Source organism: Schistocerca cancellata, chromosome 1, assembly GCF_023864275.1.
Source record: "Schistocerca cancellata isolate TAMUIC-IGC-003103 chromosome 1, iqSchCanc2.1, whole genome shotgun sequence".
Lineage (NCBI taxonomy): Eukaryota > Metazoa > Arthropoda > Insecta > Orthoptera > Acrididae > Schistocerca > Schistocerca cancellata.
In genome coordinates, this window is record NC_064626.1 from 996,807,957 (window position 1) to 996,938,085 (window position 130,129).

The window sequence follows — 130,129 nt, forward strand, 5'->3', positions numbered from 1 at the left end:
TACAGATATCTGACAGTTGGTCACTTACAGCATATTCCCTTATTTGTTTTATTCAGATGTCTGTCAGATGTCAATAAAAGTATATCCTTACAGAATTTGTTTCTTATTGATTACCTTGTCCATTTAACACAACTGAAATAACCCATTGGAGAAATGAAGGGGTACCATTAAAGCTCATCACTTGATAAGTATTTGTTAATGAAATGGTCATACTAGCAATGTTACGTAGTGATATACACATTACAAATGGTGCTGCATTGCTTCTCAGTCAATACACAATGCATGGTCCCAGCCCTCACCATCACAAAAATCCAGCTGTTTAATAATGTGCTGCGTATATCCTTCTCAGTACCTGTGGCTGCCCGAGTTGTGAACTAGGGTTGACAACTGTCAGTGCTATCTTATGATGTCTGTGCTGTACATAGTTCTCAATGTGTAGTTCTACACTGAACACCCAAGATTATTTCATCAAACGGATTCTTTCTGGCTAATCAAAAACTCACGGCCTTCTTCTAATGTAGAAAATACACACACCCACATGCACGTTCATGCAACCACAACTCTCTCACAAATGAGCACTGTGTCTGGCCATGAGCAAGGCCTTTTGGCCAAAAGTGCTCACATGTATAGCAGTCTTTTTGTTGTGTTTGTGTGCGGTGAGTTGAAATATAGCCCTTTCAAAATTAAAATATTGGACCTTATGCAGCTAACAGTTTATAATATTTGAAAGTCTGATGGAGATATGTGAAAACTCATAGAATAATTTCCATCTTCATGTGTCTTCAGCTGGTATGTTCACACAAGACATGGGAACTCTAAACTGTTTTTTTTTTTTAAATTACAATTTAACTGTTAGGAAACAAAGCTAAAAGATTCTTTGCATGAGAGGGGTACCTTTCATTAATGAGGTAGGCAAAGTGTTTTCCTGTGAGTATTGATTCTGCATAAAATTCCATTTAGAATCTGTAGAGTTTTTATTGCCATCTAGTGTCAACTTCTGCATCTGGCCAGTGGATAACCTTACAGCACACTGTTATGAAATAAACTTTTTTGCATGCTACAGTCATCATACACACACATTTGTAAAGCAGCTGAGTGCTTAACATGGTGAAGTAAAGTTTTCTCAAAATACGTTATGTATCCTAGTGCATCCCTATGTCACTCCCAATCACAAGCTCGAGCCATAGGTGTCACATCCCTGTGGAAGATCCATGTGTAAGACCTGCCCATTTCACTAGCCCAGCACTTTCTATTCCAGTCCACAGGCTTATCCTACCCTATTGAAGAGACCAGGCCTGCTTTGAAAGCAGTTGTGTTATATACCAGCTCTGCTGCAGTAATTGTTCAGATTTTTATATTGGTATGACTATCAACCAGGTGTCAGTGAGGATGAATGGCCACCACAAAACTGTGGCCAAGAACAAAGTGGACCACATTGTAGCACAACATGCAGCTTGCATAACATACTTGATTTCAATAGCTGATTCACAACCCAGGCCATCTTGATCATCCCCTTCATCACCAGCATTTCTACACTGCACAAATGGGAGTCATCCTTACAACAAATTCTCCACTCCTGAAATCATATCCTCGTCAAATTAAGCTAACCTACCGACCCTGCATCTTCTACCCAACTGCTTCCAGCCCCCTCTGTCCCGTCACTTCACAATTTGCCTCCTCTCACCCCCATTGTATCCACCGGTCTTTTTTTCTTCTCTGCTCCCCATCTTCTCCCTCCCACACAGCTTCCTGATGCGGCACCTGCCTGCCCTATCCTGCTCCCTCTAGTTCCTGCATGCCCTGCCAGAAGGGCAGATTCCTTTTTCCTCACCCATATCCCACTGTCCCTCCCCCTTCCCTGCCCTGCTCTGGATTATTGCTTCTGTTCAACACGTTTCTGTTGCAGTACCGGTGGAGGTAGCAGTTGTGTGTATGAGGTGTTCTACCTTGTGTGAACGTGTGTGCGTTTCTCCTTTCTGAAAAGATAACTGGCGAAAAGCTTATATGTATATTTACGAAGAGTATCAATCTATCCTTTTCATAGTATTATTGACTTTCCATTGTTAGATTTTTATTTGAAACATTAATGGAAGATCACAATTGTGAACTGGCCAGGAGTTGAATGCAGGTACCTGATTATCTAGAGCAGTGTGCTCACCAGTAAGGATATTTCAGTCTTCCATTAATATTTGAAAAACACCTCACACCCAGCTGCAGAGTGAATGATTTTGCCTGAGACAGGTTAAATGGAACAAAAAATGTGAGGACACGAGGGATATGAAAGTGTGAGGTGAGAGGAAACAAAACATCATCTGAAAAGTGATCTTCTGAGGGAGTATATAGAAGAAAGAAACACATGCACACATTTTTTCAGTAATTTGGTTTAGTTATATGTAGGTGAATGCAGAAAGAGCAATCTACCTAGTTACTTTACATGGAGAATCTGTCAACACTGAAACTTCAGCTTGCTTTTCTCATGGTATCAAATTTATATTAAAATGAATCCTCTGACAACACAAACAAAACTTAGTGCACATTATAAAATTACACAAATGTGGACATGTGTTATTACATTGTTGTGAGAAAGAGCCCTTGTGGATGCAAATGATTAATAGTGAGTAACATAATGGCTTTCTGAGTTTGTTCTATATAAAAACTGTAATGGTGGAAAACATTATTTGGATCAGTGTTATGTGGGTGGTAGCTGCTAAGAGAGCAAATATTGACACTCAGCAGAACTAACCTAATTTAGATCAAATAGGTTGGCAGGGGGGGGGGGGGGGAGGGAGGAAGGTTTATTTATTTGATTCTGAGAGAATGTGATGAACAATCGTACATTAATGGATCATCCTTGTAAACAACACGAAAAGAAAACATTTTCAACTTAAACATCCCTGATTTGCTACAGTCAATGATCCTGGTAAGAGACGAAAAATGCCGATTTTTAGAGGTACATGACAACTCTGTGGAAAGTTACAGGTTTGCAAATTCAGAAACAATGAATTTTAAACATATATGTCTCAAGTTCAAGGACTGTATTGTGATTCTAGTACAGGTGCAGCAATGGAAATGTTTTCATAGGAAAATAAATTAATAGAGCTTCACATTATTAGATAACATGACCTCACTTCCAACAACTACTCCTTTTCCCTCCCTACTCCATGCTGTTGTTGGACAGCAGTCGAGGTGTCCTGGGGTACAGTGTTACCTTTGTTAATACTCGTATCAGTGTGTTGTCGCCTGGTGACATCCATAGAATGTTGTAAGTCTGCATATCTGCTGCTTCCAATTTTGTCTGCATGGTGCATATTTCCACATGAAATTATTATTTCTTAAATACTTAAAACTGTTCATATGGTTGCAGTGTTGTATTTATTCATCCAGGGATGAGGACAGCATAGGAAATTTACACTTGTATTATAGATTTTATTTAACATCGTGCCACCCAATATTCCCTCACATTCAATCATCAGCACTTTTGTTAGTGAAATTAATGTCACATTCACACTATGGAATATACAATGACAGGAAGCACAGTGGCATTGGCTAATATCATATTACAGCAAACAATAAAAAACAGTGCTTGTTTCAAAAAGATTTCAAGTCAGTGTCATGCAACTGGAATGCATATAAAGGTTGTGCAAGAGTGCAGAAGAATTTAAGTATTTTCAGATGTGAGCATTAAATAAGTATCCTTGCTTTTATACATGGAAGACAGGTATTACAAAACTGAACACTTGCTGAGGATTGACCGAAGCGTCCGATCCCACCAGTCGGCTTTGACCCGTGACGTAAGGATGTTGTGGTGTGTGACATCATGCCGGCGCAGAGTTTGGTTTGTGAGTGTGGCGTGCTTGTAGATGTCATCGTGTTGTGGTTTGTTGTGCCCTCTGGTGGTGTGTTTAGGGCTTTCGTTTGTGTGGTGTAATGGGTTCAGTTTGGTCTTGCTCATTGTACTGAATTGTTCGAGTGTTGGCTGTGTTTCTAGCAGAATTCGTTTCAGTGAGCAAACGATTTAGTGGTTTTGTGTGAAAGTTAATGTAGTGCTGTTCGCTGTAGGTCGTGTGTTAATTTGAGTAAATTAATTGGTTGATGTTTTTGTTCAGGTATGGATATGAAGATTAACAGCACTCATCTGCATGCTATGATGGGAAATACTTCGTTGGAGCTGATTAAGTTTTTACAGCTTTTTGGGTTACTAGCCGAGATCGTGAAGTGCTCCATTTGTTGGCAAGAAATGAGATTGGCTAAAGTTCCGGCATCTCGGACCAGGGATGGTTATATGTGGCTGCCGAAACGATGGCATTTTGCGTTCCATACGGCGCGGTTCCTTGTTCGAGAAGTCTAGGTTCGGCATGCGCGAGATTGTACTGATGAGGTATTATTTTTGTTATAGATCCTCACATAGTTTTTGCGCGCATGAGACTGGTGTGAGTGAGAGGAATGTGCTTGACTGGTTTTCATTTAGTTGTGAAGTATGTTCTGAGTTTATTAAGTACAGTGATAAGTTGGGGGGGGGGGGGGGGGCTGGGGTTGTTGTGGAGGTGGAAGAGTCACAGTTTGGGAAAAGGAAGTATGGGAGGGGTAATTCTGTGGTCGGAGTCTGGGTGTGGGGGATGTTGTTCTGGGGGGTTGGTGTTCCGAATGTGTTTTCAGGGTTGTGGAAGGGAGGTCTAAGGCGGAATTAGTGGGGTTAATTGAGGGGAATATAGAACTGGGGTCCATAGTAGTTTCAGATGCATTTTCTTCATATAGGGGGTTGGGTGAGAGGGGATTCAATCATTTAATTGTTAACCATAGCTTAGAGTTCAAAAATTATGATACGGGGGCTTGTACAAATACTATAGAGGAGACTTGGGGGCTGTTAAGTCAGTTCTTGGGAGGGGGAAGAGGCGCTCTTCCAACCTTCAGTCTCATTTAGATGAGTACTGTTGGCGGAAGAGCGTCCCTGAGGGCTATTGTTTTTCCCTCTGCAACTCAAGGGGGGGGGGGGGGGGTTTATTTCGTGTTAGAGTGTTTGTGAGGGAGGGGGGAAGAGTTGGGTTGGTTGGGGGAGGGGGGGATGAGGTGTGGATGGGTTGGGTCTTTCTTTTGGCTGAGTTTTTTTTTTTCATTGGTTTGTTTGTGTGTGTGTGTGTGTGTGTGTGTGTGTGTGTGTGTGTGTGGGCGCGTGCGCGCGATTCTGTGTGTGATTGTGGTGGGTGACCTAGGTTGTGGCGCCGGAACTTTGTTGTGGTAAGTTGTTATTTTTTTGTTTTTAGTGTATGTGTTGGGGTCAAGGGAAATGTTCCATTATAGTGTGCGGTTGTGGCTGTTGGTGTTCCGGTATCGGGAGATGTTTTTGAGCTATACAGGTCAAGGGAAGTGTTCGATCCCAGTTTGTGGGATTGGGAGCTGCAGTTGAGCTATATAGGTCAAGGGAAGTGTGCGATCCGAATTTATGGGATCGATAAGTGCTGTTTAGCTATACAGGTAAGGTAAGTGGTAGATTCAAACTTGTGGTATCGGGAGCTGCTATTGATCTATACAGGTCAAGGGAAGTGTTCGATCCCAATTTATGGGACCGGTAGCTGCTGTTCAGCTATATAGCTCAAGGGAAGTGTCCGATTCCTGATGATATTGTGTTTAGTGAAATTTGGGAAGTTTTGTGTTGTCGGTTTTTTTCGTCTTTGTCTCTGCTTTTGTATGGGGGTGGGTGTCTAAATTTGTTTATATTTAGTTTGTGCCCACCCAAAAAGCCCCCATTTCCCACGAATGCCCCATTAGTGTCATTAGGCTTTTTGTGGAACATGTGTGTGTTTTTCGATGTATTTTCTTCTTTATAATGTTTACGTAACGACTTTCTGTGCACCATATTCGATTCGTGGTTTATGGTCGTGTCCGCCATATTTGTGACGTCATGGGTCAAAGCAGAGGGGTGGGATCGGATGCTTACGTATTTCCCTCGCTGATTTGGTTTCACCTGTGACAGCAACTTCTACAGAAAATGTAGGTGAAAATGACAGCACCTGAACTTACACCAGATTCTCTAAACACAAGTACTTGGTATTTAGGTGAATAGCTTCGGAAGAAATAGACCTCAGTGTGGTGAAAAGTAAAACCAAACTGAAAACTGTAACCTCAATGCTTGTGGCATATTTATGTAGCACAATCAGAAAGAGAATAATGAGAATAACTTAGAGAATGTAGAGCAACATAGTAGCTGAGAGGTAACTTTCAGAATTTAGACAGTATGTGACAAAATACAAATTTTGACTGAAGTTGTGCAGGGGAGCCAAATCACTGTATTGCTGCCAGTGCAACCCAAACTTTCTGTGTGTATGATTCACACAGTTTCGCTGCAAAGTTTTAAGGGTGTAAAAAGAATTTAGCAATGCAGTCAAGAACATTGGTTTTGGCAATAAAAACGCCATGTAGTACTTGTTTCATGCCGTTCCATTCTGCTAAAATGTTTTCATCCACATCACAATTATTAAGTTCAGATTAGATTCAGTTTTCGTTCCATAGACCCAAAAATGAGATGATTCTCATGAGTGTAGAACAAGTCAGAAAGTGTGAAATAAAAAACAAAACATTTGAATACTCACTACCCTGATTATTTATAAGGAAGTTGTCAAACTGTGTGAATACAATACAGTTAACTGGAAATGCTAATATTAACAGAATTAATACACTGTCAGAATGAAACATAGATACGCACTTTCAATAAAATTATCATACACAAGATACCTATCTTGATTGTTGTGACCAACTGCTGTCAAAACTGAAATCTAACAGACATTAAAGTACAATAAGATGGGTTTGAATGACACTGACGAAATTATATAAACACATTTAACAACAGACAGCTATAAATATCTCATACACAAAAGAAGGTCTCAAAGCAATCTCGTGTCTGCAATAAGCAAGTAGTCACAAGAGTTCACAAGTAAAAATTCACCCATTCCACATGCAAATACTAATGAAGTATGTCACATATATAAATGTCTGACTGTTTGCTTTACGCACATATACATTGTCTCACTCTTATATTCTTTATGTTTGATGAGGTAATCAGAAACAAATCAAGACATCGATTTTGACTTGTTTATGCACAACACTGACTATAGACAATCGAGATAATAGACTGCATCCTTGGCATTACTCCCAACAGAATTTCTTACACTAAGTGAGTTGATGGAAATTGACACTCACTGCAGTTAACAAATATCAGGTTTTCTGGTATACTGCAGACAAAAGCCCATGAAGTAAAAAAGAGTATGGATACCAATTTTATTTTTGTTTTTTATTGATGATTTTTCAAATAACATATTCAATGTACATATTTCTATTTCCTTAATAGTACGCTCTTTTCACAATGGTACCGGAGAAACAGAATTTCGTACAAATTACTGATTTTCTCCCTTGTTTTTATGATTGGCATATCTGTGACACTAACAATTTTGATGTTGGAACATTCTGCATACCGTGGGCGGGGCTAAACACATTGATAGGTGTGGAGGAGGGGGGAGGGGGTGATTGGGTGGGACTTGTGCAATGTCCGGGGCTGTCGCTAACGTTACGTGATTTATTTACGTTTTCACAATACTAACACATATTAGCATGCAAAACGGTTTACCAACAAATAAGAGGTAGCAGCTCGAAATGAAGAACATAAGTTCTTAGCTTCAGCATCAAAACTTATAGGACAGAAGAACTGTACAGGCGAGTGATGTTGCTATGGATTCCACTGGATTCAAAATTATTGATTTAGACCTTCTTTGCAGGCTATATTAGCTGTAAAAATATGGAATGCATTAATGTTGTTGAAGGAAGACGAGTGGGAGTGCCTTGTGTTTTTAAATTAATTTGTAATTTGTGTGGCTCTAAATTTTAATTTTCCTCCTCCAAAAAAAACTGACGCTGGTCTCTATGAAAGTAATTTTAGGTTAGCATATACTCTGAGATGCCTTGGACAGGGCAGGGAAGGAGGTAATTTATTGTGTGGTTTTCTAAACATGCCTCCACCTTCATCAAGGTTTGAAGAAATAAATAAAGAAATGTCTGATACTGTATGCGATACTGCCAAAGTTTCTATGAAGAAAGCAGTGGAGGAATTGGTGGAAATAAACCAAACGAAATAGGCCCTGGGGCAGATATGCATGACAGTGAATGCCCTACAAATGTTACTTACCTGTGTATATCTGTATATGGGACCTGGATGAAAACAGGTCACACATCTCTGTATGGAGTTTCATCTGTTATTGGTATTGACTCAGGTAAAGTTTTAGAAGTAAAAATTATGTCTAAATACTGCCACCAGTGTGTAACATGGAAAATGTCCGACAAAGAAGACAGTGAGAAACTGTGGAAAGAAAAGCATGCAGTAACATGCTCTAAAAATTATAGTGGCTCATGTGGGGGCATGGAGGCTGCTGCAGTTGTGACAATGTTCTCCAGATCTGTGGACCAGTATGGTGTTAGATACATTAAATTCCTTCGTGATGGAAACTCCTCTTTGTTCAAAGCTGTAACAGATAAAAATACATACAATACAACAACATAGAAGTTGGAATGTGTTGGCCACATCCAAAAGAGTCTTGGTGGTAGGCTTCGTTGCTAGCTGAAAGAGAAGAAAGGTGAAGTACCACTAGGAGGAAAAGGCAGGCTTACTCTGAAAGAAATTGATTCTCTTCAATTATTTTATGGGAGAGCTATCAGGAAAAAACACACACAATTTAGAGGCAATGAGGTGTGCTGTGTGGGCAATTTTTTTTTCCAACAGACCCCAATGCACAATCTGTGTCTGGAAGACGATTAGTGTAGGTTCAACAACAGAAATGAAATGTATTCACATAAACACTCATTACCAGAACCTGTGATGAATGCACTTAAGCCAACAATCTGGTTTCTTACAAACCCTGATTTATTGAAAAGTGTCTTCACAGAAAGACACAAAATGCAAATGAAAGCCTCAGTAATTTAATTTAGATTAGATGCTCAAAAAGGACATTCTGTGGATTTGAAGTACTGAAAATATGTGTCTATGATGCAGTTTTGTGCTACAATAACGGAAATAATCGCAGAATTGAAGTGCTGAAGAGAGTGGGTATAGCTCCTGGTGTGTTTACAACAAAAGCTTTTTACATCATCGACAAGAGCAGGGTCAATAAAGCTAACAGATCAGTGTCTTACCTGCCAATACAGCGATGCAGTTCCAAAGAGGGGAGAAGAGAGATGTGAAGAATGAAGAGTATCAGTATGGATAATTTTAAAATTGAAGTAAGCTTACTGAATGTAGAAGTAGGAGAAGAAAATCTTTGAACCTCATTTTTACATTTTTTATGTTATTAGAAGGCTTTTATGTATATGTATATGTACATGCTGTGAAATTTTCAGGAACTGTTCACAGCGTGTTGCTGACTCCCTGAAACTTAAAAATACGAGATCCTGCAATTACATTTCGATTTTTATATGGCTGTTTGTAGAAAAATAAGTCAATTTTGGATGTCCAAAATTAAATACTCTGTTAATGATACGGTTTGTAACATGAATTAATGACTGTAGTTCAGTGGTCTTATAACCTTTTCAGGACATTACAATAAAATTTTCACATTAATTACATGATTGAAACTGAGTTACAGATTTTTATAAAAAAGACAATAAGAAAAATTAAAATTCAAATTTCTCTTTTGCTTTACACATGCAAAAATTTAGATTTGTACATTAATAAATGTTTACATTTTCAGTTACATCCCCACTTAAAACTATACAAACAAACACCCCAGTACATGGGAATGAAAATTTACAACAAACTCAAGGGTAGAGATGTACTGAGCATGTAGATAGGTTCGCTGAAGAGAAAGTATATGATATCCTTGTGGAAAAAAGTTACTATTCAACTGAGGAATTTATGAACGATGACATCACCATTTGAATAGTGTGACTGTTTAATATTACAACATTGTGTATAATATTGTATACACATATAAAGATAATGAACTATTACATCATCAGAAAAACGATTTAATAATATTACTATGGCTGTCATTTGTATAGTGTGACTGTTTAATATTATAGCATTGTGTATAATTTTGTATTCATATATTACAATAATGTACTGTTACATCACACAAAAAACAATTTAATAATATTACTATGTCCAATATCAACCTGTACTGGTAAAAAGTGGTGTTAGGGAATTATGTGTATCGTAAGGCTAAAATTGACGTGTCTCCTGTACAGCATGATCGGATGATATGTAAATGTATGTTACAAGTCAAATAAGACACAAATACCAAAAAAAAAAAAAGCTACAGTAAAAATTTGAGCCGATTGCTATGGTTAATTATTTAGCTAATTGTGACCCATTGTGCAAAAATGACAAAAAAATGTATTTGGTAACTTTGAACCTCTGGGCATCGGTAACAGATAGTAATATCAAGGAAAATTTCAAAGTTTCTCAGAAATATCGTAAGACAATATCGTACAACTTGTGACAATCTGTCGCGAATAGAAATTTTAGAAGTGGTCGTCCCCAGAATTGGTACTTTTTGGACCAAAAAAATCGTGCTTTTTTTGTTATTTTCTGATGACTCGCTCGTGAACAAACGGTGCTTTTGGAAGATGGTTAAGGTCCACACTAGATCACACCTACTGCAAAAGAAACAATCGATTTGTTCAATTTTTCTGGGCTGGAGAAAGTGTGTAATGTTCAATCAGTAGGTTTGATTTGTCGTCACAGTTGAAAACTGATGAACCACAAGTAGATGTAGGAGTAGGCAGGTCACATCAAACTTTCAAAAAGTGTTTGAGAAGTTAGAAGACAGAAAATGTTATGAGAAGAAGAAAGTTTTATTGTTAGGTTGCTCACAGGGCAGCACTAATGGTCACAGGTTTGTTTTATCCGTGGGAGAGTGTCACAAAGATACTGAAGGAACTGAACTGGAAGACTCTTGAATATAGATGTAAACTATCCTGAGAATGTCTATTAACAAAGTTTCAAGAACTGACTTTAAATGATTACTCCAGGAATGTACTACAACCCCCTACGTACTGCTCACTTAGGGATCATGAGGATAAGATCACAATAATTGCTGCACACACAGTGGCATTCAATAAGTCATTATTCCTGCACTCCATATGTGAATGGAACAGGAAGAAACCCTAATAATTGGTACAATGGGATGTACCCTCTGAAGGTGGTATGCAAAGTATAGATGTTGATGTAGGGGGTGTTGGATAACGGTTGCAGGATGAACTAGGGTCAGGTTACCAGGTCACAAGTTTCTTTAAACCTAGTGCAACTCTGGGTGAGGTGATGGAGGATGTAGATCCACTTTGCAAAAACTTCATAAAGGAAGACATCACGGAAATTTTGGGTGGAAGAAGCAACAACATAGACAAGGACCCTAATTATTCAATTGAGGGTGACAGCTAAAAATAACTTCAGCAATGAGACATACTGATGTTGGCCTCATATCTGTCTAGAGGTGCTATGACTGGCCTCATTTAAACTCATCTGGTATGAGAGTTAATTTAAAGGTGAAGCGGCTGCTTGGATAAGGTATGGAGTCTCATATCAGTGTGGTTCCTGTTGGCTCTACCAATAACTAGAACTATACTAGGCATGGTCTTCACCTCAACAGGAGAGGGAAGGGGAAACTGTCAGGGCTAATAGCAAAACACTTAATGGGGGCCACAATCACAAGTTGTAAAGTTACAAGTCACAGAACAGCAATTTTTAGTGTTGGGAGGGCAGAAACAAAAGATGTTGAGAGATAGGCCGAAAATGGCATTCACATTGATAAAACAGGCAGCCAGAAAGCAAATTTTAATATACACCATTAATGCAGATAGCCTCTGATTGAAATTGGAGACATTAAAAAAACTAACGGGAGAATTAGGTTCATCCAGTTGTGATTCAGCCAGTGCACAAAATCAATTATCCTTATTACATCAGAATATGTGATGGCTAAGGGAAAAGCTTAATGAGTTGCTTATTTGTGTTGAAGAATTAGAGTTGAGCAAACCAGTTGATACAATGTCTCTCTGAAAATTATGTGACCACCGGTATAGATACGTTAAATGCTACAGGATTCAGGTTAGCTCTTTGCCACATTTGCCAAAAACTGTTTTGATTTCAAGAATACTGATAATAAATTTTGTTGAGGGCAGTACTTAGAAGCTTGTGCAGAAGAAGTAGTATTTCACAATAAGTCCTTTATAATAGCAAGTAATTTACAGAGGATCTTTATGAAACTTCAATCTCTTCATAAAAAATCGTCTGTTGTCCCATCTCACAGTAAAAATCAAGGAAATAGTAGTTGTTGGTGATTTTCATGTGGATTTATTGAAAAGCTCTGTCAGTGAACAATTATTGCAATCAGTAACATTTGTGGTAAGGTCTTATGGGACCAAACTACTGAGGTGATCAGCCCCTAAGCCTACACACTACTTAATCTAACTTAAACGAACCTACATTATGGGCAACACACACACCCAAGCCTGAGGAGCACTCGAAACTCCAACATGGGGAGCCGCACAGACTGTGACAAGGCGCTTCACACTGCACGGCCACCCCGTGCTGCCAATCAGTAACACTGTCATTCAATTTTATTCCCATAGTGAATTTTGCAACTAGGATATGTAAATGCTCTGAGACTGCTATTCATAAGATCTTTGTAGACAAGCCTAGGAAAAAAGTCCTGTCACAAAACCATTTACAAACTGATCATGACATGGAGCATTTAGTGTTACGTGTTGAAATTTGTCAGGATAAAAGATCTATTTAATATGAGTACAGGAGAGTAATAAATCCATCAAAAATTGAGAAATATAGGAGATTGCTCAAAGACATGAAGTGGGTAGATGTTTAGAGTACTTCTGAATGAAAATACAAAGCATTCATTAATAGTGTTACTTTCTCTTTTGAAAATTGCTTTCCCCTAATTGTAACACAAATCAAACAGAAATCTAGTACATACAGTCTCCTTTTTCCCCACATGATATCTTTATTCCTTGTGTAATCCATGGCTTACACAAGGTATAAAGATATCATGTGGGAAAAAAGGAGACTGTATGTAGTATCTATGGACAGCTCTGATGTTAGCATTGTAATGGATTACAAAGAACACTGCAAAAAATTGAAGCAAGTAACCAGAAATTTGAGTGGTTTTCTTATGAGAAAATGATAATTACATCAGGCAACAAAATAAAAACTGTATGGGATATAGTGAAGACACTCATGGGGCCATAAAGGAAGAGGAACATATAGCTCTGAAAATAAATGAGACATTGGTAACAAGTGCATGTAGTGTTGCAAACCACAAAGTAGTACTTTTTTCTGTTACTGACAGCTTAGGGTTATCAGGTTCAGTAAACAGTACAATGGGGTATCTGAGACCAGTCTTTATAAATCACTTCAGTAAAATGGAAATGGCACTCATGTCTCCCAAAAAAAAAAAGCATTCATCATAAAATTCTTAAAATGTAAGTATTCCAGTGGTTATGATAACATATGAACGTTGTTAATCAAAGATTACTCATTTGGGCTGAGTTCTTTCTTAAGTTATTAGTGTTATCACTCTCTTATCAGCAGAAATTTTCCGGACTGGCTAAAATATGCTGAAGTTAAGCCTGTTTACAAGAACAGGGTTAAGGAGATACCATCAAACTATCAACAAACTTCACTTTTGCTGGCTTTTTCAAAAATATTTGAAAACATTGTGTTCAAACATCCCCTAGAGCATTTGACTGCAAATATTTCACTGTTTGTGTATCTTAAGGGTTCCAATATAGAGACGGCTATTTACACATAGAATGAGAGTGTATTTAATTCATTAGATAACAAATTAGAGGCTACTGGCATTTTCTGTGACCTGTCAAAAGTCTTTGAATGTGTGAACCCCAAGCATTCTCTTAAGTAAATTACAATATTATGGTACCATTGGCAGTGTTGCAAAATGGTTTGAGTCTTATCTAACTAACAGGAAACAAAGAGTGTCACTGCGAAGTAACTGTGAAGCAAGCAGTCAGTCTTCATCTGACTGGGAATTAATTATATGTGGCGTTTCTCAAGGTTCCATTCTCGGTCCGTTTCTTTTTTCTTGTGTACACTAATGATCTCTAGTCTGTTACATTGCCAAACGATAAGTTTGTTTTGTTTGTAGATGATACAAATATTGCAATAAGTAGCTAGTCAAGTATAGATTCGGAAATGGCAGCTAATCACATTTTCACTGACATTAATAAATGGTTTAAAGCTAATTCGCTGACATTAAACTTTGAAAAGACCCGTTATATGCAGTTCAGAACCGGTATAAGATTTCCTTCCAGAATGTTTTTAACATGTTGACATGCAAATCAAAGAGGTGGGCAGAGTTAAATTTCTGGGATTGCAACTCAACAATAAATTCAGTTGGAAAGGGTATACCGCAAAACTGTTGAAGCAGCGAAACAAGTCTGTATTTGCAGTGGGAATGATGTTAGATGTAGGAGATATAAATATGAAAAAGTTGCATACTTTGCTTACTCTTGTTCTATTATCCCATTTGGGATCATATTCTGGGGTAACATGTTAAAATGAGCAAAAGTTCTTAGCGTCCAAAATAAGACTCATTTGTTTAAATTCAAGAATGCCATGCAGAAACCTGTTCAAGGAACTTTGTTTTCTAATCCCTGCTTCTCAGTATATTTATTTCTTAATGAAATTTAGTAATATACCTCTATTTCCAACCAATAGCTCAATACATAGTATCAATACTACTAATAAGAACAATCTACATAAAGAGCTAAAATCACTTACCTTGGTCCATGATGGGGTCCAAGACATTGTCAATAAATTTCTAGCAACCATTAAAACTTGATTTAAGATAAAGCCCTGTTTAAACAGAGTCTGAAAGAATTTTTGATTGGCAAATGCTTGTAGTCTGTAGATGAATATCTTAACAGGGACTGTTACCGAGCTTAGAGAAACATGTCTGCTAGATTTCGGTTTTGACATCACTTGGCCACAACAGTCAAGATTAGGTATTTTGTGTGTGATATATTTATTAAAAGTGCATAGCTATGTTTTATTTTGATATTAATTCTACATATATTAGCAGTTCCACTACATTGTAACCTATCACCTATTTTGGGAATCTCCGGACAAATGATCAGGGTAGTGATCATTAATTCAACTGTTTTACCTTTTATGTTATACTTTCTGACTTATTCCACACCCACGAGAATCATGTCATTTTTGAGCATATGGAATGAAAACTGAGTCTAATCTAATCTAAACTTTGACGCTGTACTGTAGGATAGCAGTTCTTCCGATATTTGTAGAAATGGCCGCTAGGCCGATTGATATGCAAAACAGTTGAGCTCTTTTCTCTGAGGTCAATATAACCTGAAATATGGCCCCCTGAAAAATTGCATTGAGGAGTGCGGCTTTTGGAACATATTGGTACCATGCCCTGACGTGTATGAATCTGAATCTCAATGTAGACAAGTGTAATGTGCTGCGGATACACAGAAAGATAGATCCTTTATCATTTAGCTACAAAATAGCAGGTCAGCAACTGGAAGCAGTTAATACCATAAATTATCTGGGAGTACGCATTAGGAGTGATTTAAAATGGAATGATCATATAATGTTGATTGTCGGTAAAGCAGATGCCAGACTGAGATTCATTGGAAGAATCCTAAGGAAATGCAATCCGAAAACAAAGGAAGTAGGTTACAGTACGCTTGTTCGCCCACTGCTTGAATACTGCTCAGCAGTGTGGGATCCGTACCAGATAGGGTTGATACAAGACATAGAGAAGATCCAACGGAGAGCAGCGCGCTTCGTTACAGGATCATTTAGTAATCGCGAAAGCGTTACGGAGATGATAGATAAACTCCAGTGGAAGACTCTGCAGGAGAGACGCTCAGTAGCTCGGTACGGGCTTTTGTCAAAGTTTCGAGAACATACCTTCACCGAAGAGTCAAGCAGTATATTGCTCCCTCCTACGTATATCTCGCGAAGAGACCATGAGGATAAAATCAGAGAGATTAGAGCCCACACAGAGGCATACCGACAATCCTTCTTTCCACGAACAATACGAGACTGGAATAGAAGGGAGAACCGATAGAGGTACTGAAGGTACCCTCCGCCACACACCATCAGGTGGCTTGCGGAGTATGGATGTAGATGTAGATGTAGAACTGTTTGCGTTTTTGAAGATCTGTTTCATGTTTAATAAGGAATTATACTTATTCTACGGTTCGTCCAAATGAGTATTTTGTATGTATATCCAATATTCCCTGGATTTTGTTATGTTTAAATAATGCCAGACCTTCTCTAAAATAACAATAAAACTGGGCCAGTATGTCAAGAGATACGGCCCCATCACACATCTTTCACTCGGCACAGTCCTGGCTCTCAGCAACCATTACTACAATACATGGATCTCCAGGTCACTGTCTTGTACGGGCCTTTTGCATTTATGTTCAGCGTTTAGGAAGAAATTATGTTTATTCTGTATTTCGTCCCAGTAAGTGTATTTTGTGTATATCCAATATTCCCCGAACTGCGTTACGCTCTAATGGTGTCATACGTTCTTTGACGATCGGTAAACAGAACAGCATGAGTTCCGCAAATAAAAGCAAACAATCCGAAGTCTGTGTGAAGTGTAAGAAGTTCGACGTATTTAGTGATGGGAAGTGCATCTCTTGTTATTTAATTATGAAGGTGGTAGTAAAAAATGAGAAACTCAGTGTTTGCTTAGCATCAACTTCATCATACAGCCATGAAATTGCGCTTCAAGAAATAACAAACAGCAAACTATGCTCATGCAGAAAGAAAGTCGTTACAGGTATTATGTGCTTTAAGTGTAAAATTGTTTATCATTATAACTGTGCAAAGGTGGACTCAAAACAAGAGATATGGAAATGTGATAATTGCGTAAAAGTGGGCACTATAGACAGCAAGGAAGAAATAATTTCCGTGTTGTTAGAAGAACTGCAAAGACTGAAAGCTGAAAATGTCACATTGTCTGCCAGAAGTCAACAGAACAAAAGTGAATCCCAAGACGAGAGCACAAATTGTCACCAGCCCAAGAAGATACCAAAACATCTCGTTTCTCAGCAGTTATATCATCTGAATACAAGCAACCGTTTTAGTGCCTTAAGTGATAAAATTGATGAAACAGAGAAATCTACTCAGGTGGTAGGACGAGACAATGTTCCTAAAAATTCGACAAAAAGACCAATTGAGAGTCAGCCAACGAATAAGATTTTATTACTATCGGACAGTCATGGGCGAAACTGTGCATCATTGCTAAATGAATTTTTGAAACCCAAGTACTACACATCATCTGTTGTTAAACCAAATGCATGCCTCAGTGGTGTAGTTGAAGGGGCATCAGATCTTACTAGTGATTTCAATTTGGACGATGCAGTTATTATCCTTGCAGGAATAAATGACATTCGTAAGAAAAACAACTTTATTCCAGACTTAGAAAAGTTGACTGCAGCACTTGATCATACAAAGCTATTGTTATGTACCGTTCCCTACTGTTATGACAAGCCAGAAGTCAACGAAACAGTGTACAGATTTAATGAATATATAATGAATTTGTCATCTAATTTTGTTAATGTGAAAGTAATTGATGTCAATTTATTCTTGCAAAGACCTGATTACACTAATCATGGACTACACCTGAACAAAACAGGAAAGCTCAGACTGTGCAGGAACATTGCTTCATCAGTATCAAACCCATGGAAACGGTGTGATGTAGTAAAAACACTTACAACCAGCTCTGCAAGAAAGGTCAGATTTTGTACCGGTACTGTAGAAACCAATTCATACCAAGATAGACAGGGAACCAATGTGAATACAAGAAACAGATGTATAGCTGTGTCTCACCCTGTCACTGCCAATGACATATTAATACCATATGATGAAGTTCCACCCAAAGAACCTCAAGGACTGGAAAATAATTCCGATGCAGTATCTCCAAGGATAAAAGGTAATCCCCGATTTTCTATGAGAGAAAGAAGAATTCCAAAAAGAAACAGTGATTTTTTATGGCCAGCACCCACCCGACCTCACCAACGACATCTAGTGAACAAATCTCCAGCTGCGACATAGGTCTTAATGTATCCAACACAGTTTTGAGTGCAACGGGGACTAACGGTGTTAATGGACAAGCAGACCAGCAGAAGGACAGTAGAGGTAGCTATAAGAATCTTATTATTCTTCATCAAAATATCAGAAGTCTCAAAAGTAAATTAGAGTTTTTATCTGTAAATTTAGGGGACATGGACACTGTTGACCGTCCTCATGTTTTATGCCTTACTGAGCATCATGTAACAGTTGGAATTGATGGGCTGCAGCTTGATGGGTATGATCTAGCTACTCATTACTGCAGAACAAGTAAGGAGAAAGGTGGTGCTGTAATTTATATAGACAGTAAAATCATTTATAAATCTTTAGATCTAAGTAAGTATTGTGTAGATCAACATTTTGAAGTTTGCGGGACTGAAATTTCTGCAAAGGACATGTTACTTACTGTGCTTGCAATTTACAGAGCTCCAGCAGGGAAGTTTTGCATCTTTATGAATAAGTTAGAATCTCTTTTGACCAAATTGTTCTCTAAAACTAGAAATTTAATAATTGTAGGTGACTTTAATGTCAACTTCTTAACTGATAACAACCTCAAAACTGACCTGGACCACTTAATGAATTCTTACAACTTGGCTGCGATGGTTACCTGGCCCACTAGAGTTACAGAAAATTGCAAGAGCCTTCTAGATAATATTTTCATTGACAAGAATAGAGTCAACAGTGCTAGTGTGAGCAAAGTAATTTATGGCCTGTCTGACCATGATGGACAACTTCTGAAAGTAAATAACATCAGTTTGTGCAATAAAATCTCCCACACCTATAGGTCCTATAGATGTATAAACACTGAAACTGTGTCTGCCTTTAACGACTATTTGTCACAGATAGATTGGGAGCCAGTGTACAGCACATCAGATGTTAATGATAAATTTAACCTTTTTTTAAATGAATTTATATCTGTATTTGAAATGGCTTTCCCAAAAAAAACTATCAGAAAGAACAATGAGGTTTCTTCCAGTAAACCATGGATTACTGGAGGTATAAAAATTTCTTGCAGGAATAAGAGGGAGTTACATGCCTCACTAAGAGTATCAAATGATCCCCTTGAAAGGTCTCATTTTAAGTTATATTGTAAAATTTTAAAAAGGGTGATAAACAAATCCAAGAGCCTGTATATTAAGTCTGAAATTGATAAATCTGAGAACAAAATAAAAGCAGTTTGGAATGTTATAAAGAGAGAGTGTGGCAAGAGTAACAAGAATGTTATTACCACAGAGATAAGCTATAAGGATGAGGTTATTCATAATCCTGTAACAGTTTCCAACATATTCAACAATCACTTCATAACTGCAGCAGAACAAGTAGGTTGTAACGGTTCCTTAAATGCTGCTACGCATTTATTACACAGAGCTAACCCTAACACGTATGACCCAATTTGTATTGCCCCAGTTACTATTACTGAAGTTAAAAATACCATCAAGGCCTTAAAAAATAAAAATTCCACTGGTATTGACAACATTTCACCAAAAATACTGAAGCATTGTAGTGACCACATATGTCAAGTCCTGTGTCACATTTTTAATGAGTCTATCCAGCAAGGTGTTGTCCCAGAGAGATTAAAGCTTGCCGTTGTGAAACCACTTTTCAAGAAGGGTGACAAAACTAATTTATCTAACTACCGTCCAATATCACTACTAAGTAGTTTCTCAAAAGTATTAGAGAAACTAATGTATACAAGAATTGTAGAACATCTTAACAGCCACAACATACTCAACAGAAACCAGTTTGGTTTCCAAAAAGGTAGATCAACTGAGCAGGCTATTTTTTCTCTCACAAATGAAATTTTAGAGTCAATAAATAATAAAATGTCACCTATTGGAATTTTTTGTGACTTGTCTAAGGCCTTTGACTGTGTGGACCACAACATTCTCTTACATAAGGCTAATTTTTATGGCTTGCGAGGTAGCATTGGTAGATGGATAGAATCATATCTGCAAAACAGAAAACAGAAGGTGATAATTAATGGTGCCAATGATAGTCCCATTTCTTCTGATTGGGGCACATTAAAGTGTGGTGTGCCTCAGGGGTCCATCCTAGGACCTTTGCTTTTCCTTATCTTCATCAATGATCTCCCACTTTGCACAGACACCGAGTGTAAATTTACTCTTTTTGCCGATGACACCACTATTCTGCTTGAAAGTCGAACTAACAGTGACCTAGAAAATAAATGTAATGCTGTACTCGTTGACATCCTACACTGGTTTAAGTGCAACGGACTAACTCTAAACATTCAGAAAACTCAGTATATGCAATTTCACACATCTCAACAAGAAAATGAAGTATGCCACTTAAACTGTGGTAACCAAAATATACTACACTGTGAATCATCTAAGTTCTTGGGCATTCTAATTGATGGCAAGCTGAACTGGTCTGAGCATATCTTAGACCTACATAGAAGGCTCAGTGTGGCAACTTATGCTCTGCGTGTAATCACCCCCATTGGTGATGAGGACGCTACTAAAGCTGCCTACTTTGGTTATTTTCATTCTATCATGTCGTATGGCATAATATTTTGGGGCAACAAGCCTTTAGCCAAAAAAATATTTACTGCACAGAAGAGAGCTGTTAGAATCATGAGTGGTGTTCATCCAAGATATTCTTGCAGAAGTCTGTTTCATAAGTTACAAATATTAACACTTACCTCTCAATTCATATTTTCTTTGATGATTTTTGTTTCTAACAACCTATCTCTTTTTAAAACTAATAGTGAATGTCATGATCATAATACTAGGTCTAAAAATGATCTACACAGGGATCTGAAACATTTAAGTCTTGTTCAGAAAGGTGTTCATTATTCAGCCACAAAAATTTTCAACTCCCTTCCATCAGGTATTAAAGATCACATTAATGTCTTGCCTACTTTTAAATGTAAATTGAGAGAATACCTAATGGTAAATTCCTTCTATTCTCTTGATGAGTATCTACAGATAAAGCAATGATTTTTTATACTGATAAAAATTTGTTTGCTCTAGATCACATTAACTGTTTAATTTGGAAAATGTACTATATTTCCTTTTTAGGTATTGTTTTATATTACTTGAGCTATACCTTTGATTTGATTTTAACCTACAAACTTATTCATAATCTTATGGTACATTTTTGTCATTTTATATATGTGTATTATTTGTTTAATTTGGAAAATGTACTATATTTCCTTTTTAGGTATTGTTTTATATTACTTGAGCTATACCTTTGATTTGATTTTAACCTACAAACTTATTCATAATCTTATGGTACATTTTTGTCATTTTATATATGTGTATTATATCTGTTGTATGTAATCATGACTCATTCCACATCCTTGTGATTTATCACAATACGGATTAATGGAATACGAAATAAATAAATAAATAAAAAATAAAAAAATAACAATACAATTTGTTTGTTATATTTAGAGATGAGGTCCGAACACACATCATGCCCCAGACTCAGTCCTGTCTCCCAGCAGCCCTGACTAACACAGCTATCTACGGGTCAAATAAAAAAAAAATACAAGTTTTTTTCCCCATACTATGTTGTGGACCATTTACAACGGATAAGCAAACAAAAACACTAAAACAGTAACATAGCCTACAATGTAGTAGCATGGCAGTATTCGTTATTACAATGATTCCACAAAGCAAGAATGTTAAATATTTATCGAATTCCTGGTTCTTTTAATATTGTGATATTTTGTGCTTATTTAATTTTATCTGCAAAAAGGGAAAATTACCAGAACCCACTGTAATACCAAAGATATAGAGATTCTACCTCTTTGGTAAGAAGCGTAAATTGTGTGTTGTTTTTAGTGTCAGTTCGGCATGCAAAGAAATTCAGCTGGACGAGACGCTGAAGTATTGTCACTGGTTAATGGAAGCGGCAATATAAATGAGGAGCAATGGCAAAAGTGTCGGGGAATGTGGTGTGTAATATATAATTGTGTATTGAAAGGATTTGTTTATTTCTTTCCTTACCATATTCTTGAAGATGATGATTTCTCATTTATTTTGTTTTAGGGAGCTGATGAACTGCTAAAGGGAGCTGGAATATTATCGCGTCCAGCGGAAGAATTTGAGAACGATGTAAGATATTTCGAAAATATTTGTCGTCTGCAGTATGTGAGACAACACGACGCGGGTTTATAATGCTTCATATTTTTGTTGGAGAGTTTGTCCAAAAAAAAAAGTTACTTTTTGTCATTAAACTACATTAAGATGCTGCAGATCACTGTGTTGTGTGAAGTACACCCGTATGATAAAGCTGTCGACCGCACCTGCAGCCATCACACACTAAATGTGTTGAAACGTGCTGCTAAAATAAGAACCATGTATTTGCGTACACGGTTCGTTGACGGTCATTTGTGAAGTTTGCCCAGAATTTTGAAGGCTAGGTTCAGTGGTACTTATCAGATGAATGTTTGTAATACTGAATAGATATAAGGCCTTTGTTTGCATAATTAATTGACCTGACCCCTGTGCTAGATGTCAGGTTGTTCTCTGTAACAATTCTCACTTCAACTGTAGAAACATCAAAACTTTGCAGCAACGTGGACTACATTGCTCAGTGTTTCGTAACAGCAACTCATAGAAGCATGACCAGGGTGTAGCAACGTCCCTGAATTCGAAAGTACATGCCATGGTTCCTTCAGAAGAAGATTTGAACTGTACAATTTTTGTTATGTGTGTTCGTTAGGTACCTGGTGTGAGTCATTCGGTTACCTCAAGGGGTGATAAAGTTGTAAAGTTGTTGTTTCTTTATAATGTTTTGTATTTTAGGTTGTGGTGATGTACTGATCTGTAACATAGACAGGTGTTACTTTGGTTGAGAATTGTTCAGGTGGCATGGAAGGGATCAGGAAACTACACACTCTGGCATTATGCAGATTGTTTCAGTTTTTTTCCGAGAGAAGTTGAACTCCATAAATAACTATCAGAGAAAACAATAACTGACTCAGCAAACACAGAATTACCAATAATTCTAGTTGTACCATTAATCACATGGGAGAATATGAAGATAGTGCATTTCTCAGATTAGTGCATATGCTTACTAGCATGTTATTGAACAAATACACTCCATGTCAGAAATAAGTTTTTAAAATCAAAAACGAGTTTTTTAATCAGTCAATAGCTAGAGCTTTTTAATTGAGGAAGTGAATCATTGTAACAACTGCATTGAGATCTTAGACCCACAGTAGGCTTTAGTTTTACTACTGTTACTTTGAGCTTCAATAATTGGTGTAACACAATTTTGTAGTGCTGTGTTGAATGATATAAGGCAGTTACAAAATCATCTGACAAGTAAAGACCAATGGCAAATACTTTTTTGTTCACTGGGAAAGCTTAAGTGTGTTCAAAAGTATACATTGTCCAGGTTGTCACACTACACAGTGATTCAATGGTGTTCTTTACAAAATGAATATGCATTACCATCTGTCTTTCATCTTCACACTACTACAGGAAGTGTACTGTGATACTGTTTGTAGTTTATTGAAATAGCTCTTCAAATCAGCACTCTAAACACGGTTAATTTTGACCCCCTGATTTAACTGACTACATGTTAAGGATGGATTTAAGCAAAAAGATTACTGTAATGACAGTCATCAACCTGACAGCTTCATGTGAAACTGTTGACCATCAAAAGCTGCTGATTATAGGCCCATGATGTGATGTGCGGGAACTGTCTGATATACTTGGTTGGAACCATTCTCATCAGCAGGAGATCCCGTATGGTCAGTCTCTATCGGAGAGCAGAGGAGTAGATGGGTAGAGGAATCAGAAGAATGGCTTAGCACAAAAGGAAGCATCCTGACGCAGATACTGTAAAACATGTATGTAAAGGAAAAGTTGGCATCAAATTGCACCAGGCAATTCATTTACCCCAACAATACAGTAATAGCAACCTAATGTTAGAGTGCCTCAGAAGTAGAAGAGAAACTGACACAATTATTGAAAACACACACACACACACACACACACACACACACACACACACACACACACAGTATTAAGATAGCAAGTGAAAGTGTGTGCTCTTTAAGTCATTGGACTCATATTTAGCATGACAACGGCTCAAATCTCTGTCCATCCATCCACATTTAGATTTTCTGTGGTTTCCATAAATCACTTAATCCTGGTTTGGCTTCTTCAAAAGAGCTCGACCAGCTTCTGTCTCCAATCTAAGCTTATGCTCTCTTTAATGACCTTGATGTTGACACTAAACCTTAATACCCATCTTGTCTATTAAGATGCTAACTGTCTGAAATCAAACCTCAGCAAGACGCAGTCAGCATTTTCCACTCCAATAACGGCATGGTGAGAAGCTAATGAGGTGAAAGACTCTAGCACTGCTCACAGCTTAAATATCTAGGTTAGAACTTGGATCTCACAATGATATGTAAACAGAGCTACATAAACACCAAAACCAAGATATAACAGGAACAGTACCTGTGTGTAGCACATCTCCAAATGCAAAGAAGGCAGACACTGCAGTAAGTGAGTCAGTGTGAATTGCGGTGGGATAAGAAGCCAGAACTAGTACAGAATTTCTGTTTGCACATTGACATTTCACCCCCCTTCACACCCAACAGGACATGGTGTCAGTGGTGAGAGGATAAAATTGGAAGCCAACCCTGAATGCACAGATCACAGCCCATTGATAAGACACCTCCAATCTGGCAGAACTGGAGATATGCCCCAAGAGCAGAGCCTGCCTCTGGCAGTGAGATCTCTTACCCTGTCTGGTGAAGGATAAAAGTGGGAATGCTGTGTTGCAAGGCCAACATGCAGAAGGGAGACTTGTCCCAGATAAATCAGATATTCTACATGAATGTGGCAAGATACAATGTATGGCCCACTGCCTTATAGATGAATCTTGCACACAGAAGTGCTTTTTGAAGTTAACAGCAAGGCCATTTCAGTCAGATTTTTTGGAAGCAACTGGATTAAGTGCATACAAGAAAGAAAGTAAAATAAGAAAAACAAAGAAATTGCAGCTGAATTCAGGCAGAAAATGAATAGGCTTTTTAGTGTTGGTAAAAAATTTACAAATTAATGTCTGTGGTCACAGTCGGTAGACTAAAACACAGATCATTTGAAGAAAATATCACCTATTTCTGTGTTTCAACATGTGAATCCAGAAAACTGGCCATATTAAGTAGAAGGTCATGGATAGTGTTGTTAGTCTCCCCTTCCATGTTAGTTGCTATAGAAAGGTAACTCTGGCAGAGGCAAATTAGCATTTGTAACTACTGAGTTGGGACATTAAGTACTTACAACCCTTTTCGATGACATGATGTAGGTATTGGTGGCCTGCTTTCATTTCATATCATCTAACCACATTCAGAGTATGTGTGTTCTTTCTGGGAAGAAAATATGAATATAGAAACTTTTTCAATTCTGCTAACCAGGAGTGCTATTATTTTTGGTTGACGAGAAAATGTCCAACACCAGGTAAGTTGTACAATGTTCTCTGGAAGAAAAAAAAAAAAAAAACCTAATAAGTAAAATTTTATTACAAATCAGTATTAGGACATTATGACGTTCCTACTAAAACCAGGAAAATTACTAATCCTCAAACTAAAGACTAGAGATCAGTGTTGCAAAAACTGTTGTTAGTATTTCTTATGTTTTTATTTTTATTTCTTAAAATAAGTTTTTATTCACCTCACCTCTCTGACAGCTCATTAAAAAATATTGGTCCAAGCAGTCATTTTTGTGCCACCATGAAGCAATTTAAGTAATCCAGTTGTTACATAATACACTTTAAAACTGGTACATCAGACTCTTGCATCATAATTTCCTCTACACATTTTGGAATACAACCTGATTGTTACATTCATTCATTTTGCTTTAGTTATTTATCTATCTAAACTTCAACTGTATTCTGGATTGATGTTTGCAGTAGAACTGGCTGGAGACGATAGTTCTGTGCATCAATTCTGCTGCCTTTTGTTTATATATAGTTATGATGGATGCTCTTTTTAAATCACTGGGAATAGTTTTCTACTTAAAAGCTCTGTGCTAATAGCCTGAAGATGTTAGGCTATCAGATACTCACAACAGTTGCTTTTTTGCCGTCAAAAACTTCAAAAACAGAGGTAATAAAATAGTGCAAAGTACCTAGAGTTGCTAAAATTTATGCTGTTGCTGCTGTCATTATTACTGCTGCTGGTGCTGGAGAAAAATTTGCTGTTGTCACAAGCACCACAGCTTTCACTGGTTGGTGTTGACATAAGAAGAGCAGCACATTTCATTACAAGTTCACTTAGTAAGCACAAAAACATCATGGGGATGATCTCTCAACTCCAGTGGCTGGTGCTGAAAGAGATCCATTAAGCATTATGTGTAGTTTACTGTTAAAATTCCAAGAGCATATATTCCTAGAAGAGTCGCTGAATATATTGCTTCCTCATATGTATATCTTATAAAAAGACAATGAAGATAAAATTAGAGAGATTCAAGCCCACACACAGTTTTACCTGCAGTCTTCCTTACTGTGAACCTTTCATAACTAGAACGTGAAAGGGGAGAAAGTGACAGTGTTACTCAAAGTTCCCACGAACATAAACACAAGGGAACTTGCGAAGTGTAGGTGTAGAAACTGGCCAACGAATCTTTTTTTTAGTTTAATGTTTTTGGAAATTAATGTGCCCCTTAACCCCAATGTAATTTCAATTTCAGAATTTAGTTTGTATTAATGGTTTTTGTAAATGCTTAGGGCAGCCTGTGCATTATATATATCTTGCAAAATGGCACTCCCACTAAACACTTTTAAAAAACTGTAGTACACAAAGATAGTGAAGAAATGAATGAGTACTGTAAGAGTAAAGATTCATACCTAAAAATATTTTATTTGTTATTTCCTGCAATACCTTTCATAAGGATCACAAGTAGTCAGGCAGCATGACTGTATCCATTTGCCTTGATAATGCTTTTCCATTTGAGAAATAGCCTGGTGGAACTGTTCTCCATGTGCCTAGTTTATCCTAACAGGAGCCCAATTGATTATTCACAAAATTTAGTTTGACATTTTACACCCCCCTAAGGCAGTATGATCTCAGTAGTTATTGTACAATATCATGGTAGCTCGCTGCCCCATGGTTTCCTGAAAAGTTCTTGCAGACACTTGTGAAAGACAGCCATTTCATTCTTGCAACATTACTCAATGTTCATCAGACTTTAATTCTCTATATTGTGATCCTGGTAACATTCCTTCTTTATTTATGATTCACTGATCCTTGGAAACTTCTCTCATATGTGAATGAATCTATGTGAAATTTAGTCCAAAGCTTTCACATAGGTTTCAATGAGACCCAGTTTAATGTGGATACACATTTTTGGGATCAACAAGATATGCGTGCACCACATTCTTCTGCCCAGAGAATAGGTAAGTCTGAACAGGGCATATTTCTCTCTAATGGAGTTTTTTTAGTGACTCTGCTGTCCAACTCTCATAGAAATTTGCAGTTTTTTGTATGTGCAAGCTGTACTCCTAGAAGAATTGGAATTGCTTGAGAACTCCACATGTAAACGTTTACATTTCTCATGCTGGGTAAGTGAGACTAGCAGTTTAAAGTTCTCATATGCCTCTTCAGATTAACTGCATGAGCAGTTGAAACAGAGCGAAATTTGTTCCCATTGTGGAGAATTACTGCATTCAGGCCAACTTTTTTGGAATCGATGAACAGGCTCCTTTCCTGTAGACTTAAGTTATGGCTGAGTCTCTCCATAGCAGACACTCTATCGTTATGAAAAACCAAATTGTTTTCCCTGGGGAAATACTCAGAAAAACAGAATGATGGTTATGATCAACACTCGGAGGTGGTTCTTTCCTTGCAATCAAGAAGCCAAAAGCTTAAGCTGTTGCTCTGACAAATTGAAATTACAAACAAAATTATGGAGATCCCCTTTGGACAAAAAGTGTAACCCATTTGATTCACAGTTGCCACCTCCTGTGGTTTTGTCACTCTATTTGTCTTCACTCATTGTCACATTCTTTGGAGGCATTAGTATCAGCAGTTCTTCAATGTGACGTAAAGGCTTTATGGCAGATGCTAAATTTTTTGCACTTTATTTTACAGGTCCACCTTGATTACATAATTTTTTACAGTTCACTATGACCTGTTTCGGCTACTGACATCTTCAGATCATAAAATATTCGGATGTAGTATCAACGTCAAACTAAACATGTAGGTACATGGTAAGCTGAGCACTAGTGAACAGGGTTCGACAAGAGGTTCGCAAACTTACACAACTTATTGGCCGAACTGCCTGTTTATGAGCCAAAAATATGCTTTGAGAATGGCGAGAGTTACCTCAGAGTATAATACCATACGACCTAAGCAAATTAAAATAAGAAAAGTAGACTAATTTTCGTGTAGAACAATCGCTTACTTCAGATATTGTTCGAATAGTAAAAGTGGAAGCATTAAGTTTCTGAACAAGATCCTGAATGTGGGCTTCCCATGACAGTTTACTACCTATCTGAACACCTAGAAATTTGAATTGTTCAGTTTCACTAATCATATGACCATTCTGCTAAATTAAAACATCGGGTTTTGTTGAATTGCGTCTTTTTGTGATTTAGCGTTAATTTATTTTCTACAGGCCAAGAACTTATGTCATGAACTGCACTGTTTCAAATGGAGCCAATGTTGCACCCAACATCCTTTACTACCAAGCTAGTGCCATCAGCAAACATAAATATTTTAGAATTACCTGTAATACTAGAGGGCATTTCATTTATATAAATAAGGAACAGGAGTGGCCCCAACACTGACCCCTGCTGCCCCCCCCCCCTCCCCCCCCCCCCTCATTTGACCAATCCTCCACTCAGACCCCACATCACAGCTATTTTCATCACTGTGAATAATGACCTTTTGCTGCCTGTTGAAAGTAAGAGGTGAACCAATTGTGAGCTACTCCCTGTATTCCATAATGGTCCAACTTCTGGAGCAATATTTTGGAATCAACACAAACAAATACCTTAGTTAAAAAATGCCTAGCATTCGAAACCTTTTGTTTAATCCATCCAGTACCTCACAGAGAAAAGAGGATATCGCATTTTCAGTTGTTAAACCACTTCTAAAGCTGAATTGTACATTTGATAGCAAATTATGTGATATAAAGTGATCAATTATGCTTACATACACAGTCTTTTCAATAACTTTAGCAAACACTAATGGCATAGAAATAGGCATAGAATATGTTGAGTGTCTCCATTCTTAGACTCGTTGCCTTATGATGGTGAGCAAAAAAGGAATGCTGGGACCACTACATTTCTTCCCTGGGCATGTATGCTTGCTGGCCGTGCGGTTCTAGGCGCTTCAGTCTGGAACCGCGTGACCGCTATGGTTGCAGGTTCGAATCCTGCCTCAGGCATGGACGTGTGTGCTGTCCTTAGGTTAGTTAGGTTTAAGTAGTTCTAAGTTCTAGGGGACTGATGACCACAGATGTTAAGTCCCATAGTGCTCAGAGCCATTTGGTGTATGCTTCTTCATCGCAGGTTTGGTCCAAGCTCTGTAGCCCCCTGGGCCGCTAGTGACAGTCAACTGGCTAGGGTCATAACCTCTGAAGTGCACTGTGTACTGATCCATTGGTCCTTGCAGTACACCTCACGCCACACTTTGTGATGGCATCTGTGTCTTCTTCCTATCCTGCTGTCTTTCTCCAGCAGAAATGCCAAGTTGAACAGATCTCCCTCTGTTTCAGCCCCCACCAAGCTGAACCCTGTAATGAACCCTTCACTAAATGGGAATTCTTGCAGGCTCTTACTTCTCCACACGACACAGCCCCAGACCCGGATTCCATCCACAGCCAGATGATTCAACATTTGGATGTTACCCAGAGGCAATATCTGCTCAGGGTCTTTAACTGCATTTGGCTCACAGGTACTTTCCTGGCAAGGCAGTGTTGTTGTCCCCATTCTTAAGCCCGGGAAGAACTTGTCATCTCTCGACAGCTACCACCCGATTAGCCTAACGAATGTACTTTGTAAACTGCTAGAGAGGATGGTTAGTTTCCAATTATGGTGGGTACTCAAACCTCGGGGCCTTTTGCCAGGACGGTTCCTTTGAAAGAGCAGGGCAGACTTCCTTCCCCACCTGTCCCGAAAACAGTGGGACCGATGACCTCGCTATTAGGTTCCCTCTCCCGAATCAACCAATCAGTGATCCTCCTTCCCTCCATGGACTATTATTCTCTTCTGTTTTCTCATAGCCAACTGCTGGTTGATGAACTACTTCAGAAATGTAAATATTAAGGATTTCTGTGTGGTTTGCAGTACAGTGATGCTCATGTTCTGTTGGAATTTGGTGCACCTCTGACCCACTAGGTCTCTACTGGTTGCTGACACATGTGCCCCTGGATCCAACAAAAACTTACACTTCCTCTTCCTTACACACTGTTGCTCATTATACCTCTGCATGTGTACTTGTTGCATCTAATTTCAACAGAAATGGCTTCCAGTGGCCTTCAGGTTCCCTCTTGTATTTAATGTTTGCTTCCTTCCTCTCTGTATAATCTTGACAGCATTGTTGCTGCACATGCTTTGTACACCCACATCTCATTCACAGAGAATATGCCACACCCCTTGACACATCGATCTGTTCACATTCCATCGTAATCTAAGTGCTGAATGGAGGTCCTTAGTACTCGTGTGCACACCCTTGACATATCCAGTAACAAGCCTCTTAAGAATCTTTGAGTTCCCTTTGCTTGGTGTCCTGCTGCAAAATTCCATTTACTTGTTTACTCAATCCAGCTCATATGTATGTATGTTCAGTTTCCTTACTCTGTCAGCAGGATCCTCTGTCTTCCCCTTGCCTCTTTCGATAGCACTCAACCATTCCCAGTGTCAGTTCTTGGTCACATTGCTCTGACAGGAAATGAGGCCACTGATGCTGCTGCCGAGGCTGCAGCCCTCATACCTCAGCCTGCTAGTTCTTGCATTCCCTCCAAAGATCTGTGTGTTGCTGTCTGTCAGCAGGTGGTATCACTTTGGCATCATCACTGATCCTCCCTTCATGTGAACAAGCTCCAGGTTATTAAGTCTTTCCCAGTGGCTTGGACGACCTCCTCCCAGCTCTCTCACTGTGAGGAGATCACTTTAACTAGGTTGCGTATTGATCATTGTCTTTTTAGCCACCACTGTTCGTTAAGTGGTGCTCCCCCACCACTTGGTGTACATTGTGCTCAGCTTCTGACAATCTACAATTTACTGACAGAGTGCTCTTTTTTAACTGCTTACATTCTCGTTTGTGTTTGCCATCTGCGTTATCAGCTGTTTTAGCGAGCAACGCATGGGCTGTCAACCACGTTTTATTCTTTATCAGTCATAGCAAAATGGTGAAAGCCATTTAATTTTTAGTTCTGGACATCCGTTTCTCAATGGCGTGTTTAACCGACCATTTTCCATGTCCATGTTTTTAGCTGTGTTCTCTTCCATCGATAGGGATTGAGATGTAGTTGTTTTTAACTCCTCTTTGCCTTCATGTTCTACAGTTTTGACAAAGGTGCACATGATCCTAATTGTTTTTGCACCATAAAACAATACAAAACAAACCATTCCTGAGAGAATCTCGAACTATTCTGAATCTGTGCAGAAAACCCTGTTTTTAGTGCGCAAACATCTACATTTTCCTCTGAGCTTCCATGCATCTTACAAAGGGTTTTACCTCTCCTGCCAGATATAATTTGGCTTCCTGCTACAATCATCAATGCCCACCCACATTGTTGGGCTCTCCACGAACATCAACTCCTCAGACTACCTTTCAGTGGCTAATTAGGCTAGTGGCTGATATATATGTTACAAGGTTTCATGCTCAGAGTAATGCGATTTCCTCATTCGTCACTGCAAGCTTTTTCCATAAGTCCATATCATCTGCTTGCTCTTCATTGTGCTACTTCATTAACCAATCATTAATTACCAAACTGAAGAACAAACAACATATTATTGTGCCTGATCATCATCAATCTAGATTACATATAGTGCTTCGCAACAAGAACAAAATGGTGGCACATAAAACCTGGTACTATACTGATTCAGCACATGGTGCATAACCCCCAAGCAGATTACACTGTGATCATCTAAAATGCTCCAAATAATGGTCATTGCTGTTGCCCGAAAACTCAGACACATCAGCCAAATCCTCTGGCCTAAACAAAGTAACTCTCAAGTTACGGCGACACATTCTCCTAGACTACCAAGTCTGTTGCACACACCAAGAGCAACTAACAGTTTTTCCACTGACCCACTATGTCGACACAGCAGGTTGTGGTCTAGACATCACACTGCATGGATGACACACCCATACTGCCCACTGAAAATGATGTCACCACTTCTGATGCTAATTTGTGCCCAACCCCAGGGATTGTAGAGTGGCCACATTGTCAGAATGTCGAGTGGCTGAGAGTTGAGTCTGGATGGCAGGCCAATAAAAGTCGAGAGAGGAGCATCTGTCAAAATTGGTAATATATTTTCTATTTATACATCAGCATTTCATTGATACGGGGAAGTGACAATGTCCCTGCCCTTTGGAAAGAGGACTGCTAGCAGACCAGTGGGCTGCTAGTGACTCGCCATTTGGCTGCAACATGTGCTCGTGCCCTGCTTTGGTGACACCTGCACTCGGTGCCTGGCATGCACCCTTGTTGCATGAGCCACAACATCAGCATTGGCAACATGTGGCAGGAGAGAAATCTTGCAGGGGTAACCAATTCTATAATTCTATGATGAATAATGCACACAGGTGACCAAAGCATACAGTCGATAGGTTGCACCCACCGCATTGTAGAAAGGCAGCTGCTGTGTCCAGTTGCAACCTGCTGCCCCTGGGCAGGAGTCCGGCTGCTGCTAGAGTGAACCGGGAAGGCCCACTGTGGTGTGGCACCAAGTCTGGTGGGTGGACTTAGTGCAAACAGCTAGTATTGCTGTGGAGACTCTAACCCGTGGCTTCTGCTGGCAACTCCATGCTGCCACCTCATCTGACATAGCTCCTTCATCCTGGTAGAACACTGGGCTGCGATTGATTCTGCTACAAAATCAACACTATTTATTCCACATAGTAGCGCACTTGTTATGCCAATTCTCCGCTTCTCATCATTTACTTGGTAACACCACTAAAACCCTGTTGATGGCGAAATCCCCTTGCCTGTGCCACGCATAATAGCTCTGCTGGCATGTTACACAGAGCGAGCATAGCCTGCTTGGAGTAATTCAGCACCATTACTGCCATAGCCCTAATGAAAACACACTGTGCTCACCAGCTTTGTGCAGCTAATCCAATATTCCACTGTACCTTCTCACAGATTTGGATCTTAAAATGGTAGCGGCACTACACTTTTGTCAAATTAACAGCACGTTGTGATGTAACATATTCTCTGGCAGAGTGATATGTAGCCCTACATGTACCTAGTTGACGATTGATGTTTGTGGTCATTGAACTCTACAGTGATTGTTTTGCTTTTCTCACAAGGTGTCTTGGAAACATGAAATTAACCCTTTCAATCTCTCTGGCTACAATTGTGTACATTAACTTTTACTTTATCTTAGTTGCAACAGAAGTATTTTTCCCAATGGAAACCTGAGGTACACATTTGTGAATGTTCAACATTTTCATCATGCAGAAGTACCGCCAACTGGTGAGCATCACTATGAAAATATCAGGCAAATCAGTGTAGTGCAGCAGCTTGTGACAGTGCACAGTAGCTTGTGACCACCAGAATACACAGATTTGGTTGGTTCACTAATCCCACTGTTCAACTGAATATTGTTGTTGTTATTTTGCATGGTAATTATTGAATTATCATTTTACTATTTATTACAATAGAGAATATTTTGTAATTATAATTAGTAATTAATTTTAGTCCATAAAACGAAGCCAAGTGCACAAAGTAAGTTTTGGAAATGGGTATATATTTTTATATAAATCTTGCGTATAAAATCATTTTAAAAAAGTCACCTAAGAGCCTTACCACATAAATAAAAATTTTCCTTCCTCCAGAAAAAAATTCAAGTCAGGAAGGGTTAATCTCAACACTATCAAATTACTTAATGCTAGTAACTGGAGAATGACTCTTTCTGCACCCGCATCCATACTCAGCTAACCACTGTGAAGTACATGGCAGACAGTACTTCCCATTGTACCACAAATAAGTTTCTTCTGTCACTTTTGCATATGAAGCATAGGAAGTGTGACTGCATAAATGCCTCATTGTGTGCTGTAATTAATGTAATCATGTCTTTGTGTTTCGTGTGTGAGCGATACATAAGGTGTCACAGTAAATTTCCAGCTTTCTTTAAACTTCGTAAGTAGGCTTTCTCAGGATAGTTGAAGTCTATCTTAAAGTACCTGCCAGTTCATGTTCTTCAACGTCCCAACTTTCCCTCAGCTCAAACAAAGATCTCATCTTTTGTGTTGGCCTTTATTTTATGTTTAATGTCCCTTGCTAGACATATTTCATGTAAGTCACACTCTTGAGCAGTGTTGCATGAGTGTTTCTTAACCAATCACCTTTCTAGCCTGATTGCATTTTCCCAAACCAGTGAATCAAAGTTTCCGCATACTTTACATTTTGAATGAGTTTATGTGAAATTTCATTTCATATCCCTACAAATTGTTGTATCCAGTTGTGTATATGAATTGACTGATTCTGATTGATTCTGTGTTTTGTTTAATGAACTGAATATTTCTGCTAATTTGCTTTCAGATAGCATTCATTACCAATAACTTCATTATCTGCAAAAAGGCTGAATGTCGCTGTTAATATTGACTACCAGGTCATTAACATTCAGCATTAACAGCAAGGGTCTCAATTCACTTATCTGGGGCATGTATGCAGTCACTTAGACATCTGTCAGTGGCTCTTCATCTAAGATGGCATGTGTCCTCCCTACTAAGAAGTCATCTTTTGTCACACATTTCATAGCATTTTTTATAAGTCAAGAAATACTGCACCCACCTGATTGGCTTCATTGATAACTTTCAGAATGTCGTGTGAGAAAGTGAGTTTTGGGTTTTGCATAATCATTGTTTGCATTATCAGTGCTGGTTGGCATGTTGGCATAGAAGTAGTTATTCTGTTTGAGACACCATACTTCATTCTGTTAAAGTTCATAATATGGTCTGAGATTCTCGTTTGTTACAAGATGATAATCAAAGACATTTCTCTGCAAATAATTACAAGGTCTGATGAGTGTGTGGAATTTTAATGACTTAATGAACTTATTTTTGAATGGTTTATATAAAAAATACTCCTGATAATATATACAGTAACTAAATCCAGTACAGCTAACTCTAAAATCTTGGTGCATGTAATGAGCTATTTTGGAGGAACCATTGCTATGATCATTGCTGTGTATGGAATTTTTTATTGCATTAGTTAAGTAAGTTCTTGTCAGTTATTTTATGTACAGAAAGCAGCTCATAATCAGTTTCAAAATATTTGTTGCAGGCATCAGTGGAGGCGATGTGGGCTGTTAAGGCCTATGAACATGCAGAAGTATATTTCAATGTAAGTGATCAAGCATTAACATTTGAATGATACTAAGTGCCATATTATTCAATCATTATGAGGAAAAAGCATATCAACATCCAATGCTGCATATTAGAGTTGCATATTCAACATTGGCTGTGCTGTCATAAAGTATCATGTAATGAGATATTGGAGTTCCATTTACACCTAAACAACAGATAAATATTTAAGCGACAAGGAGAGCAATGGATCTTTTCATTCTCAGTTACCAGGCATCTACAGTGGCAAGGAAAGCAATGAACCAATCTTTGATAATGATATAACTTTGTAGTTTTACAGGATTAGGTTTAAATGAACAACACAGGATAAAATCTTGCAGGGAGTCTACAGTGCTGTACAGAACAATGTGAAGAGGGTAACAGGTGTCAGCAAGAAACTCAAAAGTGTAACAAAGCTCTGTCTATCCTAATTCATTGTTAACATTACAGTGATGTGTACTGTTCCACTTTGAGATTTGTAAATTGCTGTCGTAGGTGTGACTCAGTGAGCAGTAAGTATCGGTCCACAAGCTCTATCTGTCCTGGGTATTTTTTGACACATGTTGTTTCCTTACCTTTTGAATTGCTATGTAAAAAATTCAAATAGCACTGTGGTTTGGATTCCATATTAACCATAAGTCCTCTTGTAATCAACTTGATTAGTCAGAAGGGTTAAGGTATACAACCACCAATAGGAAAATCTTTGTGTTGTTCAAACCAATCTTGAGGTGTAAAACGTATTTTACATTCCACATGACTTGATGGAAATGTTAAAATTGCTTTGATGTCACAATGACTGTATCCACAAGTGGCACTAGCATGAGGAAGAAAGATTTCTTAAAACTGAAGAGTCGCTCTCAATCTAGAGTCTGAATGACCTCCACCTGCCCTCTCCATCCCCCTCCCCTCCTTCCCACCACACTGCCCCAACCAATCTCTCTTCCCCACCTGAAGAAGAATAGTATAGTTCCCGAAAGCTAGGACTATTGTTTCGTGGTTTTATTGGCAGGAGTAGGAATTATGCTGCCTCTCTATCATCTACATCATACTCCATAAGCAACCTAATGGGGTGTGGCGGAGGGTACTTTCAGTACCACTGTCTGATCCCGCCAACCCTGTTCCACTCGCAATTAGTGCGTGGAAAGAATTATTGTTGGTCAGCCTTTGCACTGGTTCTAATTTCTGGAATTTTCTCCTCATGGTCAATATGCGAGATGTATGTGGGGGAAGTAACGTGGTGTCAACTCCTCCTGAAAAGTACTGTCCTACAATTTTAATAATAAATCTCTCCATGATGTACAACACTTCTCTTGTAACATCTGCCAGTGGAGTTTGTTTAGCATCTCTGTAAAGCTCTCTCTCCAGCTAAACGATTTCATTGAAGAAATGCGCGACTCTTCGTTGGATCTTCTCTTTCCCCTCTATCAGTCCTACCTGATGGGGATCCCAGATAGATGAAAAATACTCGAGAATCGGGTGAACAAGCACCTTATCAGCCACTTCTTTTGTGGATGAGCTACATCTCCTTAAGATTCTTCCGATGAATCTGAGTCTTTTGCCTGCTTGTCGCATTATCTGTTTTATGTGGTCGTTCCACTTACAGTCGTTGTTGATAGTTACGCATAGATATTTTACAGCAGACACTGTCTCCAGCTGTTCGTCATCAATAGTGGAGCTGTATGTTGTGGATTTCTTTTCCTATGAATGCGCACTATATTACATTTATTCACGTTCAGGGTCACCTACCAGAGCCTGCGCCATTCAACAATTCTCTGCACCGAGCGAGGTGGCGCAGTGGTTAGACACTGGACTCGCATTCGGGAGGACGACGGTTCAATCCCGCGTCCGGCCATCCTGATTTAGGTTTTCCGTGATTTCCCTAAATCGCTCCAGGCAAATGCCGGGATGGTTCCTTTCAAAGGGCACGGCCGACTTCCTTCCCCGTCCTTCCCTAATCCGATGAGACCGATGACCTCGCTGTCTGGTCTCCTTCCCCGAAACAACCAACCAACCAATTCTCTGCAAGCTGTTCTGCAAATTTTTACTATCTTCTAGCGTTGCTACTTTGGTATAGACAACTGCATCATCTGCGAATAGCCTTAAAGAGCATCCAAAGCTTTCTACTATATGATTTATATACATTGTAAATAGCAAACAGTCCTATCACACTTCCCTGTGGTACTCCAGATATTACCTTTACATCTGTTGATTTTGTTCCATTAAGAGCGACGTGTTAAGTCCTACCTGCAAGAAAGTCTTGAATCCAATTGCAAGTCTGCTCTGATACTCTATACTCTGTAAGCTTGTATTCTTTTCATTAAACAGCAATGCAGGACAGGGTCAAATACCTTACTGAAATCAAGGAAGGCATCAACCTCAGCGTCATTGTCCACTGTGCTGTGGATCTCATGGAGGAACAGAGCGAGCTGAGTTTCGCTTAATCTCTGTTTCTGGAATCCATGTTGATTTTTATGGAGGATATGTTCATTTTCCAAAAACGTCATAGGTTTTGAGCATAAAACGTGTTCCATAATTATGTGTTAGATTGATGTCAACGATATAGGTCTATAATTGTGTGGATCTTACAGCCTTTCTTAAAAACGAGAATGACCTGCGCTTTTTTCCAGTCGTTAGGTGCCTTTCGTTGCTGAAGAGCTCTACGATAAATTACTTCTACAAATGGAGCAAGTTCTTTCGCGTAAATTATTTTCTGATTGCAGCTGTTGAGACAAATCCAATGATGAGTAACATTAAGGTCTTTGAAGGTCAGCGAAGGCTGAGAAGGTGGCATGAACGTCCATTACAGAAGAGGTGTTCAAAGTGATGGCCATTGGTATCAATGCAGTGCTGCAATCTTCTTATGGATTGAGTGGTATTCCTTATCACTTCGGCACTTATTGAAGCACATGCTCTGACAATTCTCTCTCATATATTGTGCAAATAGTAAATATTCGCCGAATATGGCGTATCCATCTAACGTGCTATTGACATGTAAACACCGTTCGACAGTTCTGCAATAAGACACTAATTGGAATGGTAAGACTAGTATTGTCGAATCAAGCAAATGTGAATGATGTACCCCTTTGAAGACCAAGTCAATATGTTTCTCATTTACGGAGAATGCCAGTGAAATGCAGTGAGAGCTAGAGACTTAAACGCTGAAAGATATTTTCAACATTCTCACCCTACACTTTGTACATTTAAATATGTGTGCGATAAGTTGAGAACAACTGGATCTTTAACACATCAGAAACATATCTGGCAAAGGAAAGTTACTAATGAGGAAATGGAAATTGGTACTCTTGCCACTGTGATTCGAGGTCCTTGTATTAGTTCGCTTCAAATCGCAAGGGAATCTGGCATGAGCCAGAGTAGTGTTGTTCGTGTTCTGAATCACCATAAATATCATCCTTACCATATCAGTCTCCACCAAGAATTAACTAGTAATGATTTTATGTGTTGCATTGAGTTCTGCCGATGGGCTCAAATTCAGATTCAGAGGAATGACACATTTATTAATTTGATTATATTTACTGATGAGGCTACATTCACAAACCATGGAAATGTTAATTTGCGTAACATGCATTATTGGGCAACTGAATATCCATGTTGGTTGCGGCAAGTTGAATACCAAAAACCGTAGTCGATGAATGTAAGGTGTCGGATTCTGGAGAACAGAATTAGAGGCCCCTATTTCATTGAAGGAAATCTTAATGGTAGGAAGTACACCACATTCCTGCAAGAAACATTAGGTCTGTTATTGGAAGAAATACCTTTAGGAACAAGGAACAGAATGTGGTATCAACACAATGGGTGGCTGGCACATTTTTCGCTGATGGCTAGAACTGAGTTGCAGAGACAATTCACAAATCATTGGATTGGACATGGAGGAGATGTGTCATGGCCAGCTCGTTCATCAGACTCGATGCCTCTGGATTTTTTCTTGTGGGGATTTGTAAAAGACATAAAGATGTTCCAACTACACCTGGAGATAAGCGAGAGAGAATTGTCAGGGCATGTGCTTCGATAAGTGCCAATGCGATAAGGAATACCACTCAATCCATGATAAGAAGATTGCAGCACTGCATTGATACCAATGGGTATCGCTTCGAACACCTTCTGTAAATGGACGTTCATGCCACCTTCGTGACCTTCCAAGACCTTAGTGTTACATCATTGGATGTGTCTTGATAGCCACTATCAGAAAATAAGTACCAAACTATAGCATCCCATTTAAAAAAACAAAGTTGAGCTTCATATCTCTGAAGCGACGTCACCTAGCAACAAAAAGCCAATGTCATATTATGGCCGCCGTTGTCCCATGCAACTTTTCAGCTCCTGTCATACTTTCGGAGTTATTCTTGGTGGCAATAGTTAGTGACTCACCCTGTATATCTACTGTTTATGTACTGTTATTAGCTTAGTATTTACTTGTATACAGTGGTATTTCTGAATGAAAATATTAACATTATAGGAAAAGATAGATTGCTACTTATCGTAAAGATAACACACTAAGTTGCAGACAGGCACAATTAAGACTCTTACCCATAAGCTTTTCAGCCAAAGCCTTTGTCGGAAAAAGAGAAACACACACCATTCATTCACACAAGCAAGCACACCTCACGCACATGATTGCCAACTCCAGCACTTAGGGCCAGTATTATTTCTCAAAGAAAATATTTTTACATGTATAAGTACTGAGTCTCCCCACGAACCTCGCTGAGGCGGGATGGCTTGTGTGTGCGTCAACGATATATGAGGGTAATCCCAAAAGTAAAATCTCTTATTTTTTTATAAGTACAGAACTCTGTTTGTATGGCAGTTCGTCACACTGCTATGAAGAGTGCTTCACGTGCTGTGTGTAAACATGTGCATGCCGTGCTGAGGCGCTCAGTCTTGGCTTGGCAGCCATTGAGAATGGAGCGCCAGTTGGATGTTACTGCCAAGTGCGAATTGCGCACAGTTATCAAGTTTTTGAATGCAAAAGGTACTATGCCGATTGAAATCCATCACCAATTGCCGGAAGTGTATGGTGAGTCGTGCATGGATGTCAAAAATGTTCGTAAGTGGTGTAGAGAGTTTGCAGCCAGTCAGACCAAAATTCACGATGATGAAAGGAGTGGGAGACCGTCAATTTCTGAGGAGACGGTGTTGAAGGTTGAGCAAAGCATGCATGAAGATCGGAGGATCACCCTGGATGATCTCTGCACGTTGGTTCCTGAGGTTTCCCAAAGCACCACTCGCATGGTTCGCAGGAGAGCTTCTGTAAAGTTCGGAAGGTAGGAGACGAGATACTGGCAGAAGTAAAGCAGTGAGTACCGGGCGTGAGTCGTGCTTCAGTTGCTCAGATGGTAGAGCACTTGCCCGCGAAAGGCAAAGGTCCCGAGTTCGAGTCTCGGTCAGGCACACAGTTTTAATCTACCAGGAAGTTTCATACCAGTGTTATATCAGTGTGAAGTTCTCCTCAGCAGATAAGCTTGCAGTTTGTCTGCCATGCCCAGCCACCCATTCTATGCCCTCTTTTTGAATGACTTCCTTGTCTGTCACTGTGGGATGCATCCTTCTCCGTTACCTCAAAGAGTTCACTTTCGGTTACTGCTCCAGCAGCTTAACTTCACACTCTCTGCCACGTTCCCAATGGTTATGAACCCTTCACTGCCTTGGTTTCATGCACTGGCCTGTGTTCATCTTGGAGTTCATTCACTTCCCACAGAAACTACTCCGGATCCAATCTATCGCTGTAAATTTTTTGATCTTCCCAAGCAACTGAGCGACAGAATCTTCATTTGCACTGATGGCCTTAAGAGGGATCGTGGTGTTGGGTGTGCCATAACCATGGCACCAACCATTTTTGATATTGGCTTCCAGAACACTGCTCAATATTTACAGCAGAGCTCTTCACCCTCTATCAGGCCATTCAGTACATCTGGCAGCACAGGCTTTTTAATTTTATCATGTGCTCTGATTCTCTGTGCCCTTCAGAGCCTCTGTGTGCTGTACATGTCCATCCCTTAGTGCAACAGATCCAAGAAAGCTTTTGCTTGCTCACTGTTGAGGGAGCCACCGTGATGTTCATGTGAGTCTTGGGTCACATCAGTCTGATGGGAAACGAGGCTGCTGACACTGCTGCCAGGACTGCAGTCCTCCTACCATGGTCTGCTAGCTCTTCCTTCCTTCAGATAATCTCCATGCTTCCATCTGTCGGCAGGTGGCGTCACTTTGGCATTACCACTGGTCTTTACTTCAAGGGACAAGCTCTGGGGAATTAAACATCTCCCACTGGCTTGGCCAACTGCCTCTCTGTCCTCTCACCATGAGGAGATCACTTTAGCTATGTTGCGTATTGGGCACTGGCTTGTTAGCTATCACTATGTGTTACGTGGTGATCCCCCAGCACTTTGTGCTCATTATCATTTCCTGACAGAATGCCCCCCCCCCCCCCCCCCCCCCCCCGCTTTTTTTTTTTAGCCACTTATGTACTAGTGAATGTTTGCCATTTGAGTTGAAGGCTGTTTTAGTGAATGATGTGCGGGATGTCAATTGAATTTTACTGTACCATCATAGCAATATGGTGAAGGACATTCAGTGTTTGGTTTGGGACCTCTACTGTCTCTAAGGCGTACTTTGTAGTCTTCCTCCAAGAGGAAGTCCTTGCTTTTAGCTCTTTCCTTCTGTCAATTGGGCTTAACATATAGTCGCTTTTAATCTCTTTTTCTTATTAGTGTTCTAAGGTTGTGACATTGGTGCTTATGTTCTCAGTTGTTTTTGTGCCCCATGGAAAAAAAAATCCACTTATAAAAATCATATAGGAAGGTTGTGTAAATGTAAGTGAAGGAGAGCTGTAGGCACTGATTATACAGCAGTAAGAGATTTCAGAACCAGATTTTAAACTGCAAGAAATTTCCAGTGGCAGATATGGATTCTGACAGTAATTTCTTGATTATGAACTGCAGATTAAAACTGAATAAATTGCAAAATGGTAGGAAATTAAGGAGATGGGACCTTGATAAGTTGAAAGAACCAGACATTGTTGAGAGTTTCAGAGGGAGCATTAGGCAATGATTGACTGAAACAGGAAAAGAAATAAAAAAATAAGATGAATGGGTAGCTTTGAGAGATGAAATAGTGAAGGCAGCTCAAAAAGGTTATAAAACGGAGCCTAGTATAAATCCTCAGAACACAGGAACTACTGAATTTAATTGATGAAAAGCGAATATATAAAAGCAAATGAAGCAGGCAAAAGTAAATGCAGAGCTAAAAAATGATGATGACAGGAAGTGCAAAATGACTAAGCAGAATATACATAAAGGACAAAAGTCAGGCTATAGAAGCATGTATAATTGGGGGAAAGTTTAATACCACCCATAGGAAAATCAGAGAGGCTTTTGGAGAAAAGAGAAGCAACTGAATGAATATCAAGAACTAGGATGGAAAACCAGTACTAAGCAAGGAAGGGAAAGGTGGAAGGGGTATATCAGGAGCTGTACGAGGGGAATGAATGTGAAGGCAGTATTATAGAAATGGAAGAGAAAGGAAATGAGATGAGATATATGTGATACTGTGAGGTATTTTGATAGCACATAAAGGCCCAAGTGGAAACAAGGCCCCTGGGGTAGATGACATTCCCTCAGAACTACTGATACCCTTGAGAGAGCTAGCCATGACAAAACATTTCTGCCTGGTGTGCAAGATGTGTGTGACAAATACCTGCTGGAAGAATGTAATAATTCCAATTCCAAAGGATGCAGGTGCTGTCAGGTGTGAATATTATTGAATTAGCAATCATGACTGCAAAATGCTGATGTGAATTATTTTCAGAAAATTGGAAAATTTGGTTAAAGCTGACCTCCGGGAAGATTTGTTTGGGTTCCAGAGAAATGTGGGAACACGGGAGGACTCTACAACATATCTTAGAAGTCAGGTGAAGGAAAGGCAAACCTATGTTTATAGTATTGATAGACTCAGGCGAAGCTTTTGCAATGTTGACTGGAATACACTCTTTGGAATTCTGAGGGTAGCTGGCACAAAGTACAAGGAGCAAAAGGTTATATATAACTTGTATGGGGTTCCAGTAGTTATAAATATTGGTGGGTGTGAAAGCAGTGGCTCAGAAGGGATGTGAGACAGGATTTAGTCTATCCCTGTTATTCAATTTGTACAGTCTTAGACATAAAAACTGACCGCCAGCCGGCCGCCACAGAGACTACGTCCGAGTTGTTCACTTAAGGTGGCCAATAAAACTGACCGCCCCTGACAAGTCTAAGTCCAGCCATCTGCACAATCTGGCAACACTGTAAGATGCGGAAGTGTTAGGAGGAAGTGTTGTCTACTTCCGAGTTGATATGGATGGAGTGAGCCCGTGGTCTTGTAGTAATCGTCGTGCATTCTAAACTTAGAGTCGCATGTTCGCGTAAAATTGCTTTTTTTTCTCTCTCCACATTTCGGTCTAAATTATTAATCTGATTGAACATCGAAGACAATTCGCTTAACATTCTACACACCCACAATAACACGTATTCCACAAACAATTCCGCAGGACAGCTCATGGCTGCGACGTGATCAGAACAGCTTACGCTCAAGCGTTTCCTCGCGCTGCAGCGGCTACTGGCCACCGGCCAGACGCCACCCGCCGCCTGAAATTCGGCGCCGCCCATGTGAAGGTGGCACCACGCTGTCAGTGTATGTATCAATGTCATTTTCGAATTTAAAGTTCTAGTTATCATCTTACAGTTAAGCATTGGATTTTGCATTTTTGAAAATCGTGAACTACAGTTAGGCATTGTAAAATTGAGTCGCTAGTGGAAAAAGGTGTAACATCTGCAACACAACGTTTACTTTTGGTATAACAGAGGGGTGAATGTAGAGGAGGCAACTAGAAAGATTTGAACTGTGCGTGGAGCGAGTGCTTTTGGGGAAAATACGCCAGAAAAAGATATTCTTGTTTCAACAAAGATCGTTCTGGCATGAATAATTTTCCACATTAAGGAAGTCTCGACTACTGATATATGTGACATTTTACCATTTAACCATCATGCGACATTTGCATTCAACAGGCAAAGTTCAGAAGTCTGGTGTAGGAGTACTGCATGCTCTAATTCGAAACAACAAAAATCAACGGAGTGACTATTATTGAACGTCATCAGATCACTCATTGAGCATTCCTATGCAGTACTGTTACTGGTGGCGTGTTATGATGCCTTTATCATTAACTTCCTAGGAAGAAATGAAATGCTGAGCCCCACCAAAAGACTGTTCATAAATACTTGTATACTTCATAAATGGTTCAAATGGCTCTGAGCACTATGGGACTTAACTTCATTCTTATTTTTTTTTAAAAGTTTGAGAAGACTTTCAGCACCAGGTAGGCGGAGGCAAAGAGGGCAGGGGTCGAAGATCCGAGGCCTGGCCTCAATGCCTCCACCATACATGTCACTGAGCAGCTGAATTATTCCCATGTATTCCATGTTTGCACCAATATATACCTTTAAATTGTGTAACAAAACTGAAGTACTAATTAAGGTAAAATAAATTAGATTGCCGCCTCCAATGGCGTGCGTTCCTTGTAGAGCATAACTTTAACAGTGAAAAGGGTGACGGAAAAATACATAACAAACTTTCATTCAGAAATATATTCACAATTTAAGTTATTTTGCACTGGATGCATATGAGGTCTGTAAGGAAGCCATATATTTTTCCACAAATGAAAAAAATTTCGGAGCCGGAGGGGTTTTGCCAAATTAGAACAGTTCTGATTTTAAAACCAACGTAAAAAATATTCCAGGAATAAAAAAAAGTGAAAGATTAGTATTCTGCTTCTAATCAAAAAAACTGTCCACCTCTTTGTAGCCCACATAAAGCAATAGATAAAAAAATTTGAAACCATTCTTTATATTTGTTATTATTCCTCAGCGTAAAATGTTCTTGTTCAATATAAAACATGTACTCTTCTAAGTTCTGTTTGTTACAACATAAAACACAAACTGTCCCAGAAGCCACGAATAACTGTTATTCTTTGCGGACGGGTAACATTTCCAGTCGGGTTGTAAAGCTTCAGTTATCAGTATATGACTTTCTGCGGTTCTGTTGTTAGTGCTAATTTCTTCCTAGTCCAGTTCCAAATTCTGATTCTATTTTCACATAAGAAGATGTGCGCTACAGTTTCTATAAGCCGACTTTTGTCGCAGTATGGAGTTGGTCTCAATTTGATTTTCCACAATCGTTCCGCTGAGGGTATGGTTTCGTTTACAACGTCGCACCATAGGTCACTGACTCTAGTTGGTAGAATTTTATTGTTGATATTTTTCCAGGCGTTCCTCCAGTTTTTTGTAGGTTAATTTACCGGAATTGGTTTGTGAAGACAATGTGTGGTAATATAATCATAGACGGTTCTAGTGTTGGTTTGTGCTGGTGGAAGTCTTATACAGCTCCAATCACCATAGTGCTTTCGGACATAATCTAGGCTGGCATGCTACATTAACAGAAGTGTTCCTGTCCACAGGATCTAACGAGAGGAACAGAAGTTTCGTGATGCCTGTCTTAGTGGCATGTATTAGTTTAAAACCACGTCTTTAACTCCTAGTCCTCCGTTTTGCATCTGCAAAGTCGCCGTGTGGAGGGATACTTTGAAGATATTTTGTTTCCACACATACCAAGAGGCTACAGCTAATATTTGATGTGCAGTGACCTGCAGTATCGGCAAGACTGCTGCGACATGATGTATTTTGCTAAGTATGTATGTATTTATGAAGTGAACTTCCTGCAGTCGGTCTAACAATCGCACGTCATGGTCCTTCAACAAGGTTCCGATGACATTAAGTTTCCGCTCCCAACTGTTCGTGGCCATGCGCTTGGGATTCGCCCTTAACCTCAAGCCGAGTTGGAGTCTCTCTTCAGTTACATCTAACCAGTGCGCACCTGTTGCACTATTGTAAGAACCGAGATGAAGGTTCATTTGGCTACAAGAATGCGTATGTTCCTCCAGGTGACATTATCCAAACCTAACATTTCCCGGAAGGTGGATCATTAGATATGGCCACTTTTCTTGGCCTTCAAGGTCCTCGGACCTTATCTCTTTGGATTTTTGCCTGCGGGGATGGTTAAAGGCGAAGTCTACAAATAAAAAGTAAACCGAAGAGCCGATTTGATCGTTCGGGTTATGAATAGTGCATCCCTCATAAAAGAACGCAAAGACGACCTCAGTAAGGCTACACATGGTGTTATCAAGAGAAGTCAAATGTGCATTGAAGTTGGTTGGTGAATTTTTGAAAATCAACTTTGAATGTCCTCATTTGCCTTTGCTTTGAGTTTGTTAGCGTTACGTACTAACAGCTGCATCTCTGCACTCAATAAAAAGTGGACGCATTTATGTGGAATTTTTTTCGTCTGTACTACCACCTGCTAAAATATGTACTATTCCTCCTGAAACACCTTGTACATGGATATATGTGTGCTGTCTGTTCTTTCGGACATGTCCAAAAGAAAATGCTTCATGGCATTCTGCAATGACCTTCAATCTAGTTGCAGGGGCTGATAGAGATTTCAGAGCTGCTTGGCTGTCTGAATAAAAGTAGATGCTACGATTTTTGTAGGGTCTACTCTAATTTTCCTCCGTGCACATGCTGACAGAAAAAAAAACGTGTAATACTGTGGCCATCTTCCCTAAAGAGATTCTAGGCGGTACACCAGACCTGGTACTTTCATATGTTTTCGACCTGTCAGTAAACCACTATATTATGTATCCTCACGGTGTTGTGGTTCGTTTTTCCACTGCTCCCTGCTTCCAACTGTTACATGTTATTGAAACAGCTAGAAGTTATTGTGTATTTAGTCGGCATTTCCCCAGCCATCGCCTTACTGATTTGGGATTCCGTATATTCTAACTATATCCAGTTATTTCCAGTTTTTAGCCTTTATGTCCCTGCCGCTGCCTCCATTTTAAGCCACAGGTGTAAGGCGGGCATGTCTAGCATAATATCCATTCCAAGAGTGGATGTTCTGCTAATTCCATCTGTTTGTGAAAGCAGGCCAGTCTCTGCACTTTGCCAGACTCCCTAGCAGCCACCTTCTGTTCGACTTTGTTCATATTATAGGCCAATAAATTATCAGTACGTACTGGGTTTAGACTCCAGTTTACCGTACAGCAGCTTCTAGTGCTTATAAGATTATCTTTCGCAGTGGAAAATATTCTTTATATGAGGCTACCTCTAGATACACTGCAACCCTATCTAAAGTTTCATCGAGAAACATAATTTTTCAGTATGTGTGCTGGACATGCTTCCCCATAAATAATACTACACCACTTTTCGTGGGGCTTGTCTTTAAATACTTTTTCACAATGTACAGTGCACATAGGTTTAACAGTACTAGCAAATTTTCTAAGTCTTACTGTGAATAGATCGTCTACTTATTCTTTTCAAGAGTAGTCTCCCGCATTCAGCTCATCTATGAGTTCATTCACCACTAGGTTCTTCATCTCTAACCATTTACTCGAAGGTCGTATTACTCGACATGCAGGAAGAGACAGAGAGCATCCAGAAAGGGTAATGCTTTTTCCATCTTCCCAACAAGTTGGTGAAGTGTTACTTCACATGATTTGCTTCACAAGTATTATGAAAATGTGGCAGTTAATAGATAAAATTATGTATTCACAACAACAAAAAGTATGTCGGCAAAAAACAAAAACGTGGCATTATGAATTTAGCAGTACCTCAAGGTTTTCGCTTTGACACTAAGGGTTGCTAAAAGAAGCAAGACGAATTTTGCTAGAGCGTTGTCTTACGATTCCCTCATTGAATTTGTATCTGCCTGCTTGTAGCTCTGCTACAAAACAATTAAAAACCTAGCTTCCGGCGAGGCTCGAATGGCGAACAGAGGCAGCATGCACCTAACAGGCAAGGACGTTATCTACAAGCTAGCGAATAGGCGCGGTTTCTTCTACTTCCTTATTGACTCAGTAAGTGCTATGGCAGATAAACCGCAACATAAGAGGCGACAGTAGTTGTATTTCCCATGTGGAACGACTTTCGTGGACTCAAAAGGATTAACTGATATCCTTCTGTCACATCTCAAGCGAAAATCACTCAGTATTAAATTGAAATGACACGATAATATCAAGTGAATTTAGCAGGATAGTTCTGTGCCATCAAGTAAGTAACTCGTCGGTCAGAGAGTTGCCAAACATATTCTGCGCTGTTGCCAAGTTTCAGTTATACCGCTAGGAAGGATACCAGCTGATGTGTTCTATGAGTGACCTCCGAAGTGACTAGAGCTTCGTTTCATAGTTGCGGGTGGCAAGGGCCACAAGATCCTTATTATATGTCAATGAGTCTTATTCGCATTTCTGCAACTAGGTTTAGAGGCTAGAGTGCAATTACTTGTAATAAATTGATGCACTGAATGCAAACTAAATGTCATAAATTAATAACTGCAGCAATTATTTGTGTTTTACTGACTTAATCGGACCGAAACCTTGAAAGCGTATTCACCAGACGCGATTCACAGTTTTGGAACTTCTCCAGTGGTTGAGTTGGCAATGTATATTTGCTGTACAATATTGTTATTGAGATCACTGTCATTGGCACATCCACCAGAAGACAGGCATGGCCTGGCTTATTGTTGTCAGCTTTCCTGACAGATATTCTGCCTTTGTTCGAAACGTGAAGACTTACGGTGAATTCGAACATTCCATATGGCGAAAACTTGATGTTTCTATTCTTCCAGCTCTAACATTCAAATAACAGTTACAATAAGCGGCAGAAAAGCGCCTGTGAATCAACAGTTAATAATGCAATCATAATTAGTGGACAAATTCCATCTGATAATTGTGAAAAGCTACTTTTTTCATCTTCACAGCACCACAGTATGAACTCAAGGGTCTCATAGGATACCTATACTTAATTTCGTTGTGATCGTTTTCAATGAGAGTACAGGAGGACCAAACCATCTGACTTGAAATATATTTTTCCTGTGGGATTTGAATCTTTGGCTACAGTTGCAGTAGAACGTCCAGTGAGGTATCAAGAATGTGATCAATCGCTCATTGCTCATTTCCGAAAGAACAGACACTACGAATCGAAATAGACAGCCTTGTTAATCAATTAAAGATTGAAAGACAGATGTCCAAGATGTCATGCGCAGTAAAATAGAACAACGGCGTCAGATGAAAATTTGTGCCTGACCAGGTTCGAACCCAGACATTCGCGAAAGAACAGACACCACACATATATCCAGATACAGGGAGTTATATGGCATTTTTTCTGCAGTTTGTCTGTACCACCACCTCCTACAATATTTACTATTCCTCCTCAAACATCCTGTATAATTATTTGGGTCTCGACGGGTCGTCGAAAGTTTTCAGTGCTAGACGTACAGCATCTTCCGAGCCCTAGCGGGAATACAGCATGGCCGCAAGCGAGTGGAATAATAGCGGAATAGCGCCTCTGAAGTTGCATTTGCATTACGCCTAGGACAGAGAGAATCCTAAATAACAGTAATAGGTCACCCAGCGAAGAGAAGAGCCCACGTATTGTCTCAAGTTTTTGCAGTTTGATATTAATGCAGTTCCCGATAGTTTCACACTAACGGGTTCTTTTGGCTATCGGAATACTCATATGGGAATTATAAAAGTGTAATTGCTAGAACGCTCAACTACCTTAATAACACCTCATTCTGGATTGAATACTACTCGGAAAGCGACGTTAATTTGACGTTTCCATCCATCTCCTGACGTCCTACTGAATGAAGTCTGAAGTGCACGCACAGTTGTGTTGCCTGCCGCATGGACTCTGTGAAGTGTTGTGGCAGCTGACAGTCATTGCTGAATACAGACATTTGCAAATATCCCCACTGCTTTAGGGGAAATCGTCTTTGTTGCATTTTTTCCATACCGTAATTAGCACAATAACATAAGGCTTGTTCTGCTGAAGAACTTGATGCTCACAAGTCCTTAAATAAGAATCTCCTAGCGCGAGTAATGCGTGAAAGGAGACAGACTGTTGGACAAAGGAATGGACAGCTCCCTGCTTTTTGCGTTTCCGATAGCGCCTATGATCAGAATCTGGTGTCATATTATGCTTCACAACCTTAATCTGTTTATTTTTTTACTTCATACTAAAACAAAAGTTATGATGTGAGAAGAGGAAATGACTGATATGCTTCTCAGGAACTTCAGTTTTTCGTGTTCTTTTTCTCACTTCATACTAAAACAAGGGCGTTAATATGAGAAGAGGAAATGAAATATACGCTTCCAAGACATAATATTTCCATGTGTGCTACTACTGCATGCCTGAAAGCCCTGCAGTTAATTTTTGTATATTGGATAAATTTTGATATCACCTCACATTCCTTTGTGAGAAGGTTGGTTGGTTGGTTTGGGGGAAGAGACCAAACAATGATGTCATCGGTCTCATCGGATTATGGAAGGACGGAGAAGGAAGTCGGCCGTGCCCTTTCAAAGGAACCATCCGGGCATTTGCCTGGAGTGATTTAGGGAAATCACGGAAAACCTAAATCAGGACGGCCGGACGCGGGATTGAACCGTCGACCTCCCGAATGCGAGTCCAGTGTGCTAGCCACTGCGCCACCTCGCTCGGTTTGTGAGAAGGTTCCTATTTTCATGGGATTCAAATAGAGTGGACATTTCATCACTGGTTAATATTCTGATGACTAATGACATGATACCAGTTGCAATTGCTCCATGGCACCTGTGAGTAGAGTCTCACGTTGGTTACTACAAGAACGCGCAGGCAGTGATATCCGCTCACTGCAGTCAAAGCCAAGGTGATTTCTTTCTGTTTATGGCAAAGCGTCTGCTGCGGTGTCCGCACTCAGCCAACATAAACAAATCGCGGCGGCATTGGGCACTGCTAATCGCTGCACTTGTCGCAAGCCTCGACAATAAGAGCGCACTGTCTCTGCTAACGATACTATGCAGTGAATACATCGTACTTAACGTAACGTAATATGCAGGTCGTGGGTTGAGTAAAAATTCAGTTTGTAACTTCCCATCGCATTGAAATACTTTACAGTCATATTTGATGCAATATTTTTTGTTGGTTGTCTCTCTAATGTTAATGGTATTGATTCAGATTGTGCGTGGGCACGAAAACACACACACACACACACACACACACACACACACACACAAAATCATTGATTCCAGTGAGGGTGACAATTACTGTGTGTTGAACAATACAAGCACCAGTCAATTCCTCAGTTGGCATCGAGTGGATGAGATTTTTCAATTACCTTGCATTGCAAGAATTGTAAGGAGGAGACTGAAAGTAAATGGACTTGTATCTAAAGAGCTGCGACAAAGCAAAGCTTGACCGACTATCAGATAACTGTCCACATGAGTTTTACGGACAAGTATACTTTTAGTAATCAACCCACCCACGATCATTACGTAAGATTTCTCGGAGGCATAGGGTCATTGATTTCATTAAGTCATCGACAGTGTAGCGTGATGGTTTACTTCCCACCATACGTTTCTATATTTGTCCAAAGGTCGCTTGCATTTGTAGGTCCACATGGCAATGACCTTGTTACCTCTGCCCGCATATTCTCTGTCTGGTTGATGTTTGGTGATCGTGGAACAAACGGCAACAGCTTTATCCTCTCTTGGCCCTGAAACCAGTCTCACACTGCTTTGCTATGATGGATGGGGCTCTGCTCCTGTAAATAAACTGTTATCTCGTTCGTTCATATATTTATATTTAAATAACACATTAGTAATAAGCACATTGTATTATTATTTTCCATAGTGTTTAAGAATTCAGGCCCTGTCATAAATAAGTGATCGAGATTCAACCGTCAGATTAAGAATGTGGTTTACCCAGTCTATCAAATGATGAGAGTCATATTCGGTTATCCACATTAAGCCTGACTGGCCTACTCCAATTAGAACGATCTGGTATCGAAATGAAATTACAGAAATCGGATAAATCGAACGTCTGTATTGCAACAGTGCTGTGCACATAAATTCCTATGACGGAGTAACAGGTAGCAACTGCCTAAGAAAAAGTGAGAAATATGTCTGTTAGCAGCAATGTAACGTAATTTGAAGCCATATTTATGTGATGGAAATACTGAATCGAACAATGCACATCTATTTCAGTGGTGGGAAGATGCACCACATCGGATTTGTGATGACATAATGACAATAATAATAATAATAATAATAATAATAATAATTAAAATAATTAAAATCCCATGGGGCCGATAGGGGAAACCCTCCCCCATATAGGTGGTAATCAAATACTTGGGGTGAACCAAATACTAACACAATCCTCGACGACTACTCAATCCGTTTAAATCCGTTGAACTCAAATTCCACGCACATCTGAGTGAAAACCACCGCTACTCTGGTCACCGTCTGTTAGCTCAGTGAGCTCGGCTGAAACTATTTGCTTCCAAAGGCTTCAACACCCTCTGGTCCTGTCCGGTCCTGTTATCACCAAGGCCAAACCAATGAAACACAAGCAAACATGAACTGTGCCAACTGTCGACAGGTGGCAGTTGGAATTTCGGATTCTGGTTAGGCCAGGTTAGCACGGCAGAGAATATTGAAAATCTCTTGTCAATATCCCTACAAGCAGGAAACATGCATTTGAAAACTACGTGCCGCGCGGTATTAGCCCAGCGGTCTGAGGTGCAGCAGTCATGGACTGTTCGGCTGGTCTTGCCGGAGGTTCGAGTCCTCCCTTGGGCGTGTGTGTGTGTGTGTGTGTGTGTGTGTGTGTGTGTGTGTGTGTGTGTGTGTGTGTGTGTGTGTCCTTAGGATAATTTAGGTTAAGCAGTGTGTAAGCTTAGGGACTGATGACCTTAGCAGTTAAGTCCTACAAGATTTCACATAGATGAGAACTTTTTTTTATAACAAAACATAGATACATTGATGCAAATACAAAAACTAAATAATTTCGCATAGTAAATCAACCGACAAAAAATTCTCATCATTGCTCTTCAAGAACCACGACTAACTGACAATGAAACCTTGCATTAAGGAAACCATTGCATCTTCAAGAGCAAAGTGCAACAAAAGGTAGCGAAAGGCGTACCAATCTTCGGCATGGCATTTCTCGAACACAAATCTATCATCAGTTCTGTCAAAGAAATCACACCCATCAACAATCGACTTATGACTATGCTCATTCAGAGCCCCAGTAAAAAATAAACACTCAACAATGCACATGGACCCTCCAACATCGAAAATAAGAAAAACACCAAAAATGTCGAAAAATTCTGGAACACACTCCAAAATACTATGTGCAAAATTCACCAAGATGACGTGAAAATACCAAAGGGAGACTTCAACTCTCTATTTGGAACAGAAAAAACCTGTAGAAAAATCATTGGTACATATTCAACACACCGAACACTTAGACCAACGGCACACGTCTGACTGATATTTTTCAACACTTCAATTACAAAAGGATGTCTTCCCACTTTAGGAAAAAACCATTTCCCAGGTAACATGCTTGGCTACCAGGTGCAAGCTGCTTTCGTTTGCCTTTTGAGACTCACTGAAAGCCAGATTTTTAATTCTTTTGTAGTAGAACTACAAGCAGGCAGATACAAACTCAATAAGGGAATCGTAAGACAGCACTGGAGCAAAATACGTCTTGGTACTCTCAGTAACCCTTAGTGTCAGAGCAAAAACCTTACAGTACTGCCAATTTCATAATGCCACTTTTGTTTCCTGCCGAAATATTTTTTGGTGTTGTGAATACATAATTGTATCTATGAAATGCCACATTTTCATAATACTTGCGAATGATTCAGGAAATGAAGTATATACAGACCTTTTCGAAGTCAAAAGTCGGTAATATCCTACTAATTCGTGTTAAAATAGGATCAATCGTCTTACAGACACTTAATGCTTCGCTACAGTCTGGAACTGCAAGACCATTACAGTTGCAGGTTCGAATCCTGCCTCGGGCATGGATGTGTGTGATGTCTTTAGGTTAGTTAGGCTTAACTAGTTCAAAGTTCTAGGGGACTGATGACCTCAGAAGTTAAGTCCCATAGTGCTCAGAGACCTTTGAACCATTTTTGAACTTAATGCTTTATTAACATTATTAAGATAGATTGCCGTTGTGATGTTTCTGTAGTAAGCTGAATTTAATTGGTATTAGTAAAGTGGATATTTTATTTGCATTTTCCATTAGTTTACTAAACGCAACAGTAATCAAAGAGAAATTAATCAGCAGCTGAATTTTCTTTCACGATATCTACAACAATCTGACTATGCTAAAGTTGTTTGCAAATTCTACGCCTGTAGAAACCCACTGGTTCTAACGATGTCATTAAACCATAGTAGTTTTAAGAGTATTTTCATCTAGAAATTAATTGCCTTAACGGTTGATCGATCAAGAGCGGGAAAAGTAATATTTTACGAATATATAACGAGAGGGACAAGTGCTTGAGAGAGGACTTCCCTATCAACACAAGTGTCTGAGAGACGACTTTCCTATCAATCTCCTGGATAGTTTTGTTTCTCAAATCAACAGAGTGAGTTACCATGCAGTAGCACAGGTGATGTAGTTTTGTTGCTTGACTTTCTTACACTGCGACCAAAAGGTGTCTCAGTTGTTGACAACAAATTCCAGCTGTGTTGCACACGCCCCTTGTGGCAGAATTCGTAGCCCAAAACACACTTTTGGAGCTATCAAATGGAAAATATTATGTTCACACTACTCTTTGCTCTAGTCTACGTCTTTTGGTGGGGCTCAGCATTTCATTTCTTCCTAGGAAGTTAATGATAAAGGCATCATAACACACCACCAGTAACAGTACTGCATAGGAATGCTCAATGAGCGATCTGATGACGTTCAATAATAGTCACTCCGTTGATTTTTGTTGTTTTGAATTAGAGCATGCAGTACTCCTACAACAGACTTCTGAACTTTGCCTGTTGAATGCAAATGTCGCATGATGGTTAAATGGTAAAATGTCACATATATCAGTAGTCGAGACTTCCTTAATGTGGAAAATTATTCATGCCAGAACGATCTTTGTTGAAACAAGAATATCTTTTTCTGGCGTATTTTCCCCAAAAGCACTCGCTCCACGCACAGTTCAAATCTTTCTAGTTGCCTCCTCTACATTCACCCCTCTGTTATACCAAAAGTAAACGTTGTGTTGCAGATGTTACACCTTTTTCCACTAGCGACTCAATTTTACAATGCTTAACTGCAGTTCACGATTTTCAAGTATGCAAAATCCAATGCTTAACTGTAAGATGATAACTAGAACTTTAAATTCGAAAATGACATTGATACATACACTGACAGCGTGGCGCCGCCTTCACATGGGCGGCGCCGGATTTCAGGCGGCGGGTGGCGTCTGGCCGGTGGCCGGTAGCCGCTGCAGCGCGAGGAAACGCTTGAGCGTAAGCTGTTCTGATCACGTCGCAGCCATGAGCTGTCCTGCGGAATTGTTTGTGGAATACGTGTTATTGCGGGTGTGTAGAATGTTAAGCGAATTGTCTTCGATGTTCAATCAGATTCATAACTTTAGACCGAAATGTGGAGGAAAAAAAAAAAAGAAACGATTGGACGCGAACATGCGACTCTAAGTTTAGAATGTACGATGATTACTGCAAGACCACGGGCTCACTCCATCCATATCAACTCGGAAGTAGACAACACTTCCTCCTAACACTTCCGCATCTTACAGTGTTGCCAGATTGTGCAGATGGCTGGACTTAGACTTGTCAGGGGCAGTCAGTTTTATTGGCCACCTTAAGTGAACAACTCGGACATAGTCTCTGTGGCGGCCGGCCGGCGGTCAGTTTTTATGTCTAAGACTGTACATTGAGCAAGTAGTAAATGAAGCAAAGTAAAATTTGGAGGACACCTTAGGTTTGCAGATTACATTGTACTTATGTCAGACACAGGGTTATAAATACAAAATCAAATAGGGGTAATGCGGGAGTAAGTTTAATAATGAATAAAAAAAATAGGAGTGTGGGTAAGCTACTACAAACAGCATAGTGAATGCCTTATTGTGGCCAAGATAGACACGAAGCCCATGCCTTTTAAAGTAGTACAAGTTTATATGCCAACTAGCTCTGCAGATGACGAAGAAATTGATGAAATGTATGATGAGATAAAAGAAATTATTCAGATAGTGAGGGGATACGCAAATTTAATGGTCATGGGTGACTGGAATTCAATAGTGGGAAAAGAAACAGAAGGAAACAGTAGGTGAATATGGATTTGGGGCAAGAAATGAAAAAGGAAGCCGCCTGGTAGAATTTTGCATAGAGCATAACTTAATCGTAGCTAACACTTGGTTCAAGAATCATGAAAGAAGGTTGTATACATGGAAGAAGCCTGGAGATACTAGAAGGTATCAGATAGATTATATAATGGTAAGAATAGAGATTTAGGAACCAGGTTTTAATTTGTAAGACATTTCCAGTGGCAGATGTGGACTCTGACCACCATCTGTTGGTTATGAACTGTAGATTAAACCCCTCAGGGGGCTCAGCATTTCGTTGCTGGGTATGGGCTTGGCGACCCCGGGGGGGCCTGAGCTGGGGACTGGAAAGCGCCACAAGTCCTCAATACCGTTAGCTCGGAGCGTGCTTTTTTTTTAAAAAAAAAACACCTCAATCTCAAGGTGTGCTGCGCGCCGAGGAGACACATGGCTGTTGAGGCAGAATAGTTGCTAGCGGGTGACCTCTGGGGAACCTGCCGCCCCCCCAGTTGTATTAGGCTTACCCAGGCAAGTGGGGCTCTGTCTGGGTGGAATGTAGTCGAATTAAGTCGTGTGATGCTGAGGGAAATAGATTAGGAAATGAGACACTTAAATTAGTAAAGGAGTTTTGCTATTTGGGGAGCAAAATAACTGATGATGGTCGAAGTAGAGAGGATATAAAATGTAGACTGGCAATAGCAAGGAAAGCATTTCCGAAGAAGAGAAATTTGTTAACATCGAGTATAGATTAAGTGTCAAGAAGTAGTTTCTGAAAGTATTTGTATGGAGTGTAGCCATTTATGGAAGTGAAATATGGATGATAAATATTTTAGACAAGAAGAGAATAGAAGCTTTTGAAATGTGGTGCTACAGAAGAATGCTGAAGATTAGATGGGTAGATCACTTAACTAATGAGGAGGAGAATGGGGAGAAGAGGAGTTTGTGGCACAACTTGACTAGAAGAAGGGATCGGTTGGTAGGACACGTTCTGAGGCATCAAGGGATCACCAGCTTAGTATTGTAGGGCTGCATTGAGGGTAAAAATCATAGAGGGAGACCAAGAGATGAATACACTAAGCAGATTCAGAAGGATGTAGGCTGCAGTATTTACTGGGAGATGAAGCAACTTGCACCGGATGGAGTAGCATGGAGAGCTGCATCAAACCAGTCTCAGGACTGAAGACCACAACAACAACAACAACAACAACAACATGTCAGACACAGCAAAGGACTTGGTTGGTTAGTCGATTGTGTGTTCCATATTTCGTTTGAACAGTTATTTTATCTAAATTATGTTGAGTGAGTCAGTTTCCAGGGTATGTATGTGTGAATGGTGTTAATTGAACTATAATTTTTTAGCCCATCTTGTGCAACCAGGCTAAAGAACTAGTTGTGATGGGCCCTCTGCCTCACCCCTAAGGGTACGACTTTCTAAATAGAAATTCATCAATGAAATAGGAGTTGTCCAGGAGAAATGATTTTGTTATATTTAAAACTTCCTTTATTGCCTGTCATGCATTTTATAGTATTGGGCAAATGATCAAAAACATTTGTTGCTCTCTGTTGACCACCTTGCTGATTCACTTACAGCTTTAACAATGGACACTAAACATCAGTTTTTTTCCTCTGGTGCTGTAGTTATGGACAACATTATTCTTCTCAAATGGTGATGGTTTATTTGTGATCATTAGCAAATGTATTTAGTGTGGTATAATTAAATAGCTTACCTCCTCGGAGAGGTATCTACATGACAGCCATGGGTCAACACATATTAATAACTGCCCGATTTTGTGCAATCAACATGTTGTTTCTAAGTGATGAGTTACCCTAGAAAATTACTCCGTAAGACTTTGAGTGAAAATATGCGAACTATGTCAGAATGTTGATTTATTTTTTTCTAAGACGAGCAATTGTAGGAAGAGCAAAAGTAGGTGAACTTAGTTGTTTTAGAAGCTCAGTAATGTTCTTCAGTTTCAAGTTTTCACTAATATGTACACCCAATACTTTTGGAGCATTTTGCACTATTTACTGACTCTTGTTCATGTTCTACCCCAGTTGTTGGTATGACTCTTATTTGTTCTGAATATAGTGTTTTTTCTCAAAATTAAGGGAGAGTCCATTTTCAGAGAATCACTTAATAATTCTTTGAAAAACATAATTAACACTCTCTTCAGTGGCTTTCTCTTTAAATGGAATTTTTTATAACACCGGTATCATCTCCAGAAACGACCAATTCTGTTTGCTGAATGTTAAGTGCTTGGTCGTTCACACATAGAAGAAATAGGAGTGGACCCAAAATTGAACCCTGTGGGATTCCGTGTTTTTTTTTTCCAGTCGCTGAAAGGTCAGTTGAGAGGGATGGGTACTGTCTTGAAAGAAGGGTATGAGATGAACATCAGCAAGAGCAAAACTGAGGCAATGGAATGTCGTTGAATTAAATCAGACGATAATGAGGGAATTAGGTTAGGAAATGAGACACTAAAAGTAGTAGGCGAATTCTGCTATTTGAGCAACAAAATAACTGATTGCCAAAGTAGAGAGGATATGAAATGTTGACTGGTAATGGCAAGGAAAGCATTTCTGAAGAAGAGAGATCTGTTAACATTGAGTAGTTTTGAGTGTAATCTTGTATGGAAGTGCAATTTGTATGATAAGCAGTTCAGACAGGAGGAAAACAGAAGCTTATGGAATGTGGTGCTATAGAAGAATGCTGAAGATTAGATGGGTAGATTGTGTAACAAATGAGTAGGTACTGAATAGAACTGGTGAGAAGCTCAGTAATATTCTTCAGTTTCAAGTGAGCCAGAACTTTTGACTGAAGGATTGGGTTGGTGGGTAGGGCACATTCTGAGATATCGAGGACTCTTCAGTTTAGTATTGAGGGGAAGTGTGGTAAGTAAATATAGTAGAGGGAGACCAAGTTATGTGTACAGTAAGCATGTTCGAATGTATGTGCAGTAATTTTTAAATGGTGAAGAGGCTTGCAGAGGATAGAGTAGCATGGAGAGCTGCATCAAACTAATCATGGGACTGAAGATGATAATGCTGACAATGACATTATTACTTGTCACACAATTGTATAACAATCACTTGTACTTGCCATGCAGCTAACAGAAATTTTAAATCTGTGAATCTAGATGTTCAAATAATTTGTAGAATGAGTGACTAATGAGGTATGTTTTCAATTTTCTTTTGAACTGGTAGGTAGTCCCAATTTCTGGCTTTGTGTTAGACACGAGTTTGTTGAATATTTTATTAGCAGTGTGTGTAACTCCATTCTGAATCCCGACAAGGGACCAAAGTCTACATGAAAATTAAATATGTGCCATGCATCATGACTTGTGTATGCATTGGCTGCCGGCCACAATACAGTTAACAATAGGACAACAGGGGGCAGGCTGCCAATATGGGCAAAATTAAGTTTTTCCCACTGAAGCAGGCAGTGGTTAAAATAGGGTGCCAGCATTGCCTATAAGGGGTTACACTTGTAGACTGCGCTACTTAACAACTCCAAGTAAACTGACACTCGCTGTAGCATGTTGGCAGTGGTAGGTATTTTTAACAAGCATTTCACAAGTGCTGATTAGGTAATCATGAAGGTGTGAAGTGTCAACTAAGAAATTGTTTTAATTGCACTAGAATTCTGTGTTTTGAAATAACATGATGGAGGTAGATTTCCGTTGCAAAGATTTACTGTTCATTACCACAGTATAGCACTGAGGTGGTGTGAAATTTCCTATAGACAACATTGATCATTTTGCAGGACTCTGTCCAAATATCAGACACTTAAAACTGTAATCAACATGTTCATTTTGTGGAACCTGCTCACTGTTGATAACTTGCTATTTGCTGAACCTTTTCACTTTGGCCATAAAGCTGTAAAATAATATGACCAGACACCTGTTTGGATTAGTCAGTTAAATTTTGCAGCCAAACTGTAACAAGAATCAGTGTTCTGTACAACAAAAGCCCTGTGTATTAGTAAAGATTACATGTGCCTGTCCACATTTGTACTTCAAATGTAAAACATCAGGGGCTTAGTTGTCCTCTGCTGCTTGAATTCAGAACACACAGTTTCTAATTGTCCACCCACCTGTGTCTTTTGTAAATATCCCTGTTCAGAAACAGGACTCTCGTTGTAGATTCGTGTTTGTTGATGTTAAGCTGTATGAAACACTCTAGTGAGTAGTGGGATAAGATTCTCAACACTGTCAAATAAACAGTGCCAATCAAGGATGCTAGCAGCTTTTAATTATCGAATCAAATAGCAAAAAAAGCCGTAGAGTGTTAATAAATTATATAGTAAATGTTCAACTACAATGTCACAGTGTGTAACACTTGAAATTTTTGTCCACAAAGTACTTTACATAAATTACAACCACGTATCAAAAGAAGCTTCCTATTTACCCACTCCTCCCTGCATTGCTCACAGAGACTCAGTTCATGAAATACTGCCTCTTACCTACAAACCACACCGTCCAGACGATCTATCTGGGTGCACTTACTTGACTCTTGAAACTCAACTACTTTGCTCAGCCTAAAAGACCTCATTCAGTGTCCATTGTTGGCATGAGCCAAAGCTACACAAAGACCTCTGCATTACATAACACTAAATTTGTTAAAGAATATAGATAATGAAATGAATCTAAGTATAGTTGTGACAGTTTGCCATTTAGGTTTACTCAATAATTGCCAGTAAAATCTGATATATATGAAAGGATGAATTAATGAATGAAAGTTTGTCTGTATCTCATTCCATTCCGTTGCATCATGCTTCACTTAATGCATTCTTTCTCCGTAGTGACTCCCATAACCAAAAAAGTTACAGCCTCTTTCCACTTTAGCATGACAGCTTCATGGGATTCACCGCGAAACTAGTCACTAGATTCATCAGTGAATCAACAATAAAAGCATTGCTGAAAATGAGACTTCCATATCTTTGGCAGGGATTCATCAGTACTATTGATTGTAGTAAAAGAGTTATACTTTGGACATCTGAATTAGCGTCATTCTGGTTCTCAGGTGGGCCATCAGTGAATGCCACTTCAAAGGGTTTTAATCGGTCTGTAATTTCATAACGTAGAAAAAGTATTTTCATGTTACTTGATACTTGATGTACATCCTACAAATTCTGGTATTCTTTTTGTGAACAGATCTAGACAAAATATTAGTCATATTTCAGTTCACCTAAAATAACGTCGTAATTAATTAAAAGAAAACATGATATCTTAAGGTTTCCCCCCATGCATACAGTGATTCTTGGAACACACACACACACACACACACACACACACACACACACACACCAAGAGATATGATTTCAGTTCATTTTGGAGGTTTACATTACATGGTAGGTGGCCAAAGATTTTATAGCTGAGTACCTTCTTCTGTGCCTTACTAAGACTGATTGATGGATGGTGTAAATCATTTCCCCAACTGATATTTTTTTAATTAATTTTACCATTTTTGTCTTTAAACTGTGATTGACTGTTGACAACAAACTTCATAAGGGAGGAAATGTACTGTGGGGTTGTTTTCATTGAGCACAACAGGTTAAAGAGACGTATGTGAGAAATATATAAGAATTGTAAAAGAATGGACACGGAAAATTACAGATCTATATCCCCAACTTTTGTTTGCTAGAGAATCCTCAAACGTATTCTCAGTTTGAATAGAGTAAATTTTCTCGAGACCAAGAAGCTTATGTCCACAAATCAGCAATGTTCTAGAAAGCCTCGCTCACGTGAAACTCAGCTTGCCCTTTTCTCACGTGATATACTGCAAACTATGGAAGAATGGCAGCAAGCAGATTCCATATTTCTAGATTTCCAGACAGCATGTGACACAGTGCAAGGTGTTAATGAAGGTATGAACATGTGGAATAGGTCCACAGATATATGGCTGGCTTGAAGACTAATTAACTTCTAGATTCCAATATGTTGTCCTCGATGGCGAGTGTCGATCAGAGACCAGGGTATCATCAGGAGTGCCCCAAGGAATGTGATATGACTGCTGCTGTTTTCTGTATACATAAATGATTTGGTGGACAGGGTGGGCAGCAGTTGTTTGCTAATGATGCTGTGGTGTGCAATGTATTGTTGAAGGTGAGTTATTGTGGGAGGATACAAGAAGAACCAGACAAAATTTTTAGTTGATACAATGAATGACAGCTAACTCTAAATCTATAAAAATGTAAATTAATGCTGATGTGTAGGAAAAACAAACTCATAATGTTCGAAATCAGAATTAGTAGTGTCCTGTTTGACACAATAACGTTGTTTATAAATATTTGAGCATAACATTGCAAAGTTATGTGAAATGGAACAAGCAGGTGAGGACTTTGGTAGGGAAGGCAAATGGTTGACTGCAGTTTATTGGGTGAATTTCGGAAAGTGTGGCTCATCTCTAAAGGAGGTCGCATATAGGTGGCATGTGTGACCTTTTCTTGAGTACTGCTAAAGTGTTTATCTGTACCAGGTCAGATTAAAGGGAGACATCAAAGCAATTCAGAGACAGGCTGTTAAATTTCTTACCAGTAAATTCAAAGAATACATGAGTGTTGGAGAGGCGATTCAGGAGCTGAGGTAGGAGTCCCTGGAGGGAAGGTGGTGATTTCGAGGAAGACTATTGAGAAAATTTAGAAAATCAGCATTTGAAGCTAACTGCCCAAGAATTCTACTGGTGCCAACATACATTGCTCATAAGAACCATATAGGTAAGACACAAGAAATTAGGCCTCATAGAGAGGCATATAGACAGTCATTTTTCCTCGCTCTATTTGCAAGTGGAACAGGAAAGGAAATGTCTATTAGTGGTACAGAGTACCCTCTTCTGTGCACCGTACAGTGGCTTGTGGAGTATCTTAGTAGGTGCTTATGTGCTTCTTTGCAATGAACACCTTATTCCCAATGTTGAGTTGGCCCAAAATGTGATGTGATGAAACATTAGTGAATAAAAATGGGATAAGAAAGTCAACCTTTTTAAATTTTCATCTTGAAAATCTGATATTATTGGTAATGCAAAAGTACAGAGCTAAGATATTTAAGATGATCTGGACATTACTCACAGTTGAGGGTATTGACAGCATAAACACCTAAGAATTTAAAGTATTGTTTTTTTATTGATTTACCCTCCAGTGTTACTTCTAATGGTGTGATCATCCCTTGTGTGTACCCCAGAATTACATGTATTGTGTTTTATCTACATTCAGTGATGTCCATTTGCAGAGGACGAGTTATTAATTATCAAGAAATTATTATTTATTTTTTCAAATGTTGAAGTTACTCCATTAGGCTTGATTACAATACTTGTTGACAGCTCGCTTATGTTGTGTGGACTATCTGTTCAACATGTTATCTGATGATGGCCTAAGAAGCTGAAAGCCGGTTCGTGATGAACTAATAAATATTATTGTGGAACATTAATATATTGTATTGAGGCTATTAATATGAAGATGTATTGAATGAAGATGCTTACCATAAACTAATGACCCAACGCTGAGAACAATAAACATGACCACTGAACTTGATAAGCGTTCATCGGGGGAAGAAAGTGCGGTAAAGAATATTCTCCCACAGGCACGAATACCATCTACTGTTCTTGTTCTACAGAAGATCCACGAGAACTGGATGCCCTTATGACTCATTCTATCCACCATTGGTTTACTGAAATACAAACTGGCAAAGTACTTGGCAAGACCCCTCTTCACATATGGGTTACTTTGCACAGTCTTTTTAGAACTGAGCCGAGTTCACAAGTTGAATAACTGTCTTTGATTTATTGAGGGTGACATGTAAGTTTTGATGTGGTTGTGTGTTCATGAATGTGCCTATCAGACATCAATATGTTTTGAGTTATTTGAACACACTTTCAGATCTTATTTTTTATACAGTGGCCAGTATTATGATCAGATCAATGGTGTTACAATGGGAAGCCCATTTTTGGCCACGATCCCAAACCTCTTCCTGGAGAAGTTAGAGGATATTGCCCGAGATGTGGCCCCATTAAAGACTAGTTGTTTGTTTCATTATGTTGATAGTACCTGGAACAACCATTTCATTATGGAAAGAGTAGATGATTACACTTTGGCCTTCCTTGATGTCCTCATCTATCGCAAATGCAATGGATGCTTTGTCCACAGCATATACAGAAAACCAGTGCGCACTTATCTGTACCTACCTGCCATCAGACATTGCCTGGAACAGGAACACAGTGTGATATGAACATTGGTACATTTTGCAATAACACCATCAGACCCCAGTAATTTGCTGCATGTTGAGGCACTTCAGAGAAAAATGGTACTGTGACTGCCTGATAAATGAAGTGATCTCAAACAAGAATTGCAGTAAAACCACTGATGAGGAACAGTAAAATAAGTTTGTATTTCTACTGGTGTTCTTTGGCTCCATGTTAGATAAGCAGTGTGCAGAAAGGACACAAAATTAAATCTGTCTTCAGACCTTTGTCAGAAGCCTGGCAGTTCTCAGGATGTACAGACTACCCTGAGTTTGTGGGCAGTGTTATGTCAGACAGGTTGCACTGTAGAGCAATGCAGGAAAGAGCAGGAGAGGTTTTATTGCCTACAATACTTCAAAAAAATCTGCTTTAGCTGAGCATGCTGTAGAAAACAGTCATCAGGTGAAATTTGATGACACCTCTGTCATGGCTCTCACTAAAAATTTCAGGAATTAAAGAAGCCATTGAAATAAAAATCATTGAAAACTTTCTTAATAGAAGCAGTGGCCTGCATTCCAGAATCTAGTGATTGCAGGACTGCAGTGGCCACATTGAACACCGTCAACATATGCTGATATATGGTGATACCATGGGCCCTCGTGATGTCACGGCTGGCAGGTAAGGGTGTTCGAGCAGTCATTCCACTTGACAATGGCCAAGGGATACTTGGTGTAAAGCTTATGGCATTTTAACCACTTAATGTGGCTGGAAGACTGAGAAAATTTTACTCGGTGCTACTGCCACTTGTCTGTGCATTCTTAAACTAAATTTGTAGATTTCTTTTCTCATTATCTTCCAGGAAGCTTACCTTCAGTCAGTCACCAACTCAAAAGTGCTTCCGAAACTGTCTTAGTGTGGCCAAGTGACCACTTCACACCACCAGATTGTGAAATTCTTTACCAGGTTGATTTCTTGGCACCTGAAAGTTTACCATGACAAAAGTTTGACAAGCAAATGTATACTTTATCAGAAAGTAAGCTACAACCAATACAAATTTCTCAAACAGCCAAGTGCAGCACTTAAGTGAGACCAAGTCTTAAAAATTTGTGTGAAAAGTTTTGAATTGAAAATGAAATTACATACTTAGGAAAGAAGTAATCATCATTTTAATTTCACAATGACAGGTTAGAGGAATTTGAAGTGTTTTGAAACAGTATTATTTCTTCGTGTTTCTTTATTAAAATATTCACTACTTGTGAATTTATATTGAACTTTGTTTGCTAGTTGCAATTTACACACGTCCTTTTTTTTAGAAGAAAAATGAGCTTTCTGTCTTCCATCTGTTTGGAAGTGTGCAGTAGGTACAGTGTTTAGCCTTACCATACCTGGGGGTGTAGATGCCTATAAAATCTTTTGCAGCCAGACATTTGTATGCACAAAAAAATCTTGAGAAATGTCACAGCAACAGTATCTTGTTTGGGAAAAGTATCTCCAGTTTCAGTTGTTGCTAATTTATGTTATTGATTAAGGTAATTATTTCTTAAAATCTTCTTGTATGAAAGTGGATTGTAATATGTGGCTATGTTTGTATTTTTAGTACTACCCTTAACTGATTTTCTTGTATTGTTTACAATTCCCTCTGTCTTAAATGAGCACTGAATGTGTAGAACGTTTGCCTCTTTACTGAAATTAGAATAAAACTTAAAAATCAGTTTAGATTTAGAAAATATTTCTTTCAACTTACTCTTCCTCTCAACGCAGACATCTCCAATATATTCTTACTAATTATTGTTCTGAGGTGATACAATTAACAGTTCATGTTCCTAGAACAAGGTCACCTAATGAATTTGCAGATGAAATAATTTTTCTATAAAATAATTCGTGCTTGTATTGTTAAAGACATCTGTAGCTTGCTAGTTGTAGTCACTTACTGTTCAAAGAGTAATGTTACTTTCTCCTGTGGTATTTGTTCTCCTAAATTATGTTAAGAATATCTGATTTAACTTGAACAGGAATGATAAAAGTTGTTACACATACAAGCATTAATGCTACACAATGTTAATCTTTCAACAATTTTACTTTTCAGATTTTATGTTCAGTAGATCCAAAGCTTTTGAGACTGACACCCCATGATGACATGATTTACAAAATTTTCCGTGAGGAGTTTCCAGATATGAAAGTGGATATGCTGGTAGAGGATGAATTAAAAAGTGCGCAAGGAAAGGAGGTAAACAGTTTAAAAAAGTATTGTCTATTTCTTATCATTGTGAATTGTTTACATCTTTTATTTCTCTATGCTGGATGCTGTTTCATGGCATACTTGTTATAGAATTGGGTGTCCACCTGTTTTACCTCTGAAATAATTTAACTAACACAATGCCGCTATCACATAATGGAAAGTCCAGGTTGGATTACCTATAATATTAGGAAAAGGACAGATTGCTACTCACCATGAAGATGACACCTTGAGTTGCAGATAGGCACATACACATATAGGCAGCTGTTATGTTGAAGGAAGGCAACAGTCTGGAGTGGGGTAGGGAGGGGAGAGGAATAGCAGGGTCCATGACAAGTCTTTCGATGCCTGTTACGTGCATATATCATACATAAAATGCGAAAATGCAAGGGGTATCCTATATGTAACTTTTACAGCTTAAAACATTATTTCCCACATTTTACACTCATTTATTTATTTTTTTGTTAGTTCCTTGTAAAGTGTAAAGGTGGGATTTCACTGTACTTTCAGATGAATTTGGAGAAACACACAACTATTTTTTGACACCAAAAAATACTTCTATCAGGAAAGCAATTTCTCCACAGGGCAGTTGATGGTCGAGTTAAAATTCCTCTCTACAGGAAGAGAGTACAAGGATCTAGAATTTTCTACTGCAATTAACAAAACAAGCCATTAAAATAAAGTGTGTTATGTTCAGCTGCATGTTGTGCCATGGGGTCATCTACTTTGCTCTTGGCCACTGTTTGATGGTGGACTGCTGGTTGGCAGTCATAAAAAGCTGTGCAGTGATTGTGGCATAGCTGGATGCTGGCCCATGATGGGGTAGGATAGACCTGTGACAGGACTGGAATAGGAAGTGCTGGGTGGGTGGATTGGTTTTGCACATGGGTCTTCCATGGGGATACGATTCTTGTGGCAAGGGGTTGGGATTGGGAGTGGCGTCGGGATGGACTAGGATGTTGTGTAGGTTGTGTGGGCGATGGGAGACTGCTTTAGGAGGGGTGGAAAGTATCTCAGTAGGATGCCCTTCATTTCAGGGCATGAAAATAGGAAATCAAAGCCCTGGACGAAGGACATGGTTCAGTTGTTCCATTCTGGAATGGTAGTGGGTGATGAAGGGGACACTTCTTTTGTGGCTGATTCTTGGGGGAGGGGAGGGGAGGGGAGGAGGATTCACTGTGTGAAGGGAAATGGCACGGGGGAGATCAGTTTGTGGACTAGGTCTGGGAGGATAGTACCTGTCCATGAAGACATTGGTGAGGCCCCCAGTATACTGAGCAAGGGAGTTCTTTTCATTGCAGATACACCATCCCCGACTGACCAGGCTCTGTGGGAGGGATTTTTTGGTGTGAAAGGGATGACAGCTGTCAAAATCCACCTCCTGTTTTTGGTTGGTGGGTGTAATACGAACAGAGGTGCAGTTGGAACCATCAGAGAGGTGGTCAACATCTAGGAAAGTGGCACACTGTGTTGAAGAGCATCATGTCAAGCAAATGGGACAGAAGGTGTTAAGAGATTGCGAAGGAATAAACGTGGGGTGTCTTGCCCCCGAGTCCAGATCATGAAGATAGTATCAGTGAACCCGAACCAGACTTTTGGTGTTTTGGGAGGCTAGGAATGTCTCCTGTAGATGGCCAATAAAAAGATTGGCATAAGAGGGAGCCAGTGGATGCCCATGCCTGTACTGCAGATTTGTGTATATACTTTCCCTTCAAATGAGAAGTAGTTGTGGGTTAGGATAAAGTTAGTAAGGTGTATGAGGCATGAGTAGTGGGTTTGGAGTCTGAAGGAAGTTGGGAAAGGTAATGTTCAATAGAGGTAAGACCACGGGCATGAGGGATGTTTGTGTATAGGGAGGTGACGTCAACAGTGTCGAGTACGGATCCAGGAGGCAAAGGGGTAGGGATGTTGGAGAGTTGGTGAAGGAAGTGAGTGATGGCTTTGACGTGATAGACTTGGTTACGGGCAATTTGTTGGAGATATTGGTCAATGAGAGCTGAAATTCTTTCAGTGGGGGCACACTAACCAGCCACAATGGGATGTCCAGTATTGTTGTGTTTGTGGATTTTGGAGAACATGTAGAAGGTGGATGTGTGGGGTGTTGTAGGGGTAAGGAGGGAAATGGATTCAGGGGTGTGTCCCAGGTAGGGCCTAAGTCTTTAAGTAGGGACTGGAGTTCGTGTTGGACTTTTGGACTGGGATCACTCTGGCAGACTTTATAGGTGGAGGGGATCGATAATTGACAGTGTGGTTAAATTTGAGTATAGGGCTAAAAGTGAGGCCTTTGGATAGGACTGAAACTTCTGTGGAGCTGAGAGTATTGGTGGAAAGATTAACAACAGTGTGACAGGAATGTTTTGGCTCTGGATGTGGTGGAGAGTTTGTAGAGAGTTTTGGGGTATGTGGAAAGCTGATAATATCAGCTAGGCAGGTTTTAGCTGCTTTAAGAGGTGCACAAAGAGGAAAATTGTTGGTACGAAGGGGTTGGATAGTGGTGCCCCAAGGTGGCAGTAGGATGTCAGCAGATTGGATAACTCATGGAGGTGGTGTCTGGAAAGCTCCTGCAGGTGCTGGAGAGTGAAGGATTCAATTTCAGTGATGTGTTGTGTGGAGTAGGGACTGGAGAGCAGTAGTACCGTAGTACCTTAACAGAGGGAGCAGAGGTGCTTCTTGGATGCCTGTGGCATGGTGATGTGTTTTTGCAGTATCTTGTTTGTGAAGGCCAGGGATTGGTGGAATCTGAAGGTGTAGGTCATTGTGGAAGGATGGATGGGATCCAGAGGAAGGAATCTTTACAGTTAGGCTGTTGGGGGGGGGGGGGGATTCCATTGCTAAAGCAGCATTTGAGAAACAGGATGTGGGACTGGATTTTAGCCAGGGAGAGGGATATTTTATTAAACTGGTACAGAAAGATGGAGTAAGGGTCCATTGTGGCTGGAATATTGTAAAGGAAACTGGAATGTCACAGAAATGGGCAAAATAAGTGTTGATGGTTGTTGAGAGGAGCGGGATGAGCAAAAAGGTGCATAAAGATGCGCAAAAATACACAAAGATTCACAGAAATATGGCCCCTCCAGATTGCTGCTTGCATCCGACGTGACAACTGCATTCTAGCCTGAGATGTTGGAGTTGGCAGTCTTGTGTCCATGAGGTGTGTCTGCTTGTTTGTGTGAATGGCGAGTGTATGTCTTTACTGATGAAGGCTGTGGCCAAAAGCTTTATGTAAGTGTCTTTTAATTGAGCCTGTCTTCAACTTGATATGTCTTCATGGTAAGTAGTAGTCTGTCTTTTCCTACAGTGTTAAAAATCACGTCTTTTCCTACAGTGTTAAAAATCACGTTAAGAAGCTGAACCTGTTACAATGTCAATGCTCGTGAGGGACCAACACTCACAGAGTCTGTTTAAGTAGTGAACTGACAATAACAAAGATGTGGACCTCGTATTGTGAAGAGAACCCTAAAAACATTGTCAAATACGGTTACTACAGGAGCATTTTTTGCAAAGGCTTTGGTGCCCCATTTGTTGATACTTGCTTAATATGCTCATCACTCTAAATTCCTACTGAAGTGGAAAAGCGAAGTGCCAAAAAGGAGAGCCTGCAAACCAATCTCAAAGTCTACAGAATGAGAGCTGAGGTGCCCTACACGAAGCTGAAAGAAAATAATGATGCTGAAATAACTCTCGGGTATGACTGTCAGAAGAAACTAGTACCACCAAAGGTAGTTTACCAAGCAGCATATTATTTCTGTCAAACATGCCTTTACAACTTTACAATCTGTCAGGGCTCCTTGGAGGCCCCCAAGAACACACACACACACACACACACACACACACACACGTTTTCACACATTTGGTTGGAACATAGCTATGCCAAAGGATCAAACCAACTAGCATTGATGGTTCACCACAGATTACCTCATCTAAATGTTGATGGAGCGAAAAAACTTCAGTTGGTTTCTGGTGGATGTAGGGGTAATAATGAAAACAGGACGATGATCAGCATGCTATGCCACTGGTCTTTTCTTGAAGCTCCTAGCAGTGCAGAAGAAATCGAACTGTGGTTCCCAGTAGTGAGCCACTCATTCATACCACCTGACAGAGTTTTCAGTAACGTCAAAAACTTTGCAAGTTGAGCATAATTGAAAACCTGTCTTTATACATTCAGCACATTGAGAAATTTGCAACAGTAGTATACCTAGGACAAAATGAATGTCCTGTTCCAAGATTTGAAAGAATATGCAGAAAGCTCAGTTAAAGTTACTGGTAACTTTCCAGATTCAAAAAGCCAACAAAATTGTGGTCATAACAAGTAAAAATAAGATGACTTGTTCAGTTTCTGGAGAGTGCTTCTACAATTTTGAAGCTGGAGAGTGGAGGAGCATTCTGAAGATGGGATAAAGTTCAGCAAAGGAAACAGCCCAACATCAATCACAAGAGGTGTAGAACTTCCATAAGCCAAATTTGATGGAGACGTCGTAAAGCTTTTGGAGCTCCACTTTGGTGAAGACTGGGTGACCAGTAACAAACTCAGATTCTATTCTACACTGAGGTGCTGGATGAGCAGGAAGGCACTCCTAGAGTTGCTCCTGCTGCTGCCAACCCGCAGAACAAGGAGGTAGCTGGAAGCGATGTTGAGCTGGTGGACGTTGTTGTTGAGGGTGATGTCACTTAAAAGCAATTTGCAGCCAGTTTCGTTTTCCAGAACTTTTTGTTGCTGTTTTAACCAAGATGCAACTTTCCACCAATTTTTTCAGTTTTTAAAATTTTGTTGATGTTTTACTAAGATGCAGTTTGGAACTCATTGTATTTTCTGTAATATATTGTGATGTCGAAATATAGATGGTGGTGTTCTATTTTTGACGTTAGATAAGTCAGTTTTTCCCAGTAAAATAATGTCACTTTCGTATTTTTGTATGCAAATTTTGTAGAATTTTCAGACTTCTGTTCAAAATAAAATGTATTCTGTTTACATTCATGATGATTAAATTCTGTTCTCCTGTCATTCCTAATGTATCACTGAGTAGCTGGTTTTGCAACTGAATGTGTGTTTTGTAATTGGATGCAGAAACCAACTCAATATTTCAATTAAGATTTTAATGTATAAAACATAATCAGATTTCAGCTGTTAATACTGAGTAATTAGTTTTTTTACTTACTTTAAAAAAGAAATGAAATCTTTAACTTTAGTAATTTGAATGGGATGGGTTTTTCGTGATTATCTCAGTTTCACTTATCATGCAGTTAGCAGCTTTTGCATCTAGGCTACTCATATACAGTTGAAAACATTTTCAGCATTGCAAAAATGTTTTAAAATTAAAACATTGTTCATAGTACAGCAAGTGCTCATTTGCATTAAAGCAAGTTTTATTTTTACTTTTTATTAACACTAAGTTTAAAGTGTTGCTTTCAGCATCCAGCTCAAGCACAAGAAATTTATTACTTACTGAGTCACTAACTTTCACCTGAAAAAACGATTTACAATCTTGTTATTCAGACCACTATTTTCATGCATAGTTTTGTTCCATTCAAGTCTTTCTTTAATTATTATGTTGACACGATCACACACAAACTTCTCCCCTTCATAGTTCATGTGTATTCCTTGCTGGGTGCATAGATTATGATGCAGTGTACTCACATCCATTATAGCAAAATTTGCATGCTCAGAACAGTTTGTTTTAATATTTGTGATTTCTTTATTGAAGCGCAAGCTATAAATCAAATCATTTCTGAGTCACTACAGCAGTGGCAGTATTTCTTGATTTGTTCTCTTCTAAAAAAATCTGCAGAGCTTCGAAGCAAACATGTGCTTCATTTTTTTGCAACATTGTTTGAGGCCGTTATACATGTAATGGTCATCTTCTTGTATCACTTTCATTCGAACCACAAGGTGCAGAAAGGACATGTCTAACGAAAGCGAAAATGTTTAGGAGCCACAAAAAACTTCACAGTTAATTTGGAACACAAAGTCTGCACATGAAACTTTCCTGCAGCTTTTTCAGTCAAAGTTTTGTCACAGTACTGAAAGGAAAACTAGTTTGATAATGTGACATAAAAGGCAATTACTGTACATTTCATATATTGTACATATGCCCGTTGCACAAAGTGTGACTTCTACAATCATAGGAATTTTAAAAACTGTAATGAAATAAGAAATAAACAGAAAACTGCCAGAAAAACTTTATTAGTATTTTAGATACTACAAAATTGGGAACTGGTAAGAATCTTCAAAAAAGTATGAGAATAGAGCAATAACAGGCAGCTTTTCTTTCCATTTATTGACTCTTTTTCTATGTATATTGTTGGCAGTTTGAAGTGTCACACACAAACTGCTCTGTATCTGGTAGGAATATGTTGTGCAAATTTTTGCAGCTCCTTCACTTGTTCAGTATTGGAACACTACCAGTGACATATGCTTTCTCCAAACTTTTCATGAAGTAGACTTTGTAGGATATTGTAGCATTTAAGAGGATATGTGGGCTTGTTTAATCTGTCAATATACTTATAAGCAACATTCTCCCATTTCATATCTGATTTATATTTGGTATGTTTCAACTTGGACAATTGAAAAGTAATTTTATTTTGCTTAGGAATATCACTTCCTTCTGTCTCATCTGATACACTCATCTTTTTACACTTTACACTTCCTGGGCCACCATTTCCTGAAAGCTAGAATATCATCTACTTTGATGGAGAAATGTCCAGACACACTGCTCTTTTTCATGACCCCACAATATTCTTCCATTGTATATTTTCTGTCACTCCTCCTGATGAGTCATTTAATGGCCCTAAAGTCCATGTCACAGGGTAGAGAGGAGTGTCTGCATTTAGGCAAATAATGGGTTATAGTTTTAAATATTTTTGTTATCAACCATATTGAGTAGAAAACAAACCAGTGCATGATTCGTATTTTGTCCAGGTCATGTCACTGAACAATATTAGATACTGCACATCTTCCTCTTAATGTTTTGTTGAATGTAGTGCAACAAAAAGTTACAAACCTCATCAGAAATTTCCTTGGCGTTTCCTTCATGGTAAACATACATTGTTAGATGGCCAACACTTCCTACTTTACAGAAAGGGAACAACTGTGCTATATATGACTACGGGAACAGTGCGGAAGTCGCGGAAGACATAGAAACTTCGGGGTTATCAATATGGGAAACAGGAACATGGGTAACTGTATACACAACAAACTGTTCCCATAAATGTCTATACATATATATATATTTCAGCACAAAGAAAGATACACGTGTACACTGTACAAGGTACAAAGGCTGACTGGAACGTAAACATGGCGGTTTGTCAGAGCAGTTAGTTCAAAGATCATGTTTTACGTGGTCGATGTGACCTATCGACACCACATGTCCATTCTGCATCTTTCAAGGCCCTAGATGTCGGGGCAAAAGTGTTTGACGGCTTCATAGACTGCCAGAAGTTCTCTGTCATAAGCAGAATATTTCTTCTGTGCTGTAGACAGTTTTTTAGAGAAGAAGTGAGGGGTTGAAACCGTGTCATCTTTGCGTTGCTGTAGTACTGCCCCAACCGCGATGTCGTTGGTGTCCGTAGTGATGAACAACTTGGCAGATGGATCGGGGTGGGCGAGTATGATGGCGTGAGCTAACACTGTCTTTAGAGCCCTGAAGGCCTCTAGCATAGATTCAGTCCAACAGACTGGTTTAAGGCCCAAAGTCTCTTTGCCGGACAGCCGAGTCCTTCAGCGGGGCCTGCACGGTGGTGGCAGAAGGTAGATGTCGGTGGTAGTAATTTATGGTACCCAGGAAACGTCGGAGCTCTTTGTACGTAGCCGGGGTTGGCAATGACATGATAGCCTGCAAGTGAAATTTGGGAGGCTGTATTCCGTCTGTGGAGCTGGTGTAACCCAAATATGTCACAGAAGACTGGCACAATTGTAATTTATCTTTGTTGACCTTGACACTATTGGAGTTCAAGGTCTGGAGGACCTGGGATAAATGATCTTTGTGGTCCTCAGTCGACTTGCTGAAAACAAGGATGTCATCCAGGTATGCAAAGCAGAACTCGAACTGTCGTAAGATTGTATCAATGAAACGTTGCCACATTTGTGCCGCATTGTTTAAGCCGAATGGCATGAAGTTGTATTGGAACAAACCAAGCGGTGTGATGATAGCAGTCTTTGGAATGTCTTCCAGTGCTACAGGAATCAGGTGATAGGCACGTTTACAGTGAATAACACTGAAGATTGTGGCACCTGACAACATATGGGTGAAATCGTTTATGTTCAGCATAGGGTAGGTTCAGCACGTGATGGTACGAGCGTGTAAGCACCTGTAATCACCACAGATTCAAAACAAACCATTGTGTTCGGTGACGAGGTGAATGGGTGAAGACCAGTTGCTGTCCGATGGCTGTAGAATGCCTGCCTGCAGAAGTTCATTAACTTGCTGGCAGGCCGTGCGCAACTTAATGGGATTGAGGCATCTAACCTTGTGCCTAATAGGAGGGCCGGCAGTGGTAATTATCTTGTGTGTCGTTTAGTCAGTGACGGAAGAGACTGAGAACTGCACACGAGGCTGAGTAATGTCCGGACGTGAAGTTTTGGGATGAGTGGGGCGCTATGAGGCGTAACCATTAGCGCGAATGGGAAAAGGCAGCACGAAAGTCACATGCCTATTACATGAGCGCGGCATGCGCTTGTTTGGAGAGGTTGGCTGCACGCGCAGCACGTAGTGGATCTGGGTGCACAGCGACTGTCTGTTGTTAGCTTTACCTTGAGTAACTGGTACGGGCGAGAGAGGCGTTGGCATTGTGCGGGGAACGGCGATGGCTGCTGAATCACATGGTTGGCGCGCGAGAAAGGGGGAATGTTTACCAACACTTGGGGCGGCTGACTGCGCGGTTGGCATGTTCGCATTGCGCACGCAACTGTCATTAGAAGCACTGTTTGAAACACATGGCACTGCACGTAGCGGGTGTGTGGTGGGTGCAGAGATCACTGAACGCGAATTGTCACATGCAGTGAATGTTTTTGAACTAACCTGATGAGTATCCATGCTGGTGCATGCTGATGAAGGTCGAACAGGTGAAGGAACTGTGGATTGCAGTTGCAGAAGTGAGGTACAAGCCACAGTGAGCTCGCCAAAAGTGTGAGCAATGCGTTGTTTCAACTCGTCATTTTGCCAATGGAGTTGTGCTGCTGCGTTGTACTCTGACAGTAAATTAGTGACGCAGGTCACAATTTTGTCCGCGAGGGTGAAGCACTCACGAACCAAATCACATGGCGCGACGGAAATGGATCGACGAGCATAAGTGCCTGAGCATGGTATCCGAGTGTTAGAAGGGTGGTGTAGCACTGAACCTTGGACTATGTTCGGGGAGAGTTTGTAATGGGACAAGAAATCCATACCAAGAAATGGTTCATCAACGTCGGTGATGTAAAAAGTCCACGGGAAACGTAGAGAAGCAGATAGATGCACCGTAACTTTAGCAGAGCCAACAGTTCATAATGTTGATTCGTTGACAGCGTGTAGAAGCGACTTTGTCGGTGAAGAAACAGGAGGAGCCAATGATGTAGGTATGATGGACAAGTCAGCGCCTGTGTGGCCTAGGAAAACAAGCTTCGACGAAATGTCGGTTACGGATAAACGACCACTCGGCTGAGAGGACGAGTGGATGGAGTGCACTGTTTGAGAATGCCTGTGAAGTTCTCCGCAGGACTCGGCATCCTTTTGATCCTGTGATCAGTATATGGGTGCTGGCAAGGGTTCTTGGCCTCATCCCTGAAAATCTTGTGGTACCAACAGTATGGATGAGCCGGATGTGGCAGTGGTGGTGATTGTGACTGTGGAGGAGATTTGTCCTCGCTGATCTGTTCTGAAATGTAAACCGGGACGTATGGTGCATGTGCGATTCTTGAGTGCTCAGAAAGAGGAGAGAGCGAAGGAGTACTGCCCAGTGCTGTACATGGTGTGGAGGCGGAACGAGCCCTGCCTCTGCCCGCAGATGGCGGCGTAGTGCCAACCAGCGGTGAGAGGTGTGCTGGTTGTTTTTGTCGCAGTAGTGCATACAGCTGATCTTCAATGCGAAGGTGAGATCCGATAGACTCGAAGGACTGTGGTAGCAGGTGTATCTGCAGGTCGGTAGGTAACTTGTCAGACCATACTGCCCAAAGGGTAACGTCTGGCATCGTATGTTCACTCACAAGTAGCCGAAGGTAGCGCCAGAGTTGTGTCGGAGTGCAGCCCCCCAGGCGTTCCTCATACAGGATCTTGAATATTAATTCCAGTGGCGAGCAGGTGAGTCGGTCCAATATTGTCTTCTTGGCGAACTTGTATTTTGGCGGTGATGGTGACAAAAGGAGGAGGTGTGTGACGAGACATAGAAATTTAGAGTTGTTGTCGGTCACCTTATGTAATTCAAAAAGGTGCTCCACAAGTGCGGACCATGAAACGGGGTTGTCCTTGTATAAAAGTGGTATTTTCAGCAGATGGTCGGGGGGGGGGGGGGGGTGGCTTCGGCGTATCTTGGAAGGCCTGCTGTCCCGCAGTAGGATAGGCTGTTGTGTAACCCGACACTACTGGTGTGGGCGTGTTACTAGCAAACACGTCCCGAACAATGGCCAGCTGCAATGTCCCTGATGAGTCACAGAAGCACGACGCAGTAGGCACGGTCGGTACCGTGGGAACGAAGCCCGGCGCGGCAGGCACAGACGGTACTGCGGAAGGAGTGAACAACTGTATGGTCAGAATCAGGCCCCCGTGAGTGATTTAGGGGTGGGGTGGGGTTGGGTGGGGTGGGGTGGGGTTGGGTGGGGTGGGGAGGGGACGGGAGGGGAGGGTGGTGTGGTACTTCGTGTGGCAACAGTAAGAGTTTTCTGTGCATATCAGAGGTGCACTTCGTGTAATAGGACCATAAATCACTGGTGAAACCTGCTGGCAGTCACATTGTCGTGGTACAACGTTACTGGATGGCGAAGTGCCGTCGGGTGTGCTCGAACCCACGTGGTCGAGAAACTGGGCCACAGATCTGCGGTTGAGCCTGGCAAACTTGATGTATAAAAATGTCCATTATTAAATTGTGAGGAAGGCAAAACTGGCATGGCTTGATAGCAGTTGACCACGTGTGCGTTTTGCACAAATGGCGGCGTTGCACACGGCACTACTGCAACCGACATTGCGGCACGTAGAGGATCAAGGCACATGTGTGAATTTGGGTCCCTTTGAACACTACATGAGCGATTGATCGATCGTTACACAATTCTGGAAATCGTCAACTTCACCTTTCACATGTTGGCGTGCAGTCCGGTGACACGAAACCTGAGTCCATTGTTTGAGGTAACGGCGTAACATTCGGCTGTTGTAGAGCTGCAAAGTTTGAGTTTAATTTCATTGGAGATTGCAAATCACTGTCCATTAGTGGCGAGACAACCATTGGCAGGGGATTGGAGTAGCCTGGTAGTAGTAGCTGAGCCTTCAAATCCTCATATAAAATGTTGGGTGAGGCAGCCATGGCGTCGAACATAAAACCTGTTGATTCCACACAGCCGGTGCGGAAGTAGTGGAAGGCGTAGAAACTTCGGGGTTACCAATATGGGAAACGGGAATACGGATAACTGTATGCACATTAAACTGTTCCCATAAATGTCTGTACATACATATATTTCAACACAAAGAAAGATACACCTGTACACTGTACGAGGTACAAAGGCTGACTGGAACATTAACATGGCAGCTTGTCAGAGCAGTTAGAGTTCAAAGATAATGCTTTACGTGGTCGATGTGACCTATCAACGCCACATGTCCATTCTGCATCTTTCAAGATAACCAGCACCCTGTGAAATTATGTTCCAGTGGTTATTTGTGTGACATTTCTCCATAGTGCATAGAGTTACAATCCATCTGTTGAGTAGTACAAGCAAAGGAAATTTCAAATTTTGTTAGAGATGCACTTTCTGCATCTTCTAGCATAGTTCAGTTGAAGGTAGGCTTCTACAATATTTTTAATTCCCATTTCTGATTTCAACGTGCTAGTCACTGCTACATCAATTTCGATGTTATTTTTTGCCATTATGTTTTGCCAATTGTGGTATTCATTTCTGATAGTTATTTTTTGGGTACTATATGTTCCTACATTTGTCTTATTTCATTGTTTTTCAGTATTATCAAACAATGGAAAATCCAGGATGGAATGTAACAATATTATTAGAAGGAAAGTTGCCAAAACTGTGATTTCAGTTGCTTGAGACTGTAGTTGTGTGTGTGTGTGTGTGTGTGTGTGTGTGTGTGTGTGTGTGTGTGTGTTGTGTGTGCGCGCGGGCGCGCGTGTATGTGTGTCTTATTGTTGTCGAAGGCCTTAATGGCCAAAAGCTTTCATTGTGAGAGTCTTTTTGTTGTACCTATCTGCGACTCAGCATCTCCGCTGTGTGGTGAGTAGCAACTCTCCTTCTCATAATATTTTTCAGTGTTATGTTGAAGATGAAAATATGCTTACCAGTTATGTCATATTAACTGACATCAAATATCACACTTATTTACATTATTGAAAAGGAAACATTTTTTGACTCATTAAATTAAATCAGTTAGAAAAGATTCAACTGCACACTATTGTAACACTGCCTGCCCCAAAAAAAATAAAAAATAAAAGGAGACTACTTATGCCACTGATCCTGAATACCTTACTATGGTGTGAAAACAGGTGTCTGGGATCTAAATTTGAAAATGAAAGAAACTGCCTTCAGCACATCACCAGACATCTGTCTCTGTCCACATAACGTGCTGGCATGGAAAGTTGGTTTTCCTTTAAATTATGAGGGGCGGATTGTACCCACTCATGTCATCTTACACAGCTTAGACCTGCCTTTCTAAGTACACACAGTAGATTCTTTGTCATATAGGCATTAATAGATTTCATTATCACTGCTTTGGTTGAAAACAAGAACATAGAGATGTGAATACAGACTTAATACATGCTTCTGTTTTCTGTTCCATAAGAGTTCTTAACCTAATTTTAAGGTGCAACCCAGTGTGTTTGTGTTTCGTTTTCTTCAGATTTCCTGGTATTTTTGCACAACAACTTATGCCAAGTATGACACAGATTGGAGAGATCTTTACTGTAGAGCATCTATTGAACTGTGTATTTTTGTTGTCCACACGTATAAATATGAAAGTCACCAAATATGAGATTTTAGCTTTCCTAACATGCAAGTCAGCATTCCACCCACTCCATTTGCTTTCCTCAGCCATCATAGCACAGGACACGTGATATCATGCAAATGTGTTTCCGGCAGCTAAACAGAGCACTGATGATATTTGTTTTAATATCTGTTGAATATTATTGTTGCTATTTCATGAATGAAGTTTATGGAAACAGTTTGACCTCTGGCATAGTCCAGGGACTAGGTTGAGTCTCAATGCATCAGACGCTGTCTTGATTTGTGTGTTGACAAGAGTGCCACTTCTTGTGTGTTTTTCATATTTGTGGTTGCATGTTATTAAAATGTCTCTTTAAGTAACACACTGAATTGAAGATCTCCCGAAGACATGCTGCCCCCTTTTTTTAAGATAGGTTTTGTGAAATTGTTAGGAAGGTTAATGTTAGTGAGTAAAGCTGTTATTGGAATCTAGTGTGATAATGTCACATCTAGATATCTAGTTCTTTGTGTAATATATCAACTGTTATTTTAAGATTACATGCAATTCTCAAAGTTAAGAAGATAGTTAAAATCCAATTTCAGCATTTAATAACTATCATTTACCAATATTAGTAAACTGATAGTCTCAGATTTACAGGAATGGGAAAAATGCCAAATTTTGCAACATTTTGTAAAACTGTGATTTCAAATTTGTTGCTAAAATATTACAGTTTTCACATTATTTTTCACTCTATAAAACTTTAGAGTGTCAAAGAATTTTCGAGAACTCGTTTAACATGTGTGCCATAAGAGGTCTCCTTTATATGTGAATTGCACTTTATTAGAATTCCTGTGATGAATCTCTTTACCACCTGCCTTTCCTACGACTAAATTAGTCATCAGTTAACCTTAAAATAAGTCTTGGAAGATGCACCAGGCTGTATTATAAACTTTCATCCACCTCATGATCTTTCTTTTGTAACCCCGTAAAGTAGCATGCATGGGGGCTGTGATGACATGTAAGACACTTTCCTACTATGCTTCTGTATCAGTTCTTTTTGTGAAGTTCTGTTGCTATCCAATGACCTCATGTCTCCAATAGCTTATATCTGTGTTACCTTTCCTCCATCAGTTGTGGTTCTTCAGTCTGCTAGGTGGCAAGGTGAATGTGAAATTAGCTACATGTGATATGGTGTGGTATTTCAGATAAATAACAGAGGTTTCCTTATGTATTTATGACTTCCTAAAAGTGTAAAAATATAACTTGAGTCATCATGGTTTATTTACTGGTCAGTGCTACAGTCCTTGTAGAACCTTGACCTCTTTCATTACCTGCCTCCATTCTTGTCTGCCATTGCTTTCCTTCTCAATTCCTGACTCCCATTGCTTTGAGGTCCTCTTCCATGTCTTCAAGCTATTTTTTTCTGAATCTTCTCTTTTCCATTCAGGCATTGCTATAAGCATTTTCTTAATACTCAGAGTTTCTGACATTCTCTGTAGATGATCAGCCAATGTTGTTTTACCTCACTTGCTTTTCATTACAATATTCACCTGTCTAAAAAGTGTTCCTAGTTCTGCATTTTTCCTTGTTTTCTAATTTTCTTCCTCTTTCACTGCCTCAATATTATTCTGAAAATCCCCTATCTCAATAACCAGCCTTCTTCCTTTGTAGTCATTACCTGGTCTTCCAATCCATAAATTTCTGTATGTCTTAATATAGTTAAACATATTTTGATTTTTATATTCTTACTAACGTTCGTGGACTTAAATATATTCTACAAGGAATAATAGCAACAGTTTACACTTGTTATTTCCTGAATTTCTACGGCTGCCCTATTATCTTCTTCTGGGGGATCAAACCTAGACATCTAAACTCTTCCACTCTTCAATATTCTTTCCCATTTTTGTTGATTGAAGTCCCTCCTCTATCCCTACCATGTTCTCTAATTATCATATATATTGTGTTGCTTATATGCACTTCCAGTCCAAATTTCTGCATTGCTGCTTCCAATGCTGCATAATTATCTTTCAAAGCTCTGACATTCCTTTCAATTAATGCTACACAGTGTATGCCACCACCCGGGGCCCTATTCTATAAGATTCGGAGACCTGTTACTGATCGATCTGTCCACCAATTTTTTTACAACTGTACCAAGAGGTGGTTAGTTTTCGGTATTGTCACTCATTTGGTTTGGTGTGATTCATTTGCAACTAGAACTTGTTATTTTAGAAATATTTAGTGGTTTTAGTTTCAGATTTAATGATTGTTTTGTTTTACTGAAGAATCACGAGGAAGCATCTCAGTGGAAAGTGAATTCAAAGTAGACTTTGTTCCTGTGTTAGATATATGGCTTGTATTGTTATTGTGAATGATTATAACACAAAAAGTCAATATTCTCACAAAGTACCTGTTTGGACACCTGTGATCCCGGTTGTTTTTCGTGCCCTAAAGCAAAACAAATCAAACCAAAATACCTGTTATTTTCATGTATTTAAGAGTTTAAAAATCATTAAATTTTAAAACATCAGCTCTGTTTATGTATATTACAGGAGTATTCGCTGAAATTACTAGTGACTTTGCATACTTTTTCCTGCAAGTGGTTTAGTTATTATTTGTTGAAGTGCATTTACAACTTTTAAGTAACAATGGAACAGAATTTTTTGAAGCCTGATAGTGGAAACTATCCAAAATTTCATGCATTAATGGCTTGCGCTCGCATTGTTCTTAAACGAAATCAGCCTGCATCCCTCTATTTAAACACTGGAGAAACAGAGTGCATGATGAGAAGTGATTTTCACGCCGAAGTGAATAAGGCAAGAGACCCTCATGGAAAAGGTCGTTGGTTTGCATCCCGCTGGGTGCAAAAATTTTTTTTTTTTTTCCTCTTCATGTTTGTAACACATTCTGAGACTTTGTTATTCTTGAAGTTAAGTATTTTTCTACAATATTTATTGTTATTTAAGTGTAAGAGTGTGCTTTCTCAGTTTCAATTTTGTTACTTCCGTACATTTAAAAAATGAAAGATGAAATTGCTGCAGATAAAACTGCTGTGCATGAAACAACTGGCAGTGGCATTTATATTTTTTTCTTGTTCAAATAATTCATCATTTTTTCAGAATATGTAATGGTTTACGAGTGTGTGGTTTTACAGGAATCTAAGAGCACAACTTGAATTTCTGTGAATGAAACTAGCGGCAGTCTTCTTTACACTCTTGCTTGTCCAAGTATTTATCTGTGGTCAAATCCTTAACAAGAGTAGACAGAGATGAAAGATCCCTGCCATAATATTTTTAGACTGTACCACCATAAGTGAAACATTTTGATTGATCAGCTGCATGTCATACACTTAAACAAAATTCAGTAGCTGCATTTGCCATACTCTCTCGAAAAGGTGTGTGTGTGTCTAGCGGTTGCTTCAACAGGAAAGAGGGAAGGAGAGAGAAAGACCAAAGGATGTGGGTTTTAAGGGAGAGGGTAAGGAGTCATTCCAATTCCAGGAGCGGAAAGACTTACCTTAGGGGGAAAAAAAGGACAGGTATACACTCGCGCGCACACACACACATATCCATCCGCACATACACAGACACAAGCAGTCATTTGTAAAGTCCAGCACTTTCGTTTGGTAAGTCACATCATCTTTGTTTTTAGATATATTTTTCCCACGTGGAATGTTGTGTGTATGTTTGTGTTTGTTTATATAGGGAAATTGGCTACTTCATCGTTTGGGTCTATGGAGAGAGTTACAACCACGTTCTATGTGTCTGATTATTCTTTGACACAATCTGAAACAAGTTTTTGGGTGTTTTACAGATATGTATGTACAATGTGGTGCTACACACAATTCCTAATTAATTTTCTGAAATGTAAAATTCAAAACAAAATGTCAATGTGAATGAGAATAATATGATATAATATCAACAATGTAGCAAAAGACAGATTGCTGCTTGCTATAAAGAAGACAGGCACAATTAAGATGCTTACATATATCTCTCGGCCAGAGCCTTCATCAGTAAAAGGGAGAGAGACACCATTCACACACATACAAGCAAGCACACCTCAAGCACAAATGACCGCTGACTCTAGACCTGAGATACTGGAGTTGGCAGTCGTGTGAATAGTGTGTGTGTGTGTGTGTGTGTGTGTGTGTGTGTGTTTTTCTGATGAAGGCTGTGGCTGAAAGTTACATGTGTCATTTAATTGTGCCTGTCTGCAACTTGACGTATCTTCTTTACAGTAAGTAGCAATCTGTCTTTTCCTACATTGATGATATTCCTACTTGAAGTTTCCATTGTTTGAAATGTCATAATATGGCATTTACAACAATTTTCAGAACATAGTCAAATGCCCCATCATTATTTTGCATGCATCAGGATGTGAATCTACTAACCTCATTTTCTTCTTGTTGTTCTGTACTGCAAAGAATAGCGTGTCTGTGTCAGTTGCTAGGCACTTCAGTTTCGTGGCACTGTAGCGTGCATGTGCAGATCAGAGGACACTTGCTTTTGATTGGCTGGTCCAAGGAGAATCAACAACAGCACCTCGTTTTGCTAGAACCATGTGGCATCACTTTCAAAATGCTTACAGAATAACATGGGGGCTCTCCTTTGATAACCAGGCTGCTAGGTGTGCTTACCTACTGAACTGATCAGCAGACTGGCCAAGAAATACAGAATAGGTCCCCTGGACCTTCCACTTAAATATTGTTCCTCATGGGTTTGTTGGCATTTGTCAAATTACCTTCTCTAGAACAAAATTAAAGAGTAATGCATAGATCGTATTTCCCTGACGCAACTCCCTCCAGCTCCCACCTTACAAAGAGCTCTCCTGACAATTCTTGTTGTGTTCTGACACTGCAAACGGTTGCTTTTAGTGTCATTTCCATCTCACTAATTTTAGTGGGCTTGTAAAATGTTTCATACATTTGAGAATCATCTTCTCTTTCAGGCTGTTGTATGCATGTTTAAAATCAACATTAACTGATGCAGTTGCTTGTCGTACTCATAATATTTCTGTAGGACTTTTCTCAGTAAAAATATCTGGTCTATTGTGGATGTATTTCTCCCAAAACCATTCTGATAATCTCCCACTATTTTGTTCTAGCTGAGAGACTAAAATCTTACTAAAACGTCTTATACATTGTATCTAAGAGAGTAATCCTGTGTTAATTGCTGTGTTTTGACTTACCATCTTTTTTGTGTAATAGGCAGATTCCCACACTCCAGTCCTTAGGCATTTCTTCCTTTATCCATATTTCCTGTGTTACTTCATTAATAGTCATGTCCATCTTCTTTCTCCCAAATTTACTGAGACTGGTAGTTACACTTCTTGCTCCTCCACTTCTACTTCCAATTGCAAATCTGTTCTTCCTCTTCCTCATTCAAGGGCTATCTCAGCTTCGTCTCCCATTTCCATCGACTAACTCAGTAAAATATTCTTGCTGTCTTCCCAAAGCTTTATTTTTATCTCCAACTAAGTTTCTGTCTGTATTCTTATGAAAGATTGCTCTCAACTGGCATCCTCTCTTCAATTCTCTAGATCTTTCAGAGAACTTTTGTACGTCATTATTGTTCCTCATTTTTGTCCAACTGCTGTAGCTTCCTCTTTCTGTACTGCCTTTTCTTCATTGTAGATAACTTATTCGCTGTTTCCCTCTTCTGTCTGTACTTTTCCACTGTTAGTGTTATTTTCTCTTGCAGTATTCTTTGCCTCACTTCATTTCTCTCTTGATTTACTGGTGATTACTTCTTGTTGAACTGTTTCACTGTTCATTTGTATTCTACCCGCCCCCAGTACTTCATCTGTGGCTAAATTGATGTTTGCTTTCAGTGTCTTCCATTTAGTTTCCACATCCTCTTCCTTCCCTATATCTCGAGAATCTCTTCTACTTTCTTCTTGTATTCTTCTTGCATTTATTTAATTTGGAGAAATTCTGTATTGGTTTCTGCTTTTCCCCTTCTCATTTTGTTCCTTGCTATATTTGTCTACATCTGATGTGGGCTAAGTAATGATTTGTATCTGTGCGCAACTCTACAGGTACTAACTTGTCATTTATCTATAATTAAATTGTCTATTTTGTTTCTTGCAATTCTGTTTGGCGATGCTCAGGTACACTTCTTAGTACCTTTCCTTGGATGCCATGTGCATTTTATCATCATCTCCTTCCAATTGGTGAAGTCTATCAGGCTTAGCCCATTATCATTAGTGACTTCATGCTGGCTTTCTTTTCCAATTATGTTTTGTATACTTGTTCTTTCCTAGTTTTTGCATTGAGATCACCAAGGATCGTTTTCACGTCATGCTTTCGAACTTCGCTGGTTTCCTAGTCCAGTTTGGAGTAAAATGCATCCTTCTCATCTTCATTTGCTTCCTCTGTAGGGGCATAGACACATGTCATTGCAACATAAAAAAAATTGCCTGAAATATCAAAGAACAGAACCTGTCACTAATTTTTTGAAACTAATTGTATTTGCAATAATTGACCTGTATATAAGAAAGTCAATACTGTGATGGCTCCTCTGCCCTCTACTTTACATCAGTGTGTGTTTCCCCAGTGTATTCATTTCTTGTCCTTTCCATTGTATTTCTTGTAGTGTCACTATTTTCACTCTATACTTATCCATTTCTTTTCTAATTTATTGCAGTTTGCCACATCTTTTAAGTGTCTTTACATTCCAGGTTGCTATCATAATATCCATATTCCCTCTCATTAATGTTGTTCCTTCCCAGCTTGCCAGCCTATAATCCATAGCCTTCCCAGGCTGATGTGTAGTATCCAAAAGTGTTCCATTTCATGAAGTGGGGTTTTAGCCCAAGTCCAACCCCCAATGTGAAGGACCAAGATTTACCCTTGGGGTTATCTCCCCAGGAGGTTTGGCTTCCCTACACCTATAGAACCTCCCCCCCCCCCCTCCCCCTCCCCCGACCTAAGTGAGAAAACATTCGTGTGTCTCCTCCATCAAGGCTTTGGTGCTCCTGACAGTATCTATGCTACCAATGGCATAGCCCTCAACTTAGCTGGAGCACGCAAATCCTCCCACATATAACTGAAGATGGCATCAGTAAGGCTCTCTCTTGGGAGGGGTCATCATGGTTTGTAAAATAAAAATCTGTACTCAATAATGTAATAATGATCAGAGCACCGGAAAACACAAAAAAATCAATTGTCTCATTAATCACATTCTGTGACATTTTACCAGCAAAGCTTATATTTATGTCTGGCAATGTGACCTACCACTACACTGATAAGTGACTGGTGTGCCATTTCAGGTAGCCAGCACACAGTGTTACATTCATCCATCTTCAGCTACTGCTGATAATGCCTGTAACTTAAATGACAACTTATTTAGCAATATAAACACTTGGAACATTACTCATATACTGAGAAGTTGTACCTTATAGCATTCTTGTTAGTATTAACAGATTTAGTGAAAAATATTAATTGTATTATTGTATTTCTTGTCCATTGCTGCAGTGCATGCCTAGTTTTGTAGTCTGTAAAAGCAAATCCAGTTTAGGTCACACAGTCTGTGTCTGACATATACCAGCAGTTACTTGTCTCCTTACTGGGATTTGGGGTATATTCTAGCAGCTATGTCACTCTGTTGGAATAAAACTTCTTAATCTAATAGCACTATAGTCTGGAGTACACTGTAAACTGTAGCGCGTTGTCCTCTCCTCATAACAGGCTGGGCTAGTCAGTTCAGAGGTCAGACGAAGGTAACAGCGTATCTCCTCCAAATAGGACCATGCCTAGTAAAGCACTGTGGTGTTTAAAGCAACTTTCAGAATGATGACAGCTTTTGCATACTTACTTACTAATCCAGCTCTATGTAATATGGCCGGTAAAGCCAGTCATATTGTAAATTTATGGTTGTGACTTATTGTAACGAAAGAATATTCAGTACAATCTATTTACATGATTATGTTACATTTATTTATGTCAAGGATCATCTATGTTTTTGCACCAAGTTCAGATCATCTGCAAATCTAACAACATTGTGACCTCCCTAGAGACAACGGTGTCATTTGTGATACTTTATCTTCTGTCAGTGCTTCTCCCTTAAGAGTGATGTACAGGATTCTGTTTGTTGAGAAGTCTTCAGTCCAGTCACATAATTCATGTAATTTATATAGTCCAATGTAAAAACCTTGAACTGTGTTGTAGTCTTCCAGAAGTCAAGAAGCATGGATTCATCATCACAGACTCTCCTGTGAATGAACAGATGATGTTGGGTTTCACATGATCGATGATATGGAATGTGTTGATTCTAACAGAGTTACTTAGTCTTCATAAAAGTCAACGTATGTGAGCACAAAAGATCTTCCACAATTTTGTAACATTGTTTTTAATGAGATGTGTTCGTAATTCCATAAATCTATATTGAGCTTTTACGTAGACACAAATGACCTGTACGTTTTCATTTGTGTACGATGCTCTCAGGATCCAGTTACCTACAATAAACATTTTCTATAAGAGGTACCTCATTGTTGTTGTTAAAACCACAAATTGTCTGTCTTCCTCAACAGATTTGGATGCAGCCTGATTCTGGCAGGAAAAGAAATGCCATAGCCAGTAACTGCCAAAAATGTTCTTCTGGTACAATACTTAAGTTGAGCTTATACTGTCAGATACAGGTAAAATGCAAGAGACTTGTGAGTTCAACATACTTTTCAGAATACTCAAGACAGATGTTCACCAGTAACAAACATATTGAGTAGTTTCATGAATGTCCAAAGGGGCTGAATAGTGGCCACAGTCACAGTTAACGTTTTCCCTCTAACAAATGTTGGTTTCACAATTAATTTTGTGTCTGTGACCTTGTGGCTTGCACACATCTGCAGATTTAGTGTGTGTCACTAGCCATTATAAATTTGCCATTGGCGAGAAATAAGCCTTGTGGTGCACTTGAAAATGAGCTGATGCGTGGAACTGGCCATTAGTGCTAAACAAAGGACTTACTTCAGCCAGTGTGGTGGAAATGTCTTTCTTTGATACTGTGACTGTCATCCATGTACCCATTATCACCTACCTGATGAGACACAATGTTAGGAGTGTCTTGAACTAAATTAAAAGAAGTTGTGGTCAGTTCCATTGATTTTGTTGTAGGGTTGTATCATCTGGCCACAAAGGTGAGATGTAGTAATTCTAATGCTCCTCCAAATAGGGAAGTTCTATAACAAACATGGTCACCTTTGATGCAGGACCCACCATCGTGCAGAACTTGTGGTGAATACATTTCTGTACACTTTAGTGGTTTCTCACTGTGGCTGGCTCATCCATTTTCATGTTGCTAGGTAGTCAAACCATTGTAGCATACTTTTATAGTCTCATTCATTTCTGTAATTGTATTTTGACGATACATCTTGAAACTTGGTCAGATTTGTGGTTAACAATTTTTGAGCAAGAGATGAACGTCTGTTAGTATGAATTGGGACTGAAGAGGCTTTTAAATACAAAGCTGATCCAGAAGGTAAGTATCACTTGGATATTAAAAAAAAAGATTAGCAATTTGTTTTCATTTGTACTTTACTGCAGAAAAATCTAAAAACCATAAACTACTGTACAGCATACTAATCGTGTGAATTAAGATGCGTGCAGTATCATGGCACTACTTGCAACATGCGTGCTTGATAGAATTCAGCCACCTGCGAAATGAATCAGTTTTGAACATTTACCTTCATCTCATCATCACGTGCAAAGTACTGGCCAGCAATAAATTTCTTGAGATTTGAAAAAAAATGGAAGTCAGATGGAGCTATGTCTGGACTTTGAAGAGGATGACTGTATTGTCCCCAGCAAAATTAATCTAGTTGTGTTGTCATTATACATGCAGTATGCAGTCATGCATTTTTGAGCACGAACACAATACAGTCAGTCAGAAGACCATGCCTTTTGTAATCACACACCGTAACTCCCTCAGTATCTCGCATTAAGCTCTACTGCCATTCCAGTAACTGTCATTTAGTTTCAGGTGTCTTGTAACAAATCCATATCATGTCGTCTGTGACAGTCCATTTCAGAAAATCATTCTGTTCTGTCACATAATGCTGCAATAAATCCAAGGCTGCTCCCATGTGTTTCTATTTTTGAATGTCTGTGTTTTTGGTACCCATCATGCACACAGTTTTTCGTACTGCAAATGTTCAGTCACAGTTTCTTGTAATAAAAGTCATGAAATATTTGGAAATGCATTGATTAATAAGAAATCTTTACTTCTCTAATGGAAGTAGTTGTTTGTTGATGCAGGGCACTATTTCTTTTGTGATCAACAGCCATCCATTGTGCTTGTCATCGTGGAAAATTTACTGTCCTTCCTTAAACATTCTAACTTACTTCTGCAACATATTTTCACTAATCATTTTCTCTATGTTAATTTTCACTTATCTGACAGTAAATTTCATGAGGTTGAACATTTGTAGAATTCACTAACTTGATAATGGCCCTTAGTTCACAGCTGGTGAGCCAATCAATTTTCTTTAATGTGATTATTAACAAATAATGGATTCAGATCTTAACAAAATGGAAAAAGAAGCTAAGCTACTTTGTTCTCGAGTTGAATGATGTAACTGCGGATGATTGACCATCATGCAGTCAGATTTGCGGGAGATACATGCAAACGATACTTACTTTCTAAATCGGCTTTGTGAGGTAATATGTTGTCAGATTTTTAACATCTTATGTCATGGGACATTGTAACTGTAGCATTAATAATGACTGACTGCTTCTTTTATGCAGTTTATTGTCTAATTATGCAAACTGAAGGTGAAGGGGAAGAAAGAAATGGAAATGGAAGGAACTTTCTGTGGAATCAGTGGCGACAAGTGAAAAAGCATCCTGGGCTGGGACTTGAACCTGGGATCTCTTGCTTACTAGGCAGTTGCGTTAACAATTGTGCCACCCAGACACAGCGCTTATCACAAATGTGCGGATTGTCTTGGCACACGCCCCAGCTGACTCACATGCCTCCTAACACCACCTATCTGCAGTCCCTGGCCATGTCCTCCATGCTCGCTAAATATAGAAGTGCATCCTCACTGAAGGCTGTGGGTTCATTGCCCACCAAGATGAATCGATTACCGTATTTACTCGAATCTAAGCCGCACCTGAAAAATAGACTCGAAATCAAGGGAAAAAAAAATTCCCGAATCTAAGCCGCACCTGAAATTTGAGACTCGAAATTTAAGGGGAGAGAAAAGTTTTAGGCCACACCTCCAAATCGAAACAGAGTTGGTCCATTGTAACATGAGACACAATTTAGGTCGAATGGATGAAGAAACAGCTATAGTAGTTTGGTTCGAGTCGTAAGCTTAGCAGTTAATCTTTACGAGGTAGCTATTGCTATGCGTCAGGCGCTCCGTCCTTATTTATAAGGGTACCCTTCCTTTTTCACGTGCTTCGTCTGGTTTGAATAGATTGCTTATTTTTCTTTGATCTGATAAGTGCCGTTCTCTTTGTTATAGGTGTTCATGTCACGCTAAGCTGAAAATGCATTACTGCACTGTGTCATGCATTGTTTGTCGCATTCTGATAATGAGTGTTTACGGCCTGTCGCCGCTCGCGACATGGCCTGCTTTTGTGCACGCTACCGCTGCCTACAATTTAAAAAAAAATTGTTGTTACTTACACTGCTGCTTTCTTTGATAATGATCAACAAGAACCAAATAATAGACTGTCTGTGGTAGATGATGTTTTGAACGAGAGTTTAGCGAAAATTTTTCTCCATTTGAAAATCTTTGCAGATGCCTCTTTAGTACATTACATTCTGCACAGAAATTAGAGTAATCTTAGATTTAAAAATCTAGTCGATTGCCGTGCTTCATTGCTGACTGTGTGACTATTAGGCATAAGAATAATACGAATATAAACATGACATGATATATATATTCTTCCGCATTTGCTGTTGGCTCACTCCAGTTTCGAAGTTTATTTGGCAGACAGGATTTAAATGAGATAGCAGCAAACACGAAAGAATACATGGAAAAATGTTTATATTTGTATTATTCTTATGGTGACGAGAATACTGCATGTGATTCACAATTCATAAAAGTTCCTATTAGCAACCATCTCTCCTCACAGGTAGGAAAAAATTCAGAATGTAGAGTTGGCCATATTGACAAACATCCCAAACAGTCTTGCCAGTCGGATTTTCGTAGTACATTGAAATGCTGCTACATTCAAAGATGAACAATATGGAATTTGTATTTACTTCGTTGGATAATGTATGAAAAGGCAGTGGTCGAGACTCGGGGCGGAGAAAAAAGCTCGTCTTCCACATCTTTTTTTTTTTTTTTTTTTTTTTTTTTTTTTTTTTTTTTTTTTTTTTTTTTTTTTTTTTTAAATTATTTATTGTCGCAGAGGTTTTGGCGCCAGTATTTATTTTTGTGCCTGCAAAGCATGCCTATGTAGCGCTACATATATTCGATAGCAGAAGTTAGTTGTGGTGGCACCTACCAACATTTTTCAGAACTTCCGCTTACTTTGCACTCGATTCTAAGCCGCAGGCGGTTTTTTGGATTACAAAAACCGGAAAAAAAGTGCGGCTTAGATTCGAGCAAATACGGTATATGAATGCATGGTGTCTGTTCTTTTGGATATGTTCAAAGAACAGACAGCATGCAATCATATAATAATTTCTAGTGTTGTAGTGCTCCAGTATTAAGCACCTACAACTAATTCAGATGATGCTTGACAACATACAGTTCAGAAGCAGAATGGGATATCTATTTTCATCAGAAAGAAAGTATTCATATTAGCTTTCATAAACTTCTCCTGTACTTTCCTTAATGTAAATGGAGTTACGACCGATAGAATTTCCACTCAATCTCAGAACATCTATGACCTATGACTGCAGAATTTGCTGGCTGCAGCAAATCTGATATCTGAAAGTTTATGTCCCTAGTTATCTGTGAAACTAAACCTGGAGTATTGACTAGCTCTGGTTTCCAAATTGCTGCTGATATATTCGTATATATTTTTGCCTAATGCATGGCTGTATCAAGTTGTCAATCCTTGGTGTTATACACCATGTGAACATTAGGCTAACAGTAGACCCTTATAAAACTGGCCCTAAAACTGGTCTTTGTTGAAGCTGAAAAACTTTTACTTTTGATCCAGAAATATTGTCTAGCCAGTAACACCCCCCCCCCCCCCTACCCCTCCCATTGAATTATTTAAAAAATCAAACTTCTATGTTCGAAACAATTTCAACTCTCTGATTACTGTACAGATGAGTTGATCTGTGAAATATTTCCTTTCATTATTTGGTGGAAGATAGCAAAGGTTTCACAAAGGTTTGAAATTGTGTGTGAAGGTTGTTGGGAATCACTAAGTGCTCTCCTCAAATACTTGGTGAATATGGTGTGTATAATCTGTGTACTGTGATTTATGCTGCCTCAAGACATATACACATTTTCTGTCTTTAATATTTGAGTTATTGTGTCAAACATTTAATGTAAGATTATACCTCTGAATTAGTAGATTATGATAGCATTTTAAATTTTCGATTTGGTAAACAGTTTTGTGTAATACCAAAAATCAAATTTTTATTGGCCCTGGAACCCTTTGATAGGCAAACCTGCAGCTGGGACCTAGTGACTGGGTAATTGTTTGAGTCATTTAGTAATATAGATTACTATGTTAAAGAGGTGGAATGAGAACGGAGACCATACATTTATCACGTGTAACCTACAGCAAAAAAGTTCGTTGGGACTGTGTGTTTGGTGGTGAGCCGAAGTTTGACAATGGGGACTTTTAAAATTTATGTGCCAGTTCCTTAGTATTGTTAGTTGTATATCTGCTTCACATTTCTATTTGATTTACTCTCATAAATACATTAAAATATTTCATATTTTTCCTTTTCGTAAAATGATTGTAAATATAGTTCAAACCCATACACTCAAAACTACAATACATGATTCCATTATTACAAACTTTGCAAGTAGATACTTTGTGTACATGCTTGTGTAATTAATACCTTACTGGCAGCAGAGTTTGGACACAGGTTGAATTTAAAATGACTTTAAAAAAATTAATAAGATGATGATGATTTTTTTTGGTTAACTTACTGTTTCCATCCATTGTATTTCAACATCGTCTTTACTGTTAAGTGTCCAGTGATATAAATTCTGTGTGTGCTGGAGGTAAAGTTTTAGTTTAAAAATATGTACTTTGAAATGAGTGTTTGTAGGCATTGTAACTTCAACAAACAATTTTTATTCTTTTGTCGTCTTGTTAAAAGTTCAGTCTCAGTATTCAGACCAGTCTGTCAAAATACAACATCACTCCCTGTACAATACAGAACAGATATGACTTCTCCTATACACATGCATTGAACAACTCTAAGGGGGACAAAGGTATACAAACACTTGCAGTACAGCACTCTTACAGAATATCAAGTTTACTTCCAAAGGATTACACATATGAGTGATACTTTTTTTTTTTACAGAATAAATGACAAAAATAGTAATAACAAAAGTTTCAAATGTAATTACAATTTCATTTAAAATTGAAAATATTAAAAATAATTGTTTTATGAAGAATACTAATTTTTATGTTAAATGAACACTAATTTAGTTATGAAGACTAATTTAGTTATGTTGTCAAATTACACTAAACTTGTAGTTACAATTTTGACAATCTTGGATCATGTTGTACATTTGTCTGTATCATACTGTACAATACATGGTGGGAAAGAGGTGCACTAACTGGTTCCATTACATAGTGAAGTGCACAAAGATATGCACAAACCTGTATGAAAACTATCACAGTTAAGAAATTCAAATGCAGCTGCTCAAAAACCAACAGTCATACAAAATTGATAGTTATGATGATGATGCTGCTGCTGCTGCTGCTGCTGCTCCTCCTCCTCCTCCTCCTCCTCCTCCTACTACTACTACTACTACTATTACTAGCCAGTATGATTTTTGTGCAGCTAACATTGATTTATCTGTCTAACAGAAATGGCGTCCTTTTTGTGAGCGGTTCAAGAACATTGTGGAAGACTACAGTTTTGGGACACTCTTACGACTTGATCACACAGGAGAGTACAATGAACAAAACAGTATCCTTGCACCCCGGATACAGTTTTTAGCAATTGAGCTTGCTCGCAACCGTGAGGGTCTCAATGATTGTATAAGACAAAAATATAGACCACGCAGAAATGACTAATTACAGATTTTGTTAATTTCAGGAGAAAAATAAAAAAAGTGTTTTATTCTTTTGTGAATGAACTTCATTAAAAATTTAATTTGTATTAATCTTAGCAGAATTCCCTTGTTCTTTTCTTCCTTAAGCAGTAGGAATGTAAATAACTGTCTCTCATGTCATCCAGTGACCTTTCAGTTGTACAGTTGCATAACACTCCCTTCCATTTCCATACATAACTGCTTATGTTTCTACATCATGTTCCTAACAATCACTAATGTAGGAGTTACGTATGAAATCTGCACATGTCATGTGGCATTGCAGACAAAAGACCAACTTGCTTACAGTAATTTATTGTATGCTGGTCTGCTGCTCCTTTGCAATCTGCACTTTCGTTAATTTTTTTGTCATCCATAGTTTTATACTTGCAAAGATGCCTTTCTCCCCCTTACCTTTGTACTCCTAATTAATCTGAAATCCTTTGTTTTTAACTGTTTAAAAATAAAAAATTCCAATAAGGAATTTATTAATTTCTGAAAAAGCACAGATGGATTGGACAGTATGTCATCAGAGCTCAATATCCACAAAAATGCTGACTCTTTAACTTTCAGAACAACAGGGAGGGGGGACAGTGTGACTCATCTTGTTTTTGGAGGAAGTGGGCCAAGATAAACGAGAGAAAAAATATTGCATCAGTAAGTAGTGTGCCAGTTTTAGGTCACAGATGATTAATGGAGACAGAAATAAGGATGGATGTAGTAGAACAGACAGCAAATGGTGGGAATAAAACAAAATATAATCAGTAGAACAAAAGGTAAGAACTTAAGAGAAAAAGTTAAATAAATAAAATGCACAAACACAACAGAGTAAGGAAAGAGTGGGAGGCGGCAAACATAGTGAGTTTGGAAAGTTAATGGGATGAGAGGGTAAGTTGCAGAATATAGGAGGAACATGGCATTGGATGTGAGGTGTAACAGGCACTAAAGTCTCTTATTTAATGTTATAGTATGTGCTCAGTAACTGGGTACTATGTAGGTAGCTTCCCAGTGTCGATTCATGGTTCCTGTAATTTCTACAAAGAAATCTGCATATTAAACACATTGACTGGTATATGACACATGTAATTTTGTGAATGGGATTGCCATTGATAATATACGTTGCATCAGTGGTGGAGTACTCCCATGAGATATCGAAGGGATGGATGGTTCCGGATGTTGAAAGGCTGGGTGGGGGTGGGGTTGGGGCTGGGGGGAGTGGGGATACTTACGTGTTTGGAAAGGAACTTCGTTCCCAAGAGTTGAGATAGGGTGGGAGAGTGAAGACTGTCTGAGATTAGTTTTTGCACAAGACCAGTAGGAGTAGTTGCAGGGGAAGATGGTCTGCCAGAGTCTGGTGTCATGTTGTACAATTTTGTGTAGGTGTGTACAGATGCCAGAGCTGCAGGGGAGGGAGCTTTCACTGTGGAAGGGACTGCAGCTATCAAAATAATAGGTATCATTGTTTGTTGTAGACTAAAGGTTGGAGGCATACCTTTGAGGTAAAAGTCAACAGGTAAAATGGAGATTTATGATTTGGAGAAGGCCCAGATAAATTTCAGTTTGGAAAAGAAATTAACCTGTGGTAATAAGGATAAGAGTTTTTCACCTTGAATCCAGTCCACAAATGCAACATAAATGAATCTGTTCTAAGTTATGGGGCGTAAATTAAGGGAGTTTACTAAACTTTTTCCATTGGCTTACTTTTAATTTGTTATAATTGTTTATTAATTTTTTGTTTTATTTATCTTTCTTTTCCTGTACATCCATGTAACTCCTCTCCACTTTCTGTCATCTCTGAACAGAAGTATGATAATTCTTACTCCTTGAGATGCTTTTTGCATCATCTTTGTGCTTCCTTCCATCTTGGGACTAAATCAATCTTTATTGACAGGGAGTCTGAGTAACCTACCCTCACAGTTCTGACATCTCCGGTATTTTATCTTTTCTGTCTAAAAGAAGAAGTCTGCGGTTCTGAATACTAGGAATTTAGTCTATTTTTGTGTGTGAGTACTGGCTAGTTCAACTGCCTACTTGTGAAGTAAGTAATTTGATTTTAGCATTATACATTATGATGAGTTAAACAAAAGCTATAAAGGAAGTAAAATTCCCATTATACAAAATTTTAAAGTGGGCAGAGAAGGGGATGCATTTCGAAAGGTAGCACTATAATGTAACTGTGGACTGCTGGCAACGGTGGCAGAGAGGTTCTAGGTGCTTCAGTCTGGAACCACGCGAGTGCTGCGGTCACAGGTTTGAATCCTGCCTCGGGCATAGATGTGTGTGATGTCCTTAGGTTGGTTAGGTTTAAGTAGTACTAAGTTCTAGGGGACTGATGACCTCAGATTTTAAGTCCCATAGTGTTCAGAGCCATTTTGTAACTGTGGACTGATATGCAACTCTCAAAATACAGAACTGGAAAGTGAAATTGTGAGCTATTTGAACGTGTACCATAAATGATGAACAATGTACAACTATTTGTTACTTCTATTAAACCCTTTACGAACCACTATTGGACTGCGTCCAACATCATGATTTTCTGGTACGGTTCTGCTGTCGTTCGGTGTCTGACACATTTCCATTCTTGTGCTTTCTGTCCACTCCATTGCTGGAATTCGCTAGGCTCACGGCAGCAATTAGTACGAAGATCTGGCAACTCAAAGCTTGTTGTATTTGCATGTTTATAGTCCAGTAATGGTCAGTAGACAGTGTGGTGATATTGCTAGCTGGCTTCTCAAAGACCTTAGGATGAAGGAGAATTTAGAGATGAAAGTGACTGGGAAGAAACTTCCACTGTGTGCAGTGATATAAGTTGTAGTGAATCAGTATCTGCTGATGTAGTGGACAGCGCTGAAGAGACAGCCTATACCTGTAGCAAATACCTGTAAAGTTTATTGTGATGGCAGTGGCACTCTTATGAAAAGTTTCCTTTTTCTGCCCCACAACAAGATTTCACCATTCCCCATGGTGTTCAACCAAAATCCGAAGTTGAATATTTCCAACTTGTCTTTACTGACAATCTTATTAGTGAAACTGTGAATGCCACAAATATGAACACTAAAAAAAATGAAATCATGGAAAATCCAGAATGGAATGTAACAGTGTGGTGAAAAGGAAAGTTGCCACTCACCATATAGCGGAGATGCTGAGTCATAGATAGGCACAACAAAAAGATTGTCACAAATATAGCTTTTGGCCAGTAAGGCCTTCATCAAAATTAGATGACAAACTCACTCATACACACTCACGCACACTCAACTCACACACGAATGCAGTCTTAGGCAACTGGGGCCACATTGTGAGCAGCAGCTCCAGTGCGTGATGGAAGTGGTGACTGGGTGGGGCTGAGGAGGAGGCCGGGGAGGGGGAGGGATAGTAGGGTAGGGGTGGCAGTCAGTGAAGTACGGATGGGGAGTGCGCAGGTACAAGGTGGAAAGAGGGTAGGGCAGCTATGTGTAGTCAGCAGGTTAGACGGAGGGCAGCGGTGAGGGCAGGAGGGGGGCTGGGGGGGGGGGGGGGGGGGATAGTGGAAAAGGAGAGAAGTGAAAAGGCTGGGTGCGATAGAGGAATGAGGGTTGTGTAGTGCTGGAATGGGAACATAGAAGGGGCTGGATGGGAGAGGACAATGACTAATGAAGGTTGAGGCCAAGAGGGTTATAGGAACGTAGGATATATTGAAGGGAAAGTTCCCACCTGTGCAATTCAGAAAAGCTGGTGTTGGTGGGAATGATCCATGAAACAGGCTGTGAAGCAGTCATTGAAATGAAGGATGTCATGTTTGGCAGTGTGCTCAGCAACTGGGTGGTCCACTTCTTTCTTGGCCACAGTTTATCATTGGCCATTCATGGGGGCAGACAACTTGTTGGTTCTCATGCCCACATAGAATGCAGCACAGTGATTGCAGCTTAGCTTGTAGATCACATGACTGGTTTCACAGGTAGCCCTCCCTTTCATGGGATAGGAGATATTTGTGACTGGACTGGAGTAGATGGTGGTGGGAGGATGTATAGGCCAGGTCTTGCATCTAGGTCTATGACAGTCGTACGAGCCATGAGGTAGGGGGTGGATCCAGTGAGCAATGGAAGGGGAGGGGAGGAGGGTTCAGAACAAGGCAGCTCAGCACGAGGAACTATTGTCAATCAGTCTATTCTACAGCTGCTAATAGTTCTATGGAGATGTATTGTATCACCTCACAGTGGCTAATTAATGTCTTTTGTGGCAAATGTATTTCCTGAAACAGTTGCATTGGTGATCAACGGCAATGAGATGAAACTTACATTTCTTTTAATTGGTGAGGCAAAGAATGTGGGACAGCTAAGTGCAAGACATGATATTTGTTATGATTGTTGCAGCCTTAGGCAATGTCTTTTTCAGATGAAGTTAAAATTGAAGTCAACATGTGTTTTGTGACCATTTTTTTGCATGTTAAATAATGGTCGCTGAAGACTTGTGGATTTGTGGAAAATTATTTTGAAGAAAATTTTTACATGAGGTTACTAAACATCTTATTCTGAAACTTATCACTCAACTGCAGTTCTGACAGTAGCTAGGCATCTGCCACTGACCTATTGTAAATTGATACTGACCTTCCCTTAAGAGAACTACATTTCACTTTAGGTTTGCCACCATGAAATATACATGCTTGTGTTGAAAACTATGGCAAACTTAACGTATTGTCATTCCTCTGAAGACGACGGACAGTTTGCACTTCCCCTGTGCTACTTAATGCTGTCTGACAGCCACATTTTTTGGTGAGTGCTCACTATTTGAGGGGCAAGCAGACATGAACGCACTTGCTCACCTGACTATCTCCTGAACAGGCCTGTGGTGGAGGATACAAAGTATACTGGTATCATTTTCCCCTCCCTTCTGTTCAATTCATGGGAGGTACAGTGAGAACGATGGTCAGTATATTTCTGTATAAGCCCATAGACATCTAAAAGTGAGTACGATCTTTACACTAGAAATATTTTAGAGGAAGAATTGTTTGAATATGAGCTTTCAGAATTTTGTGATTGAGTATCATTGTAATGCACTACGTCTTGTAACTTCTGCCACTATAAATCATCGAGCATTTCTGGTATGTACTCACACAGACGAACTAAAACAATGATGGATTGTGACTCTGTGCTTTGAATAATTTTTTTATCTTTTCTTTTCAACTCGGGAAGGCTCCTGGACTGATTAATAGTACTCAAGAATTAAGCAAACTAGGATTTTAAGATACTCCATTCATGTTCAAATTACACTTCCTTAGTATTCTTTCAGTTGATCTGAGTCTAGCATCTATTTATCTTCCCTCCATAGGACAGATGACTGTTGGCATGTTACTGTGTGAAACATCTTTAGGCAAACTCTGCAACAATCATCAGAAAGGTCCAAGGCAGAGGGTATTCCCTGAGTGATCTCATCATTGTGGAAGGCTCAATGGATCTCTACACAAGTATGCACATATCCTTTGGGACCATGTCCACCCCTGCATGCAGTTTGTTTTTCCTCAGCACGATGGCACCTACCAGCAGGACAATGCAACTTGTCACACAGCTCACAGGATACATGCATGATTTAAAGGGCAGCAGGATGAGTCTGCTGTACTCCAATGGGCCAAACTGGGGTGCATATTTCTGTGTCTCCTTTAAATAATTTATCAAATACATTCACATTCCCCATTAATTCTTCCAGTTTCCATCAGGCAGCCTTGAACTTCAATTTGTCCCATTCCTCTAGTAGCAAAAATTTATGAATCTTAGGAGGAGATATCCACTAATTAACGTTACATTTATTCTCCTCTTTTCCAAACCAACTGCAATTAATATCCTCATTCAGAATCATGTATTAATAATTCAATCCAATATATGTTCCAATTTGCTCCTCAGGACAACGCTCAACAGCAATATGTCCGTAACTCCCACTTAACCTAACTCAATTAATCAATTCATCACCATATGAAAGCTATGCGCATCCATTGGCACCTGCACATCAAGTAATATTTCATCATTTATGTCATCATTGCTACAAATATTATTAGAACAGCTGTCTACTCCCCTTTAAATAGGTTCATCTTTGTTACTTGCACAACTTTTATTATCAAACAAAACTTTTGTCCTTTGAGGCAGTATCCATTTTTGCTTTTCCCTGTGGATTAATGGTTGTGCTTTAGGTACTTCAATAATTTTAGTTGAGCATAAACCTGCATTGTTTACAGTGTGTATTAGCTGAGCCCATTCATTTTTAGCAAATGTTTTTTCAATATGAAAACTAGAGTGATAATCGTTAAATCTGTTTTTTTTTTCCATTGATTATATTGTTCTCTTTTATTCCAATTGGTGAATGTTTTACATCCACCCCAAAATCTTGCACTTCCTAAAATAGTATCTATGTGACACATACCCATTTCTGCATTCTGTGATACTCATTTCTTGTTGTATTGTATCCCTGCCTGGTCCTTCTCATTGCATTGTCATTAGCCTCCCTGTGAACCCTGATTGAGGCCTCAGTTAGTTTTCAGAATGTCTGTTCTGGAAACTTCTATCTGGTGGCCCCTCCTGCCTAACCCCTTGTCTATTATATCCCTCTGTTCCTCCAAATTTCCCCTTCTTCCCCCCAAAATTTCTATTCTGTCCTTAGCATCTATTCCTCCAATACTTGTCTTGATTACTAGATCCATTTTTCTCATTCGTCCATCTATTGCCCTAGTTTCCATTGAAATTAATGTAATTTCCCCTATACTAGTTTCCACCATTTTGCTCTGTAACATGGAGCCCTATACATATTTTAAATAAAGTTAATAAATTCCTTTTTAGAATCAGTAGGGATATGAATTAGTTCTCATTGTAAAGAACCAGACAGCCTCAGTTTGTAACCTAATTGCTGTGCTTGTACTTATTTAGGAACACTGTTTCAAATGTCTTGAAATCTACAAATCACTCGGCATGTTGATTGGTCAGGTTTCAGCTGCTGCTGCTTCCAACTGCCTTTCTACAAAATTTACTTTATTTGGCATCTCAGGTGTGCCAGCTACAAAACTGTCTCTGCATGCAGCGAGGAAATCCACTGAAAGATGTAGTACGAAATTCTTCTCCCACATGTAACCTTAATATTCCACTTCTTATCCGGCTGCTAAACTACTTTCATTTTTCTTCAAAATACTTACTTCCTCTTCTAGTTTCTCAGTATTATTTCTAATCCCTATGTTACTCTCAAAAATTTCTACTTTAGTTGATTTTAACTCTGCATCTGTTTGATTTTCATATAATTTCCACTTTTGTTCTTGTGCCTGAATCTGCCCCACAAGATTACTTTGCACAGATTCAATTTTGTCAGTCAATCCTTCTCCACTTCCTTAACCTCCTTACTTGCTCCATCTACCAATTTAACATTACTTTCAATTTTATTCTCAGTACCCGTAAATCTCAATTCCAACTGACCAGATTTGTCAATGTTTTTATTTTATCCCCAAGCTCTACTTTTAATTCCCCAAATTTCAATCCATTCCACTTTCATGTTTGTTACTAATATTTCATTCCAATTCAGATTCTGTAGTCCCTATCAAAATCTCTCTCTCCAGCTACCTCAGATTTTATACTCTCCATCTCTGAATCTACATTTCCTATCTTGGAATCATCTTCTCTGATTTCTTACTCAATGTGTCAGAAAATTCAGTAAGTTGACTTCCTGGCACTCAGTCTATTTCTCCTGTTTGTATCCCAGGTCTATTTGTACCAGTCCCAACTTCTGACTCACAAAGACTTGCCAATTTTTCAGTTTCTTTGGCCATGGCTGACAACTGGAAAACTCCAGCAAGAAATAAGCAATTGATGCTGTTACTTAGCTTAAATCTATTCCTTACTACTGTGGTGAGATATGTTGTGGAAGATGGTGTCAGGAATCACGGTCTACAGTGAGGAGATGCTGCAGTTACGGTGCAAAAATGATGTGGCTCAGTGGGGGCAGTAGGGAGATGTGGGACATGGGATCTGTGGCGTAGAAATGCTACAGTATTAGTGGCGACATGGAAGTGGTTGCATGGGGACAAAATGGTTCAGGTGGCATTATCAGAGATGCTGTAGCGTGTGCAGACATCAGCATGGATCAGGCAGCAGCGTGATGATAGTGACCATGTGAACATACAGCAGCCTGAATTTGTGAAGCAAAGACTGTGGCACAAAACAAGGTGGCATGTAATCTGTGTCCAATGTATGAAATCAACTATACCATAGCCTATTGCTGTATCAAATTTTCACCTATGCATTATGATTGTATTGCCAAAACTACTGTTGCTAATGCACTGCTTATAGCTCGGAGCCCTCACAGTGACAGTTCAAAAAAGGCCTAAAGTTTTACTGGACACCTGATCCGAAAATATATCATAGAATGAAATGAAAATGATGGTTCTATCCCAGATGGACCCCCACTCACACTGTATGAAGCCTGTCACTAATTTCTCCCTGATGATACCAACCAACAGTGATGCCTCTGGTATGACCAACAGTGGACAAGCACACAACCATTTAATACATTTAGTGGCTTGACTACTGGTGTAAGGGCTGGTTGCGTGCCATTAGATTGTGTGCTACACAAAATTCAGTAACAATAATCCAGTATTTTGAAAAGCCAATGAACAGTTTAAAGCACAAATATGAAACACCAAATGAGAAACTGGGACTGATCCATGTAGACGATGATCTATCCTGACACAGGTTTGACTCTGCTTTAGTTTTATTATAGTCAACAAAAATGTTCCCTTGATTGATGGCCAGACAGAAAATAATTTTAATTAAACATGATTTTAGTATAGCGGTGCAAGAAAACAATTAGTTCCTGTACCGGCAATGTGTTACTTGCACAGTGGTATGGTATAGTACTTTAACTTGCTAGTGTGGGTTAATTTCTCATGTTGATCTAGTTTACAAAGTCTGTTGAATAACAGTGTCTCATATGAATATCAATACAGTTGATCATGTTAACTCACAAAAATAAAATGCATATCTATAGTTGCAAATTGCTTTTACTAAAAAAGTTCAAACTGCCTACCACATTATCACAAGCTAACACTAGCAGCTCTTACGCTGCACAGTTCTTACCCCAGCCAAGGTCACTGACGATATGTGATTAAACTTAACCTGCCTTCTCTACTTGGTCATGTGACCACTTATTGGGTAATGATAGGGCTTTAACGTTTTGACCACCATTAGGAATTATCTAAAAATTTTAACATAAATCACATTAAACAATGAAGATATTTTTTCACATTTCATTTGCATTCCAATATTACACAGATTAATTTTCTATGTAACTGAAATTATGTCTTTTGGATATGTGTTTTACTCTAAGAATCAAAACTGCTGGAACATAGTAAAGTTCACAGCTTAATCTTCATGTCCTGCATTACTGACTTAGTCAAATGACACATTCACAACTTTGCATTACCAGAGTTTCTTACTAATATTTCTTACTAATACTTATAAATGGAGTACAATAATATGAACTATTTATGCAGAGGCCAATCTTTTTGTGTAATTTTATCAGACTTTCTGATTTGGTACACAACCACTGCAGTGCAATGTCTTTGCTTATAACAAATTCCTCTTTTGATGTAACAGAATGTCACATAGGCTGTTTCTATGCCATTTTCCTTTATATGGCATGTCATTTGTCTGTCAAAGTGCACAGTCATGAATAACTCCTGTTACAAACAATATTCAAGCTTTAATAACATTACTGATATTGTTATTAACTGTGGTAAATACTGATTAGACTCACCATTTTACTGGTTTTTTTTCCCTAGTGTTCTTCCATGAATATATAATTTAGTTTTAGATGCACTTAGAACTCCGCCATGTTAGTGTGCTGACTGGTGGTGCTTGACCGTGTGTTGATTTAATGACACAAGATTTCCTGGGGCAATTGGGAAAAGGTGTTCCCACAGTTGGACAACCAACAATATGGCATGTTGGTGAGTTGGGAGCAGTGAGGATCTTTTAAGCTTGATGCACAGTGTAGTGAGAGGTGGTTCTAGTTCCCCAGCCTCGTCACAGAATCTAGGTGTGGGGTTGGTCCTGTAAGCTCCTGTGGCAAGTATGAGCCCCTAAGGCAGATAGTGTCAGTGATATTCAGGTAAGAAGGTCTGTCTGATTTGTATACTGTGGATCCATAGTTGCCATGAAAAAATGAAAGCCCTATAAAAGCAGAGCAGTCGTGTCCTGTCTGCTTCCCAAGGTCTGTGGCTATGCCACTTCAAGACATTCAGTGCTCTCTGGATCCTTGACTACAGGTCCTTTAGGTGTGGTCACCGCGATAGTTTGGGAAAAAAAAGGCCCAGAAATGTCACTGAGCCTTGAAATGTAGAATGGTGTATGAAATTCAGGTCAAATAAAAATATGATGAGAATACACACACACACACACACACAGAGAGAGAGAGAGAGAGAGAGAGAGAGAGAGAGAGAGAGAGAGAGAGAAATCCATGTTTGCAGCCTATTCCTTCAAACTCATCACAAAGTTGTTACTGATGAGTTGCTGCTGTCGTGTTGCAGGAGGGGGGAAAAAAGCTGCTAAAACATCCACAAATAAGGAGTATTGCACAGGATTCCCTACAGTAGGTGTTATACTGCCAATGGCTATGCCAAAGAAAAAAATTAAAAAAATGAAATAATCATATGGCATGATGACCAGGAGTCCTCACCCAGGGGTGTTTGGCCACCGAGCTGCAAGTCTTTTTCAGTTGATGCGACACTGAGCAACTTGTGTGTCGATGATGAGGGCAACACAAGACCCAGTTCCCGAGCAGAGAAAATCTCTGACCCAGCCAGGAATCGGACTTGGGCCCACTTGCATGGCAGTGGGACATGCTGACCAATCAGCTGAAGGGAGACACTTACAACACTTCCCTGGGAAACAACATTCTCCTGCTCAAAACTATCTGATAACAAGTCACCAATTTGATAGCTGAAACACAGTTTTGATAAGAAGGATAGAATGAATATGAGGAGGTGGTTATGGAAGTCCCATTGGTGAAGCTGATCAAGAATATTGTACCTCCAAGCAGTTTATTGTGCCATACACCTTATTGATGTCAAAAAATATCCCTAAACAATGCTGTTTTAAGTAGGAAGGCCTGCTGGATAGCCATAGCCACCGCTAGCAAGATAACTGGACAGCCACCTCTGAAATGAGAGTATGTATAGACCTGCCTGGTTTGTAATAGTCAAACCAGATGACAGTTGACCACACACTACCATGTTTTTCTTGCACAGTTTGTTAAGCTGACACTCTGGTAACTACTGGGATACGTTCAGTCCCTTCCTGGTTTGAGGAGAGTATCGAAAGTGCTTACCTCCGCAAATTGGGAAATCATCCTCTTGGCCATACCAAATTAAAATATTCTAAGAGATTACCTGCTTGACTTATACAACTGAGGTGGGACTTGGTCCCCACAGGTTGCCCAGCTGCAGCTGTTCTGCCTTAACAGCTATGCTTATCATCAGTGCACAGCACACCTAGAAACTGGGAACTGAGGGGGGCTTCCCACCCCACCCCCCCCCCCCCTCCCGCCCTTGTGCCCACCATAAAAAAATTTAAAAAATAAATAAAATTCATTAATTGTTCTTATATTACATTAATAACATACTTTTGAAAGATCTATTGATGCATAATCAGCTTCTAGAACCTGAATATTTCTTTTAAAACTGTTTTCAAAAATGCATCTTAGAACTTTCACTTACTTCGTCATTTAAGTTTACTAAGTCTAATTATCTTGAGAAAAATTAGTAGTAAAAGTTGTTATAGTGCAATTGAAGTACACTTTACTATAATTAAAAAATATTACAAAAACTTGAGGTAATGTACAAATAGCTTAGGTACATAATATAGTTTTGTGAGAAGAATTATTCACCACTTTCTTCGGAACCTACTTCACACTTGGATTGTACAACAGTTTTTTTTTCTGTGTTTACCACATATGTATCTCTTACAACTGTTGCAGATTATTGTTGTTTTTTCACTTTGTTATACTTTTCTGCTTTGAACGGCTTTCACTAATAAACAAATGACATCTACGTTTACCTCCATGAGCTTCCTTTGCACCAAAGTTCTGCTTGATTTTCCACCAGAGAATACTTTACATACTTGAAACTACAAGCTTCGGCAGTCCTCGAATATTTGTAGCCCTTTCTTCAATGCATGGTTTCATGAGCTGTAGTCCCAATTCTTGAAGAAAAAGTCATCACTTATTAAGTTTTTTTTTTAATTCCGGTCCAGAAACTTCAACAAAAATAATGTATAAAATAGTGTATAATTATACCGCTGCTATGTCCACACGAGTATAGAAAACACATCGGCCACCATTTTGTAACCCTCTTAGTTGAATATTTTCTCGCCTTGTCAATGTCAGCTTTACTCTCATTATAATATAAATTAATAACTGTTTTCTTTTTAGTGTCAATAGGTGAACCAATTGCAGTGTTATAATGTTGTTGAGGAGATAGAAACAACAGATTTCTTTTGGGTTTTGGGATTGTTTGTTAGAACGAGGAAGGAGAAGAAATGGGGACAGCACACAAATTATGGAAGAATATGATGATTCCAAATTCATAAAAAAATTTCATAGTACTATTTGATCTCATGCTTGAGAAACTGGAGCATATGAATGAAATGTGAAACTATTTCCTAACATAAAGCTTTTTGCTTGTAGTAGGCCAAATAGCCATTCCATAGTGGTACTTCGCAAATTACATTCTGTCGTATTATAAAAATGACCGTTATTACCAAAACAGTCTCACTTATTTGGTGTGTGTTACAGTTGCTGCAATATTAGAAAGACCTATTTTCTTTTATCTAGTAGACAGTGACAAAATACACGTAATCAGATCGAGAAATCACACCAGGCTTGGGTATTATTTGTATTAACAGCTTTCTCAGTATTAGACGACGACATTTCAATTTTTCATGTAACAAAACGTTTGACGAATTTTGATGAGGTAATAGATTCATTCGCAGAAAAGAAAGCACGCCATGTAAAGCTGTAGCAAGATTAGACAGAAAAAAATGCTAAGATCTAAGGACTGAATAAATGTGTAATGTTTTGCTTGTCTCTTGTCTATACTGGTTTTATGTATCCTATATTTAATTTTATGTCACACAGAACAACAAGTTACTAGCTAATAGGCAATAGTGTGTCCAAATTTTCTGAAGAATTCTTCTTCTTCCCATTAGAAATAATCCCATCCAGTATTAATTGTGAGGTTTCCTTTTTTATTTTATTTTAATTTTATTAAGAGGGGCAGGAGTCAAACTGGTGGACTGGGAGCAGGAGAGGCAGCACAAGACGTTTTAATTTCCACTATCCTGAATATAGTTTAATGGTATCCATTACAAAATATACACATTTGAGTTCTACAATGCAAATTGCAGTGACGTGCTGTGTGAAGAGGCGTGGCACTGCACTTTGGCACACTCGAGACCAAATAACACTTCTTACATTTCCTCAAAGTTATATCCAACTCTTCAGAAAGATGTGCAATACAAAATGAAAAAATTTTTGAAAAGTCTTTTTTTTATTTTATTTTTGATGTCCTATCTCAAACGCTCTAGGGAGGCGGGTGGAGGGCTAGTCTCCATGTGATCCGTGTTTACATTTAGTGATTTTGCTGTTTCCTCTTCATTTACTGCTCTCACGTCAAGTGAAAAAAAAAAGTTATTCCTGTGACTGGGAGATATCAAGTGAATTAAAATACATTCACATAATGACAGAGGGCTAAAATATGTTATTAGTTTCAGATTTTATTTTATTTACAACTTTGACAGTCAACTATTAATCGCCTTGTAGAATGATGAAGTTATTTTTGTCACCTTGCTAAAGAAATTCGGCTTTTATTTATCTCTTTTGCTAAGGCAGCCAATTTATTTGAAACAAAGTGTTTAATTCCACACTATTGGCTAGTTTCAACTGTTTGATGCATTTCAAGTGCACATTTTCATCTTCTAACACGTATGGTATAATAAAGAACCAAACATGAGATAATACAGCACTGGTACTTCAAGAAAATGTACATTCCGAAGACCACACTAAAAAGCTTAATATCAGGTCGAGGTCTACTTTGTTGGGAATGTGGATATACGAATGTGCACTTTAAGGTGAATTATTCATTTTAGTACGGGTCACGGAATGCCGACACTCTTGGAGTATCCTCTGATGTCTTGTTTGTTTTATGACGTAATTTAAGATCTTTTAGTGTTTTACACATAAGGGCTTCCTCCATCATCGTAGCTGTGCAAGTGCGGTGATGCCTCTTATCTGGCGCTCTCTGGCAACTGCTGGAACAAACCTATTTCTAACAGATTGCAGGAAAATATTACGAATTGTGGTTTGAAAAGCGTTATTTTCGAAGTAAATTTCCTTTTACGCAAGATTAACTATGTGCAAGAATGTATGATGAATTTCTTAAATCACAAGAGTGTTTGACTCTCATTTAAAAATCAACTCTTTGATGACAAGGCATTCAGAAGAATTTCGATCCCAGAAGATTAGAGCTTTATGTCGGTATTAAACATTTTACTGGCACATGTATCTTAAAGTGTAAAACGCGCAAAACAGATCAACATTATATGTGAAAGCTTATTTTCTCTTGTAGCTTATTAATCTTAGAGACAAATGTTATATATGAAACCTTTGGTTTTCTTGTAGCAACACTATGTATATTAATTTAAACCATTAACTTTTCCTATTCGTGTGTTTTTGCGCTACTTAAGTGATGTTGCTATTGGTTGACTACTCAAGTGTCCTATGCTCTGAATATCTGCTGCTATCGGCTGGCGAGATCACGTGACATGAACTATGACTGGCTTACAAAAGCGCACTGCAATCTCTGTTTCAATGCTTCGGAAAGTAACATGCAGTGTTTGGTGGAATCCAAATTTATACTTTCGTAATAAGAAAATATGCAGCGTACATGTTGCTGCACAGCAAAGAACAGTCCAAAACATGATTTTTTTCCCCTGTGTTTCATCTTCTAATGTGCCGGGAAATTCTAAGCCACTGTATAAAACCATAATGTTTTAAATGATTGACAAATTTTACAGTTCTGAGGGTAAGTATACTGTCACTTGCTGGGAGTTTTGTTTCTTTGTCACGTATACACCCTGTTAGTATTGAAAGGCAGCATGGAGGGTAAAAATCATAGAGGGAGACCAAGAGATGAATACACTAAGCAGATTCAGAAGGATGTAGGTTGCAGTAGGTACCGGGAGATGAAGAGGCTTGCACGGGATAGAGTGGCATGGAGAGCTGCATCAAACCAGTCCCTGGACTGAAGGCCACAACCACAACAACAACAAGCATGCATATAAGTATACCATATTTGCCAGGTTTATCCCTCATGAAGACCTTGAATTGACGTCTGCCACAGAACAATGACAACATTTCATCAGTAACAGTGTGTATCCCAACAGAATAATGTTTTGGCAGTAATTCATTCATTTTATGAAAACCTTCTCGTATTGCAACAAACTTATCACATTTCCTGCAATCGTTTAATGACTCTGTCATCAAATCTTAATGTTTCAGTAAGCTGCTGGAATCATGTTCAGCTCATGGTAGCAGTATAAACAAATCTTCCTGAAGTGTAGGACCATAAATCTGTAACAGTTGGCTTACCATCGTTTTCCTTCCTCATAATAATAAGTAGCCCTATATATGCCATGAGTTCAAGTTTGTCTGTCTTGGGTCTTTTCTGCCTCAATGCCTCTTCATTGGTATGCTTCATGATGACAATTTCTGGAGACAAAAACTTTTCAAATGATTCTCTTATTGTTCCTACATTACCTTCGTCTCTTACGTCTCCTCTTTCTGTCAGTATGTTTTGTGCTACTCATCTTCTAATGTGAGGAGGTTTGGAGCTGTAAATTTTTCCAGTGCTCGTAATATACTTGTCACTAACCTCGCAAGCTGCATCGTCATTTGTTTCAGGTGTCCAGAGTTCATCTTCAGCGTCTGTAGGTACTCCATCACTATCCACATCCTCGCGCACAACACATCCCTCTTCAGGTTCACTCACTACATCAGTTTCATCAAATTCAATTTGAGAATCTGTAGATTCTTCCAAAATCTGTGCTATTTCTCTGTCAGTGAGGACTGTCGATACATTTTCAATTACAGTTGTATCTAACACTGGACTAAGTGCCACTGAACAGGAAACAATAAAGAGCCAAAGGGAAATGAATCATCGTTGAGACCTTTGTTGCTGTCAACCCAGAGAAATATAATGTCCATGTGTTCTAAGGTCAGGTAATGGAGTAAGACGACCATTGTGGGAAGTTGCATCTACTACCAAGGTGGGAAGACTTTATAACCACTCCCTTAAACTCAGATTTTCCAATTAAGCTAAAACAAAAAATGTAAAACAACCATAGAATCTGGAAGAAGACTTCATTAAACACTATAAATATTTTTTACAAAATTTTAAAAAATAAAGTGCCTTAGTATATTCCAATATTTTCCAGAGGTGGGCATAAAGTAACCCCCCCTTCCCCCAAATTGGTATTGTGAAGATTAATGAAAATAACATGGACACAGCATTATTCTCCTGATACATTTAAGAAAAATAAAAATCCTTTCTCCATTGTTGTTGTTGTTGTAGTCTTCAGGCCTGAGACTGGTTTGATGCAGCTCTCCATCCTGTGCAAGCTGCTTCATCTCCCAGTACGTACTGCAGCCTACATCCTTCTGAATCTGCTTAATGTATTCATCTCTTGGTCTCCATCTACAATTTTACCCTCCATGCCGCCCTCCAGTACTAAACTGATGATCCCTTGATGCCTGAGAACATATCCTACCAACCGATCCCTTCTTCTAGTCAAGTTGTGCCACAAACTCCTCTTCTCCCCAATTCTATTCAACACCTCCTCATTAGTTAAGTGATCTACCCATCTAATCTTCAGCATTCTTCTGTAGCACCACATTTCGAAAGCTTCTATTCTCTTCTTGTCCAAACTATTTATCGTCCACGTTTCACTTCCATATATGGCTACACTCCATACAAATACTTTTAGAAACATCTTCCTGATGCTTAAATCTATACTCAATGTTAACAAATTTCTCTTCTTCAGAAACACTTTCCTTGCCATTGCCAGTCTACATTTTATATCCTCTCTATTTCGACCATCATCAGTTATTTTGCTCCCCAAATAGCAAAACTCCTTTACTACTTTAAGTGTCTCATTTCCTAATCTGATTCCCTCAGCATCACCCAAGTTAACTGGATTACATTCCATTATCCTCGTTTTGCTTTTGTTGATGTTCATCTTAAATCCTCCTTTCAAGACACTGTCCATTCCGTTCAACTGCTTTTCCAAGTTCTTTGCTGTCTCTGACAGAATTACGATGTCATCGGCGAACCTCAAAGTTTTTATTTCTTCTCCATGGATTTTAATACCTACTCCGAATTATTCTTTTGTTTCCTTTATTGCTTGCTCAATACACCCTGTCTCACTCCCTTCCCAACCACTACTTCTCTTTCATGTCCCTCGACTCTTATAACTGCCATCTGGTTTCTGTACAAATTGTAAATAGCCTTTCGCTCCCTATATTTTACCCCTGCCACCTTTCTCCATAGTTAATACTAAATGCTCCGGTTTACCCCCTTGATATTAACCTGATTTTACTGACTTTTTTTCGGAGTAAACAGTTACCTACCAAACCTCTTTACATTACTTTTAACTTGTCATACAGCTTTACAAAAACTGCTACTTGCCATGTTGTTATCACAACTTTTCAATCCTTGAACCTACATATGAAGATAATTTGTGAAAGGGGTAGCTCATTTGTTAAGTTTAAAATTTCTTTTCAATCTGATAGGGATTCTCAATTAATTTCTTTATTTTGGATGGGAGCTTTCCAATACATTTGTGCCAGAATACATGGCTCCACTATGAACTGTAAAAGAGCAGCTATGTCCACTTGAAAATTATTTTTGCAGCTATGTATTACAATTACATAGATTACAGTTCAGCCGAAGGTAATTTTTTTTATCAGCAACAAAAGCTTTCAAGGAGTAAACATATTGGAAAGTGAGCACAAGAATTCTAAGATTATTAAAATGGGTCCTGCAAGATGTACTGTTATCTGCTTTGCACAATATTGTTATTGCTCACTTGTACTGAATAAACAGTTTACTGTATTTACTTTAGGCACACAGCTCCAGAAGGTAATTTCACAGGGCAACAGGGAATAAAAATATGCCAACACTCTTATCTTTAAGTCAACACATTGAGAGTTACTTCTAAGGGCAAAACATGCTGAACTGCACTTCGTGATTAGTTTATCTGTGAGTTAACTCCATTTTAACTTGTCTTCCAACTGGACCGCCACACAGAATGTTTAGAGTAGTGTATGTACTTTAATATCTACTTTTGTATCAATGAAAATCATCAAAGTTTGAAAGTGTAATTGGGTGGATAAAAAATACACTCAGAGAGCAGTGGCAGGACACAACACATAAAAGATGAAAAAACATGCAAGCTTTGGGAGCCAGTGACTACTCCTCCTCCTGGCAGAAGCACTGAAGGGAAAGGAAGAGGGATGTAAGAAAAATAACTATCAAGGTTCAGTAAATCGGATGATTTACAGAAAATCTCAGGTCAGGGGAGACTTACCTGTTAGGATCCCAGCCAATAAGTCTATGTAACTCATTCAATTTCGTAAACCTCACCAGTACTTTTCTTTCAACCCTTCTGCCAGAAGGAGGAGCCACTGGCTATGAAAGCTTGTGTGTTTTTGCATCCTGCCACCATTTGGTGAGCAGATTTTCTATCTATCCCAGTAACTTTTGCTTGTCTGGAATTGCTTAGTGAGGGTTGGTAAGATTAAAACTTAGGCTGTTAACTGTGAATCTCTTGTCCCTTAATATGTCATCTGAACTGTGTGTGGTAAGGCTGAGTTTGGATCATTGATTGGCATGCTTGGTTGGAAGATCATTTATGTACGTTAACTACAAGGATAAGATCAGTACTGATCCTAGTACTAGAACCCCACATCATGAACCCCCAGTCTACAGTTTGTTTCAGGCCTGCGACACATTCTGTTGTTGAGGCCCGATACATCTTGTTATGAAGGTACACTCCTTCCATGCCAGAGGGATGAAATTACTGAAATAAGACTTTGGGTTGTACAGTAGAATTTTGTGATCAGTACAGAGGGTTTGGAAACGCCATAAAATCTTTCCTTGTTTAACTCTGCAAAAAATGTCCCAAATCTGAATAGGTGAATACTGGTCTGGTATTCAAGTCCTGCCTCTCAGGGGAATGGTTCAATCCAAAATGTTGAAACCTGTCCTGAAATTTTTATACAGGAAGAATGCACTGAAAGAAACACAATCTGTTTTTTAGCTGCTAAGACACACTAAAAGCATTTTTAAAAATGGTGTGAATTGCCAAGTTCTTAGTTTACCAGGTGGCTGAAGAAATGTACACCTCTACCGTACAGTAGACAGCACATGTGTAACATGAAACACACTTACCCTGGATTAATGGCACATTGGTAAACAGATAACATGGCACAATGTGATCATAATTTGTAAAGAAGATTTTAGCTTCTCTGGCCCAGTTGTTCAGTTATTATTCGCTCGAATTTGCAATTTGCTAATTAGCAGTTGCCTTTGTGGTGTCGCAAAGTGTTGACAATGTAGAGAAAACTGAATTAATTTTCTTTGTACATACTTGCTAATAGCATGTCTTTATACAGGTTCCAGAGTTTCACAGTAATGTGGTATCCACACAGACATATAGTGTATGTGTGTGGGTATCTAGTCAATGTTTTCAACCTTGCAAAGATAAAATCTGAAGAAGTTGGCATGCAATCGAAATCACCTACTTCTCCCGAAGAGCTATATATGTGTTACTTATTAGCTACTTGCTTGGACATTAGTTCGAATGGTGTCAACATTTCATTAGAAAATGTGGAAACATTAGAAGAAAGAGGAAGTACTACATGCTCAAAGTTGACACTCAGCACAGTGGCTGATGGGAGCGAACATAAAGGCATTTCCCATCAGCCATCGGGCCAAGTGTCAGTTTTGTTCGCATAAATATTAACTGTGATGCTTCTGCGAATTGTGGTTTGAACGATGATTGTTGCACTATTTACAGTCTAGAGCAAAAATACAGTAGCTTTCTAGGCCGGCCGGAGTGGCCGAGCAGTTCTAGGTGCTGCAGTCTGGAATCGCGCGACCGCTACGGTCGCAGGTTCGAATCCTGCCTCAGGCGTGGATGTGTGGGATGTCCTTAGGTTAGTTAGGTTTAAGTAGATCTAAGTTCTAGGGGACTGATGACCTTAGAAGTTAAGTCCCATAGTGCTCAGAGCCATCAGCCAGGACCTTTCTAGCCCGATGAAAACATGGAGAGTGAAAGTGGATTCACACTTAATGGAACTTCATCGTCACATCAAAAGATTCTTCTCTGCCTGTAGTTCAAATGGTGGCATTCTCACACACCGTCAACAGAACATCATTGACACATCATGTCACATCAAGGTTTCTTGGGAAAGATGGTTTTTGGATGTTTCAATGGGCCATTGAAGGAGTCATGTGATATTTCCCTATTGCTGCCAACAAGTAGCACCTTCGTATTTGTTTTGTTTAGTTCAGCAAAACGGCGCATGTAGACAAACCTCAAGCAGGTCATCAGCTTCCGCTATGGTGATATTGGACACCCAAATCTTGAATTTCTCTTCGTAATTTTTATTTGTATCTTGCTTAATAGGTACGAAACCTCTTGTTTAGACATTCTGGAATATTTATAGAATCATGACTCCTCCTCTTCCAGCTCCTTATAGAGAGTGTGGAACTCTCCTTCACAGACTTGGTTTTTTTTTATTATTTTATAACACAGACTATTTTTGTTTGCTGTTCCTGTTCCTCATCATCAAGTGCAACAGTAATCATTGCTAGCTGCTTTAAACTAAATTTTGGCATTCTATGACAATCTACCATGAACTATGAAATAGCCTCTCTGGGCTATTCACACTTTACAGAACGTCACCGTCACATCCATCACGTCAAAAGATTCTTCTGTCTAGCTAAAATGGTGGCATTCACTCACACCATCAATCGAACATCATCGACACATCAAGCAATGAGATGAAATGCATATTCCACATAATCCAAGAAAAGCGTTTTTAACGTTTTAGTAACAGTATAAGTTTTTCCCTTCATCGTTTTCAAGCATATCACTTCATTCAAGAGGCACATTCGCAAGCACATGTTTGTAAACGTGCTTGTGAATGATATGCTTGTAAACAATGGAGGAAAAAACTTACACTGTTACTGAAACGTTAAAAACACTTTTCTTGGATTATTTGGAATATGCATTTCATCTCATTCAAGAGAACAAATAAATCATGTAGGATTTTCTGGTTGTTTTCTACAGACTTGGTGACTATGCTGAAAAACAGTGTCCTGTATCTGCATTGTGGAGCATTCTATACAAGTTACTTGGCCTGCTATAACAATGTGTAACTTGCTTTTTGAAGTCCCCTTCTATTTCACAAGGGCATGCAGCTCAACTGTACTGGTTTAATGATGATGACATCCTCTTAGCTAAAATATCCCTGATGTAAAACAATCCCTCATTCAGATGTCTGAGGTGGGAGCGTACTCAGGAGGATGTTGTTATCAAGAAAACCAAGAGTGAAATATTACTTTCCCTTAAATGGATGGGTATGTTAGAGAAATGTATAGGATAAAATTAGATACCATGGAAATTTGTGAGGTGTGGTGCCATGAAGAACAGTATTTGTGTTCAGGTGAGCACAGGGGTAAAAATACAAAATCAAAATAGATACACAACCATAACCAACACCCGCCACAGTAGTACAGATTTATATGCCAACCAAGTCTGCAGATGAAGAGATTGAATAACAGAAATTACTTATGTAGTTATGGGAAGGTGGCTGATGGATGGTAGTGAAGCAGTTGTTTCATGGGATAGCAATGCAACATGGCACTGGCACTGAGTTTGTGCAGTGCACAATGAGGATGATGTGGAAGAATAGAATGGGAGGAGATCACAGGATAGAGGAAGAGGAGACTGCAGGGATTAAGATGGAGGTGAGTGTAGAACAGGAGTTTAGCACGGACTGAGGCCAGGAGGATTACAGAAACAAAGGAAGTGTTGCAAGTGTAGTTCAGAGAATCTGGTGTTGGAGGGGAAGGATCCAGATTGCACAGGTTGTGAAGCAGTCACTGAAATTGAGCATGTTGTGCTTGACAGTGCATTCCACCACTGGGTGGTTACCTCTTTCCTCATCCATAGCTTGACAGTGGTAATTCATTCAGGTGTGCATAAGTTTCAGCAGAGCTGGTTTATAACAGAATTTCAATGATAAAATGAACAAATATAAAAGTAAAGCAGACCAAAATTAAATACAGACATTTAAAAAAAGGGATTGACAGAAACAGCAAAATGGTCAAGCAAGAATGCAAAAGCAAGGAAAGCTCCACATTCTGGCCGCCAATCAGGACTGGCTGATTGCCGTGACATCCATTGCTCCTCAACTGGACACATGAAGTTGAGTACACCACATTCCAGTCATCCACCCAAGAAAATTCCCTGGCAGTACCAGCAATTGAACCCATGTCCTTTGCATAGCAGCCTGGCATGCTGTCCACTAAGGTACATAGTTGGAAAAGTGGAAATGGATAGACAACAAATGCAGTGTTGTAGAAATATACATGATTGGGAGAAAGATAAGATGTTACATTTACCAGGACTTGAAAAATCTTTGGAGGAAAAAAGAAAAGCAGCTGTATGAATGTCAAGAACTCAGATGATAAGCCAGTACTAACTAAATAAGAGAACTCTGAAAGGTGGTAGGAATATATAGAAAAGCTATAGAAAGGAAACAAACTTGAAGACAAATGGTTCAAATGGCTCTGAGCACTATGGGACTCACCTGCTGTGGTCGTAAGTCCCCTAGAACTTGGAACTACTTAAACCTACCTAACCTAAGGACATCACAGACATCCATGCCCGAGTCAGGATTCGAACCTGCGACCGTAGCAGTCGTGCGGTTCCAGACTGTAGCACCTTTAACCGCTCGGCCACTCCGGCCGGCCAAAACTTGAAGACAGTATTAAAGGGAGGGAAGAGGAAGTAGATGAAGATGAGTTGGTGGATGCTATATTACCAGTGCAATTCGATACAGCATTGAAAGATTTAAGCTGAAACAAAGACACTGGGATAGAAGGCATCCCCTACAATCCCTGGGAGATGCATTCAGCCAGAAATGTATGATATATGAGACAGGCAAAAATACCCCCCCCCCCCCCCCCCCGACTTTAGAATTATTACATTCTTCTTAATCTCAAAGAAGCCAAGTACTGGCAGATGTGAATGTTACAGAACTATCAGTTAAAAAAGTAATGGCTGCTAAATACTGACACTAATTACTTACTTAGGAATGAAAAACTTGTCAGAAGCCGACCTCGGGGAAGTCAGTTTGAGTTATGGAGAAATGTGGCAAAATGTGAGGCAATACTCATCGTATGACTTACCTAAGAAGTATAGCGGCACTATTGTTTGGGACAGGAAAAGTCAGTTTTGGTGCAATATTTCTGGTTACAGACTGGCGCAGGCCCGTTTACAGTAAATTACACTCACCAGCAGTTGCAAAGTAAAATAGAGGCCACAGGGGTGTAGAACCGCTGGAAAAATTACACGCAGTGGTTTGCATGGTGCAAGTAACAGGCAGAGGGGGGGGCCCACTGGCCAACCTAAGTGTTATGAGTACGTGACGTGGAGCAGTGCGTTTAGCAAAACAGAGGCGCACAGCCACATATAAATAGGTGCCAGTTCACTAACAAAGCATTCAAGTGCGGCAGCTCTCCTGGACGACGGGGTGTGTCACACCGCCGGCTACACACAACAGCAGATGGGGCGCCAGCTTTCCAGTCCACAGGGGTCCGTAGCCAGCCAGTGGTGGGCCACTCCACAGCTCGCTACCGCGGGCAGTCGTCTTAGCTCCCAACATGCACCAGAGACATCCAGGATGAGGGCCGCAGATTCAGCTGCCGGATCGCGGGCGCTTGTTGTCGCCGTAATCTTAGCCACGCCGGCAAGGAAGCACGCCACTGGGCCACCTTGTGGCTTCCCAGCAAGCAGAGCTGAGGCAACAGGGACGTAGGCTGCTGAGTCGGCTACCAGCACATCCTGACGACGATGCAACTCCACGGCCGTACAAGGTCGACACACAGCAGTGTGGGCAAAGGTCGCTGAGGCAGCCATTCTGCACCAAGCTGTTTCGCGGACAGTGAAGTGATGTCCTCAGCATTGCGGGACCCAGTGACACAGACCAAGGGGAATGCGGCACTGTAGTTGGAAACAATAAATCACTTGGAAAGTTGGACGGGTCTTAATACGGTGCCTGCTACCTCTTCCCACTACATTTGGTGTTGCTGTTACATTCAGCATCAGAAGTTGCTACTACATAAGACTGTTTGAAGAAAGATGAACCTATGTTTATACTACTTGTAGATTTAGAGAAAGTTTTTAACAATGCTGAGTGGAAAATGCTGTTGTTGTTGTTGTGGTCTTCAGTCTTGAGACTGGTTTGATGCAGTTCTCCATGATACTCTATCCTGTGCAAGCTTCTTCATCTCCCAGTATCTACTACAGCCTACATCCTTCTGAATCTGCTTAGTGTATTCATCTCTTGGTCTACCACTACCATTTTTACCCTCCATGCTGTCCTCCAGTACTAAATTGGTGATCCCTTGATGCCTGAGAACATATCCTACCAACCGATCCCTTCTTCTAGTCAAGTTGTGCCACAAACTCCTCTTCTCCCCAATTCTATTCAATACCTCATCATTAGTTATGTGAACCCATCTAATCTTCAACATGCTTCTGTAGCACCAAAATTCAAAAGCTTCTATTCTCTTCTTGTCTAAACTATTTATCGTCCATGTTTCACTTCCATACAAATACTTTCAGAAACGACTTCCTGACACTTAAATCAATACTCGATGTTAACAAATTTCTTTTCTTCAGAAATGCTTTCCTTGCCATTGCCAGTCTACATTTTATATCCTCTCTACTTCGACCATCATCAGTTATTTTGCTCCTCAAATAGCAAAACTCCTTTACTACTTTAAGTGTCTCATTTCCTACTCTAATTCCCTCAGCATCACCCGACTTAATTCGACTACATTCCATTATCCTCATTTTGCGTTTTGCTTTTGTTGATGTTCATCTTATACCCTCCTTTCAAGACACTGTCCATTCTGTTTAACTACTCTTCCAAGACCTTTGCTGTCTCTGACAGAATTACTATGTCATCAGCGAACCTCAAAGTTTTTATTTCTTCTCTATGGGTTTTAATACCTACTCCAAACTTTTCTTTTGTTTCCTTTACTGCTTGCTTAATATACAGATTGAATAGCATCGGGGAGAGACTACAACCCTGTCTCACTCCCTTCCCAACCATTGCTACCCTTTCATGTCCCTCAACTCTTATAACTGCCATCTGATTTCTGTACAAATTTTGCTCCCTGTATTTTACCCCTGCCGCTTTCAGAATTTGAAAGAGACTATTCCAGTCAACGTTGTCAAAAGCTTTCCCTAAGTCTACAAATGCTAGAAACATAGGTTTACCTTTCCTTAATCTTTCTTCTAAGACAAGTCGTAGGGTCAGTATTGCCTCATGTGTTCCAACATTTCTACGGAATCCAAACTGATCTTCCCTGAGGTCGGCTTCTACCAGTTTTTCCATTCGTCTGTAAAGAATTCGCATTAGTATTTTGCAGCTGTGACTTATTAAACTGATAGTTCAGTAATTTTCACATCTGTCATTACCTGTTTTCTTTGGGTTTGAAATTATTATATTCTTCTCTAAGTCTGAGGGAATTTCGCCTCTCATACATCTTGCTCACCAGATGGTAGAGTTTTGTCAGGACTGGCTCTCCCAAGGCTGTCAGTAGTTCCAATGGAATGTTGTCTACTCCCGGGGCCTTGTTTCGACTTAGGTCTTTCAGTGCTCTGTCAAACTCTTCATGCAGTTTTATATCTCTGATTTCATCTTCATCTACATCCTCTGCCATTTCCATAATATTGTCCTCAAGAACATCGCCCTTGTATAGACCCTCTATATACTCCTTCTACCTTTCTGCTTTCCCTTCTTTGCTTAGAACTGGGTTTCCATCTGAGCTCTTGATAGTCATACAAGTGGTTCTCTTTTCTCCAAAGGTCTCTTTAATTTTCCTATAGGCAGTATCTATCTGACCCCTCGTGAGATAAGCCTCTACATCCTTACATTTGTCCTCTAGCCATCGCTGCTTAGCCATTTTGCACTTCCTGTCGATCTCATTTTTGAGACATTTGTGTTCCTTTTTGCCAGCATCATTTACTGCATTTTTATATTTTCTCCTTTCATCAATTAAATTCAATATCTCTTCTGTTACCCAAGGATTTCTACTAGCTCTCATCTTTTTACCTACTTGATCCTCTGCTGCCTTCACTATTTCATTCCTCAAAGCTACCCATTCTTCTTCTACTGTATTTCTTTCCACCATTCCTGTCAATTGTTCCCTTATGCTCTCCCTGAAACTCTGTACAACCTCTAGTTCTTTCAGTTTATCCAGGTCCCATCTCCTTAAATTCCCACCTTTTTGCAGTTTCTACAGTTCATAACCAATAGATTGTGGTCAGAGTCCACATCTGCCCCTGGAAATGTCTTACAATTTAAAATGTGGTTCCTGAATCTCTGTCTTACCATTATGTAATATATCTGATACCTTCTATTATCTCCAGGGTTCTTCCATGTATACAACCTTCTTTCATGATTCTTGAACCAAGTGTTAGCTATTGTTAAGTTATGCTCTGTGCAAAATTCTACCAGGCAGTTTCCTCTTCCATTTCTTAGCCCCTATCCATATTCACCTACTACGTTTCCTTCTCTTCCTTTTCGTACTGTCGAATTCCAGTCACCCATGACTATTAAATTTTCGTCTCCCTTCACTACCTGAATAATTTCTTTTATCTCATCATACATTTCATCATTTTCTTCATCATCTGCAGAACTACCGTAGTTGGCATATAAACTTGTACTAGTGTAGTAGTTTTGGGCTTCGTGTCTATTTTGGCCACAATAATGTGTTCACTATGCTGTTTGTAGTAGCTTACCTGCACTCCTATTTTTTTATTCATTATTAAACCTATTCCTGCATTACCCCTATTTGATTTTGTATTTATAACCCTGTAACTACCTGACCAAAAGTCTTGTTCTTCCTGCCACCGAACTTCACTAATTCCCACTATATCTAACTTTAACCTATCCATTTCCCTTTTTAAATTTTCTAACCTACCTGCCCGATTAAGGGATCTGACATTCCACGCTCCAACCCGTAGAATGCCAGTTTTCTTTCTCCTGATAACGACATCCTCTTGAGATCCGAATGGGGGACTATTTTACCTCCGGAATATTTTACCCAAGAGGATGCCATCATCATTTAATCATACAGTAAAGCTGTGTGCCGTCGGGAAAAATTACGGCTGTAGTTTCCCCTTGCTTTCAGCCGTTCGCAGTACCACAACAGCAAGGCAGTTTTGGTTAGTGTTACAGCAGATCAGTCAATCATCCAGACTGTTGCCTACTGAAAATGTTGCTGCCCCCTCTTCAGGAACCACATGTTTGTCTGGCCTCTCAACAGATACCCCTCCATTGTGGTTGCACCTACGGTATGGCTATCTGTATCGTTGAGGCACGCAATCCTCCCCACCAACGGCAAGGTTCATGATTCATGATTGGAAAATACTCTTTGAAATATAGCGAATGAAAGGGCAAGCAGTAGTGGAGAAAGGAGTGAGGCAAAGTTGTAGCCAGTCTCCACTGATTTTCAGTAAGTACATCTACACCTACATCTTCACAGACACTCCGCAAGCCACCCTATGGTGTGTGGCAGAGGGTACACTGTACTATGACTAGTTACTTTCTGCCTATATGCCTCCGTATGAGCCGTAATTTCTCGTATCTTATTTTCGTGGTCCTTACATGTTGGTGGCAGTAGAATAGTTCAGCACTCAGCTTCAAATGCCGGTTCTATAAATTTTCACAACACTGTTTCTTGAAAAGAAAGTTGCCTTCCCTCCAGGGATTCCAATTCGAGTTCCCGAAGCATCTCTGTAGCACTTACATGTTGTTTGAACCTACTGCATTGTTCAAAACAGTTTTTAAATTCACTTATTGGACTGTTCTTTATGCCTTCTGGTGATTTTGTTTTACCTCCTTCACAATGGCAATTGGGGAGGGGGGGGGGAGGAGGAGAGAGGGCTAGATTCAGTGAGTCGGGAGGGGACAGGTGGACAATTGGTGTCATGCGTTTTTTGATCAAAAGCTGTTTTAAGAGGGCAGTGTGATCCGGCGCATTATCATGATAGAAGAACCAGTTTTGTGTGTGCCAAAGATCAGCCCTTTTCTTTTGGACACTCTCCCTCAGTCTTTGCAAAACCTTTAAGCTGAACTCCTGATTGGCAGTTTGACCCAGGGGAACGAACTCTGCATGCACAACACCTTTGCAATTGAAGAAACAAATTACTATTGTCTTTATGTTTGACTTCACTTGGCGAGCTTTTTTGGGACGAGGAGAGCCGCTTGTCTTCCACTGGATTGATTGCTGCTTTAATTCAGGGTTGTATCCAGAGCACCATGATTCATCACCAGTTATAACCTATGAAAAAAATTCAAGGTAGTCTTTGAGCAGAGTTGGAAGCTCAAAATAGGCTTGAAGTCAACACTCCCTTTGCTCGTCTGTGAGAAGGTGAGGGACAAATTTGGCTGCAACCCTTCTCATGTGCAAATCTTTGGATAAAAATCCTCTGTATTGAACCCTATAATATCTAACAGTGTTGATGAATGGTTCTGTGATGGTCTTCATGAATGAGGGCATCGATTTTGTCAACGTTCTTGTCACGTGAGAGGTGTCCAGAATGGGGTTGGTCTTCAACTGATATTTCTCCATTTTTAAAATGTGAAAAACACTCACAGACTCTGGTTTTACTTAGGGCAGCATCTCCATAAGCAGTCTGAAGCATTACAGTAGTTTCCACGGCCAATTTGCCCAACAGGAAACAAAATTTCACAGTTGCGCATTGCTCTCGATAATCTGCCATCACATTTCCACAAAAAAAACACAAAACAAACCACTCATGGGCAAACCGATGCACCAACAGCGACACAATTTCCACACTGACTCAGATGGCATGACTGTCACGGACACCTGGTCGAACAATAAGTTCTCCCACTCTCCCTCCCCACCACAGCCCAATTCCTGTTACTTTTGGGTCCCCCCTCACAAGCAGTCTCCCTTATACTCTTTCCTAAAATTCTCCCAATGAACTGAAGTTGACCATTTTCCTTCCCTACCACAGTTCTCACATGCTCGTTACATCTCATATTGCTTTGCAAAGTTATGCCCAGATATTTAAATGACTTGACTGTGTCAAACAGACACTAATAATACTTATCCAAACACTACAGGTTTATTCCTCCTCTTCAACTGCATTAACTTACATTTTTCCACATTTTGGGCTAGCTGCAGTTCATCACACCAACTGGAAATTTTGTCCAAGTTGGTCTTGTATCTTCCTACAGTCATTCAACTTCGACACCTTACCATACACCACGGCATCATCAGCAAACAACCGCAGATTGCTACCCACCCTGTTCATTTATGTATGTAGAGAACAACAGCCAGTCCTATCACACTTCCCTGGGGCACTCCTGACGCTACCCTTGTCTCCTATGAACACTCGCTGTTGAGGACAACATACTGTGTTCTATTACTTAAGAAGTCTTTGAGTCACTCACATATCTGTGAACTTACTCCATAGGCTTGTACCTTCATTAACAGCCTGCAATGGGGCACCTTGTCAGATACTTTCTGGAAATCTAGAAATATGGAATCTGCCTGTAGCCCTTCATCCGTAGTTTGCAGGATATCATGTGAGGAAAGTGCAAGCTGAGTTTCATGTGAGCGATGCCTTCTAAAACCATGCTGATTTGTGGACCTAAGCTTCTCAGTCTCAAGAAATTTTATTATATTCAAATTGACAATATGTTCAAGGATTCTGCAGCAAACAGAAGTCAGGGATATCGGTCTGTGATTCTATGGGTCCATTCTTTTACCCTTCTTATATACTGGAGTCACCTCCACCTTTTTCCAGAGCGAGATATTCGCAGTAAATGCAAGCTAGGTAAGGGGCCAACTGGGAGCAATCAGTAATGGAAATAAAGGAGAAATTTGGCGAGGGAATTAAAAGTTCAGGGAGAAGATATTATTAATAACAATAAGAGAGAGAGAGGGGGGGGGGGGCAGGCTTCGTGATGGTATTATAACTGTGGAAGAGGCACAAAGTACTTTCAATCTGTTGACTGGAATGGATAGTGCCTTGAAAGGAGGTTGAAAGATGGACATTAACAAAAGTAAATGAATTATTTGAACAGCGAAATGACAGCTGATGATGGAATTTAAGAGAATATAAAACGCAGACTGATAACAGGAAGAGAAGAATTTCTAAAAAAGAGAAGATAGTTTATATCAAATATATATTTAAATGTTAGGAAGTCTTTTCCTAAGTGTAGCCTCTATGGATGTGAAATATGGACAAGAAGAAGAGAATAGATATTTCTGAAATGCACTAGTAAAGAGGAATGCTTAATTAATGGATAATTAATGATGAGGTACTGAAATGATATCAGGACAAAAGTAATTTATGGCATGTGAAGAAAAGGAAAGAAGGAATCTTTTGCTAGGACACATCCTGTGGCATCAAGGAATTGTCAATTTGGCAATGGAGAGAGGGGTAGGTAAATGTGTGTGTGTGTGTGTGAGAGAGAGAGAGAGAGAGAGAGAGAGAGAGAGAGAGAGAGAGAGAGAGAGAGAACATATGTTAGCAACAAAAAATTTAGAATTTTTCAAAAAAATTAAGTATTAGACTGTAAGTTGCTAGAAGTTTATTTAGGTAGGGAGTGGATTCACATATATCACAGTGTGATTAAATAGTTGATTTAAATAATTAATGGAAAATCTCATATAAAGATGTGAAACAAATACTAATAGAGGGGCTGGCCAGTACTTACCTCAGCTCAGTACAGCCGATAGATACACATAAAACAGAACCGAAAATTTACATTCCTAGCTTTCGGAACAAATGTTCCTTCATCAGGGAGGAGAGAGGGGAAAGAAAGGGAAGAAGGGAAAGGAGATTCAGTTACTCACAACCCAGGCTATGAAGCAACAGGGAAAGGAAAATAGGTAGGGTAGCAAGGATGGAGGCATGGTTGTCAGAGGGAAGCCAAAGATATTCTACTGTAAGTACTGTGCCAGCTTCAAACCAAAGAGGATGCATACAGAAGTAAAGAGGTATATAGTATAAACACAACTAGTAGGATGAAAAGATGCGTGAATGGCTAAAGAGGAAAGGGAAAGAGGAGAAGACTGAAGAGTAAATGGGAGTGAGGTTGTTTAACGTAGGTTTAGTCCAGGGGGATGGCGGGATGAAAGGATGTGTTGGAGTGCAAGTTCCCATCTCCGTAGTTCAGAGGGACTGGTGTTGGGTGGGAGAAGCCAAATGGCACATACGGTGTAGCAAGTTCCTAGGTCCCTAGAATTATGCTGGAGGGCATGCTCCGCTACTGGGTATTGGGCATCTCCTAGGCGGACAGTTCGTCTGTGTCCGTTCATGCGCTCAGCCAGTTTAGTTGTTGTCATGCCGATGTAAAAGGCTGTGCAGTGCAGGCATGTCAGTTGATAAATGACATGTGTAGTTTCACACGTGGCCCTGCCTTGAATTGCGTATGTTTTACCAGTAGCGGGGCTGGAGTAGGTGGTTGTGGGGGGATGCATGGGGCAGGTTTTGCAGCGGGGTCGGTTACAGGGGTAGGAACCGCTGGGTAGAGAAGGTAGTCTGGGAATATTGTAGGGTTTAACAAGGATGTTACGGAGGTTAGGGGGGCGACGAAAGGCAACTCTGGGTGGTGTGGGGAGAATTTTGTCAAGGGATGATCTCATTTCAGGGGTTGACTTGAGAAAGTCATATCCCTGGCGGAGTAATTTGTTGATGTTTTCGAAGCCAGGATAATATTGGGTGACGAGGGGGATGCTTCTGTGTGGTCTGGGGGTAGGAACATTGTTGTTGGACGGGGAGGAATGTATTGCTCGGGAGATCTGTTTGTGGACAAGGTCTGCAGGGTAGTTGCGGGAGAGGAAAGCACTGGTCAGGTTATTGGTGTAATTGTTGAGGGATTCATCACTGGAGCAGATGCGTTTGCCACGAATACCTAGGCTGTAGGGAAGGGAGCGTTTGATGTGGAATGGATGGCAGCTATCAAAGTGAAGGTACTGTTGTTTGTTTGTGGGTTTGATATGGACAGAGGTGTGGATGTGAGCTTCAACAAGATGAAGGTCAACATCCAGGAAGGTGGCTTGGGTTTTGGAGAAGGACCAGGTGAAATTCAGATTCGAAAAGGGGTTGAGGTTATGGAGGAAATTAAGGAGTGTTTCTTCACCATGAGTCCAGACCACAAAGATGTCATCTATAAACCTATACCAGGCCAGGGGAAGCAGCTGTTGGGTCTTCAGGAAAGCCTCCTCCATGCGGCCCATGAAGAGGTTGGCATAGGACGGAGCCATCCTGGTTCCCATGGCCGTTCCCCTGATTTGTTTGTAGGTCTGGCCTTCAAAAGTGAAGTAGTTATGGGTGAGGATGAAGTTGGTAAGTGTGATGAGGAACGAGGTTTTTGGAAGATCTTCGGGTGGGCGTTGGGAGAGGTAGTGCTCAAGGGCAGAGAGACCATGGGTATGTGGGATGTTTGTGTAAAGGGATGTAGCATCTATGGTGACAAGAAAGGTTTCAGGTGGGAGAGGAGTGGGAATGGATTTGAGGCGTGCTAGGAAAGGGTTTGTGTCTTTGATGTAGGATGGGCCCACCCGAAGATCTTCCAAAAACCTCGTTCCCAATCACACTTACCAACTTTATCCTCACCCATAACTACTTCACTTTTGTAGGTCAGACCTACAAACAAATCAGAGGAACGGCCATGGGAACCAGGATGGCTCCGTCCTATGCCAACCTCTTCATGGGCCGCATGGAGGAGGCTTTCCTGAAGACCCAACAGCTGCTTCCCCTGGCCTGGTATAGGTTTATAGATGACATCTTTGTGGTCTGGACTCATGGTGAAGAAACACTCCTTAATTTCCTCCATAACCTCAACCCCTTTTCGAAACTGAATTTCACCTGGTCCTTCTCCAAAACCCAAGCCACCTTCCTGGATGTTGACCTTCATCTTGTTGAAGCTCACATCCACACCTCTGTCCATATCAAACCCACAAACAAACAACAGTACCTTCACTTTGATAGCTGCCATCCATTCCACATCAAACGCTCCCTTCCCTACAGCCTAGGTATTCGTGGCAAACGCATCTGCTCCAGTGATGAATCCCTCAACAATTACACCAATAACCTGACCAGTGCTTTCCTCTCCCGCAACTACCCTGCAGACCTTGTCCACAAACAGATCTCCCCGTCCAACAACAATGTTCCTAACCCCAGACCACACAGAAGCGTCCCCCTTGTCACCCAATATTATCCTGGCCTCGAAAACATCAACAAATTACTCCGCCAGGGATATGACTTTCTCAAGTCAACCCCTGAAATGAGATCATCCCTTGACAAAATTCTCCCCACACCACCCAGAGTTGCCTTTCGTCGCCCCCCTAACCTCCGTAACATCCTTGTTAAACCCTACAATATTCCCAGACTACCTTCTCTACCCAGCGGTTCCTACCCCTGTAACCGACCCCGCTGCAAAACCTGCCCCATGCATCCCCCCACAACCACCTACTCCAGCCCCGCTACTGGTAAAACATACACAATTCAAGGCAGGGCCACGTGTGAAACTACACATGTCATTTATCAACTGACATGCCTGCACTGCACAGCCTTTTACATCGGCATGACAACAACTAAACTGGCTGAGCGCATGAACGGACACAGACGAACTGTCCGCCTAGGAGATGCCCAATACCCAGTAGCGGAGCATGCCCTCCAGCATAATTCTAGGGACCTAGGAACTTGCTACACCGTATGTGCCATTTGGTTTCTCCCACCCAACACCAGTCCCTCTGAACTACGGAGATGGGAACTTGCACTCCAACACATCCTTTCATCCCGCCATCCCCCTGGACTAAACCTACGTTAAACAACCTCACTCCCATTTACTCTTCAGTCTTCTCCTCTTCCCCTTTCCTCTTTAGCTATTCACGCATCTTTTCATCCTACTAGATGTGTTTATACTATATACCTCTTTACTTCTGTATGCATCCTCTTTGGTTTGAAGCTGGCACAGTACTTACAGTAGAATATCTTTGGCTTCCCTCTGACAACCATGCCTCCATCCTTGCTACCCTACCTATTTTCCTTTCCCTGTTGCTTCATAGCCTGGGTTGTGAGTAACTGAATCTCCTTTCCCTTCTTCCCTTTCTTTCCCCTCTCTCCTCCCTGATGAAGGAACATTTGTTCCGAAAGCTAGGAATGTAAATTTTCGGTTCTGTTTTATGTGTATCTATCGGCTGT

General features: G+C 39.7%; 1 protein-coding gene across 1 annotated transcript; it reads left to right on the top strand.

The window, feature by feature from the left end:
• Positions 1-21,882: 21,882 nt before the first annotated feature.
• On the top strand, positions 21,883-95,564 carry LOC126088780 (protein PBDC1). The gene is made up of 5 exons (XM_049906862.1): positions 21,883-22,034; positions 22,129-22,194; positions 35,563-35,622; positions 67,081-67,221; positions 95,293-95,564. Exons 1-5 carry the CDS (start codon positions 22,011-22,013, stop codon positions 95,500-95,502), a joined length of 501 nt encoding a protein of 166 aa, XP_049762819.1. The 5' UTR covers positions 21,883-22,010; the 3' UTR covers positions 95,503-95,564.
• Positions 95,565-130,129: the final 34,565 nt, after the last annotated feature.

Coding starts and splice junctions, on each gene's coding strand:
- LOC126088780 (XM_049906862.1), top strand. CDS start 22,011: ATGGCAAAAGTGTCGGGGAATGTG. Junction 22,195..35,562: donor CGGAAGAATTTGAGAACGAT/GTAAGATATTTC, acceptor TATTTGTTGCAG/GCATCAGTGGAGGCGATGTG. Junction 35,623..67,080: donor ATGCAGAAGTATATTTCAAT/GTAAGTGATCAA, acceptor TTTACTTTTCAG/ATTTTATGTTCAGTAGATCC.